Source organism: Mytilus galloprovincialis, chromosome 3, assembly GCF_965363235.1.
Source record: "Mytilus galloprovincialis chromosome 3, xbMytGall1.hap1.1, whole genome shotgun sequence".
NCBI lineage: Eukaryota > Metazoa > Mollusca > Bivalvia > Mytilida > Mytilidae > Mytilus > Mytilus galloprovincialis.
The window spans coordinates 16,861,197-16,975,423 of NC_134840.1; the positions used below are offsets into that span (position 1 = coordinate 16,861,197).

The 114,227-nt window shown below is 31.9% G+C and overlaps 2 protein-coding genes and 1 long non-coding RNA gene across 4 annotated transcripts; all 3 read left to right on the top strand.

The window, feature by feature from the left end:
- The first annotated feature begins 35,167 nt into the window (after positions 1–35,167).
- Positions 35,168–43,858, top strand: LOC143066337 (glucose dehydrogenase [FAD, quinone]-like). Its single transcript, XM_076239300.1, has 10 exons — positions 35,168–35,361; positions 36,209–36,398; positions 36,783–36,911; positions 37,416–37,537; positions 37,957–38,124; positions 39,158–39,308; positions 39,834–39,991; positions 41,556–41,730; positions 42,229–42,454; positions 43,354–43,858. Exons 2-10 carry the CDS (start codon positions 36,263–36,265, stop codon positions 43,607–43,609), a joined length of 1,521 nt encoding a protein of 506 aa, XP_076095415.1. The 5' UTR covers positions 35,168–35,361; positions 36,209–36,262; the 3' UTR covers positions 43,610–43,858.
- A 2,744-nt stretch (positions 43,859–46,602) lies between these two features.
- On the top strand, positions 46,603–82,049 carry LOC143067280 (uncharacterized). 2 transcript variants are annotated; one of them, XM_076240408.1, is made up of 4 exons: positions 46,603–46,735; positions 78,466–78,583; positions 79,740–79,760; positions 80,153–82,049. In XM_076240408.1, exons 1-4 carry the CDS (start codon positions 46,672–46,674, stop codon positions 80,301–80,303), a joined length of 354 nt encoding a protein of 117 aa, XP_076096523.1. In that variant the 5' UTR covers positions 46,603–46,671; the 3' UTR covers positions 80,304–82,049. The 2 variants fall into 2 exon arrangements, with proteins under 2 accessions (XP_076096523.1, XP_076096522.1); XM_076240407.1 differs by lacking the exon at positions 46,603–46,735 and adding an exon at positions 73,708–73,840.
- An 8,997-nt stretch (positions 82,050–91,046) lies between these two features.
- Positions 91,047–94,907, top strand: LOC143067281 (uncharacterized). Its single transcript, XR_012975909.1, has 3 exons — positions 91,047–91,476; positions 93,318–93,506; positions 93,863–94,907. It is a non-coding gene; the product is annotated as an uncharacterized LOC143067281 (long non-coding RNA).
- The last annotated feature ends 19,320 nt before the right edge of the window (positions 94,908–114,227 follow it).

Consider the following 114,227-nt stretch of genomic DNA (forward strand, 5'->3'; position numbering starts at 1 on the left):
CGATTCACTTGTTTGAATTAATTTTTTTTAATCTTGTATGTTGATATTTTTTTTTTTATATATATGCAGTCTAGTACATTTTTGGTATTATGACTTTGTTTTATAGGTACATGTATTTACATGTATGCCCCAATTTTTTTTTAACATGTTTTTGTTATTATAATTATACTGAACAGTGGAAGTTCAGTTTTTCAAAAGGGGGGGGCTATGTAATGAAAATTGATAGGGTATGTAAACTTGGTGTTTTAGGACCCTCATATTCAGGGCCGACCATCTATGACTTAGTATTACATGGTGCTTTATGGTCCTAAATTATGGAGCCTGTAAGCCCTAATTATACACGGTAGCCCTAATATGAATAGAGTCCATAAGCCCTGGTGCCCATAAGCCCGGTTGCCCATAAGCCCAGAAACTCTGGTGCCCATAAGCCCGGTTGCCCAGTTGCCCATAAACCCTGTATCCATAAGCCCAGAAACTCTGGTGCCCATAAGCCCACAAGCCCATATTGCAAGAGAAGGTATATAAGGGAGTGATAATTGTGAAACAGCAGAGCTGACGAGAGAACGAGATTAGAGGATTGTTAATATTACTTAGTGTGCTATATCTGTATATACTGTATATTCTGTTATTACGTTATTACTGTGTATTGTGTTTTATGATACTTGAATACACTGTTGAACTTTACACAGCGACTTCGTGTTTATTTTAGTCAGTCAGAGAAAAGGTCCAAGCAACACAAGAATCCCTCATTTTATATACGCAAAAGGATCTTCTCGGGTCACGAACTACCCGTCGACAACACCACCGGGAAGGTCCCCCGAATTTTTGCGTTACAGTTATTATGAAAGTTAAATGTAAAAGAAAACAAAAATCGGGACAACTGAAAACATCCTTTAATTAAAATGTAATAAAAAATAATTGTTTTTCAAGTTATTTTGTATGGATTATCATGCTAGTAAGTCGTATATTCCAATACTGTTAGACATAAAATAATACAATTAGAGAATGTGGTTTCATGAGATAATTTATTTTCATATTTATTGTTTTTATATTTCATTCATGCTAAAGAGTAACAAGTTGCTTTCTTTAAAAAAAGAAATGCAATCGTAAACCCAAATGCTTGTTTGGCATTATATATATATTAGATAATTGTTTAATAAAGATGTATTGTCTTATATTACTTTTGTTGTGCATAAGAATTAGAAACTGACATTGCCTGTTTAGTGGTTTAAATAATGTAATACCGGCTTCACACATCAACGTATAGATCCGACGTACGTCGGCCGAGGTAAAAAAAAAATCATGTACGCTACCAAAACGCTAGTAATTTTGATGCATTCAACCTGTCAATCATATCTGTATCGTGTGCACAACGAGCTTAAAGCGTGTATTGGGTTTGCGTAAAGCGTACCTTAGCGTTTCTCCTGGTCTTCCTACATTCCCAACTGCAGGGTCTGTCTATATGTGAATGTTTGTCAATAAGTCTGTCACATTCGCCCGTCTGTTTACATGTTTACCAGTCCGTCTATGTTCACTAGCTTTGAAATAGCTTTCGGTAAGTGCGATTATTTCAGTGATTTGTGTCTATTGTTTTTATGTAAGTGATTATTGTGCACCGTACCCATAATTTTAGGGACGCGAATTGCAACTGATATTTTACAGTTTTTTCTTGCGATGTGTTGTCCTTAAGGTTTGGTTCATTTGGAAGGGTTGGGTTTATGGCCACCACATTGTTTATGTGCCAATGTCCATTCTAAAGCCAGAAACATGTAGTACAGTGGTTGTTGTTCATAATTCATGTCGGTCAAGTTGTTTTCGTAAATTATTTTGTTATCAATAAGGCTGTTTAGTTTTGTTTGAGTTTTGTTTTTAAATCTTAATGGTCGGGGCATTTAATAGCCGACTAAATAGTAGGTTTTTTTTTCATTATTGGAGGCCGCTCGGTGGCCTTTAAAGACTTACTACCACGTCATTGTAACTCTGGTTGGTATTTGTATCATTAGTGCTGGACCATGGTCGATCCTATATGCACCTTTGAGGCAGGCGGGATATTTTTGTAGATTTTGTACAGATCAAACTAATGGGAGTAGTTCCTGTACTTCTATGTCTAGTGGTTAGAGAGGGTGTAATATCTTCTGTAGGTTTGATGAAGTTTCACCCGTATCGGACTTCTTTTCCTAAATGAAAGCTTTAAGGCGACGAGTATTTTTGTATGCAATGTGCCCTTAACGTGTCTAAAACTTATCTGTAGCGTTTTCAACGCTCGTGTAGCGTGTATATTATGTGCGTGCAGTTTACAGGTACATGTATATACGTTTGACAAACGCTTGAGCTGAATGATTTTTTTATGTTCCATTAAAATTTTCCTGAAGTAAAAGCGTTCACCAAGCGTATACCTTTGCATTTCGACGTACTTCAAACTTATGGAACGCGTGTTTAAACGCTTGCGTAAAGTTCCTCTGGTGAGCAACTAAGTTACGCATACGATGATACGGACTTTGTTAATTTTCTTTTTTGACTGATTGTTTTACATTGTCATTTCGGGGCCTTTTATAGCCGACTATGCGGTACGTGCTTTGCCTGTTGTTGAAGGCCGTACGGTGACCCATAGTTTGTATTTCTGTGTTATTTTGGTTTCTTGCAGATAGTTGTCTCATTGACACCAAACCCGATATCTTCTTTTTTTATATTCGATATCTTATCGCCGACCTGGTTAAGTCTGCTAAAAATGCATGCATGATTCATTTTTAGGTTATCAGTCGTAATTAAAGTGGCACATTTAATTCGTTGTTTCATTGCTTGAAGTATCATTTCTTACATCTGCATGGTCAAATGTGTATTTTTTTAAAATAAATTTTAGATTTAGATTTCAGTCATGGTTATTTTTCCCACTTCATATTGAATATCTATACTTATCAGTCGCATTTTAATGACGAAAAGGATTCAGAGGTTATTAAAAAAAGTAAATAATGTTGCAATATTTAAACAAAGAAAATAACTTTAAATTTGCAATATTAATGAAAATAAATACGGACATAACTTTCATAATTAATTTTAACGTTATTTTCAATAAACGATTTTTTTTAAAATCCTCGTTTTTACACCTATTTGAGGCACGTATTTATGATTATATTTCCATGTCCTTGGTCTATCCTAGACGTAAAATTTCAAAAAGTGCTAATACTTTTTTTAAAGATATTATTTTTAATTGTTCTCGTTCAAAATATTTTATTTTTTCATATTCAATATCTATTTAATTTTATTTTTAATAACCATTTTTTTTTTTTATTAAAGTCGCAATATTTAACCAAAAAAAATAACTGTAATTTAATCATATGCAAGAAAGACTTCCCTTTAATTTCAGTATAAAAAAATAAATAGCTTGCTTTTTACAACATGTACATCTTCACTAAACGTAAAATCTAAAATAAAATGCTACTAAAACTCTTTCTAAAGATTTTATTTTTAATTATTCTCGTTCAGAATATAATTTAGCGCATTGTTTACATGAAATCTTATTTCATATCTAAACACAGCTGGTTACATCGTTTGACTAATTAAAATACTACGCATGTAGGTTAATATTAGCAGCTTGTAATCGTGTGCAAGAAAATATTTCGTTTGACTAATTAAAATACTACGCATGTAGGTTAATATTAGCAGCTTGTAATCGTGTGCAAGAAAATATTATATCATAATAAATTTCAGATCATACGTAAAATATCTCTATAGCAACTTAAGATGCTAATGCATATTCAACAGATTTGTAAGCTATTGCGCATGCATTTGAAAGGTGGTCATAGCTATTGCGCATGTATTTGAAAGGTGGTCATAGAAAGACCAGAAGTGTTCCGACTAACATCCGGTGTTCCGAAAGACTACATCACTCGTCCAATATATACTGCGTAAACCCTCAGGGGTTTACGCAAAAAGTCAAATCACGAAAATACTGAACTCCCAGGAAAATTAAAAAAGGAAAGCCTCTAATCAAATGGAAAAATCAAAAGCTCAATAACAACAAATTAATCAACGTTTTGGTACAGGCATTTTCTTATAGAGAAAACGGGGGATTGAACCTGGTTTAATAGCTAGATAAACCTCTCACTTGTATGACAGTCACACGAAATTCCATTATATTGACAACGATGCAGACAAAATAAACAGACACGATAGGTAAAAATTTCAAAAATAAGTGGATAGCAGTCATCATTGTGTTATAATCTTAAACACAACAAAAACATACAAATGTAACAAAGAATCACAAAAAGGCATTTTAAAGTACATCAAATTTAACAGCATCATTTATTGCTTTTTTGTTATACAAATTTATTTATCAATGTAAAATACTGCCATAAAGGATTGAACGATTTTAAGTACTGGAACTGAATCCTTACCCTGACAGGCACATGTATATATATATATAACTCGTCTAAACATCAACCCAACAATGTTAGATCTGTAAATTTGCTTTTGCAATTTTTTTGTTCTTCCCTCGCCGGGATTCGAACCCATGCTACTGAGATATCGTGACACCAATTCGCCTGCTCTGTAACCGTACGACTAGACCACACAACCACCTGGACTTCAAAAATGAAGCTTTCGGTGGCCGGGTGCTACCTTTCCATGTCAGTATTAATCTAGCGTCGTACTATATATATATGAAAGCTCAGGACAGTTTCCTCAGAGGCCTAAGGCATTAATGAAAAAACATAGAAGAGTCACTCATTTTCCCTGCCATCACTAATTTTCCTGCCATCACTTGTGTCCAGTGACTCCGGCTTCCGTACTGGACTCTTACACATTTCAGGAATTACAGAGTTGGCAGACTTTATGTATAAGTACGCAGCTACGTTCAATTATTTAACCTTAGTAAAAATGTATTACTCGTTTTTCTAATCAAACGATTTACTATAATAATATATTTGCGATGTTAATTACGCAGTCTCTATTGCAATTGCTCTACCGTTGTCATATTTCAAATATTATACCAGCTTAGATCGGTAAGGGCTGTTTATTGGGACTGTATTTCCACGCAGTTGTTGTAACATCTCAACTGTCGTCAATTTTGGAATTTTAGAGTTGTGCCAGTTCATATCGCAAATAACTATTTTTATTTAAATATATCTTTGTGTCATGTTTGGACATTTTAGAATTGAACCAGCGTCTCTGATGTTCGCTTTAACTGTTTTATTGTTTTAAAATTCAAGATTGTGATAGTATAATCAGAATAGATTGACATGATTCATTTTACATCGTGATCATACTGATGAAGGATATCTATTATCCGAAATATTTAACATATATTGTTCGTGTTATTGTTATTTTTGGTGATGTTGTATACTTTTAGACTAATCCATCACACCGTAAGATTTATCGTTGACTATTTATTCAGTCATTTAAGAATGTTAAATATTTCGGATAACAGATATCCTTCATCAGTATGGATTTCACCTAAAAACCGCGAAGTTCCTGTAACCGTTTAGTGACAGCCTCTCGAAAAAGCGCTTTGAATAAAGCGAATTTGCTCCTCTGAGGAGGCTGTCACAAAATGGTAACAGGAACTTCGCGGTTTGTTTTACAAAACGAGGTTATCAGAAATTGGACATAGATAAGGGCTTTGCGCGTGCTAATAGCAACAACCGCAATGACCTATAACAATACAAACAGAAGAGGCGCTGAAAACTAGTTCTGTTTGTTTTAACATACAATCGCACCTATACTAACCTTCAACGTGTGATCCGTGTCAATTGGAAAATTATTGCCAAGCACCCAAAATTGTTCAAGATCTTTCCGAATCATTCTGGCATAGCTTTTTGGAGACCAGCGGGTTTGAAAGACTTATTTGTGAGAGCTGACATCTCCTCTAATGAAACCTGTTCAACTTCAGGATGGTGCAAGTGGTGTGGTAACAGACGTGTCTGACTTGCCAACAAATACTGAATACTCAAACATTTACTTTACCACTCCACTATGATACAAACAATAAATTGGAAAATGTTATAAATGTTATTAGCATGATAAGCGTTAAAAAGGCCAGCTGTGTTGGTCGACACTGTATGAAGTTCCTTTCCTCTAAAGTATCAGACGATCGAATAAATGTGAAAAAGGAGGATGTGGGGTAAACAGACAGACTGTTTTAAATGTTATTAGCTTTGAAAAGACTAGCTGTGTTGACCGATACGGTGCAAAGTTCTTTTCCTCTAAGTATCAAACAATCGAATTATTGTGAAAAATGAAAAATGAAATGTGGGGTGAAAACAGACAGTAAAAAAAATTAAACATATAGGCAGCAATTGATATCATACATTTTTTAAAGCTATCAATTACAAAAGCCTGTCAAACCTATGCAAAAATTTATCTAAGATTTGCAATCAACACACAATTTCTAAATAATAGATAGCTACATGTATGATACGTATTAATAAAAATTATATCTTGCAGAAATCAATCTAATCCAGACACACATGTACATGTATGACGCTGGTATTGTTTTTTTAGAAGATAATTATTCCATTTTTCTTTCGACCTGTGAGGTAACAAAAGGTAAAGAATTTAAAAGCAATACGATCAAAATGTTAACAATGTGGTTTTGAAATCACTATAGATATGTATTCCTATATGATTTTTTTTCGAACTTTTTTAACGATGCACAAGTATTGAAATGTTTTCTTTGTGGTTTGCACAGAGATTCAATTTTCAGGAGGAAAATTGTATTACGTTCCATCATATAATATATAGGAAGTTTTTTAAAAGTTGTATAAAGAAATGTTGGAGGATGATTTAGACGACAAAAAAATTTAATTGTGTGATTTTTCATTTTTGTCAGTTTTAGTTGTCTATAAAAGTGACATTCGTCGGATCTATATTTGCAAAAACGTATGTATATTTTTTCAGCTATATCCTTTCGTAAACAATAATCAATAATAAAAATTCAATATTTTAATAGTGTCCAAAACTTGTTTAAAGCAGCAGAAAATTGAAAAATCATTATGTGTTTATGGAGCAGAATAGCTCCTACCAAAGTAAACACAATGTATCTAATTTATTTCCAAACTTAGGAATTTTAGTTGTTATGCCTACACTAAACAATTATATAAAGTTTGATTTATCACAAAAAACAACACATTTATTAATTTGTCTGCCCAGGAGTAAAAATGAGTTATTAGATCCAAAATAGATTAACTGGCTCAACTTTTTAATTGCCAAATTCCTAAAATAAAGATTGATCCATTACGCCAGTTTGAATTAGATCTACAAGCGAAACTTAATTTCATTCGAGCCAAACGAGATTTATCTTGATAGATAAATTGAAATATATATGTCGATTTTTATTCAAACCAACGAATACATTAAATATGCAAATACTATAAACCGTAATCAGATATTGATTGAAAATGAAACCATTATAATAATCCAGAATTTACTAATGCGTACATTAACCATTAATGTTCATAACACATTGCAGCAGGAGATTACATGTTAATATTTTCAAATATTGAGAGGAAATTCCAAATTTAATCAAGTATAAGTCTCGATAAAAAAAAACTATGTAACTGTGGTAAACGTTTATGCTTTGTTTTGATATTAATTGATAATTGTGATACTTTGCTCTGGATGTAAGCAACTAGTGATACTGGTAAGATTATTGACAACTTGTATGTAGTTTACTTTAGATAAACAATTTAGCATCGACTATTGTAGGGTTTAACTTCCATCATTTGCAATTCATATGCGTTATAGAAATCCTTTATTTAAAAACAAAGTGGAAAGGTAAAGTACCAACAATAAGCATCCATTCATTCACTCAAAATTCTTAAATTCACAACAGAGTTGACCAGGCCTCACAGTTATAAAACTTTCGAGCATGATTTTTGTACTCAGACTCGAAAATCAACCAAACAAATTGCTGGATTTCATGTTTCGAGCATGATTTTTGTGCTCTGAGCACTGAGCAAAGTTTTATGTCTTCAAGGCCAGGTCTTGTAATAAAAAAATATAAACGATCAAATTAGCCACAAAGGAACTAGAGACGAGAGTAAACAATTTCAAGTTGCCTTATAATAAATTAAATAATGAGCAAATCCAATACTATTTAACAAGCTATAAAAAGCCCAAAGATATCAATTTAGACAGAAGCATTATAACTATGCTTCCTAGACATGTTTTATGTCACTATACCCTGGGGGAAATTTTATAAGCGTATTAGACGATCAAGGTACCAGTAACTACAATTAACCTTATCAAACAATGGAATTAAGCCGAAAAAAGACTTTTACTTCATTGAACTTTGATGGATAGTTGTATCATTAGCAAACATACCACATCCTATTTAAGGTAGCACTACAGTCTAACGATGATTTTTTGAAGATATTTTTTTTATCACATAATTTTGAAGTAAGAATTACTTTGCGCAGTTTGTAAAAATCCCAAAGTCATTATCATATCACAACAGGGAGAAATTGATAATGAACTTATGTAAATAAAAGCACATGGTAATTAATCTAAATATATAGGCATTTGGGAGGGGCTAATATGTCAATCATCTGTTGATACCAGTGTCCAGCTGTTAATCCCTGACCACAAGATAAATATTGTAGTCTTATCTTCAAAAATAGTTTATATAACATGGAAGTGAACAAAGAAAAAGAAAAAATCTACAAAAAATGAAATAAAATTAATATGGTAAAGAATGGGAAAGTATTTTTGAAAGCCTCTGACTGTCTGTATAAATATCTTCTCTTTGGTCTTATTCATTTAAATACAGTTTTATGCATTTTAACTAATTTTCAGTTTATGTGTAATTTGTCAGTTCCATTAAATTAAAAAAAAAAACATGTGGAAAGTGGATTTTCAAGAAGGTCTAACTCTTGATCTTTTTATGAACATGTTTTTTGATGCACACTTTTAATGTTCTAGCTTATTTCAGACAGTTTATTTCTTTTTTTAAATTCAAATGAAAGTTATTCTTTATATATAGAGAATAATAATGTTAAACATTGATTATATGCAGCTGGTCAATCATGTTATTCTCTTATCTTAGACTGTCTGGAAAGAGGCGGAGCTTTGTCTATATTTAATTACTACATCACAGATGTTGGTCAAATCTGTGACGTCAAACTCCCGCCAAATGCCAAGTTAGTGTTGGACAGTTCACATATAATGCAAAATTTACAGCATTAGAGCATCAAAGACACAAAGTGTGTGGTTCTATTGATATAGTAATGGTATCAGAACACTCCTGGGGTGTTCTCAGTGGAATTTTTGTATTTATATTGTCTTTATAGGGGTTCTAAGGGGGAAATCAGTTTTTAGGTCATTTCTCAGAACAATTTTCATGAGAATTATAAGGAAAAAATGAAAATAGAAACTTAATGATTACCCCCTTTGGCCTGACTTTGATATATATGATTAAAGGATGTACTTTCTACAATACCGTGTCCCAGTTTTTGGATAATTTGTTTCTAAATGAATTTATAGGTCTTCAAAGATGAAAGGTGAAAAGAGGTTTGGAACCCAGCAGTTAAATCAATATATCTTCTTACTGGAGGAATATATCAAAAATCTAAGACACGGTTTTGTTGATTGTATATGGTTGATTAAAGGGATGAAAACAAATTTTTACTACCATTTGACATGAATGTGCCATTTTCATCCAAGTTGGAAGACCACTTTTTGGGCAATTAATGAGCTATATTTTGAAATTAATCAAACAAAAAATAAATTTATATATAGATTAAGAAAGAGTTATATTTCAGCTTTAAAATGAGTTAAAGATTTTAAAAATCCATTGAGTAGTTTTGTAGAAATTAATCTTTAAAGACTGTTGATTGGAGTCAGAAAATTTTGACTGTAGTGCTACCTTAAGATAGCACAACACTCCCAATCAGACAATTTTAAACTGATGTAATTGATTTAATCCTTCTTTATATTTTATAAATGAGGTACCAAAAGAAAGAAGAAAGATTGATCTTTCAAATTGTGAAAATTTCATTATGACATAATTATTACATAATTAATGATTATGTAATTAGTTGCTATATGGTTATGTCCACACTTGAATGAATTTAGCGTCTTTGTTCTGCATAGCATCCCAAAATAATTTATAGATTCTTGTTCAACACAGCTTGACCTCCAAAACTGTGTCCAAAAACATCAATAGAACAAATTTTATACCTATTTAGAATTTAGTGGTCTCTTATGAATTGATGTTGCAAACTTCATTGAAGATTTATGAGAGAATGAAATACAATAGGAAAACTCTGAGACACTGTTTTGGAGGTCAAACTGTGTTGTGCAAGAATCTATAAAATATTTTGGGATGCTATGAATAACAAAGAAGCTAAATTCATTCAAGTATGGACATAACAATGTGGCAACTAATTACATAACAATTAATTATGTAATCATTATGTCATAATAAAATTATCACAATTAGAAAGATAAATCCTTCTTCTTTCTTTTGGTACCTCATTTATAAAGTTTAAAGAAAGATGAGTGGAACTACATCAGTTTAAAGATGTCTGATTGGGGATGAAAAATCTTTGTATTGTGCTACCTTAAAGCATACATTTTTAACATACAAATTTAATTATTTTTTTAGAACTTTACCTGAGATAATACAAAAGGCACAATAAATACGTCACTTGTTGTTACGTTGATCCATTCACGTGACTTACAGTTTATGTTTTCGTTTGTGGTGTCCTAGTTAGCTGTCTTAAATTCATTGGAGGTTATCGTTGTTATTCTGCTGTATACATGTCGTTATGTACTATTATATAATTATTTATTTATTTATTTACAAGATTGATCTTTTATATAAATATACAGTGTTTATTTCCATTGTTTAACGCAAACGTACATTTTAGATAAATAAATTTAATAAAAACTACGGTTCCTTTTTTGTGCATTGTGATTAAAAATTAGTATGTACCATTACTCTCTTTTGTTTACAACTCTGTCTTGCATTGTTCTGGTCGTACTATTGCAAATATTCAATTTCATGACTTTATCATGTGTTTCCGTCAGTTTACCATGATAGTACTATCACATAGAAAGGTTAGAAATTAATGGTAAACTCTAGTTTTTAGTGTTTTAATGTCTTATAATCTTACAGATTAAATTTATTGACATAGCTGCACGACTCGATCATCATTTAACAATGGTAAGATAATCGTTGCAAAGAATCCTGCTCAAACTTTTGTGAAAGGCTGTTTTAACTTTGCAGTGTTTCGAGAGTTAATGTTCTATTTTGAAGGCAAATGTAGTAACCTGCAATACAAGTACCGTTCCATTGTATTTAGTTATATTTCTTGTGTTTCTGTCTCTGACCTAGGTTTTCTGTATTTGACATGTGTAGTGCATCATGACTTAAGCCATTAAACTTTTGTGCAGGACTGCTGTGTGTATTTTTGACCTGGAACTCTTGATCAGACTATGACTTTTTGACTCTTGACCTATGCACGTTGAGTGTGTCATCATGATACGGTATGTGTATTACCTTCACTTCAAAATATAATTTTCAATTGACCTTACTTCTAAATATGTGGCATGTAGATGTATTGTCATAGAATTGTGAGTCTAGTGCCACGAGAAACTTCATGTGAGCTTGACCTTAGCCCTCAATGTACAACTTGTATATTTTGTTTGAATTAAATGGAAAATTGTCTGATTGGCATATCTTCTTATATATGATATAAGATTAGTTTTGTGTACCACGATGACCCTTTCCTCAAAATTTGCTTTGTGGTTTTTTTTTACAAAGAACTCTTGACCAGACTTTGACTTTTTGACTCTTGACCTATGCATATTGGGTGTGTCTCTTGATATGATTACCTTGGCATCAAGTCAGGAGTCTCTGGTTTTTGTTAGTCTTGTATGTTTTTAATAATAAGTTCAGTTTTATGTTTTGGAGTTTAAACTAGTACACTTTTGTTTAGGGGCCATCTGAAGCCAGCCTCCGGGCGAGGGATTTTATCGCTTTGTTTAAGACCCATTGGTGGCCTTCGACTGCTTTCTGCCCTTTTGTCATGTTACTGTCTCTTTTACACATTCCACACTTCCATTCTCATTTTTTAAGAATGTTTGGTTCAAATGAAAACTAAATCCTTTAATTTCCATGAAAAATTAGAGAGAACAATAAAGTCACGTTCACTGCTTCAGTAGCACCATGTGCTGCCAGTTGTGATAGATAATGCAAAATGTTTCAATAATTTTACTTTAGATTTTATTTCATCGTCATGTAGATATGGATAGTCCATTTTTTACATCTTAAAATTTCACACAGAAGGTATACGCATATCAATAAACTGAACTCAGTGCAAAGAACCTTTAAAGTACCGAAGTCTTTACAATTATTGCAAGCTACCGTGTTGTTCCGAAACTGTAATTTCCCTCGGGAATGGTCGCAGTCCCTCGAACAGATAGCTTGTAATAATCTGGTGACTTAGGTGCTCCGGAGACTAGGTGCTTCAAAACTAGTTGTCTCAGGAACTAGGTGCTTCAGAGACTAGTCATTTCAGAACTAGGTGTTTTAGAGACTGGGTGTCTCAGGACTAGGTGTTTCAGGAACCTAGGATTTTTGAAGCTTATTCTTAAGTTTAATATAATTGTTTGTTAAATCAGTTGGGACCTCGGAAAGGATCAAGGATAAATTGAGGTTATAGTTTTCAGATATATAAAGTTATTTGTGTAAATAGTGTTATTTCTTTATTAAGTTTCAAAGTTTAAAAACTGGTTCTGTAGTTTTTAAGAAAGGCCTCAATCCAAGTTGTAGTTAGGTTTTTGAGTTAATTAAAAGATTGATATTGGAGTATTTCAGATTCTGTGAAAACGGATACGAACACATAGTTCATAAGCCAAACACGTTACAGTATCACTGTCTGTTACCAAACTGCACCGAGATCCTGAAAAAATATGCAAGTTAATTATATTAGAAATATAATTCAATGGAAGTAATATAAGATGTTTACTGATATTAATGTAGAACATGTTTATTGGCCACATATGTCCCTGCTTTAAAAAAACACTATGAGCAAACTTCCACATATAGATACAGGATTCACGTAATTTTGACCGTTTTGTGACCATAAGCATTGTGTATAGGTTTCAAAACATTTGGTTGAGGCAAACTAAAGTTAAAGAAAGGAAACAACATATTTATAAAAATGAAGATGTGGTATGATTGCCAATGAGACAACTGTCCACAAGAGACCAAAATGACACAGACATTAACAACTATAGGTCACTATACGGCCTTCAACAATGAGCAAAGCCCATACCGCATAGTCAGCTATAAAAGGCCCCGATATGACAATGTAAAACAATTCAAACGAGAAAACCAACGGCCTTATTTATGTAAAAAGAAATTAACGAAAAACAAATATGTAACACATAAACAAACGACAACCACTGAATTACAGGCTCCTGACTTGGGACAGGCACATACATAAAAAAAAATGTGGCGGGGTTAAACATGTAAGCGTGATCCCAACCCTCCCCTAACATGGGACAGTGGTATAACAGTACAACATAAGAACGAACTATAAAAATCTGTTTAAAAGGACTTAATAGATGCAGGATTCACGTAATTTTGACCGTTTTGTGACCATAAGCATTGTGTATAGGTTTCAAAACATTTGGTTGAGGCAAACTAAAGTTAAAGAAATGAAACAACATATTTATAAAGAAGAAGATGTGGTATGATTGCCAATGAGACAACTGTCCATTAGAGACCAAAACGACACAGACATTTACAACTATAGGTCACTGTACGGCCTTCAACAATGAGCAAAGCCCATACCGCATAGTCAGCTATAAAAGGCCCCGATATGACAATGTAAAACAATTCAAACGAGAAAACTAACGGCCTTATTTATGTAACAAAAAATTAACGAAAAACAAATATGTAACACATAAACAAACGACAACCACTGAATTACAGGCTCTTGACTTGGGACAGGCACATACATAAAAAAATGTGGCGGGGTTAAACATGTAAACGGGATCCCAACCCTCCCCTAACATGTGACAGTGGTATAACAGTACAACATAAGAACGAACTATAAAAATCTGTTGAAAAGGGCTTAACTCATCAGATGGACAAAAATACAATTGGACGTGGCCGGGTACTTGTACATCCCGACAACATAAAGACAATAGGAACAGATCTGAGAGTACTCACAGTTATCTGACAGCTAGTTCAAAGCCACTAACAACTAATAAAAAAAATCATGCATCTAAGAGCATTTTTTCTATCTTAAGGCTCCGTGTTGACATTTTTATCATTGGTACTCGTATTACATCTTTTTAGATCTAATAACTTATGAATAGTGACGCCATCCACTATCGAACTTGATAGATCTGTAATATGGGGTAATAAGCATTGCGTATAAGGTTTTTGATTTTGAAGAGATATTCAGATTTGATTTTGTGTTGTGAGGTAATATGTTCAACCCCGCCGATAGTTGTTAATTTCTATGTCATCTTGTCTCTTGTTGAGAGTTCTCATTGGCACTCATGCCACATTAGGTAGAGGTGGGGATCCCGCTACCATGTTCAACCCCGCCTTATTCTGTATGCATGTGCCTGTCCCAAGTCAAGAGCCTGTAATTCGGTGATTGTCGTTTGTTTATGTGTTACATTTTTGTTTTTCGTTCATTTTTTGTACATTAATTAGGCCGTTTGTTTTCTCGTTTGAATTGTTTTGCATTGTCATTTCGGTTCCTTTTATAGCTGGCTATTCGGTATGGACTTTGTTCATTGTTTAAGGCCGTATGGTGACCTATAATAGTTGTTAATTTCTGTGTCATTTGGTCTCTTGTGGAGAGTTCTCATTGGCACTCATGCCACATCTTCTTTTTTATATTGCGTATAAGTTTTGTAGTATTTGGTTGAGAAAAACTAAAGATAGGAGAGCGGAACCGGTTTTTATGGGACGTTCGGAACGGACGGACTAGAGTAACATTGTATGCCCCTCCACTACATGGCGCCAACACAGAAGTTCTGACTATTGTGCTGGTGATACACATCACACTAGCACTGTCATTAATACATACACATAATTTAATTATAAAAATATTCAATCTTAATTTTGATTTCTTTATTTTAGGCCGAATGATTATATGCATGCCCTTCACAATGAATATCAAATTTGACAAATTTATTGTACATATACATTTATGTAATATTTTATAACTTATTTTTCAACTAATTAAAGCTTACCAACTTATTGATCAACACTTTCCTGGTATAAGTCTTTTAACATTCCGTTTTAAACAAAACGATTTGTTACATATACTTCACACGTATTTCTATCAAATCTGACATTATTACAAAGCCTATTTAATAAAATTCAGTCGAACTTGAAAATAAATGTCCAATCAAATATATATGCAAGTCGTCAACTGGTCAAGTGTCTAGATGCATATATCGTTGACCAACTGAACGACAGGTCCTAATTGTGTTGTTTTAAAACTTCTAGAAATATTAACGGAAATAAGGAATGAGTAAAGGAAAATAAATTAAAACAGAACGACTGAATTAAAAAAAAGGATGTTCTATATAATGTATATTTCGTTTTATTTTTAAAATCTATACGATGCTTTATTTTTATCTAGTTTCCTAATCAAAATTATTAGAATGAGAAGATAAATACCTTACAGCTTCTTTTACCGTCTATCCTGAAATGTTTAATGTTATAAAACAACTTTAGCGTCTTTGACCTACTTTATCTTTTAATTCGGATACTTGTGGTTATCTTCTCCAAGTTCAACGGAAACATTAGAATAATCTAGAATAGAACCCAGATGGAACCAAGAAGTCGGGTTGCTATAACCAAACAACCCGGATGTTGAACCAGTTACCATGGTTTTGAACCAAAGAACCCGGATAGAACCAAGGTTCAGAACAAACAACCCAGATGGAACTAAGGTTTAGAACCAGAGTGCCCGGATAGAACCTTATTGCATTCGGAATTCTCATGACTTTTTATACCTTCAACGTATTTTCCAAATCATTTATTTATTTAGTATATTTATATATAATTTGTTCTGAGTGTTGTTGCAGTTGTGTTGTTATTTTAGCGGTATGTTTTACATTGTCATATAAACGGGAGGTTTGGGTAGTCAAAATACCAGGTTAAACCCACCTTTGTTTCATAAAATGTCCTGTACCAAGTCAGGAATATTGCAGTTGCTATCTACAGTCTGGTTCAATGTATGTTGGAGTTTGCTTTTGTTGCAGTTCGGTGTTTCTGTTGTTCTGTTATTTTCCTCTTATAGTTTATAAGTTCTCCTCGGTTTTTGTTTGTTACCCGGATTAAATTTATTTGTCCAATCGAATTATGACTAAAACGGTAAAGTACTGTTGCCTTTATTTACATACATTTTTTTTCTCCTTTCAGAGCCTTATATCAAAATGGGTTTGATGCCAGCCTTAATATTAGCTATGCAGTTAGTATTTACTGGGTATATTAAAAGATTCAAACTAGACACAATATTTGAAAAGCCGCTTACTGGTGTCTATGATTATATAATTGGTAAGAACACGTTAAACTATGCATTATAAGTAATATTATTAATCCACTTTACCCATGATACTAGTGCAGACGTGTATAATTCGAAATACGCACTCTTTTGAATCCTTAATCTAACGGTCATAGTTGTGCTTCTTATCATATCATGATAGATACCAAGCTTAGTATATGCTACGTCAGAGACGTGGCATTTTCTCATTCATAAATTCCAAATGTTGATTTATATTTGTTATGACTAAAAAATAGTCCGCATAACAGTAGAGCCCCGTCAAACTAGTGAACTTAAAATGTACAACTTTATTTCCTCTCTCTCGCATAAATATATGCTCGGGTTCGATTGGAACAGCTATCTAGTTGATACATATATATATCAACACAGCATCACGTAAATAAAAAGGAAGTTACTTTTAACAGTAAAAAATTTGCATCGTTGCAATCATTCTTTTTTTTTGTAAAATAAGATGTTCAACTGATTTAATTTTCTATAAAAAAAAAATAGTTTTATGTTTTTATGTTGTGCTGTAACAATACTGTCCAATATAAAGGAGAACGTTTGGTTTTTGACTATAGGCCTATATGAATTATAGGATTCCACTCACAATCAGATTTTTATCCTCAATAACAAAGTGTAATTTCAATATTGATTCCTAAATATGTATAGCTGTTTTTACGGTCGAAAGACAAATGAATAATACAAAATGGTATTTAAAGTAACATGAATATTGATATTTCACTTACTTTTAAAACATTTTACCGACAGCTTGGACTTAGTCGTCATAACATATAGGCGTGGATAAGTTTGGAAATAAACGTATGTGGGTGCTAAAGTAATATCAATAAAGTATTGCTAAAATGAACACAACATAAAATAAAACGTTGAAATAAGCTTAAAATGTTGATAAATTATCCCCACATGATCTCCCCTGTACGCCTGATGAAGCTAGTTCGTATAGCGAAGTGAATTTATATTTAATAAATAGACGTATTTATAGCAATGTATTTATGTGACAATTACGCTTTTAGGCAGGTTACATATTTATATAATTATATGATATTCGCAGTTTTAAAAATAAAAGTGTTTAATGGTGAAATGATCACAAAGTGCATTATACGTGTAGTCGCTATCATTTTCTCGCCTTTGATAAACTATAGGTTTAGTTAATAGTATTGCATTCCAAAGGGTTGGTAGATTTGTTGGCAGTTCCAATTTTGTAAAACTGACCATGAATATATCTACGCAATTGAACACTGAACGGACATCGGCGTTGATGGTGTGTCTCTGTACACACGTCACTACTTTGATTTTAGTTCTTGTCATAATTTTAAAGACAACTTTTGATATTCATAGACAGGTATTTTAGAGATTGGTTTCAGATTAATATGCATAACTTTTTTTTTTTTTTTTTTTGTTTTTTTTTTTTTTTTTTTTGTAATGTGTTTATTGGCAAAGAACTACATGTATATTAACAATAGTAAATAAGTTCATAGTACATCAGCGAAATCGAGACAAGTACATAAAATTGATATTTTGAATCCTTCTATAAACATATAATATTATTAATAATAATTTGAAAAAAATAGAAAATCTTAATCTGAGGTAGCATGGATTGGGTAGATATTTTTATTACGTGAAAGTTAACTTATAAAATCATTCTATTAGTTGGAGCCAGGGGTTCCAGCAGGTGTACGCTCTTTGCAGTGGTTTATTTTTATAAAATATTATTTTTTCAATAAACAAATTTTCTTTAAGATAATTTTTTAAGGCTATACTATTTAATTGTCCACGTTGCATTTTTGTTTTGTATATATAGTATTTAGTTAATAGTATTATGAGATTTCTTATGTAGTTTTTTTTCTGTTTTTTCTAATATCACAAATAAGACAATATCTAAATTAAGTGGTAGTTCAATTTGGACTTTTGAATATATCCATTTATTAAGTTCTTCCCAAACATCAAAAACTTTTGGACATGTCCAGAATATGTGTTCAATAGTTTCTATTGAGTCCGAACAGAAAGTGCATTTATTGTTTTGTGAGACTTTAATTTTGTAGAGTAATTTATTAGTTCCCAAAATTCTGTGATTAATCCTGTATTGGAGCCACTGTAATTTTGAGTTTTTAAAAATGTAAAACGGAAGTCTGTATATTTTATTCCAAATAATATTATGTCTATTTAAGATTAAGGACCACTTTTCCTGTGATGTGATATTTGTTATTTTTTCATTTAAAGCATTGTACATGTCTTTTGATCCTTTTGTAGATTTCATAAAAAAGAAATAGTAGTTGGTATTATTGGCCCATAAGGCTTGATAAGCTGATTACTTTTAATATTAAGACTTTTCATATAGGAATAAACAGCTGACATTACTCCTTGAAATATAAAAAAGTTGGTATCAATATCATATGTTTTTTTAAATTCCTGCCAATTCATTAAATGTCCATCACTATCAATTAAATCATTTATTAGCCAGACGCCCTTTTCAGTCCATTTTTTATACAGAGGGATTTGATTCCCAATTTTAATTTCTTTATCATTCCAAAGATTAGATGTGATAAAATCGTATACGTTCTTAATAGCTATTTTGGTTTGTAGTTCAGTCCAAGCATTAAAAACCTCCTGCCAAAAAGGATTTCTTACTTGTGTTCTTGGACCTACCAAGAATAATTCATTTAATTCAATATTTTCAGTACAAGTTAGTAACTTACAATAGTTATTAGTTTGTTTGATTATTCTTCTTATCCAAGTTAGTTTTAATCCTTTGATGTATTGTTTTAGATTTAACATGTTTAGCCCACCCAGTTCATATATTTGAGCAATTGTTCCTCTTTTAATTTTGTCTGGTTTACCATCCCAAATAAAATCAAATATTTTTTTTTTATGAATTGATTTAGTAATCCATTATTAAGATTGGTAAAGTTAGAAATAGGTGATTGTGCTTTGAAATTATAAGACTTTTAATCATAGTAATTTTCCCAATTGGGGATAAGTATTTGTTAGACCAGCTTTTCATTGTTCTTTCTATCTCTTTAAATTTGGGTTCAAAATTTAGCGTTTCCATTTCTTGTAAGTCTACTGAATATTTAATACCCAAGAGCGTAAATCTGTTGGAACCCCACTCCAATCCCCACTTTACACACATTGTATCTTGGCTATATTTCTTTTTCCCAATCCAGACTACCTTTGTTTTCTGTAAATTCATCTTGAGACCAGACCATTCAGCATATAGTTCTAAAACACAAAGAGATGCATCTAAGGACTCTGGTGAACCATCTAAAATAAGTGTGGTGTCATCAGCATATTGTGATATCAAAAATTCTGAGTCTTCAATAGTAATACCTTTAATATTTTCGTTTTTTCTAAGTAATATTCCTAAAATTTCTGCACATAACAAGAAAATGTAAGGGGATAAAGTATCCCCTTGTCTGCAACCTCTTTCAATTGTAAAAAAATCTGATAGAAAATTATTCTGCGTTATTGCTGATTTGGTATTTGTAAAAAAAGTTTTAACCCAATGTTTTATGGAATATCCAAAGTTGAAAAAATCAAGAACTTGTTCTATGAAAATCCAGGATATTGTATCAAAAGCTTTTTCAAAGTCAATGAGGAGGAGAATGCCTGGGATATCATTTTCTTCAGTGTAGTGTATATTAGTCTGGTGTTTTCACCAATAATTCTACCAGGTATAAATCCTGTCTGGTCATTATTAATTAAGATTGTTAAAACTGACTTTATCCTTTCTGCAATACAACTTGATGCTAATTTATAAATATTATTTAAAAAACTAATTGGCCGCCAATTCTTCATGTATTGTTTTGGTTTGTCACCTTTTGGTATGCAAGTTATAATACCTTGTTTTGGGGTAATAGACATTTCCCCTTGATTATAGCCATATTTAATTGATCTATGTATGAATTTACCTATATCAATCCAAAATATTTTTAGGAATTCATTTGTGTATCCATCCGATCTAGGGCTTTTCTCATTTTTCATTCTTTTAATTGCATCAGTCAATTCTATAAATGATATTTCCCCTTCTAACGACTCTTTCATATTTTCAGATAATTTTGGTATATCTTTATGGGGTAAAGCATTGCTCAGATTAATAGATTTTATTGTCTCATTTTTGGAATAAAGATTTTGTAATAATTTTTCGCTTCGTTTAGAATTCGTTTTTGGTTTTCAATTATATTTCCTGATTTATCAATTAATTTAGGAATTGTTTTATTTACATAATTTTTTGTCTCTAAATTTATGAAATATTTTGAAGGTTTCTCTCCTTCTTCTACCCATTGTGTTTTTGACCTTATGTATTGACCCCTCATTTTATTTTGTCTGAGAATTCTAAGATCTGTTTTCTTTTTTTCTATCTGTTCAAAAATTTCATCTGTTTGGGTTATTTCTGCCAACTTGTTTATATCTTCAGATAGCAAATGTTCTGATTTATTTGTTTCTTTTTAAATGAAGCATATGATATTGTTTTCCCCCTTATTTCAGTTAACAATGTTTCTAAAAATAATTGATCACTAATTGTGAACTCAACTTCACTAGAGTCTATTAAGTTTAGGTTTTCTCGATTATATACAAGAGAAGCATATTGCTCTTTAGTTTTATTTATTACCTCTTTAACAATATGGACATAATTTGGATCATATAGAAGAGAGTTGTTAAATTTCCATAAACCCCTCCCAATTCTGAAGTTAATAAGTTTTATTTGTAAAATAAAAGGTGAGTGATCTGATCTATAACTATTTTGTATCTTTAAGTCATGTACATTTGGATAAAAGCTCTGTGAAACTAAAAAAAATCTAGTCTGGCCTGCTTTATAGGGTTTGGTTTCCTCCAAGTATATCTTTTACTTTCTGGATATAGTTCTCTAAAGGGATCAGTTAGGTTGTAAATTTCCTTTATATCTAAAACTTTTTCCTTGGCTTTTGGATTATTTATATTTAAGTAATTAAAAGTATCAAGATCTTGATTTTGTACTAAGTTATAATCTCCTGTCACAATGACGGTATGATTATCAAATTCTTCAATTATTTCTCTAACTTTATCATAAAAATCAGGGCTGTCACTGTTTGGACCATATAATGTAATTAAAGTAATATTGCTATCTTCAATTTTAATATTCAATCTTAATAGATTACCATTTTGATCTTTTTTACTTTGTAAAATCTTATATTCAAAATTATTATTAAATAAAAAGGCCACTCCTCTTTGATTTGAAGAAAAGGAACTAAAGACACATTCTCCACCCCATTGATTCTTAACAAATTGTTCATCTTTTTCAGAAAAGTGTGTATCTTGAAGACAATACATGCTACAATCTTTTGCTCTTAGATAGTCTAAAACATTTCTTCGCTTTTCAATTGAATTAAGTCCTTGGCAGTTGTATGAGACAATCTGAATAAGATTATTTTTCATTTAGAGTATAAATGACACAAATAGTTTGAAACATAATTTATATATAAAATGACAGAAAAAGTCCCACACAACTGGCAATAAGTAAAGAAAAGTTACCACAATCTGTGTTATGTAGTAATGGTCTGGTCTCTGATTCAGACATGATGTTAATAGTAATACTTCTGCTATGATTTCTATATCTTCATGTATATTTGCCAATAAAATAATAAACAAAATAAAAAACATTGTAAAGAAAAGAAATTAAAAAAAATTGAGTAAAAAATAAAGGAAAATAATAAATAAGAGCAAGTTAAAAAATACAAGATATATACCTGCAAATGGTATAGTCACCCAGCTTACTGAAATTACAATTTATAGTCTTCTGTAGGGGGGGGAGGGAGGTATTTGTTATACTTTGATCAAAGGTTAACATTATGATATGATGATTCATTGAGTTGAAAATATAACTTGATTTATGAATAAATCAGCTGTACTCATCACAACATTCTTTTGCAGTTTTAATTAGTTAATATTTTTTAAATATACTGAGTACAGCTCTTGTTTCAAACTAAAAAAAATCAAAATGCAATGGATATCTTTTGAGTTATTTCCCTTTGATTGTGAAAAGTAGATTTGTGTTAAATCTTGAAATTATTTTTGTCTTTACTTTTCCTAAATTGTCACCTAAGAATGTTTTAGCTAAAGTTTATTTTTTTTTATTATTTTCAAGTTTCACTGTCAATGTTTCATTGCATGTTTATGAACATCTTTGGTATAAATATTATCCATTAAGAAGTCTATACTATAGTTCCTGAACTTTAGTCCTTAAAGTGGAATATGTAAATACACACAATATATGTGACAACAAATTAACACCTACTACCTGTGTTTAAGGAGCAATGTAATGAGATATTGCAATGTATACCAAAGCTTCCTATTCAAAATATGAAGTCATAGCTTATTAGACAATCATGACAATGTAAACTTTATGCTAATTCTGATCTCATCTACATTTATCCATGTGTACAGAAAACGAAAGGCCTGCTTTAAATTTCAGTATAAGTTATGAGGAAATTAGTTATCACTGTTAATTAAGAAGCAACTTAAATTATTAAGTCTAAGTTATATGATTATGATAACATTGTTTTGTAGTAACATTAAAAAATTGTGATTAATAATAATATATATTATTTCTCAGTAAAAAACATAATAATATTTTCCTTCACTGTATTTTCTTTTAAGGGCATATCCAATAGTTTCAGGGGAGGTAATAACAAACGTAAACGTCGTCTATTGTTTCCCGTAATTTAACGTTGAGTCAACGACGTCATAACGAAATCACCATTGGAATTGCTGGAAAGGGAGGGTTCTTTCATCAAAGGAAAGGGCACGGCGGATATCGGCAAAAAAACTCATACAGAATATTAACAGAAATAGAACTCAAATCGTAAAGATATTTTTGTCCTCTTGTTCTATCATAAAAGAACTGCAATTATCTTGATCATTATAGACCATACTCACTTAAGTTTCCGTTTTATTGAAGTTATCTTCAATACATGCAGTAGGGAACAACGAGAACAAATGCGTAATGATTTATTATTGCATTAGAATGCAAATTGTAATTAATTCTTTAACAAACTTTTCCGAGATTTTGTCATTCAGAATAGAAAACTCAAAGTTTGGTTTTACTTGAGAAAGATGAAAAAAAAGGTTTCTTGAGAAAAATAAAATAAGGCGTAAACTAACATTTATCATGCATATAGCTTTGCGTTGAAGTGCTATTAATGTACAATAGCTCTTTAAATGAATATGACCTTTAACTAGTAAAAAACAATGTAAAACAAAAGATGACACTGAAAAAAAAATCATGAAATAGGAAAACATTGTCATATATACACTGACATACAAGTAGAAAATATCTGACAATTTTGGTGTATACTTATGTATGAGGACACAAATATAATTTAGCAAAAAAAAAAAAAAAACGGTGTAGAGTTGATGTAGGTCTTGATTATTAGACACGCCCTCATAAAATAAGCGGGTACATAATAGGATAGGAAAAAAAAACAGTTATCGAAATACTATATTTCAAAATTGGGAAGGGGAGGCTAATAGCTTACCTCAAGATTTTGATCTTATTCAACTTTATTCTAGTACGGCATACGTTTTACCGCTAGCAAACTCTTTATCTTAATAATGTATCAATGCTTTACTTCAGATCCACTTTCGCCTCGTCGTAAATATGCGTGATATATTTGCCACTGGAGCACGGGAGCAATCAATTTATTAGTTTCATATAGTGATGCGTAATCGTTAGGTCTCAACTGATAATTGTCTCAAACAGTTTTTCAGTTTTGGTATTTTATTATTTTTTTTATTTTTTTTTTTAAACGAAAATTTTAGACTTTCTTTCCGCATTTTTTCTTTGAATTCATCTGTTTGAATAATCAATAATAATATAGTAGTCTACGTCAGTGGTTACATTGTATGCAGCCAAACTAGGTGGAAGGCAGTAGAACAGAAAGCAATCTCCATTGTGTACATATCATATGCAATAACTCATATATTGAAGCGTAAAACAACGGCCCTTTCGTTTATTCTCAATGTATTGTCTTACTGATCTCTTTTGTTAAATAAATTTATTTTTTTTCATCTACAACTGCAAAAGGCGCAACAGATGTGTTAAAATCAGCAATGTGACTTATTTGAAGATTCATGTGACCTTTGTTGTTGTTTAGATGTTTTATTCGAAGTTCGTATATATCCCTTCAACCATTTATTTAGATGGTTTTTTAACGTATAGATAGCGCGAAACTCTCACTGCACTATGCATCGGATATACGACATTTTTATTTCGACTAAACAAGGCTGCAAATTTATACATCCGAGCAGCTAAACGGCCGCACCAAATTTTAGCAAAGATATACTGTCGGACGGGAGAAGTCTAGAGATGTGAATATTTCCATACCCAAATCAATCCTTTTGTTTTGAAAAAGATTTAAAAGGTATACATTAATACGACAGCAAACCAACGATCATATAATTCAAAACACTTAAGAGTCAACATACATTTTTGTTATAGCTAGAAGCCTATAAAGAATAAAAAGCCCGAAACTGCAAAATGAATAAATAATACGGAGTCAGTGAGTTTTTAGACAAGGGTTTGGTTGCAAAATTTTACGTGCTCTTTGTTAATTTCGAGATGTGAAATTATAGACGGTGTAATATAAATCAGTATAAGCAAAACGCTTCATTGTAAAGTAACGGTAAAATGAATAATGATTATTGATGACAAACGTCAAATGGCATACTAAATGAATATTCAGAACAAAAACATCAAATGGAAATATAACATAAAAAATTAACCCTGCTTTGTACTATAGACCGAGACACAGAAATGGATTTCGAACGTGTAATACTCTTATTTTAAAAGAGGGATGAAAGATACCAGAGGGACTATTTTAATAGTCTGTAATTCCACGGTTTGTATGTTTCACACCCGGGTTTCACAATTTTGACGAACACAATAATAAAACTAACTGAATTGTTTTCTCGTCCAGATACTGGTTCAATATAAATAAGAAGATGCGATATGAGTGCTATCGAGACAACTATCCAACAAAGTCACACTGTAAATACATTTGTCTGCCACACCGTCGCACTGCCTTTGGAAATTAGCGGGGAAATATAACATTATTTTCGGAAACGTCTTAATTTTTGGCGCAATTTGTGAGGCTCACGAGAGGAATTGAGTAAACAATATTATATTTCTCAATTTTTCTCAAAAACAAGTATGGTGACAAATATTTTTCAAAACGTTATGACGTTTCATTTTTTTCAAAGAATAACATATCTTACTTTGGCCAAATCGACACCGTTAGAAATATTTAAAAAAATCAAAAATGTGCATTTCAAATGTTCATTTCTTGCCGTTGTTTGGGTCCACCATAACGTTTTTGGCTTTATTTGAGTAAGAATTAATGCTTTAAATGGTAAAGTTAGATTTTTCTTACCATCTTGAATTATTTTGCTTCAAATTGAGCCCAATTATTTAAGTATATATTGATTAAAAAATTATATTTAATTTTTTTAAATAAAAAACGTTTTTTACTCCAAAATTGCAAAAATGTTCAATTTTCAGCAGCATTTTTTGCAAAAACGAAATCGACAACATATATTTTTTTTGGCAAAATTTGATTCTCTGTCAATTGAAGAATAAAATATCTTAAAGGGAAAAAATTCTCACCGTCAGAAATAAACTGTTGGATATGCCCTTAAATGATTATTGCAGCAAACTAGCTACTGAACAATCATGTAGCAACTTGTTAAGACTTCTTGGCGCGGTTATTGATTCATACCCTTTACGAATTATTCAAGACTTATTGGAACATTTGAATTAATTTTCCCTCATCTACTTGGAAATACCCTTTACCTTAGTTTTCTGTAATTGAAGTTTGTCAGAGTAAAAGGAAATCGACAACAGATTTATTTTGTCCTACCCCATTGCAAGCGAAAACAGCGAGTAGAATAGATGAGGATGCAACTCACGAGTCACCCGATCAAATCCCTTTACCATTGAATTAGGTCAATTAGTTAGTTTTGTGTCAGAATAATTTCTAGTATATGAGGGCCTGAGTGAGTTTTTAAGAAAACAGAAAAATCGGCCCTGAAATTAATTTAAATTTGAAAGAATATGGATTTAAAATGGTGCTAAATTATAAATTAATGAAAATCAAATTATGGGCGACAATAATTAAAAAATAAATATTTGATAATCCCATTCTAAGCATTCAAACCCTCGTTTATAACCGTTGACATGTTCCCCTACGACTATGTTCATTGACTTTGGTACTAATAGTGCGGTGACTGAAGGCAGATTTTTTGGAATTTAATCTCCCCACAGAACACACACCTACATAATATATCATTGGAAAGAGGAAATCGTGTACTATAATAATATGCCTGTCGTCAGGACTTGATATGGTCACATTTTTTTTAAATTGAGGTCAAAGGTCATATGTAAAAATTTGTGAAAATTTAGGTGGGTTTCAATTTTGACATTTGTTTCTATTTCTAAACTCTACCTAAATACAAATGATACTGTTTTGGCTTTACTAATGTTTGTTATTATACAAAAACCTTAATCATTGAGATTTTTTATCAAAAAAAATCCTAAAACGACGTTATATAAACAAAACTTCAAAAATCAAGTTTTCAACCTATAAAATGTTAAGAGCACCTTAACCTTATCAAAAATATCAATTTTAGGTAAAAATCAAGTGTCATGCAGGACAATACTTTAAAATTATTTTTTAAACTATCATATTGGGTGAGGTATCAAAGCAAAGCCATAGAAAACTACAGTCAAATATGACCTCAAATTGAATTTGCGGATACTTCAGGTTTTTTATTGACTACTCGTTGATTTTTTTTCATAATTATTACTGCTACCATAGTATTATCTTTTGTTGTGTATTTAACTCTGATTAATATCTATTACATTATAGGTTTTGTAACTTTATCCCCCCTTTTTTCCCTTGCAACGTACCACAAACTTCAAAAGTATTCCATATAAAAAAAGAAGATGTGATATGATTGCAAATGAGACAACTCTCCAAATGAGACCAAAATGAGACACAAAACAATTATAGGTCCCGTACGGGTTTCAACAATGACTAAAAGTCATACTGCAAAGTCTTCAATTCCCGAAACGAATAATGTAAAACAAACAAAAAATCTAACGGCCTGATTAATGTACAAAATAAATAATAAAGAAACTAATATAGTATATAGAAACAAACGACAAAAACTGCATTACCGTCTCGTAACTTAAAACTGACACATACAGACAGTGGCGGGGTTTAACTTTTTTAAGGGCACGCCAACAATCCCCTAACCTCGGGACTGGATTCGTGTGCACCAGTGCAATAAGCTTTATACCAAATCAACCCTTATCTCCAACATTTTCATTTTCATCAACTGTCACAATAACAATAACGGTACCACTTTTTTTCGGCACCAGATGCGCATTTCGACAATACATGTCTCTTCAATGATGCTCGTGGCCAAAATATGTGAAACCCAAAGCTTATATTAAAGATGAAGAGCTATAATCCAAAAGTTCCAAAAAGTATAGCCAAATCCGTGAAATGAATCAGAGCTTTGCATGAGGGAGATACATTCCTTAATTTATAATAATTTCTAACATTTTGACATGTTTTAATATTTCTACACATTTCACTCATGGCCACAGGTCTGCACATGAAAGGTTCTGTTCAAAGCAAATACGTTATTTTGAGTTTTTCTTTACAAGTACAGACAAGGTATTGTAGGAAGTCCGAAGACATTTGTTCCTAAAAATTACCAGCTTCAAACCATCCCTATCAATTCATCCAAGATTTAACAGAGATCTATAAGGGGGTTTAGGAAGGTGTGATGACATCCATATGCTTGTCTGCAAAGATGCTGGGGAAACATCATACGAGAAGTACACACTATCTTGAATTCGCTCAATTTCATGGTTGGCAACACATTAGATAGCGTCGCACTTTATTTTAAGAAGCATAAAATCCATTGGCATTCAATGTTTCAACAATGTGTTTTGAACCAAACTCACGGTACATTTGTAAAGCCAATCATAAATGAAAAGGAGTAAAACAAAAATGATTGCCTCAACAATTGCTTAGCATTTCCACAATTTCTCTTGTGCTATTTCCTGAGAATAGTCTTGGCTGTATGCAGTTTCATTGAGTAACCTTAGAATGAATTGCAATAAATACGAAGGCATTGACTGAATTAAGAAGGAAGAAACAATTCATCCAAAGTTGGGTAGTCTTCTTTAGAGTTTCGATGTCTTTTGTATGTAAACTTGCAGCGGAATTAAATATCTGTCCGTTTTTTGTGTTATTACAGTTGACATTGAGATTTTGAGGTCAGTTTTCAATTGACTAGAAGCTTATATGGCATCTAAAATAGTTAATTTGATACTAAATTATATGTTATATTTGCCTTGAACTTGTTAAAGTTGTTTGACAACTGAATTTCTATAGAAATAAATGAGTTTAGACTGCATTTTACATGTAGACTATTTTAAATTAGAATCAGCCTGAAGAAATGATCTATATTTATCAAGTAACGGTGCCATGAGGAATGACCATTAAATCGTTGTCAATAGCCAAAATAGAATTAGTAAAAGCATTATCGTGTTCTGCAATATCTGCTTCCACGGGTTTGGATTTTTTTTTTTCGTTTTTAGCAAATATTTTGTAATGCAACCAAAATTACAGAGTGCTTGAAGTTTAAAAGATGGACGGGAAACTATTTCAACTTTAACTTTATCTGACACGGATAAAACATTTTTAATGCGCTCATCTGATTCAAACTTGAGTAATTTTTTATCTTTCTAAAATGTTTTGTTGCAACAAAATATTCAAGCGCTCCAGATGAACGACTGCATTCTAGAACGTGTACACTGAATACCCGAAACTGAGGGACAACAGTCAGATAATTGTATGTCGTCAAACTTCCTGCACGGAGTTCTTCAAATTAACAGCTATCGCATGAAACATCTTGATGTTCCCCTCATCCAATCTTTTATGCAATGCAGATACAAAAGTCCATAGGCGGATTTAGGGGGGGGCCAGGGGGCCCGGGCCCCCCCTTTTTGGGAAAAAATTTGGTTGCTTATATAGGAAATCACTGAAGCGTGACTGGAGCGGGCCCCCTCTTAGGTCAGTCAGTGGGCCCCCACTTATGAAAATTTCTGGATCCGCCACTGAAGTCGACTTCCCTAAACTGGTAAATGGACTCAAAATTTCAATCGAGGCTTTTTTAGCATATTTTTTTATTCACTGCATAAAATTTTACGACTTTTGTCTGTTCTTTGGACTTAATCGAGCAAGTTGCAAAGGACGTGACATATCACGGAATATTTACTGAAACTATCCGTCAATTATTTTGATTTTACAATAAGACTTTTGTGACAAAGTATATTTGATGTTTTATAACGAAAAAACATAGAATATAAACATATACAAACAAAGTATGTGGCATATATCAGAGCACTTTGATTGAAAATATGTGTATATAATAGCGAAAAGGGTAGTAATTTCATTTATTATACTTCACGTTAAAATGCCATATTTTGATTGGCTAATACGAGGGTGTCATTTTACTCTATCACATAGCTGAGAGGGTGACAATTTTTTTGAATGTTACCCTCTCGTCTCAACCAATCAAAAATCGACAATTTAAAGGACAATGGATTGAATTTACATCAAGTAGTTGAATACAATGCTTAAGTTTGACGTTTTGGATCAAATTTTATTATTTAACTGTCAAAATAAAAAAAAAAAACATCTTGTTGTTTATTTCTAATACTCGTAACGTTGTTATGTACGTGACGTCATAGAAAATCCTTTTGAAATAAAATTTATCTGTAAAAGACAAAAATGGTAGGACGTTCAGTATAATAAATTAAATAACACATAGCTGAGAGGGTGATAGAGCAGATTGGTACCCCTTGAAAAAGCATTGTCAACCTTGGCTTCGCCGCGGTTGACAATGTTTTCTCGGGGTACCAATCTGCTCTATCACCCTCACAGCTATGTGTTATTTATATAATATCATTTGAGAGCAAATTATTGACTAATACACAAAATGGGACGGAAGGCAAGTGATTGAGTTCCGTGTTGAAATTGAAGATTTTTACTCCATTCTTTTTCCATTGATTTCTTAAGGTTTTTTTCGTATTTTGGTTCCGAAATTTTTATCACTTATTAGTATTATTAAATACTATATGCTTAAAATATTATGGGATAATTTTTATTACTACTATGAAGAAGAAACTAAAGTTTGAGTCTAAATTTGCAATTAAAATTACCTCAATTTTAAATAGTCTAAACTTCACAAATTTTATAGATTAGAAGAAAATAAAATACTGAATAGCATATTTTGACATGTAAAAATAGCTTCAGGAAAAACTATTTCAATTAAATGTAAGCAAACATGCCCATTTTTTTCATTTTGAAAAAGGGGGGTTGAAACTCTCCAATATACTACCAGTCATTAAAACGACTTTTTAGAAAAAAGTGACCGTACGAAATTCTGACGACAGGGCAAAAACTAAAGAAGACATATTTGTCTTTAAGTTAAGACCATTTTTAGCCGTGTGTTAATTGGGGAGATTAAACTCGCGATCTAGACGACTTTTTACACTTCTGTCACCGCACTATAAACAAAACAAAATATGCATTTACATTTATAATAGTGCACAGAAAATAATTTATATGTTGTGGTTCTCAAGTTTTATTCTCGCTATTTTAAATTCATAGTACGTTTTCACAAGCAGGGAATTTAAAATATTTAAAGGAATCACTAATTCCAGAGAAATATGTCTGTAAGTTAATACATAATGTCAGTTTATATATACAAAAAATCAATCAAATACTGTTCATTTATAATGAAGACTTCAGAATAAAGTAAATGTTAGTTATTCGCCGGTTGTCATGTTCATCGTGAATGAAAAAAAATGTTAAAAATCATTCAATACTAGTATGTAATTTCAAGACCTTCGAAGGAATACACCACTAAAACAAGTGCCGTGCTACACTTTACATGTAGCATATGTTTTTCTTCTTGTTTATCCTGAAGTTCGTTTGTTCAATCCAGCTGTCATTTTGTGGTGATTATCTATAATTCGTTGATTCGTGACCTACGACCAAACAAATTATCATCACAAAACTTATTACAAATAAACCTTAATATTTGCGTTTGGTTTTTTTCTGTATTGAACATTTTGTACAGGTTTCTTCTATCCACCGAGCAAGGTCATGATTTCTTGTGATTTGACGTGTGATGTACAGCCAACTATATAAGAGTGTACTACGGCTTGGAAATATATTGGGAGACATTAGGCATTTGAGCTGGCTTTCTGCTGGGAACAGTATGTCAATGTACATATATATGTATATATGTTCCTGCTTTCTGTAACTGCTAGCAAGTCAGGAAACTGACTTTTCATTGGTTTTCTAATGTGATACCTTCACCGTCGTATTTTGTTATTTTTATAGCTTTGAGTAAGGCATATAATTAACATTATTATGATGAAATAACATTGAACAGCAACTATTATTAACGATTTTTTCTTGTTCAGATTGAAAAAACCTCTATAGCTTCAGGGGGGCCGCAACCCCCCTGACCCCCTGCCTCGGTATAATCAGAAGGCAAGCTACGCCACTGCTTGTACATCATTTACATGTGTACATAAGTAAATCTATTATCTATGGAACCTATTTATATCAGATAAATCAATATGAAATTAATTCGCCATCTCAGAATCTAACTCAATGTGAGTAAAACGTACACCAAATTATTTTGATTGGTTTATGAATAATATAATGTAACTTAATTGGCTTAAAGTTTTGTCAGTACATGTACATCTAAATTTCAAGAATAATCATTTTCAATTGATAATTGGCCTTTAGCTTCTGAAACGGTGAATTGTCAAGTTTGATAACAACATGCTAAACACGCTAAAGGCATATATTTTGGTTTAAATACAAAGCAAAAGCAGGAATTTGCAAATCAAAAAAAGCTAATACAATGAAACTATTTTCTAAAGCAAAACATAAATAAAAAAAATCAAAGCAAAAACACAACATAAATAGCAAAAGATAAGCACAGAACATAAAAAAAAGATAAGCACACAACAACAAAAAATAGAATAAGAAAATGCAAAAACATCAAACAAGCGCACTTTTTACTTACTGTATTTTTTTTTTTAAACCTGAAATATATATAATAAGTACATGGTTTAAGAAACATGGATAAATATATTCATTTATAGATCTTAATAGCTGGCGGGAAAAACATGAAACATTTAAATAAATAACAAGCATGCTTGTCAAGAGAAGAAATTATATACATTGTATGCGCTTGTTATTTAAATACATTTCAATGACCGTCAATATATTTTCAAAAGTAAATTAAGTGTATCATGGTGGCAAAATCAAAACAAACAATCCTCATTTATAAGGTAAGGTAAGCAACAGAGAGCCTCCCTCCTAAGAAACCAATTATCTTTTGAGTTTGTACGTGTTTGTAGGAGAATACGCGTTCCCACAACCTTGATTCTTGTTTGCAGATGTTCCTCATTCCTAATTTTGTAAGCCAGCTTTGCAAGCTCATGCCTAGATTCTTTCATGACTGGGGGTAAATCATCAACAATGCGCATGTGTTTGTTTGACAAGTTATAACCTTTAGATAGGGCGTACTGCTTGTCTCCATGATGAATAAAGCGGACAATTATAGGGGCAGGCCTTCTAATCTGGTCTGATGTTTGCCTAGATGGAATACGATGCGCATTAGCAATAGGGAAGCTTTCGGCCTTTTCTTTATCTATTTTTAGATCTTGAATGAAAAATGTATTAAGAACCGCATGTATATCTTCATTATCACTTTCTGGCACTCCATAAACAAGGGCGTTGTATTTTCTCTCATGTTTTTCTAACAAAACCTGTTGTTCATGCAGAATAGAATTTTTTTTTCTAGACTTGTTCTAAAAATATTCAACTTCTTATCTGCTACCCTGTTAATTTCTAGTTCAATGTGGCCTACACCTTTTTCTAGCTCAAGATGGTCCTCCCGTAACTTTTGAACCTCAAGTTTTGTGTTTTTAACATTCAGTTTTAACCTCATCTACCTCAGATTTTATTTCTGTTACTATGCGTGTGAAGCGGTCCTCTATATTGTCTAGCTTGTTGGATAATATTCCTACTTTCCTGTCTATACCAATAATAAGCTGCTTCAGTTCAGAAATAGACTCAACGGTAGCCATAGTCATAAAAAGAAAGTAGTTTTCAGTTATATAGGCGATAGGAGTCTCGTACCTTGTTACTTGTAAAAGTTCAAAAAATCCCCTCTCAATAACATCTCATGCACAAACTTTGAATTAAATCACCTTCTGGACATTACGTGTGCATCAACAGTACAAAGTTTTGTTGTAAATTACATGTAAACTGGGTGAAACTATACTTTTTTTACTCGTCAATTTTTTCCATGGGCAGCGCCATTACAGGGGAGATAATTTATTCTATATGCATAACTTACTCATTGACGTAGAATAACACAGTATTTTGTTCCAGTCAACATGCATATGTTTAACCTCACCACATTCGGAATGTATGTGTCTGCCCCAAGTCAGGAGCCTGTAATAAAGTGGTTGTCGTTTGTTGCTGCGTAACATATGTGTTTTCGTTCATTTTTGTGTACAATAATAAGACTGCTTGTTTTTTTCATTTGAATTTTTTACATTTGTCATTTTGAGGTCTGTTATTGCTGACGAACAAATCAAACGAGAAAAGCCATTTGTCTTTAAAATAAAGATTACGAATTAGAATCCCACTTCAACTCGAAACGATACGTTAGCCTGGCTTGTTCTCAAACAAAAACAACATAACTTTCAGTTCATATAAGAGCGCACTTGGTTGTCGAAAGTGCAAAAAGGTTAAGATAAACAGGTTACACTATGTCCTGCTCCATCATTTTCAGAAAACAAATTATCATCCAGCACGTCTTCAACAAGTGTTCAACATTTCAAATCATTTTACAAATAAATCTTAAATCTAAGCGTAGAAACTGGTCTGTTTGAATTATATACTACTTGTATATAATAATGTTCTTCCTGATAGAGCCTGCATTAGTGGTTCTTTACCTTATAGGTTAACTAGGCGGTTATGAAATTAATCAATCAGTTGGAACTGCTTTACGAATACTTGCCTGGTACAAATGTTTTTTTTTATAGCAACTTGTACCATTTTTATTCATACTTCTTCCCCTTTGCATATAACTGAAATCTTTTGTTTCATGAATAAAATACTGTGTTAGATCACGCCAATTAGTCAGCAACTCAAAAGACACGTAGTGTTTGTGTGCCATATACGGTTTTCAACAATAGATAGGTTGGCTATGCAATACAGTTCATTGTTGGGGGATTTTTCTAATTTCTACTTATTTTTTTTCCCATTTGGTTTTATCCTTTCAATTTTTTTAAAATTAATTTTCCATCAAGAACATTTTTTATGAATGGAAATCAAGTACCATATCTACGTGCATCTGCATTTTAATTGAAGAGGACTTCAAATGTGAACCTTAATAACAAACTACTTTTGAAATGGTTCTATAGATTTTACAAGAAATATCAAAATTTACTGTATATCATTCAGTCGGTGGCGGCACAGCAGGATCAGTTCTTGCCACGAGGCTGAGCGAGGACCCAGTGACAGTATTAGTATTAGAGGCTGGAGGTTCAGACTTGGAAAATAAATATGTTGATATACCACTGCTGTTGACACACCTTCAATTCTCAGAACAAGACTGGCAATACTTCACAGTCAAACAAGAGAGTGCAGGATATGCTCTTGATGGAAGGGTAAACTATACAAGTATTGATCAAGGTCTAGAACTATTCTGAAAGATCATATGTATTACTAGTATATGTTAATTATAAGCCATTAAAATCAACAGTATACCAATTATTTGAAACCACATTATATAGAAATACATTGAATGTTCACGTTAAATACAATATTTCCTTATTTAATTTTTTTTGTCTTGTTATGCTCTTTCGATTTTCTGTTATACCTTTATATATCCATTAACGCACGTTGGTGAATAAGTTATCTTTTGCGCACATGAAAATTGATTGGCTTTCAGATCATTCACATACATTTTTTATTAGCACTCGGTAGGTACCGCTGCTTTTAGACTATCATTCACCGACTGCTGTAAACCTTGGTGATCAGTATTGGTCCATTTATAAATTAATTGCGTCTATCAATTTTATTATCGTTAAAAAAATAACCTGCAAAATTTCTAATAAAGCCCTCAGATACAGCGTTTTGACTGTTCTTTTTAGATACTTTTCGTTGTGATGCTCTCCAACATTTTGCATTTTTTTGTATAAACAGCTTTCCAAACTTGACCTATAAGGTTTACTTTTATAAATTGTTGCTTGGATGGAGAGTTGTCTCATTGGCACTCATACCACATCTTCCTATATCAATTGTCGAGTGTACCAGATGAAAGTTATTATAGAAACACTAACTTTGCACTCAATATTCATATCCTTTTGTTTTATCTTAAAATAGTTAAACGCTTCAATTCGCCTGCTAGGCCACATTTTTCAGGACTACACATGACAAATTTAGAATTCATTGGTAATTTGAGATGTTATATTTTTACTGTTAGTGTACAATGTCACTGTGTTCTTTTTTAAGCGGAACTATTGGCCGGCTGGAAAAGCCCTCGGAGGAACAAGTATTCTACATCACATGAACCATGTCCGTGGAAGTCCGTCAGACTACGATAGATGGGAAGCAGAAGGTTGTACAGGTTGGAGTTACAGGGACGTGCTTCCGTACTTCATGAAATCTGAAGATGTACAGATACCTGAACTTAAAAAAGAAGGTTCGAACTTGATTAGGAATAAGTATCACATACATGTGTAATAGGTTATTGTATATAACAATCATAACGTCTTTTCAGTGGTGCAACGAAGCGAAAACAAATATATTTGGACAAAAAATCGGGAGACTCAAGATGTATTAAAAGATGCATTACGAAAGAAAACTGTTTAGCATTATTTTGTAATGCAAATAATCATAATAATGAATTGTCTGATAGATTCAGGTAAGAAATGCTCCCTTCTATGTTATATATTAAGCAAACTTATTTAAAATCTTGTCAATTTGAATAAATCTAACGATATTTGATCATGTAACATTTATCCGTTTTATAAATATGCGACACGAAAAAAATCTTTTAAGTCAGAAATCTTTCGTCTTTTATCAGTGTACCGGTCAGTTGGTGGTCCAATGACAGTTTCAATTGAGCCTGGCAATCCTGCAACTGAAATTTTCAAAAGCGCGGCAGCTGAACTTGGTTTCCAAACACATGACTGCAATAGTCCTGACATGATAGGTAAGTCTATGATAAAACAATATTTACACCTTTTATTATCATGGAGACATGATTGCCCATATTCATCTGTGAATTAGTTAGTTTTCTGATGATTAAAGTAAAATCAAGAAGACTTTTAACTGCCAAGGGTTTATACAATGGGATTAGTTTACTAAACACGAAACGAAACGGATGACGACAAAGATGGTCGAAAATCATTTTCTTTTCCCAAAATAATGAATATTGAGAATAGTTACTACCCTGCCCGTGTATTCTTGTTATGACAGTCACTTTATTTGTCTTTAGTATTCGAGAGTATAGCTTATCCTCTTAATTTACATATTTGTGTCTGTTTGTTTGGATTTATAGAGGTTGTTTGTTTGTTGTGTCTGGATTTATTTTTCTTTTTTATAAACAATTACAATGCACTGATTTGTACGCCATTCTGATGAAAACTATTGCAGTTTACGTTGTTTATTTTCGTGTCCTTAACGATTATGTACAAAGTCCCAAATTTCAATGCAGGACACTGTCCGGTTCAAAATGATATAAGAAATTCAGAAAGATGCAGTACTGCTAAATGTTACATCAGGCCAGTGTTGGGAAGACCAAATCTTCAAGTCAGTCTACAGAGTCATGTTACAAAGGTATATTTTAATGTATATAGTATTTGAACCCCATTCCATTGTTGGTGAGCTCTTTGTACTCACGTATACCATGTATGACCTATTGGAATAAGTTATTATATAAAATTGATAGGTGAACGTTACAAAAGGGTCATTCAAACTCATTAGTCAAAGACAATGACAACGCTATGGCAGAAAAGGAAAAACGACAAAATGGCAAATAATAACCACAAAACACAAACATGCACTCATATTCCAATGACAGTCATCACTTCCGGTATTCGTGCTATTCACCAATTTTGAAGAACCTACTTAATTCATTGTTGTGTTCCTCAAAATGCATAAGATAATTGCCATACATATAATTCATACTTTAAAATAAACAATATACAGGAGATGAAAATACGAGAGTAAACTATACATTTTCCTTTTCTTTTAAGGTGGTCATTCATAAAGGGAAAGCTGTTGGGGTTGAATACATGAAACATAGTCGTCGAATGATGGTGATGGCGCGAAAAGAAGTCATAGTGTCAGCAGGAGTTGTAAGATCCCCCCAAATATTGATGTTGTCTGGTATTGGACCTAAAGAACATCTTGAAGAGTTTAAAGTATATATATTTTCATTTCAGGATGCTGTGAAATATTTGTTCGTTACTATATTAGTACTTTCACAATACATGAACTGTTATTATGTGTAGGTTGTAATAGACATTTCAAACAGCTTAAACAAATACAATCGAACAAGTGGAATTTCCTATTTTAGTACTGCATGGAATAATGATTCAAATTCAGATGAATTTTGGATAAAGCATAAAAAAATCAGCTATTCATTCTTGCAAACGTAGTAACAATTCTAATGTTAACGGATATTTTTATTTTTGAAAGTCAAAACAGATACTTAAATGACTCTTGAAATATCATTATATATTATTGTAAAATGAAATTCGTATTAAATCCAGCCACACACATATGTCAGCTGTTTCATGTTTAGTGTGAAATGAAGGTTTCAAATGTTAAATTGACCAAAGTAAGACTTATTATTTTTGAATGAAGTAAATTATTCACTTTACAAGTTGGTGAAACATATCATGTAAGATTGAAACAGAAAACGTACATTAATCCTCAGTGTTGAGAAGAATCTAAAACAATAAACTCGTCTATGTTTTGTTATGAATGCGGTCTGCATACACAATAATTGTATTATTTCTTTCTTTACTACCGTGTTTTGGGTTGTTGTTTTTATAACCTTCGTAGCCATTTAATTATTAACGCACATTTTAAAAAATATGTACGATTATTGTTCGAAAGTTTCTTAATTTTAGTTATGAGTATTATTTTAGTAATTCTGCTAAAATATATCGAGATAGTTTGCGGCAAGTAAATTATAAAGAAAATTATAAACTCTGAAAATCAAACAAAACTTGAAGTACAAACAAAATTTGATAATGCTTACAATGTTTCATTCCGATAGAACCAAAATGGGAAAAATCTCCCATTATTGTCTTTATAATTTGTTGTACTAGTAGTTTTTCATATGTATTTTTCAATTCTTTCTATGTATTGGTTTTCCTCAATGTTTCAAAGATACTTTTAGTTGTACTAACTTATCTCAACTCACTAAAAAGATTGTGTTCATTTCAGATACCGTTGCATGCTGATCTGCCTGTTGGAAATAATCTTCAGGATCATTTACTGTTTTTCATGTCTTACAGAGTCAATGCAAACTGGACGATAAATACACAAAAACTATCGGATTCTGGAGAATTCCTTAAGTATATAATAGACAAAAAAGGTAAAAAAAAACTTTTAAAAAATAATATTGCAGTTAACCTAGCTATAGTTTAATCTGTGAGTAGAGATTAAACGTTGAGGAACCAAAACTCAATAAAGCCATCAGCTGACAACAATAAACTTGAACTGTGTTTTTTAATCCCGTTAACATCTATTGCATTGTCTTTTCTGGATCTCACCAGTGGAGCAGGAACTGCAGATCCTTCCATGAAACCTGTTTTGGTGAGGTTCGTGTTGTTCAATCACTAGGTTTCTCTATATTGTTTTGTGAACCTGTTTGTCTCTTCGTAATTATATTTCGCCATGCTACTGTCTGTTTATATTCCTCCTATGGTTATTGAAATTCTCTAATTTCTATAATCTTCATTTTTCCAATCATTCAAGTTGTTTCTAAAGGTAGGTTAAGGTAGTATATGGTTTTATATTTCAAAACTCTTTACCTACAATTTACGCTTGGTTCTCTAAAAACCATTAATGTCAGTGTTTGTAAGTTTAATGTTCTCAATATGTTGTGTATTAATTTCAGGTTTATATACAGAAACAGGCATCAACGCTGTATTATTTGCTAATCTAGAACAAGAGGATGTTATGAGTGGTTCCCCAGATACAGAAATATATTTTTCAAACATTGCACCTGATGCTAAAGCTTTAAAAAGTGGATGGAAGCAAAATATAAAAGACAAGGTAATTATAGGATTGATTTCATTGGACATTCATAAGAGGCCGTAGGCTCAAAAGAGGGACGAAAGATACCAAAGGGACAGTCAAACTCATAAATCCAAAACAAACACTGACAACGCCATGGCTAAAAATGAAAAAGACAAACAGAAAAACAATAGTACACACGACACAACATAGAAAACTAAAGAATAAACAACACGAACCCCACCAAAAACTAGGAGTGATCTCAGGTGCTCCGTAAGGGTAAGCAGATCCTGCTCCACATGTGGCACCCGTCGTGTTGCCTATGTGATTACAAATCCGGTAAATAGTCTAATTCGGTAGGCCATAATCATGAAAGGGAAGGGGATTGTAGTTACGACGTAAGGAACATATCCGATATCATTTGTGAAACGGTTATTCCATAACGGTCAACCAACTCGTGATGGCGTCCGTAAAATTTACGAAGGGATGATTTCAACTTCACCATTTGGAACTCTTGGTTTAATAGCTTCCTTGTGAGCAGCAAACCTCTATCAAGAAAATCATGATAGGAAATGCAAGCACGGGAATATCGTATCAATTGGGAGATATATACCCCGTATGCAGGTGCTGCTGGAATGTTGCTACTTAGAAATGGAAAGTTCACAATTGGAAAGCTGAAATCATCTCTTTTGTCGTAAAGTTTTGCTCAAATCAAGTGAATATTTGTATGTATGACTTTGATTTATTACATGTAAATCAAAGTCAAAGAGGCTTGTCCAAGTGAAACACCTAAAATTCCAAAACAACTAAATATAAAGCATTCAAAACTTCATATAGGTTAAAGGATCATATTCATAGGACATGTAAAGTTCCGCTGATAGGTCGTATTTGGGCAAATATCTGATGAAAGAACACATTTGTGTAAAATGATGGAACATGGTTTAGTATTGGATTATCTCCCATTTACCAGAAACAAATATCACCTGCAGTACCAAAAAGGTTATGATTTGATTATTATTACAAGGAGAATAAAAATAGAGATTAAAAAGAGATAACTGAATAATAAAAGGAGAGAAAAAAATAACATAAATTAACAGCACAATGACAATTTTGTAAGGAAAAAGAAGGCAAAGTCAAATACTTGAGATAAAAAAATTGCCAACTTATACAAAGTACAAGTTTCCATACATCGTTTACAATGCACAGCTCATATTTACCGAGTTTGCAGAGTTTGATTTTTTACAATACAAACTTATATGTATCTGCAATAAACACTAAATTCTAGATGTGCAAAAAACTGCGTGGTTATGTATTTATATATGATGGATTTTATATGGTACGTACGTAATTAACCTGACTTTCACACAAGGCGTAAAAATTACTCACGAATAAAGCGCTTTATTCCAGACAAAGCTCAAATACACAATCGAGCTGACTTATCCAATTCTTTCAGAGATCGTACAAAGTGCCAGTGATAGAGTTATGAGCACTGTTTGTAAGCAACCCAACAGCACAGTAAACCATCAAAATCATATATCTATAGGGGTGAATGAAACATTTACGTCTTTTTAATTTTATTTTTTTTTGCATGCTACTATTATAGGTGCTTGATCACATGGTTTCGAATGCTACATCAGAAGGGATTAGTATCATGCCAAGTTATTTACATCCAAAAAGTAGAGGAACCATACGGCTGAACAGCACAGATCCATTCGAGCATCCTTTGATTGATCCAAAGTACCTTTCACATCCTGATGATATAGCTGGATTTGTTAGAGGTAAACGTATTGTTTTGTTTATTATTCGTCAGGTATACTGAAATTTCGAATTTTTTTATTGTATCATAAATATTGTTTTTACTAGTTGTTACTGTCGATTTATGTTTATTATATCTTGTAGAAATGCGTGTTAAATTTATTCGGTTTTTTTTTTACAAAACAAAGAATCCTCCATTCTCGTTCTTGTTATTATTACCGTTGAGTTGGTTATTCTTCGACTTATGAGTTTCGATTAGGTATTTAGTCTTTCCATTTTTTCTCTCCATATTTTTATGCAGTAAAAGAAATCTTAATACATATTTTATTTACGAAACTTTTTACATGAAAATATATATATTAGAACATTTGTAGATTAAACCTTAACATTTCTCATTTATCAAACTACCGTTACATGCTGACTTTTTGTATGAAGACAAAATTAATTAAGACTCAGCACGATCACAATAGAAAATGTGATGTTTTCAGTTATCTGTGTAATGAACGCAACGTTTTTTTAAGGTGTCAGATTAATACAGACTCTTGTGCTAACTGAACCTATGCAAAGTATTGGGGCAGAGTTGATAAGACGGGATTATCCTGGACTTTGCGATGACATACCATTCGACAGTGACTCATATTGGGCGTGTTATGTTCGCTCATTTGCTACAACGGCATTTCATCCAGTAGGCACTTGTAAAATGGGTGACATAAATGATCAATCATCGGTAGTGGATCCCTTACTGAGGTAAACGTGCTTTTACTTCCAATTTATATGTGTCATTTTTGACTGGTAGAAAAGGGAATGTTGTATAATGAATGGATTCAATTCATAAAAGTACTAAGCTTATGATTAGGTACACTAAACGCGGGTTTCGTCTTTTAATTATAAACATCATCATCATTGATCAGTCGCTATCTTGGAATCGATTATATGTGATATTGTGTCCCTAAAAATAAGATCTTCATGGAAGATTTTTTAATAATGTAAATCATACGAGGTATTGATGGGTAAGCATCTTTATTCGAGGTTGAAGATGATCTGACAACTCTTCGAGGCGCTATTTCTTATAAACAACAATTAATGTAGTTAAACATGTTAAAGGCAGTAGTACTTTACCGCTGTTTAATTGTCATGAATAGATTCAGCAAAAACAAAAGAGGTTAAAAAACTTAAACTGAAGAAAACACATCAACTATAAAAGGACAATAACGGAACAACAAAATCACTGAACTGCAACAGTAAACAAACACCAACATATGTATCAAGCTTGAAGTTTCAACATTAATTGAACACTAAAAAGATTGGATAATTTATCTTTAAAACAATGATTCTGAGGAAGGAAAAGCCTTATGGTATCTATATATATGATGAGTTCATTTCCATATTATTTTATTATGTGTACATGTTAAGAAGCACGGCTTTAATATGGACCTTTTAAAAAAACCTTAATAAACTAAGAATGACAGTGCGGTATGCGTATTCTGTTCTAATGAGTTTATACAAATTTAAGTAATTTATTATACTTTGTTGAAAGGATTGCACAATTTATAAGATATTTAGACTTGTCAATGATCTTTCAGGTCTAGAACATCTCCTTTTTTCCCCAGTATGTCCTTATGATTATTTTGTTTTATTTATTATAGGGTTAAAGGTATACAAGGATTACGAGTAGTTGATGCATCTGTGATGAGAATTTTGATATCTGGAGAGACCAATACCCCAACAATAATGATAGCCGAGAAAGCTGCAGATCTTATCAGGGGGAAAGATACAGTGTTGGACATACGAAACAAACTAAATACCAAGTTTTTCACTCAACTTGAAGACATTGAAACTTCCAATATATCTGCATGGTCATCCCAACTAATACAAAAGTTGTTATCAACGAACTTGATATGATAACATGTAATTTAGGAAGAAAAATAGATATATTTTAGATTACAAATCCATATTCAAATTATTCAGGTTAATGACAATAAACAGTATATTGAAATAATGACATACAAGTGAATTGACTATTTAATGATTGCCTCCTAGTTTCTTGGTGACTTTGTATCAAAGGAGGTAATGGTGGAGTTGAACATTGTATTTCCAATTATTAAACATGGCGTAATCAATTGTGACACATTGATGACTGTTGTGCTCCTATTTTGACAATTTTACCTATTATATCTTTTTTGTTCACGCATCGGTGTAAATATAATGGAATTTAATGCGACTGTCGTACAAGTGAGATGTTTAGCGCTATAAAACAAGGTTCATTCCACCATTTTCTACATTTGAAAATGCCTGTAACAAGTCAGGAATATGACAGTTGTTGTCCATTCGTTTGATGTGTTTTATCATATGATTTTGCCATTTGATTGGGGACTTTCCGTTTTGAATTTTCTTCGGGGGTTCAATATTTTTGTGCTTTTACTTTTAACTAAGTGTATATTCATTGTACCATAATACATATATTTTGATCATCGCACGGCCTTCAACCATTTCTAAATACTTTTAAAATCTATTTTAACAAAAAAAAACAATGTCTATTCCTTCAAACGACTTGCTTAGGAACCCTAATCGATCAACAGACCTATTCCTGACTTCGTTGGTACTCGTATATAACAGTAGGTTGAATATGAATTCACAGCACGCGAAACATCATTTGAATCATTTCTGTCTCTTAATTTCATGCAACACTCAAAACTCTACATTATTTACTAAACATTCTCAGACATGAAATGCATTTACATTAAAGAATGTATAACAGTTCAAATTAAAATAAAAAGGGCCTGAATAATGACAAAACTATGAACGTAAAACAAGTACTTAAAACTAGACTGCGGACAGGCATACATATATTGAATTTTGTGTTGTTAAATACTTGGGTGATGGCATCCATCCCCTTTTTATCTTAACATTAGATCGAATAGTGGTGTAAGAGCATAACATAAGAACAAAAGCACCTAAAAAAGAGTTACAATGATTTAACATATTCTTGTGTTTAAATCGCAATAAAAGTCACATATAAATCCACTTAGTATAAAACTATAAATATATATAATACTGCATCCATGTCAGCGCAACATTTAATTAGACAAAATGTTTAGTTGTGTTTAAATTCATATAATTTTAAAAGTTATTCAACCAATGCACGTATACAACTAAGTACTTCTGTATACACGTGTTTTATAATTATTACGAATCTACAATGTGTTATCAACAAACATGACAAATTATATTTTCATTCAGTGATTGTTTATCGGAAGACAGAATTAGTACAAACAATACATTTGAGAATGGAAATGGGGAATATGTCAAAGAGACAACAACCGATAAAAAAAAACCAGCCGAAGGTTACCTGTCATAGATTTTCGATTCAGTGAGAAAATTCGCACCCGGAGGTGAACCTCAGCGCTGTTCCTTTACTCAAAAAGTGTACTAGTTCAGTGAAACACACCATAATTAGATGTTCCAGACAGCAGGGATAATCGTCCGAGGTACCGAATTTCGGGATATTGGGATTCAAAGTGTGCACACTAATTTCCTTTTTGTTTCATGGTCATCTTAATTTTTAAATTTCATTATAAATTAATTTGCAAGGATGGAAATCTAAGATGGTTAGAATTGATGACTGACGTCTATCAGCCAACGGTGCGCGCATACTCAGAACGATAATATGTTACATGTTTGAAAGTTATATTCCAAATTGAAAAGTTGACAATGTAAGTGGGTGTTAAGTAGACCATTTTGATGAGTAAACAGGAAACAATACAAAAACGGAAGTACAAACTCAGGAGTTTCCTATGTGAATAAAGAATATGGCTTGTTCAAACCTGTTTTAATTCCACCAGCAGTGTTTGTTGTCTTCAAATAACCACGTAAAGAGTTGGTAAAAATATCTTTTTTCTTTGATATAAATGTTATAAAACTTTGTCTAGGTCATGCAATAGCTACGACGCTGATGGCAACAATACGTCAATAGTATATCGCTGTTCGAAATTCATTAATCGATTGAGAAAAAAAAAGTGCGATATTCCATGTCAGTTCAAAAGAAATATTCCATTTCTTTTACCCTGACTGTGCTAGACATTTTTTTAGTTTTTCAAAGAATTATCTATCCTTTGTAACTGTACAGTTGGCTTGATGTTGGATCAACATTTGAAATAGCTAAGAGCACATGTGGCATTGACCCCCTTTCACTTTCCTTTTTTCAGGGGGTATGATTTTTTGAAAATATAAAGTAATTTATACTTATTTAATGTGTTGTTTTATTATAATACGTCAAAAAAATCACAACAGATACTAGTTAGTGCTAAATCACATTATACGAACATACATGTATATCGCGCCACTGGCACATGCAACAGAGTGTAGATGTAGTACTGTGACTTCATACAACTTTTACCCTCTTCTTTGAATAAAATTCTTGAGAAAGTAAAAGTCCACATCAGAAAAAAACAGAAAACTTAGGGTATACAATACATCAAACAGTGTGAATTGCAAGGCAAGATTGTTGAATGAGAGCATAAACATGACCTCAAATCATAATATAACAAACACTGCATTACTTCAAATAACTTCCTTATGCGTGACATGTTGAACAAAGACTAAGCCAATGTCAGACACAACATTAGATAGAAGCTCCAAATATTTTAGCTAGTAAATGTCTCGGAAATAGATTTGTAAAAAAAACCTTGAATAGAATTATCAACATGGCAGGTGATTAAATACATAAATGAAGAGCATTGCAATCATTTTGTGTAAAAAAAAAAAAAGAGAGACACCTAGACACCTCCACTATGTTACCAAAATAGACCATTTAACAGGTACATATCATATAACACTTAACTTTTCTATGATGATTGGTGTATGCAATGATGTGTTCAATACTTCCGTAACTTATCTATAAAATCCCAGTTTAGTTTGCCTGTCCAGGAACATATTTACATACGTTTAATTTATATAAGCTGAATATGACGACTCTGAGATTTGTTTTTATTATTTTATTTGTGGCCTTGATTTTTCAGCATATAAATGGTATGTAAATAAACAATATTACGCTTTTAAATTGTGATTTTTATAACCTGAGTTATTTTTTACAATTCAAAATATCAATCTAAATATCTTGTATTATCTTAAATGCTGCATTTTAAACTATATTTGTGATGGTGGGCCAAATTTGATTATATGATCCTAGACATTTCTATAAAAAAAATTTAAGCCATTAAAAAATTCATAAACCACCTCACAGTAAAACTTTTAGAATTAAATACAATATCTTATGTCAATTTAAGCTTTGTCGACATTTCCCCAAAACAAATTACATCATGAGGATTAAAACGGTTTGAGATTTGGTATATGTTGAAGGCATCAGGATCACATGTTCAAGTGTAATTTTAGGTGTAAATGAATAGTTGTTTCATTTGCTTTAATACACCATCTGCCAGTGTTCATATAAATCATAAAGTAAATATAACAAGTCATCGGAGTTTCTCTTTTTCAATTGTGATGTCAGTTTTGTGCAATGTGGCGTTCACAGAGTGACGATTATGACTCCCTTTTGAAATCAGACAGCGATAAGACATGAAAAGTGTAAAAGTCGAATTTCTACCCTCAATGATTTCGAATGTTCTATCATTATATGAACGTAGTCGCATACGTTTGTAACAGATTCCTACAGATCGGGAATGGTCCGGAGAGGTCGGCCACGCAGCCCGACAGTTAGGTGCGTCCCGTAACATTCGGGGAGACTTTTTTGTCTAGTCGGACTACAATCATGACTATGTCGTGACAGGTTCTGTTTTATCGGTTGTCCTACTGTCTATATCGCTCTGCTCAGCTCTTAATACGCCGTATCAGAATCTAATGCACTCTAGGTAATATTTTCAAAAGCTTACACCAAAACGTTGTGGTTGGTTTAAATTGTTGCAAACAATGGAAATTCAACCAATAACGTAATGTTATTTTCATTTTGGTGTACCAACAGTGAGATTATCCATAGTCCTTTAAATTCTGAAAAGGCGAATTGAATTGCATATCACGTCTTTGTGACGTCAAATATGTTTACTTTAAAATAACTTTGACCCCGACATAATGTTTGAACCGACGTTGATTGGTTTGATCCGAACTTATCAAGTGATATTCCGGTTTGCTGGTGAAACAACAAAACACTTCCAAAAGACACAAATACAGCCCGATAAGTCAATTAACAGGTTATCTGCATAAAGATATTGTTCATTTGTCCGGCCAATACAATGCGAATGTCACTATTTGCGTGTGCGTGAAATAGAATTTTCAGCGTCACCAGAGGGTTGCAAATTATATATATGGACATAAATTTAATAAGCAATGTTCTGCAATCTTAAATTGTTCGGCGCCAATCTTGTAACTGGCAATTATAATTGTTGTGTTCGTCAAATATAGTCCAATATGGACAACGTATACATTTTTTTAAAATCATATACATGTCATATTTGTATTTCTATATTTATGGCTTTACATCGTAAATAAAGGGAAGAAATTACTTTTAAAACAAACTTGGGACGTGTTTGAATCATGCATTTTAAGGTAACGTACGGATTATGTCTGAAGCTGTCAAACAGCATTATAGTCCCCTTTTAAACATCAACCTATTTATATTTTGATCGAGAGGTGGGAGAGTTTTCTATTCCCCCTTTTCCATTTCCACAAGTAAACAACACTGTAATTTTTATTAAAATAATGAAGGTGAAATTTTATTTTATTAACATTAGAGGGTTGGGGTGACACTGGGTATTTTTTCCCCCGAATCCCTGTTTTGATTATCTTTACCACCATTTATACAGATATAGCGAGTCAATTGTTTTGTGAAATAATAGTTCTCCGATCAATTCTTGTCCTTGTCATTTCAATTATTTGTGAGTCTTTAAAGATGCATATCAAATGTACATCTGTAACGCTGTAAAGCTGTACATAAACTGTACATCTGTAAAACTGTATATAAACTGTACATGTCCATCTGTAAAACTGTATATAAACTGTACATTTTTAAAGCTGTTTATAAACTGCAAGTCTGTAAAATTGCGGATTAACTGCACATTTTTAATCTATGTATAAGCTACCCATATATATTCTACCACTGCATCTTGTGTGATTCGATATATATCCGCAATTTATATACAGTTTTACATATGTACCGTTTATATACAGCTTTACAGATGTACAGTTTTATTCACAGTTTACATATATACAATTCGTCTACCCGGACAAATAGCCACTCCGTAAAAGTTAATTTAAATATTTGACAGCATTGGGTTATATTTTATAATGATTCACTTGTAGTTAAATATGCGGCGGAGATTATGCTGCTGAATACGTGTGTGATATAGGAACATGTTGTAAAGTAAATGGTATATGGGATTGTCTTACTGACGAACAGGACTCAAATATGTGTGAAAAGTAAGTCAAATACAGTATATGCACTTTGGGCTCCTTTTTCACTTGTAATTTCAAAACGTGGTATCAACAGAAAGATAGACAATTGTAATATAGAATTGACATAAAGATGATTAACATCTCACAGCTTTGATAATTTTGGTAGCATTCAGACATACTCCTCTCCAAAACGTTTTCTAAGAGATATTTATAAAGTTTCAGATAGTTCATACGTCAATGTTCTTTATTGTGTCCAAATGTAGATTTTACTACATTTAAGAGTTCAAGAGAATGACAGGTACAAAAATTAAAACTGGTTTGTTTTCCAATGTTATGATGTACCTTTGTCATTACATTGAAGACAGTATATGATGGACTATATATTAAGTACGACTTTTTAACAGTATTCCTGCGATTATATCTTGGTATCAAACAGATTCATTGTATAAGCAGGGTGTTCAAAATCGATTGCGTGTGGGTTTTGTTTTTTATTGTTTACTACTCAACTACATCATCTAGACAAAATATAATATTTCTGGTTAAAATGTATTTCAAAACCTCGCTTTTAAATATTTCTAATTATATTTCATTTTTTTTAACAGGAGGCTTGTCACACTTAAATTTTACAAAAGTTAAGTTTTTAGTTTTTCGATTTTTGTTTTTTGTTTTTTTTTTTTTTTTGTTTATTTTTGTTTATTTTTGTTTGTTTGTTTGATTGTTTTTTTTGTGTTGTTTTTTTTTTTGTTTGCTTTATTATACGATTAAATTGAATAAGGAAACGTTCACGTGAAAACAACAACCGTCAGCTTTTTCATAACACCTAGGATTTACACATATTAAATGAATGGATGTTTCAAGTTTGATTAATAGAACAAACGCGTGATTATCTTTAGTCCGATGTATGTGTATTGTTTGTGATTGCAAAATAAATGGGCCCAAAAGATGAAAATAATATTTTTTACTATACAACTCCAAATGCTATTTTTCCGTTCAAACATTTAATTGAATTATTCTTTCAAGCATTGGGTATGACCGTTTTTATCTATTCGCCCTAACACTGTATTACTTCTATATATTTATATTTAAAACTATATAATTTATTTTTCAGAACTAGTGACACTTCTGGTTGGTTTATAAAAGATGAACAATCTGTGTTAATCAAATGGTCAGTCTCAGATAATTACAAGAAGCGTACACATCAAACACAATGCTTATAGCTTTTATCATTCTGTTATAGGTAAACCTCTGTTTACTCTAAGCATACAGTAAAAAGGTAATTTAACAAAAACATGGAACACCGTGGAAAATTCAAAAAGGAAAGTCAGTAATCAAATTAAAGCTCAAACAAATCAAATGAATAAATACCAACTGTCAAATTCAGGACTGTGAACAGGCATTTTCTTATTTAGAAAATGATGGTTAAACCTGGTTATAGTGATTTTTCTGAATACACATCAATTTTATATTTGTGTTTTTACTATTCAATTTTGAAATATATTACAGGAATACATGGCACACCATAGTCACTGTAGTTGGTGGTGTATCTATCTTTATGTCAATTGTCGCCTGCCTTGTACGAATGAGCCGCCATAATAGAGCAGGACCGAGACGCGATGATGAAGAACGTTTTGCCCACCAGGAAGTGCGCTCTTGAAACAATGAGTCAACTGAAGATGGTACAAAAAATGACAGAACAATTGGAACAAGCAATGGTGGCCAAAACTGTTAACAAAAATCCTTCCCCCAAAAATTTTATTTTAATTAATTTAATAACATCTAAGAACCTAGTTGTATTTTGATTATTAATGTCAAGGAACATGTAGCAGCTCACTTGTCTATTTTTTATGTATACGCATTCATACTAAAAAAATGTTTTTTATGAAACATTCACTTCATATGTATTTTAAAGAGAATTGTTTTATAAGAACAGTAAGGATTTTAATCAAGTTAAATGACGTCAATGTACAATGAAATTAAAATTAATAGACATATTATTAGATTAATCCCAAGTCCCAATATACCACGATCGCACCACGCTCACCGCGATCTAAAATAAATTCGGATCGTGGTGAGGTCGCAGTATGAGCGGCATGAAAATGTAAATTTTCGTTGGTTTTCACGATGCTACTGCGTTCTTATTACGCTTCTACAACGACCCCGCTACGATTATAACACAAGGACTTTTTTTTCACATAAATCATTTTACACTTCGTAATATAGTGAAGTAGCACTGATCATATCTTACTATTAAAAGCATGTGTATAATGTAAAATAAAAAGTGCTTCAGTAACAGGATATATTTGTACTAATAAATACTAAATCTTGTGTTAAATTTAAATCATTGTTTTATTTTAATACAGACATGAATTACATGTCTATTTCTATCGTATCTGTTTTTTATACTATGAAATTTTAATTAAAAAATATCATATAACAGTTGCCAATATTATTTTCAGGTCTATGTATAACGTATTGACTGAGTGAAAGTCCTTAATTTATATTATTACATATATTTTATTACTAGTAGCGCATTATAGAACCATAATAGAACCCCGAACTGCGATGGTCATTCTGAGGTGAGATGATTGGACGCTGAAATGCGTTTTTGATCACGGTGAATTACGTTGCCAGTAATCTGTATGATTTTTTTTACGTTATTGCAGTATACTTAAACTATACATCAATTATAAGCTCCCTATCGTAGGAGGATATATATATATGAATGTTACAGCACTAATCAGCTCTTCATTAATTCATTTATCCATACAGCTTTGGTTTATTCTTTGTTAAAATCAATCTATTTTGTCATTTATTTAATATTTCCGTCTGTAGGTACTATCTCGTGATATCGGAGGTTTGTTTTTGTCAAGTGGCTTTCGTTGTTTTAATCAAACAAATGTCAAAGTTTAAGTATTTCCGACAATTGGTGTGAAACAGTGGAAAAACGTTTTATTGGGGAAAAGTAACAATATTTCCTCACCAGTTTAAAATTCTTGTTATCAATTATTTCATATTGTTTGAATCGGTGCGATGTACAGCTTCACACATTGTATAGTTACCTGGCTATTTGTTTTGCTCGGTTGCTGTGTCGTTGGTATATGCCTTATATCATTTAAATAGAATCATTTGTTAGTTAATGATTCAAGAAATCAAGTTTCAATCTAACAATATGAATAGAAAAATGTGATATGAGTGCAAATGAGACATCCCTCCATTAAAGTCATTATGTATTACAAAAAGTAAACAGTTAAAGGTCAAGGTACGGTTTTCAACACGGCTCGTTTGCTCCTAACGAACAGCAAGCTATTAAAGACCCCAAACAAATTAGTGCAAAACAATTCGAATAGGAATCTTTATAAAAGACTAAAAATAAGAGGCACCTATGAAATAAATATGTTGTATATTTTTTGTGTTCCCTTATGCATAACGGATTGTTGTTCAGTACATTTAGGTCATTTCAAGATTTATGAGTATGTGTGTCGAAAAATAAAACAAACGTCATAATAAAGACATATATTTTTTGCAAAAGATTTACTGCACATCAAACAGTAAGTTACATTAAGAATCCATGTCCGTTTTCTTCATCTTAGCTATATAAAAAATGAAGTTAAAGTAATTCATTTTTATATATTAAGTATCTGTTCTTTCAAACCAAACAGTTCATTACTTATAGTTATTGTGCTCATAACAAGTCATTTCCCTGCCACATTCTGAAGCCTGTAAAAAGTAAATTAACAAAAATGCCGAACTCCAAACAAAATTCAAAACGAAAAGTTCCTTATCAAATGACAAAATCAAAAGCTCAAAACATCAAACGAATGTGGAAAAAAATCATATGCCTACTTGGAATAGGCATTTCTTTATGTGGAAAATTGTGGATTGAATCTGGTTTTATAGCTAGATAAACCAGATTCCTGTATGCGAGTCGCATAAAATTCCATTATATTGAAATTGATATGTTAAAAAAACAAACAGACATAACAAGTAAAATTGCCAATAAACTCACCATAGATACCAGGATTGAAATTTTGTATTTACGCCACTCGCGCGTTTTGTCTACAAAAGACTCATCAGTGACGCTAAAATCTAAAACAAAAAAGACAAAAAGGCAAAATAAAGCAACATAGGGTAGGGTATGACAGTCAACATTGTATTAAAATCTTAATCACTTTAAAAACAAATAAATATGTCAACAATGAAAAAAAAAATGTCGAAAACAAGTCATTACCCTGCCACATTATGTATGTGCCTGTCCCAAGTCAGTAGCCTGTAATTCAGTGGTTGTCGTTTTTTAATGTTTACATATTTGTTATTCGTTAATTTTTTTATATAAATAAGGCCGTTAGTTTTCTCGTTTGAATTGTTTTACATTGTCATTTAAGGGCCTTTTATAGCTGACTATGCAGTATGGGCTTTGCTCATGGTTGAAGATCGTACCGTGACCTATAGTTGTTAATTTCTGTGTCATTTTGGTCTCTTGTGGAGAGTTGTCTCATTGGCAATCATACCACATCTTCTTTTTTTTTTTTTATATTTAAAGCATAACACAACTACACATTGACGGAATGTAAAATTACCGAGCCACGGCAAAGATATAATACAAAAACATGACTCTACAGTAAAAGTATTTATTTACAAAGTGAAAAAAAAGAACTGTATTACACTTAATTAAGATCATAAACAACAATTAATAATACATTAGTTGTTTTTTTTTTGTTGAGAATCATATTAATGTTTCGTTCATTATTTTATATATAAATTAGACCGTTAGTTTTTTCAATCAAATTGTTTTGCATTTGTCATTTTTTGCCTGTTATAACTGACTGTGCGGTATGCGCTCATTGGCAATTTATTTTTGATAAAGTACTATCATACCAAAAAGCTGGATTTTCAAACAATCAAAATGATTTGTAATTTTACCGGTTTTGTGTTTTTCCAGATTGTAACATTTGTACTGAGTGTGAATTTGCAGGGTGTATGCTATATGCATAGCAGGAGAGTCTCATCCTACTTAGGTTCGGTGTATGATATATGCATATCAGGAGAGTCTCATCCTACTTAGGTTCGATGTATGATATATGCATAGCAAGAGAGTCTCATCCTACTTAGGTTCGGTGTATGGTATATGCATAGTCGGAGAGTCTCATCCTACTTAGGTTCTTTCCACCAGTTTGTTCTTGTTGCCTTGATTTGATTTGTATTATTAATAAACGGATGTCACCTGAATTTGAACAAGATATGAAATTTCCAGAAAGCATCATAGTATTACGATTATTTTAAATGTAACAAAGTTTTTATAAATTGAAATTAATTATGTATAACCAAATTATGTTCATACCGTACAAGTCTTCTGAGAACAATTCAAGTATTGTAAAGAACTTATGCAGTTTGCGTTTTAATAAACTAAAGTATAACTTTTTATTTTTAATTGATTTGAAATCATAATTTAAAGGGGCACTAGCTGTCAAATTCATGGTCACCGATTTGACTCAAATTCTCATATTTGATTTATAACAATGTAAAACATTTATCCAAACTACCAAAAGTCTAAAATAACCAGTATACAGAGCATGGCGTAGATAATATGTAGGTTCGTTTCGTGTGTATGTTAGTCCAGACGCCATCTAATTAACTATTGGTTTGACCTCAGATTACCATATAAGCGATGTAAACATAAATAACGATACGAATAGATTAAACCAACACGTGCAATTGGATTTTTATAGGTCTGTTTGATTTTATCTTATAGATTAAAAATGTATGTGTCTCATTGTTTTTAATCGTATAAGAATGATTCTATATAGATCGAATCAGTAATCAAATGATTTACCGTATAGTTTCACTTTCATCGTTGACATTCTTTTTCTTTAAATAACCTGTACACGTATAATGCATGCGTTGTCAATCTCTAGCTAGGGGTTAAATTGAAGTTCACATGAATACGGAATTAATGAGGTCGACTAATTCACTTGCAAGTGCAAAAGTAATTATCAATGTTTCATCGCTTAATTTGACGAAATTGAACCATTTTCGCTGCTAAAAGCGAATTATTATTTCACTATTTCATTTTCATTATTGATTGAACAAAAAAAATCTTACTTAAGATTTTTTATATATCGCGTAGCCAGTGCCCCTTTAAGTGCCTAACAGTAATGTTAATACGTGAACGAACATTGATAATAAAGGTTAATTAATCAATCATTTGTATAGAGACCAGTTTAATGAAAAGAGCAATACTTAAAGGAATTACAGTTATCGCTACATAACACACAAAGACGGTCGTCAAAACGGAATTTCACGCTTGCTGTTATGCTAGTCTCGAATGGACTTATGCACATCTGTAGCGATTAGGTCGTTGGTTGAATGTTATATCGAGTATACGTTTCATACCCGCTCTAATAAGAATTGTCAAATCATATTCAAATTTACACATTGACCATATTGATATCAATTACAAAACTAAACTTTAGCCTTTTCACTGACGTAAATAGTAAAATAACAAAAATACCGAACTCTGTATCTGAAACATTATCCTGTTGCACTTAATTTCAAATTATTGTTAGTGTATACAAAAATCTAACATCCATAAATACTGCATTCTCATATTTCCTCATGAAAAACTACTAGATAAACCTCTATGCGACCACATGAATGTATCACATTGGTTTTTTTTCTCCTCTGCACCATGATTCGATTTTTTTCCGATGAAAATCATTGTAGTAACCCTTAACATATCATTGCCTAACTGTTCACTAATTATGATGTCGGCGAAATTCATCATTATATAGTGTAGGATGATTTGATTATATATGAAACGATAACAATCGTAATACTCAGGCATTCTTTAACATATGACGTTCTAAAAAAAATAATTAGTACATTTACAAATCAAATTCGTTTATTATACTTTTTGTATGATCTCAAACATTGACAGAAAATTAGTGAAGATTGGCCCGATCAGAGGTCTTATGGGTTCAATGGAAATTCTACCAGAAAAATTTTATCCGATATTCATGCAAAGCCCTTCTATTGAATATCAACCCTTGAACATTTTAGGCAAAAAGAGCCTGGTCTTCAAAAGTATCGTAATGAAGATATCCCTTGTGAAAGAATTGATGACTCACATTTAACTATTCTAAGATATCTTATTATGTAACTATGTTTATAATGTGTGAGTTACTTATACGCTTTCACATGATTCCAAAAACAAAACAAAATGTTGGAAATCTTTCAATTACGACAAAGGTGGACAGAATGATAGTCAACAAAATCTCTAATATTATCGCACAAATTGTTCACAGTCGAATGAAAAATGTGGTTTCAGAGAAGAAATAGTTTTAAAAAATCGAATTTAATTTACAAACAAACAAAAAAAGTGATATTGTTACATATATTATGCGTGAAACATAATTTATAACAGAAATAGAAAATCTTTGTCTGTAATTACTTGTTGGATATGATATTAGAATTATCGTTATTATTGTTATTTTTTTTTATATAGTATTTCGAAAATCATTGTTATAACCCATCCATTGTTATCCCTGATAGCATCTTTATCGTGTTTTACAAACCTAAACACTACCTAAAAAACTGAGTATCTATACATCTGAAAAATTGATGTTTATGATAAAAAAAAATACAATTCAGCCATATTCGTTACATAATTTATTTCGTTTACTCTTGGACTAAAAGTTATCTCAGAGATGGCCATTTGACATTTATTTTCTTGTCACGTTCATTCATTGAATCAAATTACCCATAAAGTGGAAAGTTTGTTTCTTTATAATTTGTCTTCTCCCCGCTGTGATTCCATTAAAAGAAGAAATTACTTCAGGTACATTTGTTCCTTTGAGACATTTGAAGAATTAATATTATACAATTATGGCCCGTTGAAAAGGTGCATATCCAAAATTGTCAACACGAGAAGGTTATTTCATTAAGGGCGCAGCCCGAAGTGAAATAACTTTTAAGGGTTGACAATTTTGGATATTCGCCTTTTCAACGGGCCACAATTTTTTTATTATACCGAACTAATAGTGGAAGGGCATTTCGAACACTTACTATAGTCTATATCTTTAACTTAACACACAGACAGTGACTGATATTTGAAAATACATTTGTGTTCGAATTTCTCGAATTTACAACAAAAGTAGAATCTTTTTGTCAAATATTGATGGCACTGAAAAGGACCGTTTATAGTAAGAGATATCATCGGCTGCTGGCACTCTCAGCTCTATTGATGTCCAATGCCTTATTCCTTCGTCTCTCGATGGGCTTCCAGTGTAACGTGAACGATGCCATTTTGTTTATTTACGTCTGTGACGTCATTTTCACGGGAGGTAACTGAAGTACAAATAAACAAACTCAAAAGGTTATTCACCGGTGAATAATAGGGTTACATTTTTAGGGTTATTCGTCCTTCTTTGCAATTGAATGAAAAACAACTGAATTATTCCATGTCATGTGATAACGTTTCACCCAATAGAATGGTTTAAAATATATGTAAGGTATAATAATATAGTTTAACCTGAAAATGAATTAGAATTTAAAAAATATTCATCATGCCCATTGTAATAACCATAATAGATATATATATATATTTATTTATTATTTACCAATACGAAGAAGATATTTTTTAAAACAGACTGCTAGATAAATACTATCAATGGCCCACACTTTATTCAAGTCTTGGTGATAAACAATTAAAACAGAATCTGCTGTCTTAAATTATCTTATTCAGCTTAATTTTCATTAAGCAAAACAAAAAGGTTCTCTGAGTACCTTAATTAAGTATTGGCATCGTGTAATACACCGGTTTGTAATAATAGGATTACACTGAATAAAATGAAATTTAGCACGACTGATTAGGTTCTTTTCGTTTTGAATTTTCCTCGAACTTTTTAAAATCAGTATTTTTGTGATTTTACCTTTTAGGGAGCTTTAAAACCAGGTTTGATCAACCATTTTCTGCATAAGGAAATACCTGCACCAAGTCAGGAATATGACAATTAATATCCATTCGTTTGATGAGTTTGAGTTTTTTTATGCCCCACCTACGATAGTAGAGGGGCATTATGTTTCCTGGTCTGTGCGTCCGTTCGTCCTTCCGTTCGTCCTTCCGTCTGTCCTTCCGTCTGTCCTTCCGTCTGTCCTTCCGTCCGTTCGTCCCACTTCAGGTTAAAGTTTTTGGTCAAGGTAGCTTTGATGAAGTTGAAGTCCAATCAACTTGACACTCCGTACACATGTGCCCTATGATAAGATCTTTCTCATTTTAATGCCAAATTAGTGTTTGACCCCAATTTCACGGTTCACTGAACATAGAAAATGATAGTGCAAATTTCAGGTTAAGGTTTTTGGTCAATGTAGTTTTCGATGAAGTTGAAGTCCAATCAACTTCAAACTTAGTATACATGTTCCCTCTGATATGATCTTTCTAATTTAAATGCCAAATTAGAGTTTCTATTCCAATTTCACGGTCCTCTAAACACAGAAAATGATAGTGCGAGTACTATGGACACATTCTTGTTTATTTTCCCATTTGATTACGGACATTCTGTTTTGAATTTTCCTCAGAGTTTAGTAGTTTGGTGATTTTACGTTTTCACACATACTGTAGAAATCCACCCCATAAAAATACGTTGGAGACACTATTGATTGGTTTGGTTCATTAAAGCTTACCGTACCTTATTCAGCCAAAGACACCTGTTATGATACCTTTAACATCATTCATTTTGTTCTTTAATTTATTCTAGCGCACCGTGATATCACTATAACTGCAATAAATAGGTCTTTAGCATATTATATTTAGTGTATGCCAATATAGTCTTTTAATGAATAAAGAACCATACATAAGGGAAAATGCGCTTCATGTGTTATGGTAAAGAAAATTAATCACCGCCTTCATTTATTAGATTTGATTTGGTTCAACGTAATTTGTACGATGTTTTACGTTTGCAGTTAGATTCAAAACAAACCGGACATAGCTATATATAATATAGTTCATTGCTGCCTCAGTTTGCTATTAATAAGTATTGCAATGTTCATTGTTATTAAATGTAATATCAGTATTTAATTCAAATATAATCTTAAATCAATCCTAATTCTATCTTATTTTTGAGAAATAGTTTTAGTCATTCAAAATGTGACGTCATTTTTTGAGTGCTGTTTTAGAATTTCAAATGTGACGTCATTTTGTGTACCTTTTCACCACTTCGTATGTGACGTCACTTTTTTTCACTTTTTGCGTTGAGGTCTTGACTAAGTCGGGTGTGTGTCATTTTTGGGTTGGTTTGTGTAATGTATCCGGGTTTTGTTTTCTGTAATCAGTTAATACTTCAGTTTTATCATGTATATCTTTTATATTCATTTGATAAAATTTACTGTTTGCAATAGCATAAATTGTTCTAAATCATAAGGATGTTCTTATCCCAAACAGAAAACTCTAAGCGTATTTGGCACAACCTTCTTGAACTTTTGATCTTCAGTGCTGTACAACTTTGTGCTTGTTTTGACTTTCGAACTTTTATATCTGGGCGTCACTGGTGAGTCTTGTGTGGACGAGGCGCGCTTCTGGCGTATTGAATTTTAAACCTGGTGCCTTTTGTTATCTATTATTCATGTGTTACTTTGTCTAATATGTTCTCCTATTTATTTGTTGTAGTCCTGTAATGTTATGTTGTCATTTTAATGTTATATTTAACATTGTCATTAAAGCGGGAGGTTTGGCATGCCTAAAAAACAGGTTCAACCCACCATTTCTTTCTTTAAAAAATGTCCTGTACCAAGTCGGGAATATGGCCATTGTTATATTATAGTTCGTTTATGTGTGTGTTACATTTTAACGTTGTGTTTCCGTTGTGTCGTTTGTTTTCTCTTATATTTGAGTGTGAATTCACATTATTATAAGACGTGCCACGGTACTTTTCTATCCCAAATTCATGTTTTTGGTTTTGATGTTATATTTGTTATTCTCTTTCTTTTTTTTTTTCTTTTTTTTATTCTCATCGGATTTTGTCTAACACTTAGTCCGTTTCAGTGTGTGTTACATTTTAATGTTGTTTCGTTGTACTCCTCTTATATTTAATGCGTTTCCCTCAGTTTTAGTTTGTTACCCCGATTTTGTTTTTGTCTATCGATTTACGAGTTTTGAACAGCTGTATACTACTATTGCCTTTATTTGCAGTAACTTTAATGACATGTTACTACAAAGCAGACGTACAAAATGTACAATACTGTATCTTTCAAAAGGAATAATAAATACCAGAATGTGGCGGGGTTAACATGTTTGCTGGTGCCAAACACTTCACCTTACACGGGACAGTGATGGAACAGTATAGAATAAAAGAAGTATAAAAGCCAGTTAAATAGGTTGAAATCATCAGATCGACACAAAGCACATACAGACTCTATCAAAACAGTACAGAGCTGAGTGTACTCAAACTTCCTAAAAACTAGGTCAAAACAAAAACAAAAACTCATAAAAGCATGTATCTTAGATTACTCCGCATGATTTCTTAATGTAAGATTTGTGAGAAAAAAAAATAGCTTAAGATCAGATAATAGTAAATGGGCTCATCATTGCAAATTTTCTTTTTTTAATATCAAAAATTTTGTTTAAATTTTGCATACATCTTTGTATTGGTTCGTTGAAGTACAAGTACAATTTAAAAGTAGAAAAAATAATGCGTTAACTTATATATTTTCTTAAATATTACTGATTGAATTCTTTCAAAACATGTGAATATTTGTGTAGAAGGCAAAAAATAAAGCAGATAAAAAGTTTTTAAAGTTGTTTTAAAATCATAAAATCTCCAACGTTACACTTCATTCAAAGTAATAGTCTAGGTGTTAAAATATTACAAAACGTCGGAAAAAAAGCAACTTTACCGCTTTGTAGGCAGTAAGATGTAAATATTTGAAGTTTCCTACTACATATTAGATTACGGGTTGGTTAGAACCATAAAAACGATGTCGGTGACAATACAATAATTTAACATCATTAAAACGGAAATGCAAGTTTTATTAAGAAAAATCTATGTACTAAAATTTGGCAATTTGAGATTTTACAATTTTTAGACAAATTACAAAACATGTACCTAAATGACTCTTGATACAATGTATATTATACTTGTAAAATGAAATTCGTATTAAATTCCCCTACACACATATGTCAGCTGTTTCATGTTCAGTGTGAAAAAGATTTAAAATGTTAAATTGACCAACGTAAGCCTTATTATTTTTGAATGAAGTAAAATTATTCACTTTACAAATTGGTGATACATATCATGGGAGATTGTAACAGCAAATTTGAATTAATCCTCCGTCTTGAGAAGAATCTAAAACCATATATTCGTCTAGTTTATGTTTTGTTATGAATTCAGCCAGCTTACACTATAACTGAGCTATTTTTTTTCTTTACTACCGTGTTTTTTTTTTTTTTTTTTTTTTTGTATATTTTTATAACCTTCCTTGCCATTACATTAACAAGACAGTCCAAAATAAAATTTGACCAGTATTACTAAATAAATACTATACATAAACGCGCATTTAAAAAAAAATATCGTACAATTTTTGTTCGAAAGTTTTTGTACTTTATTTACGCATATTTTTTATTAATACTGGTCTAATATATATAGAGAGAATTCACAGTAGAAAAATTATGAAGAAAATTATAAAATCTGAAAATCAATAAAATGGAATATTTCAGACCAAAAAACCAAAATACAAACAAAAATTAATAATTCTTAATATAATGCTTAATATGTTTCATTTCGTTAGAACCAAGATGGGAAAATCTCCCATTATTGTCTTTCTAATTTGTTTTATTATTAGTTTTCATAATATGTCTCTTTTCAATTCTGTTTACTAGTATGTAATGGCTTTTCTCAATGTTTGAAAGTTCAACTACTTTTAGATGTACTTACTTCTTATCTCAACTCACTACAAAGATTGTGTTCATTTCAGATACCGTTGCATGCTGATCTGCCTGTTGGGAATAATCTTCAGGATCATTTACTGTTTTTCATGTCTTACAGAGTCAATGCAAACTGGACGATAAATACACAAAAACTATTAGATCCTGGAGAATTCCTTAAGTACATATAATAGACAAAAAAGGTACAAAAAATTTTAAAAAATAATATTGCAGTTAACCAAGCTATAGTTTAATCTGTAAGTAGAGATTGAACGTTGAGGAACCAAAACTCAATAAAGCCATAAGCTGATAACAATAAACTTGAAATGTGTTATTTAATCCCGTTAACATCTATTGCATTGTCTTTCCCGGATCTCACTAGTAGAGATGGAACTGCAGATCCTTCCACGAAACCTGTATTCACTTACGGTTTTGGTGAGGTTCGTGTTGCTTAATCACTAGTTTTCTGTATGTTGTTTGGTGAACCTGTTTGTCTCTTCGTAAATATATTTCGCCATGCTACTGTCTGTTTATATTCCTCCTATGGTTATTGAAATTCTCTAATTTGTATAATCTTCCTTTTCCCAATCATTCAAGTTGTGTCTACTTGTGGTTAAGGTAGTATATGGGTTTATATTCCAAGACTCTTTATCTACAATTTACGCTTGGTTCTCTAAAAACCATTAATGTCAGTGTTTGTAAGTTTAATATTCTCAATATGTGTGTTAATTTCAGGTTTATATACAGAAACAGGCATCAACGCTGTATTATTTGCTAATCTAGAACAAGAGGATGTTATGAGTGGTTCCCCAGATACAGAAATATATTTTTCAAACATTGCACCTGATGCTAAAGCTTTGCAAAGTGGATGGAAGCAAAATATAAAAGACCAGGTAATTATAGGATTGATTTCATTGGGCATTCATAAGAGGCCGTAGGCTCAAGTCCAGTAAATATTTGTATGTATGACTTTGATCTATCTTATTTTTTTAACGTCATAATATCTTTATTGCATATTTGCTGTAACAATTTACTAATTTACTATTATTACATGTAAATCAAAGTCAAAGAGGCTTGTCCAAGTGAAACACTTAAAATTCCAAGACAACTAAATATAAAGCATTCAAAACCTCATATAGGTTTAGAGATCATATTCATAAGGACATGTAAAGTTCCGCTGATAGGTCTATTTGGGCAAATATCTGATGAAAGAACACATTTGTGTAAAATGAGTATTAGTATTGGATTATCTCCCATTTACCAGAAACAAATATCATCTGCAGTACCAAAAAGGTTATGATTTGATTATTATTACAAGGAGAATAAAAATGGAGATTAAAAAGAGATTACTGAATAATAAAAAGAGAGAAAAAAATAACATAAATTAACAGCACAATGATAATTGTGTAAGACAAAACAAGGCAAATTCAAATACTTGAGATCAAAAAAATTGCCAACTTATACAAAGTACAAGTTTCCATACATCGTTTACAGATCATATTTTCCGAGTTTGCAGAGTTTGATTTTTTACAATAGAAACTTATATTTATCTGCAATAAACACAAAATTCGTCATGTACAAAACTGCGTGGCTATGTATTTATATGTGATGGATTTTACATGGTACGTACGTAACTAACCTGATTTTCACACAAGGCGTAAAAATTACTCACGAACAAAGCGCTTTATTCCAGACAAAGCTCAAATACACAATCGGGTTGACTTATCCAATTCTTTCAGAGATCTTACAAAATGGCAGTGATAGAGTTATACATTTGTAGTAATCATTCTACACTAAGTTTTCGTGTTTATGCACACTGTTTGTAAGCAACCCAACAGCACAGTAAACCATCAAAATCATATATCTATAGGGGTGAATGAAAAATTTACGTCTTTTTAATATTTTTATATTTTGCATGCTACTATTATAGGTGATTGATCACATGGTTTCAAATGCTACATCAGAAGGGATTAGTATCATGCCAAGTTATTTACATCCAAAAAGTAGAGGTACGATACGGCTGAACAGCACAAATCCATTTGAGCATCATTTGATTGACCCAAAGTACCTTTCACATCCTGATGATGTAGCTGGATTTATCAGAGGTAAATGTATTGTTTTGTTTATCATTCATCAGGTATACTGAAATTTCGAGATTTTTTATTGTATCATAAGTATTGTTATACTTGTTGTTACTGTCTATTTATGTTTATTATCTTATACAAATGCGTGTTAATTGTATTGTTTTTTACAAAAAAAATAAATCCTCTCTCCAGTTTCGTTCTTGTTATTATTACCGTTGGGTTGGATATTCTTCGACTTATGAGTTTCGTTTATGTATTTAGTCTTTCCATTTTTTCTTTCCATATTTTTATGCAGTAAAAGAAATCTAAATACATATTTTATTTACGAAACTTTGCATATAATAAATATATATATTAGAATATTAATTCAAATGAGATTAAATTTTAACATTTCTCATCTATTGACTACCGTTAAATGCATGCTGACTTTTTGAATGAAGAAAAAAAATTAAGACTCAACACGATCACAAGAGAAAAGGTTATGTCTTCAAAAGTATTCAGTTTTCTGTGAAATGAAATCAATGTGCTTTTTAAGGTGTTAGATTAATACAGACTCTTGTGCTTACTGAACCTATGCAAAGAATTGGGGCAGAGTTAATAAGGCGGGATTATCCTGGACTTTGCGATGACATACCATTCGACAGTGACTCATATTGGGCATGTTATGGTCGCTCATTTGCTACAACGGCATTTCATCCAGTAGGCACTTGTAAAATGGGTGACATCAATGATCAATCATCGGTAGTAGATCCATTACTGAGGTAAATAGTTATCAAAGGTACCAGGATTATAATTTAGTACGCCAGACGCGACTACATAAGTTTCATCAGTGACGCTCATATCAAAATATTTATAAAGCCAAACAAGTACAATGTTGAATAGCATAGAGGATCCAAAATTCCAAAAAGTACGGCTAAGGTAGTCTATGCCTGGAATAAGAAAATCCTTTGTTTTTCAAAAAATTCAAAGTTTTGAAAACAGGAAATTCATAAAAATGACCACATATTGATATTCATGTCAACACCGAAGTGTTGACTACTGGGCTGGTGATACCCTCGGGGACGAATCGTCCACCAGCAGTGGCATCGACCCAGTGGTGTAAATAGTTATCAAAGGTACCAGGATTAAATTTAGTACGCCAGACGCGCGTTTCGTCTACTTACTGAGGTAAAGTCATCTTATCTAACTACTGTACATGTAATTTTGACTTATAGAAACATGAAACAATTCATAAAGCATACCAAGCTTATAATTTGATGGACTAGACGCTTGTTTCGTCATTAAAAACATCATCATCGCCAGTCGCTCACCTGAAATCGATAATATATGATTTTATCTCCCTAAATATTTGACACTCATTAAAGACTGTTTTATTATTATTCCTTTCATTTCTAGGTAGATGGATAAAAATCTTCATTCGAGTCTAAAGATAATCTGACAACTCTTTGTGACGTAATTTCATCTGAACAACAATAAATGTAGTTATTAGGCAGTAGTAGTATACCGCTGTTTAATGGTCATAAATAGAATCAACAAAAAACAAATTCTTAAAAGCTAAAACTGAGGAAAACACATTAACTATAAAAGGAAAATAACGAAACAACAAAAACACTGAACTGCAACAGTAAACAAACACCAACATACATGTTAATGGCATTTTCCTGACTTGATACAGGACGTTTTGGGAATAAATGGTGGATCGAACCTAATTCTATGGCTAGACAAACCTCCCGCTTTTATGGCAATGTTAAAAATACGGCTAAAATGACAACACTACATGACAATAATACAGTTCAAATAAACGCAGGAACACTCAGGACATAAAACAAATACATAAATAAATAATATGATTATACATTAAAATGATTAAACCAGAGAATAACAACGAACACCTCTAACGAATTTAGAACAGTACACAAGTAATCATAAACGGAATATAAACTGCGCGTTTTCTCCCCTCGAAAGTTAATAATAGGAATTTTCATTATTGCACTCCTCATTCATTCATTTATTTTATTTATTATGTAATACACATTTGAAGTAGTACAATGACTAAGAAAGTCAAATAAAGAAATAAGTAGGTTTTTTTTTATAGTTTGTTGACGGCCGCAGTCAAATCCAAAAATTCCGATGGCAAATTCCTTTAAAGCACTAAATCAGGCCAGATTAATGAGATATTTCACGCATGACAATAAAGCATTTATTGAACAGATTTAATGATATATTTTTAAACTAAAATTCTGAGGAAGGAAAAGTACGGAAGCGTATTAGCGCCACATAAAAGGTTTGCGTTATTTCGCAAATATTATCGCAAACAGAGGAAGAAATACTTTTAAAAAAAAGTGTCGCGCTAATACGCTTCCGTAGAAAAGTTTTACGTTTCAATTTTTTTTATCAAAAGTTAATGTTTGGAAGAACAGCTGCAATATCATGAATATTGAATATTTAAAAAAAAACTCAGAATGACAGTGAGATACACATATTCTGTTCTAATGAGGTTATTCACATCTAAATAATATTTTGTTGAAAGAACATTACAATAAATAAAAGCTTTAGACATGTCAATAATAAAAAAAACTTGCAAAATCTTCATCTTTCAGATATAGAACATCTGCTACTATTTTACCGGTATACCCTATGACTATTTGTTTTCTTTATTATAGGGTTAAGGGTATACAAGGGTTACGAGTTGCTGATGCATCTGTGATGAGAAATTTGATATCTGGAGAGACCAGTACTCCAACAATAATGATAGCCGAGAAAGCTGCAGATCTTATCAGGGGAAAAGATACGGTGAAACTTAATACTAAATTTTTTACTCAACTTGAAGACATCGAAACATCCAATATATCTGCATAGTCATCCCAACTAATACAAAAGCTATTGTCAACGAATTTGATGTGATAACATGTAATTTAGGAAGAAAAATGAATATATTTTAGATTACAAATTCATATTCAAATTATTCAATTAAACGACTAAAACAGTGTACTGAAAACAGGACATACACGTGAATTAACTTTTAAATGTTTACCTCCTAGTTTCCTGGTGGTTTTGTATCAAAGAAGGTAATTGTGGAGTTGAAATATAGTTACGATACTGTTGTCAGGTCATTAAAGATTGCATATTTTGGCGTTAATATTGATTCACTTATAGGGTCTTTGCATCGTAACTAAACACATTTATTCAAAAACCAGTTGTTGGCATGACACGGGTTATGTTCTTCTAATATATGTTATGATGGTATGATACTAAACCCCTAACGGGAAGGATTGTGGCTGATGCTCATATGATGAAATCATAATCTTTCAGTCAGTTTAATTGAAGTCCGGAGCTGGCATGTCAGTTAACTGCTAGTAGTCTGTTGTTATTTATGTATTATTGTCATTTTGTTTATTTTCTTTGGTTACATCTTCTGACATCAGACTCGGACTTCTCTTGAACTGAATTTTAATATGCGTATTGTTATGCGTTTACTTTTCTACATTGGCTAGAGGTATAGGGGAGGGTTGAGATCTCACAAACATGTTTAACCCCGCCGCATTTTTGCGCCTGTCTCAAGTCAGGAGTCTCTGGCCTTTGTTAGTATTGTGTTATTTTAATTTTAGTTTCTTGTGTACAATTTGGAAATTAGTATGGCGTTCATTATCACTAAACTAGTATATATTTGTTTAGGGGCCAGCTGAAGGACGCCTCCGGGTGCGGGAATTTCTCGCTACATTGAAGACCTGTTGGTGACCTTCTGCTGTTGTTTTTTTCTATGGTCGGGTTGATGTCTCTTTGGCACATTCCCCATTTTCATTTTCAATTTTATTGAACATTGTATTTTCAATTATTAAATCTGGTGTTATTAAATTCAAAATGACTAAGTGTTCATTCAGTGTACATAACACATATGTTTTGGTCACTTCTTTTCGAAAGAAGGGGGTTTTATTTGAAAGGTGATCAGTTAACAGTCAATGTATTATAAACAACATCATTTAAAGATGTGGTATGATTGCCAATGAACAAATTCTTCACAAAAGATTATATAATTAAATGACACAGAAAGCTCACAACTATTGGTCACCCACCGCCTGGCATTCAAATATGTGTGAATCCCTTTAAAAGCTAAAAAAAATAAATATCTTTTCTTTCAAACGACTTGCATGTAGGAATCTGTATCGATCAACAGACATATTCCTGACATCGTTAGCACTCGCCTCAGGCACTCGCATATAGCAGCAGGTTGGCCATGAATTCGCAGCATCTCAAATATCATTTTACTCTGACATTTCTATCTCTATTTTATGCAACACTCAAAACTCAAAATTATTTACTTAACATTCTTTTGAGACATAAAATGCATCTACATTATAGAATGTAAAACAGTTTGAATTCAAATTAAAAAAAGGTCTGAATTATGACAAAACTATAAACGAAAAACAAATATTACAAACAATAACTTAAAACCAGACTGCGGACAGGCATATATATGTTGCATTTTGTGTTGTTAAATACTTTGGTGATGGCACCCATCCCTTTTTATCTTAACATGAGCTCGAATAGTGGTGTAAGAGCATAACATAAGAACAAACGTACCTAACAATGCGAGATTTACAATGATTTAACATATTCTCAAGTTTAAACTGCAATAAAAGTCACATAAAAATCCACTTAGTATAAAAATATAAATATAATACTGCATCCATGTTAAGGCCACATTTAATTAGACAAAATGCTAAGCTGTGTTAAAATTTATATAATTTTAAGTTATTGAACCAATGCAAATTATAACTAAGTACTTCTGTATACACGTTTTTTATATTCATATCAAATCGACAATGTTTGATCAACAAACATGACAAATTATATTTTCATTCAGTGTTAGTTTATCGGAAAACAGAAGTAGTGCAAACAATAAATTTGAGATTGGAAATGGGGAATATGTAAAAAAAAAAACAACAACCGACAAAACAAAAAATGCTGAAGGTCACCTATCATGGGTCTTCGATGTAGTAAGAAAATTTGCACCGGGAGGTGGGCTTCAGCTGTCCCTTAAATTAATAATGTACTAGTTCAGTGAAATATCCCCATAATCACATGTTCCAGACAGCACGGATAATCATCCGAGGTACTACCGGGACGCGTATCAGATACGTGCAAGAGACGTTTTTCTTCATAGCGTGCATTTAATCTACGTTACACAAACGCAAGACATACGCCCGATAAAGACGTATGTACGCTTCTCGTATGCCCAACACGCGCTTAAAGCTCATATGGAAAATGGTACAGATATACTTGACAAGTTAAATGCGTCTAAACTAACAAGCGAATTGGCAGAATACATGTTATTTTACTACAACCTACGTTGATGTGTGAAGCCGGTATTAATCAACGAAACGCGCGACTGGCGTACAAAACTTGTAATCATTGTATATTTGATAAATTTATCCGATGTATTGGATTTCTAATCAATCTTTTTTTAGCTCACATGGCCCGAAGGGCCAAGTGAGCTTATGCCATTACTTGGCGTCCGTCGTCGTCCGTCGTCTGTCGTCGTCTGTCGTCGTCTGTCGTCGTAAACCATTTCAAGAATCTTCTCCTCTGAAACTACTAGGCCAAATACTTCCAAACTTTAAATGAATGTTCCTTAGGGTATCTAGTTTATAAATTGTATCCGAAGTTTTGATCTATCAACAAACATGGTCGCCATTGCTAAAAATAGAACATCAAATGCAGTTTTTGGCTTATAACTCAAAAACCGAAGCATTTAGAGCAAATCTGACAGGGATAAAATTGATTATCAGGTCAAGATCTATCTGCCCTGAAATTTTCAGATGAATCGGACAACCCATGGTTGGGTTGCTGCCCCTGAATTGGTTATTTTAAGGATATTTTGCTGTTTTTGGTTATTATCATGAATATTATTATAGGTAGAGATAAACTATAACAGCAAAAATGTTCAGCAAAGTAAGACCTAAAAATAAGTCAACATGACTGAAATGGTCAGTTGACTCCTTTAGGAGTTATTGCCCTTTATAGTCAATTTTTAACCATTTTTCGTAAATCTTAGTTATCGTTTACAAAAATCATCTCCTCTGAAACTACTGGGCCAAACACTTCCAAACTTTAACTGAATGTTCCTTAGGGTATCTAGTTTATAAATTGTATCCGAAGTTTTGATCTATCAACAAACATGGTCGCCATTGCTAAAAATAGAACATAGGGGTCAAATGCAGTTTTTGGCTTATAACTCAAAAACCGAAGCATTTAGAGCAAATCTGACGAGGTAAAATTAACTATCAGGTCAAGATCTATCTGCCCTGAAATTTTCAGATGAATCGGACAACCCGTTGTTGGGTTGCTGCCCCTGAATTGGAAATTTTAAGGAAATTTTGCTGTTTTTGGTTATTATTATGAATATTATTATAGGTAGAGATAATATGTAAACAGCAAAAATGTTCAGCAAAGTAAGACCTAAAAATAAGTCAACATGACTGAAAGATCAGTTGACCCCTTTAGGAGTTATTGCCCTTTATAGTCAATTTTTAACCATTTTTCATAAATCTTAGTTATCTTTTACAAAAATCTTCTCCTTTGAAACTACTGAGCCAAATTGAACTAAACTTGGCCACAACCATCATTGGGGTATTAAGTTTGTAAATTGTGTCCGATGACCTGGCCAACCAACCAAAATGGCCGCCATGGCTAAAAATAGAACATAGGGGTAAAATGCAGTTTTTGGCTTATAACTCAAAAACCAAAGCATTTAGAGCAAATCTGACATAGGTTAAATTGTTTATCAGGTAAGGACCTATCTGCCCTGAAATCTTCAGAGGAATTGGACAACCCATTGTTGGGTTGCTGCCCCTGAATTGGTTATTTTAAGGAAATTTTGCTGTTTTGGTTATTATCTTGAATATTATTATAGATAGAGATAAACTGTAAACAGCAATAATGTTCAGCAAAGTTAGATTTACAAATAAGTCAACATGACCGAAATGGTCAGTTGACCCCTATAGGAGTTATTGCCCTTTATAGTCAATTTTTAACCATTTTTCGTAAATCTTAGTAATCTTTTACAAAATCTTCTCCTCTGAAACTACTTGGCCAAATTAATCCAAACTTGGCCACAATCATCTTTTGGGTATCTAGTTTAAAAAATGTGTCCGGTGGCCCGGCCATCCAAACAAGATGGCTGCCACGGCTAAAAGTAGAACATAGGGGTAAAATGTCAAAAACCAAAGCATTAAGATCAAATCTGACTGTGGTTGAATTGTTTATCAGGTCAAAATCTATCTGCCCTGAAATATTCAGATGGATCGGACGACACGTTGCTAGGTTGCTGCCCCTGAATTGGTAATTTTTAGGAAATTTTGCACTTTTTAGCTCACCTTTCCTAAAAGGAAATGTGAGCGTTTCTCATCAATTGGCGTCCGTCGTCGTCGTCTGTCGTCGTTAACAATTTTTCAAACATCATCTCCTCTGAAACTACGGAATGGATTTGGATGAAACTTAGCATGATTGTTCCTTAGATTATCCTCCACAAAATATGTGCTTCGATTTTTGATCCGTCAAAAAACATGGCCGCCGTTACTTAAAATAGAACATAGGGGTAAAATCCAGTTTTTGGCTTATATCTCAAAAACTAAAGCATTTAAAGCAAATCTGACAGGAAGTAAAAATGTTCATTAGGTCAAGATCTATAAGCCCTGAAATTTTCAGATGAATCAAACAACCCATTGTTGGGTTGCTGCCACTTAATTGGTAATTTTAAGGAAATTTTGCAGTTTTTGGTCATTATCTTGAATATTATTATAGATAAAGATAAACTGTAAACAGCAAAAATGATCAGCAAAGTAAGATCTACAAATAAGTTAATATGACCAAATTGTCAATTGATCCCTTAAGGGGTTATTGTCCTTTTATGACAATTTTTCACAATTTGTTCATCATATTTGCTAACTTTAAAAAATCTTCTCCTCTAAAACTACTCAACCAAATTCAACCAAACATCATTTGAATGATTAGTAGGGTGTATAAAATAAAGTTTGTGTTTTATTTTCTATTTCGTCAAAAAAACATGGCCGAAGGCATTGTTTACCAGGTGAGCGATTCAGGCTCTTGAGAGCCTCTTGTTTTAAAAACTCCGAATTTGTCATTCATTCAAAGTGTGCACACTAATTTCCTTTTTGTTTCATAGTCATCTTAAATTTTAAATTTCATTATAAATCAATTTGCAAAGATGGAAATCTAAGATGATTATAATTGATGACTGACGTCCATCAGCTAACGGTGTGCGCATATTCAGAACGATAATATGTTACATGTTTGAAAGTTATATTCAAAATAAAAAAGTTGACACTGCAGGTGAGTGTTTAGTAGACCATTTCGATTGGTAAACAGGAAACAATCCAAAAACGGAAGTACAAACTCGGGAGTTTCCCATGTGAATAAAGAATCTAGCTTGTTCAAACATGTTTTTACGCGTTTATACTAGTACCATTGTTCAATTTCACGAGCAATTGTTTTGTTCTTTGTCTTTAAATAACCACGTAAAGAGTTGGTAAAAATAGCTTTTATCTTTGTTAAAAAGTTATAAAACTTTGTCTATGTCATGCAATAGGTACGCTGATGGAACAAATAAAAGCAACAGTAATATACTGCTGATCGAAATTCATAAATCGATTGAGAAGAAAAAAGTGCGATATTACATGTCAGTTTAAAAGAAATATTTCATTTATTTTACTCTGACTATGCTAGACATGTTTAGTCTTTCAGAGAGTTATCTAGCTTTTGTAACTGTACAGTTGGCTTGATGTTGGATCAACATTTGAAAACTCTATGGGCACATGTCGCATTGATCCCTTTCACTTTTCTATATTCAGGGGGTAAATGTTTTGAAGATTTAAACTTATTTATACTTATATAATGTGTTGTTTTATTATAATACGTCAAAAAAATCACAACAGATACTAGCTAGTGCTAAATCACATTATACGAACATATATCGCGCCACTGGCACATGCAACAGAGTGTAGATGTAGTACTGTGACTTCATACAACTTTTACCCTCTTCTTTGAATACAATTCTGGAGAAAGTAAAAATCCACTTCAGTATACATTTAACAGAAACAGAACACTTTGTGTATTCAATACATCAAACAATGTGAATGGCAAACAAAGCAAGCCTTAGGAAAGAGAACATAAACATGAACTCGAGTCATAATTCGACAAACAACGCGTTTCTTCAAATAACTTCTTTATTCGTGACATGTTGAATACAAAACCAAGCCCAGGTCAGACACAACATTAGATAGAAGCTTCAAATATTTTCAAGAGCTTGTACAAGTTGTACAAGATTCAGAAAAAGGTTGTAAAAAAAATCTAAAATAGAATTATCAACATGGCAGGTGATTAAATGCATAAATAAAGATACGAGCACTGCAATCATTTTGTGTAAAATAAAATGAGACACCTAGTGTGCAGCTTAACTAAGTTACTAAAATAGACCATTTAACAGGTACATTGTATATTTATAACACTTAGTTTTTCTATAATGATTGATGTATGCAATGATGTGTTTAATACTTCCTTAACTATAATTTATATAAAATGTAAAATCCCAGTAAATTTTCCTGTCCTGATTAACGTAGTTACAGACGTTTGATTAATATTAACTCAATATGACGACTTTGGGATTTGTTTTTATTTTTTTATTTGTGGCATTGATTTTTCAGCATATAAATGGTATGTAAATAAACAATATTACGCTTTTAAATTGTGACTTTTATAACCACTGTTTTTTTTTTACATAATCAAAATATCAATCTAAATATTTTGTGTACTCTTAAACTATTTGTAATGGTCGGCCAAATTTGATTCCGTAACTCTAGACATTTGTAGTTTTAAACATTTTTGATTTTTTTAAACCATTATACAATTTATAAACCACTCCACAGTCAAATTTTCAGAATCAAATATTATGTCTTAAGTCAATTTAAGCTTAAATTTACCGAAATTTCTTCCCCCCACCCCCATGACATCATGAGGATTTTAACAGTTTGAGCTTTATCCATTGGTTCACTCAGTGCCGATCATGGCTACCGTTTGAGATCAGACCGCAATAAGACATGAAGTGCAAAAGTCAGATTACTATCCCCAATGCTCTCGAATGTCCTATTATTGTCTGTACGTTGTCGTATACATTCGTACCCGATTCCTTCGAATGATCTTGAGATGACGACCAAGTACCCTGACAGCTAGGTGTGTCCCGTTGGGCATTGTGTCTACTAAGACTACTATCGTGAATATGTCGTGAAAGTTTCTACTGTTTCAGATCAAAATCGTAACAATGTTATGTGTTTTCTCGACGGTGTCCTGTGGAACGGACATGTTCTGGAGAAATTTGTTATTGCTGTTTTTTACCGATTGAGTCCAGAATGCAACCAGATCTTGCTTAAAGCGAACCGTCTTTGCCGAAAAACATCCTAGAACAGATATCTTCGTCATAATCTCGCCAATTACAGAACACAATACGACAGAGTCCAGACCAAGTTGTTTGCAATGCGATACAGCACGATGCACAGGATCTTGGTCAGATTTTTGACACGTTTTTATCTCGAATGGTCCTTATAAGGACGGCAGTAACACTCGTAAATGTGTGACCTCGACTTAACAATCTCAAATGTAATCTTTTTCACATCAACAACTGCCAAAGACATATCCACGTTTGTTGTAACCAACGCGTCCTTTTTACCAGAACGTATTCCTATCGAAAAATGTATCAGTGAAGTACAGAAACCGTTTTTAAGACCTTCAATCAATATGATCCTCTTCATCTGATTTTGCAAATTTAGAAATTCGTTATCCCTAATAGAAATTAACCTTTGATTATTTTGGATTAAATCCATGGCAACTAATTACTGAATATGCTGCAAATAATGAATCATGCAAATCGGGATAAAAAATATATTCCGATTTATTTTGTATTTGTGATCTTTTAATATATTTAAATATATATATTTTAATTTAAAGCCCAGGTGGTCGTGTGGTCTAGCGGGACGGCTGCAGTGCAGGCGATTTGGTTTCACGATATCACAGTAGCATGGGTTTGAATCCCGGCGAGGGAAGAACAAAATAATTGCGAAAGCAAATTTACAAATCTTACATTTTTGGGTTGATATTTAGACGAGTTGTATATTTTAATTTAAATATATATTTTGGCAGGGCTGACATGGCCAGCCTTTCCCTTCATGACTCAAATTTAAAATTAACCAACGTATATTATAATTCTAGACTCCGGATTAAATTCGTAATGACGAATTCTAAAACTCGTATGTCTCAATTTCATAATAACAAATGAGTTCTGTAAAAACTAGCTGTTTAGTTTCGTAAACACGAATTCAATCGTTACACTAAATACAACACAAAAAGGATGTTTACAATTTTAATACGTTATTTCAATTTATAAATGTTATGCTCTAAAATTCAAATTATATAAATAAGGAGGTCCTGAATTGTCATCCTTCATTAAATCCAAATCCTGGTGAAAAGAGAACATTAATAATATGTATGCGATTGAAGTATCCTCTGATTGCATCTTTTAACGAACCATGACTGTTTTATTACAAAAGGTGTAGCATACATGAGCAGGCAATGGAATAGATAACTTTTCTGGTGTAAAGTAATGTTGAGATAACGAATCTGAGGGATAATTTATCTCAGGTGTTTTTGTCATTCGTCGTCACAGACTCAATTTCTACTGACAGAGTGTTACGATGTGTCATTCAATAAGTATCACGATTTCTCAGGTTCGAGATTTCGTCAAATTTTATCCGTGAGGACAGTTTACTAAAAAAAATCAATTCCTTCGATCTGCTAGATGAATCTGAATGATACAATTCGTGATACCGATTTTTTTAGGTTCATATTCTTCTGGCAAGTAAATCGACCATGATTTATGTTGTGAAATTATCATACCAAACATTTCAACAGAGTGCTCAGACAATTTATTAGACACTGCCCAATTGAAGTTTTGAAGATGAATATGTTTAACGTTGAGCTGGTTTATGTTGTTATTACACTTCTGTAACGTCATAATGATGTACACATCATCGAAGCAGAATGTTATTTGGAAATAAAACATAATTTTGCAATTAATCGCGATTGTTTCGGCCAATAAAAATAATAGAATCATTTGAAACATAAAAGTTAGGCACTTGCTATTTATCTGGCTAGCCGGACAAATAGTACCAGGTCTTTTTGTCCAGCCAATACAATGCGAATGTCAGTATATGTGTGTGCGTGAAAAAGAATCTTCAGCGCCACCAGGGGTTCGCAAATTATACATAAGACATTTAATGAGCAATGATCTGCAATCTTAAATAGTTAGGCGCCCGTCTTGTTACGGTCAGTTGAAATTGTTGGTTTCTTCAAAAATAGTCCAATATAGACAACGTATAATTTTAAAAAAAATCATATATATTTCATATATATATGTATTTCTTTATTTCTTCCCATCGTTAGAACAGGGAAGAAATAACTTTTGGTGTTTAAACAAATTTAGGACGTGTTTAACTCATGCATTTACGTAAATACAAGTATCTTGTCTTAGGGAGGGATAAATCCTACTTTGTAAAGGATCACTCTGATTCAAACAAAAAATCTCTGAAACTGACATTATCAAGATGCTTTATATCTTGATTGAAAACATATTTCTTACGTTCAGAGGACGTGTTTTTCAACAGACTGTCGGCATTCCAATGGGAAAAAATTATGCCTCTCTTCTTTCCGACTTGTTTCTATCTTATTATGAGGTTGACTTCAAACAGAGAAGAAAGATAAGAAGTCAGCAATATCCTTTAACTCTACTTTCCGTTATATAGATAATGTTCTTTCACAAAATAATTCAAAATTTGGTGACTATGTTGAATTCATCTATCCCATCGAACTAGAGATAGAGGATACTACAGATACAGTTAATTCGGTCTCATATCTTGACAACGAGGGTCGGCTGAAAACAAAACTTTACGACAAAAAGGATCTGCTTACCCTTCGGGAGCACATGAGATCACCTCTAGTTTTTGGTGGTGTTCGTGTTTTTTATTCTTAAGTTTTCTATATTGTGTCATGTGTACTATTGTTTGTGTGTTTGTGTGTCTTTTTCGTTTTTAGTTCCTCTTAAAGTTAACGTACGGATTATGTCTGAAACTGTCAAACAGAATTCTAGACCACTTTTAAACATAAACCTATTCATATTTTGATTGAAAGGTGGGAGAGTTTTCTATACCCCCTCCACAGGTAAACAACACTGTATTTATTTTTTATTAAAATAATGCAGGTGGGATTTTATTCTATTTGCATGAGGGGGTGGGGTACACAGGGTGTTTTTCCCAAATCTCTGTTTTTTCTCCCCATATCCCATCTTTATTGTCCCCTATTGTTCATATACTAGTACCCACTTTTTATAATCCTATATCTCACTTTTTGTAACACCACCCCTAATATCCAACTTCCAAAAAGCCGTGTATTTCCCATTTACTGAGTTTGTAGGCAATTTGCAAGATTTATTTTCGGAGTATAATCAAATTTTATTGAGTTTGACAAGCCTATGTAGAGTCCTTTTTCAATAACTCTTGTTTTGATAATCTTTTCCACTATTTATACAGCTGAAGCGAGTCAATTATTTTGTGAAATTATAGTTCTCCGATCGATGCTTTTCCTTGTAATTTCAATTATTTTTGAGTCTCTAAAGATGCATATCAAATATAAATCGGTAAAGCTGTATATAAACTGTACATCTGTCAAGCTGTAAAGCTGTATATAAACTGCACATCTGGCAAGCTGTAAAGCTGTATATAAACTGCACATCTGGCAAGCTGTAAAGCTGTATATAAACTGTACATCTGTCAAGCTGTAAAGCTGTATATAAACTGCACATCTGGCAAGCTGTAAAGCTGTATATAAACTGTACATCTATCAAGCTGTAAAGCTGTATATAAACTGCACATCTGGCAAGCTGTAAAGCTGTATATAAACTGTACATCTGTAAAAATGTATATAATCTGTACATTTGTAAAGCTGTATATAAACGGCAACTCTGTAGAAATGTAAATTAACTGCATATTTTAAGTCTTTGTATAAACTACACATATATATTGTACCACTGCATCACGTGTGATACGCTATATATCCACATTTTATATACAGTTTTACATAAGTATATACAGTTCATATATAGTTTTAAAGATGTACAGTTTAATTACAGATTTACTGATGTACTATTCGTCTACCCGGACGAATAGTCACGCCGTAAAAGTTAATATAAATATTTGACAGAATTGGTTATATGTTTTATAATAATTCACTTGTAGGTGAAATATGCGGCGGAGATTATGCTACTGAATACGAATGTGATATAGGGACATGTTGTAAAGTAGATGGTAGATGGGATTGTCTTACTGACGAGCAGGACTCATATATGTGTGAAGAGTAAGTCAAGTACATTATATGCAACTTGGGCTCCTTTTTTTACTGGTTATTTATTTCAAACGTGTCTGTTATCAACAGAAAGATAGACAATTGAAATACATAATTGACATGAAGATGATTTACATTTCACAAATTAGATAATTTTGGTAGCATTCAGACATACTCCTTTCAAAACCTTTTCTAAGAGATATTTATGAGCATATACCCCTTAATTATTCAGGTTATAAAGTGTCATATGATTCATAAGTCAATGTTCTTTATTGTGTCCAAATTTAGTTTTTACTGCAGTTAAGAGTCAAGAGAGAATGACATGAACAAATAGTTGGTTTGTTTTCCAATGTCATGCTGTATCTTTGTCATTACATTGAAGAATTAAGAGTCAAGAGAGAATGACAGGAACAAATAGTTGGTTTGTTTTCCAATGTCATGATGTATCTTTGTCATTACATTGAAGACATTTTATGATGGACATTTATATATTAAGTACTACTTTTTAACAGTATTCCTGTGATTTCATTTTAGTGTCAAACACATTCATTGTATAGTTTCGGGGTTCAAAACCGATTGTGTGCTTTTTTAATTACTACTCAGCTACATCTTCTAGACAAAATTAGATATAATATCACTGGTTAAAATGTTTTTCAAAACCTCGCTTTTAAATATTTCTAATTATATTTCATTTTTTCCCCTTTTTAACTTGTCTTTGTTTGTTTTTGTTTGTTTGTTTGTTTGCTGTTGTTGTTGTTGTTGTTGTTTTATTTTTTTATTTTTTTATGTTTTTTTCTTTTTTTTGTTTTTTTTGCTGTATTATACGATTAATTAGAAGAAGGAAACATTTACGTGAATACAACAACCGTCAGATTTTCCATAACACCTATGATTGACACATTGAATGAATGGATTTTTAAAGTTTAATAGAACAAAAGCGTGATTATATTTAGTCCAATGTATGTGTATTGTTTGTTATTGCATATTAAATAGGTTCAAAAGATGAAAATAATATGTTTTACTTTACAACTCCAAATGCTATATTTTCGTTCAAACATTTAATTGAATTATTCTTTAAAGAATTGGGTATGACCTATTTTATGTATTCACCCTAACACTGTATTACTTCTATATATTTATATTAAAAACTATATAATTTATTTTTCAGAACTAGTGACACTTCTGGTTGGTAGGTACATTTTTATGTTAATAAAAGAATACAATCTGTGTCAAAAAAAATGGTCAGTCTCAGATAAATACAAGGAGCGTTCACATCAAACATAATGTATAGAGCTTTTATCATTATGTTATAGGTAAACCTCTGTTTACTCTTAGCATACAGTAAAAAGGTAATTTAACAAACATATCGAACTCCGTGGAAAATTCAAAAAGGAAAGTCAGTAATCAAAAGCTCAAACAAGTCAAATGGATGGATACCAACTGTCATGCATATTCCGGACTGTGTACGGGCATTTTCTTATTTAGAAAATGGTGGATCAAAACTGATTATAGTGATTTTTCTGTATACACATCAATTTCATATCTGTGTTTTTACTACACAATTTTTGAAATATATTTCAGGAAAACATGGCACACCATAATCACTGTTGTTGGTGGTGTATCTATCTTTATGTCAATTGTCGGCTGCTGTGTAAGAATGAGCCGCCATAATAGAGCAGGACCGAGACGCGATGACGAAGAACGTTTTGTCCACCAGGAAGTGCGCTCATAAAACTGAGGATGGTACAAAAAATGACAGAACAATGGGGACAAGCAATAGTGGCCAAAAATGTTAACAAACCCCGCTCTCCCAACAAAAAAAGTTTGTTCTATCACAATTTTCATCATGTAATCTGAGATGTAAATATTCAACGATTGAACAATATTGTATAGATATGTAAAATATTCAAACTCATTAATTTAATGCACTAACATATAAGAACGTTGTTGTATTTTAATTATTAACGTCACGGAACATGTAGCAGCTTGCTTGTCTAATGTTAAAACTCTTGTTGTATACGCATTCATACTAAAAAACAGTTTTAATGAAATATAAAAAAGAAGATGTGGCATGATTGCCAATGAGACAACTATCCACAAAAGACTAAAATGACACAGATATTAACAACTATAGGTCACCGTACGGCCTTCAACAATAAGCAAAGCCCATACCGCATAGTCGGCTATAAAAGGTACGACAATGTAAAACAATTCAAACGAGAAAACTAACGGCCTTCTTTATGTAAAAAAAAATGAACGAAAAACAAATATGTAACACATAAAGAAACGACAACCACTGAATTACAGGCTTCTGACTTGGGACAGGCACATACGTAACACACTTCACATGTATTTCGAAGATTTGTTTTTTATTAGAACAGTAAAGACTTAAATCAAGTTAAATGACGTCTATGTACATTTAAATTGAAATGCATAGACATATAATTAGATTAGATTGAAGGTTTAGGATATGGAACAAAAATTTAAAATACAAAAATACTGAACTCTCAGGAAAATTCAATATGGAAAGTCCACAATCAAATGGCAAAATCACAAGTTCAAAAACAACACACGAACGGATAACAACTGTCATATTTTTGACTTGGTACAGGCATGGATCAAACCTGGTTTTATAGCAAGCTAAACCTCTCACAAATGATACTAAAACATCAACTCATTTGCACGCCTACATTTATACAGTTGTTTGAAAAACAAGGATTAGCTTAAGTTTCCTCGTGTATATCTCAAAGAAATGTTCATTTGTTTTTTTGTTGTTTTCTTTCTCTAGAAAATATCTTGCACTTTTCTTTCTGAAACGACAAATTAATCGATCTACAGCAATCGGTCAAGTACCCCTGTGATTTAGTCACTGAATAACCAGTGAATTTATCTAGTAAATTCATATTTATAAGTAGATAGTTAGTTTTATTAAATACAGACCATTTTTGCAAAATATATTCATTTGGAAAGGATTAGTGTATCATTTTGTTTTTAATGGGGGAAATTAGTTTTTTTTGTTATTTTCTTTTTCTTTCATGGACCTTTTTAAATCATTTACAGCATAAAATATAATTCTAACACATACATGTATGTCGTTCTTTCTTTTCTTGATTTTTATATGTTTTGTTTAGTTATTGGAGATCATGTTTACATTTTGTTTTAACATTGACAAGAAAAGAAAGAAAAAAGTCTATTTCATAACGAAAATCAAGAAAGGACTCTATTTTTCACTTAAATCATTTCACATTTCGTAATATAGTGAAGTGGCAATGATCATATCCTACTTTTAAAAGCATGTGTATTATGTAAACTAAAATTTGCTTCAGTAACAGGGTATACTTGTACTTATAAATATTAATTCTTGTGTGAAATTCAAATCAGTGTTTTACTTGAAGACAGACATGAATTACATGTTTATCTCTATCGTATCTGTTATTCATACCACGAAGTTTTAATTCAAATATATCATATAACAGTTGCCAATATTATGTGACAGGTCTATGTATAACGTATTGACTGCGTGAAAGTCCTAAATTTATATAATAACATATATTTAATATACTAGTAGCGCATTATAGAAATGGACGTTGCAGTATACTTAAACCAATTATTAGCTCCCTATCTTAGGCGGAGATATAAATGAATGTTACAACAACAATAATCAGCTTTTCATTAATTCATTTATTCATATAGCTTTGGTTTATTCTATGTTAAAATAAATCTATTTAGTCATTTATTTAATATTTCCGTCTGTAGGTACTATCTCGTGATATCGGATGTTTGTTTCTGTCAAGTGGCTTTTGTTTTAATTTTTATACGCCCGTCGTCTTTTAGACGGGACGTATTATGGTATACCGTTGTCCGTCCGTCCGTCCTTCTGTCCGTCCGTCTGTCCGTCCGTCTGTCCGTCCGTCCGTCCGTCTGTCCGTCCGTCCGCCGTCCACACTTCGGACAATAACTCAAAAACACTTTCACCAATTTCCATGAAACTTAATTGAATTGTTTATATCTATTGACGTAAGCTCCCTTTCGGTTTTTTTTAATTTCAGATTTTAAGTTTTGGATTTATGGGGCTTTATTGATAAAAAAGGGGGGATTTTCAACACTTCGGACAATAACTCAAAAAGGCTTTCACCAATGTCCATGAAACTTTGGTGAATTGTTTATATCTATTGATGAAAGCTCCCTTTCAATTTTTATAAATTTCAGATTTTAAGTTTTGGATTTATGGGGCTTTATTCATAAAAAAAGGGGAATTTTCAACACTTCGGACAATAACTCAAAAAGGCTTTCACCAATGCCCATGAAACTTTGGTGAATTGTTTATATCTATTGATGTAAGCTCCCTTTCAATTTTTATAAATTTCAGATTTTAAGTTTTGGATTTATGGGGCTTTATTCATAAAAAAAGGGGGATTTTCAACACTTCGGACAATAACTCAAAAAGGCTTTCACCAATGTCCATGAAACTTTGGTGAATTGTTTATATCTATTGATGTAAGCTCCCTTTCAATTTTTATAAATTTCAGATTTTATGTTTTGGATTTATGGGGCTTTATTCATGAAAAAAGGGGGATTTTCAACACTTCGGACAATAACTCAAAAAGGCTTTCACCAATGTCCATGAAACTTTGGTGAATTGTTTATATCTATTGATGTAAGCTCCCTTTCAATTTTTATAAATTTCAGATTTTACATTTCCGTGTTATGAATTTTTATGCTTAAAAAAGGGGTGATTTTCCAAATTTTGGACAATAACTAACACTTTCACAAAATTTTATGCAACTTTGATAAATTGTTTATATCTATTGACATAAGCTCCCTTTCCATTTTTATAAATTTTAGATTTTACGTTTTCTTAAGTAATGAATTTTTATACTTAAAAAAGGGGGATTCTATGAAACTTTGGTGAATATATTAATGTAACATCCCTTTTGATTTGTATATATATTTCTAGTTGATCATATAAATTCATTTAAAGCATAAAAGACAAGTTAAAAGAGCAACGGGCGTATCATGCGCTAAAGTGCAGCCCTTTATTAAAAAATGCCAAAGTTTAAGTAATTCCGACAATTGGTGTGAAACAATGGAAAAACGTTTTATTGGGGGAAAAGTAACAATTATATCCTCACCAGTTGACATGTCTTGTTATCAATTATTTCATATTGTTTGAATCGGTGCGATGTGGAGCTTCACACATTTTATAGTTACCTGGCTATTGTCGAAGATAATATGTTTCCCTCTTCCGGGTAAGTGTTTTGTTCGGTTGATGTGTCGTTGGTATATACCACAAACTTTTAAATAGAATTATTTGTTAGTTAATGATTCAAGAAATAAAGTCTCAAACTAACAATATGAATAAGAAGATGTAATTTGAGTAAAAATGAGACATCATTCCATCAAAGTCATTATGTATTACAAAAAGTTTATAGTTATAGGTAAAGTTACGGCTTTCAACACGGCGCGAACAGCTACCTATTAAGGAATCACAAATAATAAGTGCAAAACAATTCAAATAGGAATCTATATAAAAGACTAAAAACGAGAGGCACCTATGAAACAAATATGTTATATATATGTTTTGTGTTCCCTTATGAATATAAGATTGTTGTTCAGTACATTTAGGCCAATTCAAGATTGATGAGCGTGTGTGTCGAAAAATTAAACAATCTTCATAATAAAGATACATATTTTTGCAATAGATTGTGCTGCACATCAAACTGTAATGTTACATTAAGAATCCTTGTCCATTTTCTCCATCTTAGCTATAAAAACAAAAAAATGAAGTTAAAAGTTATTCATTTTTATATATTAATTATCTGTTCCTTCAGACTAAACAGTTCATTCCTTGTAGTTATTGTGCTCATAACAAGTCATTACCCTGCCACATTCTGTATGTGCCTTTTTTAGGCCTGTAAAAATAAATTTAAAAAAAATGCCGAACTTCAAAACGGAAAGTTCCTTATCAAATGACAAAATCAAAAGCTCAAACACATCAAACGAATGGAAACATTTTTCATTATCCTACATGGAATATGCATTTCTTTGTGAGGAAAATTGTGGATTAAATCTGGTTTTATAGCTAGCTAAACCAGACTCGTGTATGCGAGTCGCATAAAATTCCATTATATTTGAAATAAATATGTTAAAAAAGCAGGCATAACAGGTAAAACTGTCAAAAAAACTCGTCATAGATGCCAGACACGCGTTTCGTCTATAAAAGACTCATCAGTGACGCTGAAATCTAAAAAAAAAAAAAAAGACAAAAAGGCAAAATAAAGCAACATAGGGTAGGATACAACAGTCAACATTGTATTATACTCTTAATCACTTTAAAAACAAATAAATATGTTAACAATGAAAAATAAAATGGCGAATAGACAAAGCATAACACAAATACACATTGACGGAATGTAAAATTACCGAGCAACGGCAAAGAGAAAATACCAAAAAATGACTCCACAGTAAAGGTATTTATTTACAAAGAGAAAAAAGAACTCTAGTACACATGACTAAGATCATAAACAACAATTAATAATACATTAGTTGTCGTTTTTTGCTACGAGTCATGTTTATGTTTCGTTCATTATTTTATATATAAATTAGACCGTTAGTTTCTCATTTAAATGGTTTTGAAGTTGTCATGTTTGGCCTGTTATAGATGACTGTGCGGTATGCGCTCAATAAATAGGCAATTTATTTCTGATAAAGTATTATCATACCAAAAAGCTGGATTTTCAAACAATCAAAAATGATTTGTAATTTTACCGGTTTTTGAGCTTTTCAAGATTGTAACATTTTTACTGAGTGTGAATTTACACGGTGGATGATATATGTATAAGAGGAGATTCTCATCCTGTCGACGTTTCCGGTATCGCGCCTATTAAGGTTCTAGTCATTCCATGTTCTTGTTAACTTGATTTGATTTGTATTATTGATAAACTGATGTCGCCTGAATTTGAACAATATTTGAAATTTCCAGATGGCATCGTGCAGTATTACGTTTGTCTCAAATGTTACAAAGTTTTTTATAATTTGCAATTAATTATGTATAACCAAATTATGTTCATACCGTACAAGTCTTCTGAGAACAAATGAAGTCTTTTAAAGAATTTATACAGTTTGCATTTTTATAAACTAAAGTGTAATTTATTATTTTTAATTGATTTGAAATCATCATTTAGGGGTTAAGTGCCTAACAGTAATATTAATACGTTAACGAACATTGATAATACAGGTTAATTAATCAATCATTTGTATAGAGACCAGTTTAAGGGAAAGTACAATTCTTAAATGAATTACAGTAATCGCTACATAAACACAAAGACGGTTGTCAAACGGAATTTCACCCTTGCTGTTATGCTAGTCTCGAATGGACTTCTGCACATCCGCAGCGATCAGGTCGTTGGTTATATGATTCTACGAAACACTTACTTTGAAATTGTCTATACTTTGTAGTATAATGTTCATGTCTGTCGTCATAGTAAAGATCTCTCAACCATCACATAAGGATTAGAATGTTTTATCGAGTATACTTTTCATACCCATTCTAATACTTATTGTCAAATCAAATTTAAGTTGACACATTGACCATGATAATATCCATTAAGTCCCAGTCCCACTAGACCACGATCGCACCACGCTCACTGCGATCTAAAATAAATTCAGATCGTGGTAAGGTCGCGGTATGAGCGGCATGAAAATGTATATTTTCGTTGCCTCCACGATGCTACGACCTCATTACGCTTCTACAACGACCCCGCTATGATTGTACCACGTTCTCACCGCGCTTATTCTGTGAACCCACTACGCTTATCAAGATCTTTCTACGCTCATCACGTTCTCACTACGACCATACCAGAAGTTTTCCGATTTCAACACGATCTTACCACGCTTCTATTGCACGTTCTTTCCACGAGTATACTGCGTTCATACCGCAATCTTACTACGTTCACAGCAATGACGTCAACATCGTGTTCCATATCAATACGATTCCATTCCTTCTTTTTCTGATTAATACGTAGATTTCTCAGAAACAACATGTCATGCCACCAAAATATACAAGAACACTTGGGAGTGGTGATAAGGGGACAGAGGCAGAGGGAGCTTTGATAGTAACGAATCCTGATCCATGTCTGACCGACCAATCCAACCTGAATCACAACCTATTGCTGGTCCATCAAGCTCAAATGACGATGTGTTAGCGAACGATAGCAGGAATGACACAGATGTGTCAAGCATGGTCGAGCCATTAGAGAAAACGGACAAGAGGTCCAATTTACATACAGTCAAACAAAACATTGAGAGCTTTTATACATTTTATGTGACAACTAGAAAGAGCATGATAGTCGTAGTATGAACGTAGCTATATAGTCGGGTCGTACGAAGAGCTTGATGAGGACGGCATGGGCGTGCTAGAATCGTCCTATGATCTTCAACAGCGTGGTGTGAACGTGGCATAGTCGTAGTGGAAGCGTAGTTGGGTCGCAGTGAGAACGTGATGGTCGTAATGAGGTCGTATTAACATCGCTGTGAAATCGTAGCGCAGTCTCTCCGAATCGAATCACGCTTTCACTACGCTCTCGCTACGATGGTACAGCGACCTTTGCGATCTTAGCACGACCTTATTACGCTCTCACTACGAATCTACTACGACCTTATTTTGCCACGACCGCACCACGATTGTTTTGAACATGTTCAGAGTTGGCCACGCTCATCATGCTCTTGAAGACCTCACCTCGACCGTGATACAACATTACTACGATCTACAAGATCGTCAAAATTTGCATTTTTTCACAGATCGTAGTGCGATCGTGGCCTGGTGGGACTGCGGTACAAAACTAATTTTAGCCTTTTCACTGACGTAAATAGTAAAATAACAAAAATACCGAACTCCGGAAAAATTCAAAACGGAAATGCCCTAGTCTTAATATGCAACGCCGTATCTGAAACATTATCCTGTTGCCTTTAATTTCAAATTATAATTATTGTTAGTGTATACACAAATCTCAGACTAAAAACATCTATAAACACTGCATTCTCATATTTCCTCATGAAAAGCTACTAGATAAACCTCTATGCAACCGCATGAATGTATCACTGTGGCTTTTATCTCCTCTGCACCATGATTCGATTTTTCCTATGAAAATCATTTTATAACCCTTAACATATCATTGCCTAACTGTTGTGTTCACTAATTATGATGTCTGCGAAGTTCATAATTATATAGTGTAAGATGTTTTGATTATATATTAAACGATAACAAAAACTATTTAGTACATTTACCAATCAAATTCGTTTTTGAATTTATTATACTTTTTGTATGATCTTCAACATTGAAGAATACCAACCCCTGAATATTTTAGGCAAAATTAGCCTGGTTTTCAAAAGTATCGTAATGAAGATATTCCTTGTGAAAGAATTGATGACTCACATTTAACTATCTTAATATATCTTATTATGTAACTATGTTTATAATTTGTGAGTTACTTATGCACTTTCTCATGATTCCACAAACAAACAAAAAATTGTTGGAGATCTTTTAATTACGAAAAAGGTGGACATAATGGTAGTCAAAAAAATGTCTAATGTCATCGCACAAATTGTTCACAGTAGAATGAAAAATGTGGTTTCAGAGAAAATTAGTTTTAAAAAAATCGACTTAAATTACAAAAAAAAAGCATATATTATGCATGAAACATAATTTAACAGAAATAAAAGATCTTTGTCTCTAATAATTACTTGTTGGATATGATATTAGAATTATCGTTATTATTGTTATTGTTATTTTATAGTATTTTGAATATCATTGTATTACTTATAACCCATCCATTGTGATTCCTACTGGCATCTTCTTTGTGTTTAACATACCTATACACTGCGTACAAAACTAAGAATCTAAACATCCTTAAAAAATTGATGTTTTTGAGAGAAAAAAAAAACAATTCAGCCATATAAACTAATTTATTTTGTTTACTATTGTACTAAAAGTTATCATAGAGATGGAAAAACCTATGATGACAGATGATGGCCATTTGACGTTTATCTTCTAGTCACGTTCATTTATTGAATCATATTACCAATAAAGTGGAAAGTTTATTTCTTTATAATTTGACTTCTCCCCGCTGTGGTTCCATTAAAAGAAGAAATTACTTCAGGTACATTTGTTCCATTGAGACATTTGAAGAATTAGTAATAGAAGTTTACCTGAAAATGAATTAAAATTTGAAAAATATCCATGGTAATACCCATAATATATATATATATATATATATTTACCAATACTCTTTAAGACAGATAGCTAGATAAATAGTATAACGGGCCCACTTTTATTTAAATCTTGGTGATAAACAACTAAAACAGAATCTGCTGTCTTAAACTGTCTTATTGAGCTTAATTTTCAATAAGCAAAACAAAAAAAACAAGGTTGTCTGAGTATCTTAATTATGTCTTGGCATCGTGTAATACACCGGGTTGTATTATACGGATTACACTGAATAAAATGGAATTTGACACGACTAATAAGGATCTTTCCGTTTTGAATTTTCCGCGAATTTTGTATAATCAGTATTTTGTGATTTTACGTTTTAGCTAGCTTTAAAACCAGGTATAATTCACCATTTTCTACATAATAAAATACCTGCACCAAGTTAGGAATATGACAGTTGTTATCCATTATTTCAATGAGTTTGAGTTTTTGATTTTCTCATTTTATTACGGACTTTCCGTTTTGAATTTTCCTCGGAGTTAAGTATTTCTATGACTTTACTTTTTCACACGTACTGTAGAAATCCACCCCATAAATATATTATGCTGGTTGTTTTCCTGAAGACCTATTTATTGAAGTTATTGTGTTATCAAGGTGCGCTAGAATAAATTTGGGAACAAAATGAATAATTTTAAAAGTACCATAATCGGTATCTTTGGCTGAATAAGATACGGTACATGTATGTTTCTATAAACCAAACCAATCAATAGTGTTTCAAACGTATGTTTAGGTTATGTCAATATAAACTTTTATTTGAAAATGCGGTTTACAGTTAAATTAACGACATGTTAAAACAATGCAGACGTACACCATGTACAATACTGTTTTTTTCAAAAGGAATAATATATATATTTTCTTAAATATAATTGTGATCAATTTGTGTAGGAAGCAAATAAAATAAGCAGAAAAAAACGTTTTTGAAGTTGTTTTAAAATCGTTAAATCTCTAAAGTTACACTTCGTTCAAAGTAATAGTATAAGTGTTAAAATATTACATAACGTCAAAATAAAAGTAACTTCATCGCGTTGTAGGCAGTAAGATGTAAATTTGTTGACGTTTCCCAATACCTACTTGATTACGGATTGGTTAAAACCATAAAACGATGTCGGTGACAATATAATAATTTTATTTCATTAAAACGGAAATTCATGTGCAAAAGACGTACAGTTTTATTAAGCAAAATCTATGTTCTAAAAAAATTAACGGTACCAATTTTCTTGCACCAGATGCGCATTTCGACAATACATGTCTCTTCAGTGATGCTCGTGGCCAAAATATTTGAAATCCAAAGATTACTAAAAATTGGAAATTTGAGATTTAATAATTTTAAGACAAATAACAGAACTTTTTTTGCTTATTGTATGTGCTTTCAATACAAATTCTCGCCTATTCTAAAAGAATTGAATCATTAATTTCAGACACTGCATTAATTTTTCGATTTTCATATATATTTCATCGAATCAAAGATGTCTGCCCATACTAATATCTGTGACATACATTTAGGTCATTTACTGTTTTTGATTTGAATAGGATAATATTTTTTATATTAATTACATGTATACATATAAAGTTTTCAAAAATAAACAGAAGTTGAGTTTTTTACTTTTTAATAAAATACAGCTAAACTCAAAACGTTTTAAAATTCGAAGAACTAAATCACACTTGATCTGATCATTGAAAACAAAAACTTGGGAAATAATTGAAAATAATTTTCAATTTGTTTTTAATTTTGCTTTTAACCATTTGGGATTTTTTTTCTATCTTTTAAACACTTAATTTCAAACGAATGTTCACCATTAAATGAGTTTTATTTCATATTATTACTATTTATCCTTTTGTCTGTCCATATACAAAATGTATTAATAAACGCACTAGAACTATTTCAAGTTGATATTCACTATAAATTGTTTGTTTCATGACATCATTTTTGATTGTAATACATATGTTTGTATAAGATCAAAGCATTCAGACAATGTTAGTGAACATCAATTATTAAATCATCGCTGTGAATTTTTTTATTATTACCTCCCATCTGACCTATCTATCATGAAGAAAATTTATCAATTATGCAAGAAATGAAAGTCAAAATCAATGAATAAACCGAATTATGATGATTTTTCAGCAGTTTTCTCAAATTTGATACATCGGACTGTCATGAAGCATGAACCTTGTCACACTTTTCAAATTTGATAATTATTGAAGCTTGTATAATGAATGAGGTTCTGATAGGTAATTTTTAAATTAGTTTATTTGTGACAAGCTTGAAAGATACACAATCTTAAAATTCAAATGATCTAATTTAATATTTATTAAAGAGGATATTTTAATAACAATACTTAAACAAAATAGTATTACTCTTTTACTAAAATCATTGTTCCCTTGTGTGCGTTGGCACTAGATAAACTAATATATTCAATAAAAGCTTATAACGCTCCTAAAACCCACACGGGAGTTTTGTCATAAAAAGGCAAAGTGAATATTGTGAACGTTCAGTCAATTACGCTTAACAGTTTATTTTCAAACACATTTTTGTACAGAAACACTATTTGTTGTAACATTCAGTATGAACGCATTTGCTCAAAACGTGTATTGTTTTGTTACTGTGATAACTCTTCTAAGCAGTGCCTGCGGATATATTGTAAGTATTTCTAGTTTCTTCAAATTTATTAGAAAGACAAATAAGAATATGTAAAACATTTTCTCGTATATTTTGCCAATATATATAAATTTTCTGATATCAAATCTAATATTAAATGGATTTTAAATGAAAAGAATAAAAACACGAAATCAATAGAATGTCAATAATTTAATTAGTAAAAAATATCACCTATTATGTTTAATAATTGTAATTATAAGGATGAAAATAGTAAAAATGATAATAGGATATAGCTACATGTATACTTGAATGTATGGGCCTGTTTTCACTATCACTGTTTTCTGATACAAGTTTTCTTGGTCAAATTTTTTTATGGTTTGTTTCATACAGACTTGGATAAAATAAAATCTTATCCTACTTTTCTACACACGTTGGATGGACTTAGGACAGGAATTTTCATATCACAATGCATTTGTTTTTTCTTTGACAAAGCTATTTATGAAGAAAAAGAAAATTTTTTGATGAATAACTTTGATAGTGACAACAGATAATTTTAACTTTGGCACCCGGACCTATTGTTAAACGCGTCTTTTCGGTTAAACAAATGAGTTCATTTAATATTGTTTTATTTGTAGTGTGTATCACGAATAACAACTTCATTTTTAATTTTAATTTTGTTCTGCACAATACAGACATTTTCTGAAAGTAATATACTCTGAAGTAATACAACAATTATAAGAGTATATGGGAGCATGATTGTAATATCAACTCATCATTCTAAAACATGATATCGCTTTTTCGTGATAGCTTTCAATAAAACTGTAGTATTCAGTATTTTGTGTGATTTTGTCATCTGTTATACAACTTTAATACGAATATTTTTTTACCCCATGTACCTGAGCTTAAGCTGGCAAAAGCTTTTGTAAAAATTGTGTCGTCAGTTCTCTGTATATTCGTTCATTATTCCCAATTAGGCCTATATGTACTGTGTTATTATAATTTACAATCCAAGTTGGCGGAAGACACATATACCAACTAACTGATTTGACAATCAGAATTGTAAACATAAAACGTTAGGACATGTTTTTTGATATACGTTATTTGATAGAAGGATATAAACGAATTCTCTTTTAAGGTATAAATATACGCTATTATTATTATTATTTTTTTTTTTTTTTTTGGGTCAGTAAAATGTAATGTATGTTTATAGTCAAAGATTTTAAATGTGTAATTATAAAAGACAAAAACAGCTGTCTAATGCCGAGGTTGAGTGTCGGGTTTTGTATTTGTTTTGCAGAAGTCATCAGTTAGTTAATCTCATTCTCGATTGTTAAAAGAATCTTAAAATCCTTTATTTGCGCAGAAGATAATTTTGGATACGCCGCAATATGGCATACATAAAATAAAGCTTTTTTTATCTATTTCTTTTTATTCACGACAAACTATTCATTTGATTAAACTAATTTTCAATCTATATGTTGTTAGTTTTAGTTTACATAAAACAATTTGTTAAGGTTATAATGTCCAGTTATAATCATTCTGTTATTATTTTATTTCATGGATGCACAAGTTATCTTTCATTTTGCGAAATGAAAAAGTCCCATATGAAACGTAGGACAAATAAAACAAAACACATACATTTGATGCACCCGACGCGTTTTCATAAAAATAAATATTCCTAATTTATATGTCATATTCATGTAAAAAAATCATTTTAGGTGAATTTCATACATTGTTTTGATTATAATTTATGATTAGAATCGATGTGTTTCACAGGTACTTAACAACGACTACATGTGAAGCTAGTAAGTTTAAGACAAAAAAAATGAAAAAAGGCAAAATTTGTGAATGAAATATAAAGTTGTACGTGATTCACATTGTAGATTTTGAATACCAATAACTTGGAAGATATGATAGAAAATGATAGCCGTAAAGATGTTTTTTCCACAGCTGATGAATTGGCACTTTTAAAACTATTGCGCCCTTCCAAATTTGATGATTTACTGCTAGCTAATTCAAATGCATTGGATAAACAGATTGACGAGACTTTTGCGGATGGAAATAGACAAAAGGTGAACAGTATGAGTTATTATTTTATTCACGTATTTCAAATTTTGAGAAAAATCGATACATACATGTTTGTAGAACACATTTTTGTATTTCCCTACACACGTCAAATTATCTGCGGTGATATTTTCTGTAACAAATTTGTAATTGGATCAAAAATACAATGAGTATGAAAGACAAGAAGACCCACGGGATGAAAAATATAGTTTTTCTTTGTGTTTACGTGGTGTCTTATTCTCTAAAAAAATACTTTCAGTATAAATTTAATCTTCAGTTGTAAGAGAACTGCTAAAGACAAAAAATTATATTGTATTACTTTACGGAGTTATATTATTAAATGAATATCTTCTTTTTATTTCAGATGACGGACTTTGAAGTGCAATCCAAACGACTAGCATGCATTCAATATGGTTGTAAACCTGGAAAGTAAGAAATGTAAAGCGCATACTCAATATAAAAAAAACTATGGAAGAAGAATAAATGCCATGTATGAATATGACTTTAAAAATCATAGTAAAATTACTGTGTATTGATGTATAGTTAATATCTCCTAACAGTACATATGTTTACATATTATCATTCAATAATAAAGCAAAGTTGATAAATTAATAACCTCAATCTCAAGTGTAAGTAAGAATGCGAATAAGAAACATGTCTGAGCTCCTATTTTGTTTGTTTTTGGATATCCAAATTTCCCATTTCTACGTACAAACAATGATGCCTTGTCTGCTCATCTGTATGGTCTATCAATGAAATATCTGTTAAATTAACAAACATTTCTGCAACGAAAGAGGAATTACAGAGAAATACTGTGACACTGTTAACTGGTGTATTGGCAATAACCATATTGATTCTTAAAAAATCAAAAGAACTTTTGATTTTTTTTTAATTCGGTCATTCTATTAAATAATTGTTATCAAACTATTCGATTTTCCACATTTTACACCACATCAATGATTGAAACTCTGTCCTCAAGAAAGAATCAACAATACTTCCCCCATAAAATTTTACTATATACTCTGCAAGTTTATTGTTTTGAGATGTAAAACGGGATATATGGTTGTGAAAATGAGCTAAGACAAAACATGATACACTGAAAAACATGTGATTAGTTTGCTAATTTTTTAGGGGGTTGTCAGCGTTCCATCTTTTCCAATGTTACACGTCTTCTGGTCAACCATTTCTTTTTCTAAATGAGTCTGAGTTGTTTTTGACACTTGTTCAAAACAAGATCAAAGACGCTAAATAATTAAAAACCAATTCTTCAGAGAACTATTGAAGGTCTTTCCACCTCGATAATAAGAATGAAATTTAAAAAACGATGTTAGAAAATGTCACTCCTTGTTGATGTAATTTGGTGCTTCAAATTAATATAAAAAAATAAGATTAAAGGTATATGCAGAAGACTTATTTGTTTTTTTATGAACAGAAAATGATTTTTAGCAAAGGTCAAAATCTAGAACATCTAATTGACCTTTGACCTTGACCTCAATTTCAAGGTCATAGGTCAGTGATCTCAAATCAAAAGACCCCAGGTCAATCATTTGTATGGTTGTGGAGAAATACTGATTTCAAATACAAAAGGGGAGAAAACTCCTATAAGAGTTAACCAAAACACTTCAACTGAAATAGATTGAAGTTGCGCCTTTTTGTAAACAGTAATTTGGCAAACAAATCATATCATTAACTGTAACAGTTTCTTTTGAATAACGATAACAAGCAAAATTCAAAATTTATAACATGACGTTGACCTTCGACCTTGATCTCAATTTCAAGGTCATATGTCAGTGAACTCAAAACGGAAGACCGGAGGTCAATCACTTGTATGGTTGTGGAGAAATACTGATTTGAAATACATAAGGGGAGAAAACTCCTATAAGGGTTAACCAAAACACTTCGACTGAAATAGGTTGAAGTTGCGCCTTTTTGTCAACAGGAATTTGGCAAACAAATCATATCATTAACTGTAACAGTTTCTTTTGAATAACGATAACAAGCAAAATTCTAAATTTATAACATGACATTGACCTTCGACCTTGATCTCAATATCAAGGTCATAGGTAAGTGAACTCAAAACGAAGACCGGAGGTCAATCACTTGTATGGTTGTGAAGAAATACTGATTTGAAATACATAAGGGGAGAAAACTCCTATATGGGTTAACCAAAACACTTTGACTGAAATAGGTGGAAGTTGCGCCTTATTGTAAACAGTTATTTGGCAAACACATCATATCATTCACTGTCACATTTTCCGTGGAACAACGATAACAAGCAAAATTCAAAATTTAATTCAACAACGTTGGTCATTTTAGTAATCTATGACAAACGAGTCAACTTCAATTTTGAGTTTTCTCGCTTTAGCAATATACTAATCGCAATTTATCTGGCCTTTTTAGCTTGTGTTATTCGAGCGTCACTTATCAGTGTTTGTTGATAGGTCGATAAGATCTACCAACTTCAATCGTGTAAGGAGTATACATTTCTCAACTAAAACAATATTCGAGACCTGCTACTCAGATTTTGTAGAACGTCATCAGTGACTGAGTCAGGAATATGATGATAATTTTCAATTCGTCCTGTTGTATGATAAAGTCGAAAAAGCATTTGCTTTGGTCAGTTTTCATTGACTCCGCATTTTTTGTTTGGTATTTTTGTTATATTTGTTGTGATAGTGTTTAGGTCTCACAAACATTAAGGGAGCAGTTTACGCGTAGAAAAATGTTCACATGAACATAAGATGATTTGGTATGACTGCAAATAAGACAACTCTTCAAAAGAGACCAAATGATATAGAAAATATCAACTTAAGTCACAAAACGTTTTTCAACAATAAGCAAAACCCATTGCCCATATTCAGCTATAAAAGACGCGAACTGAGAAATATATAATAATTCAAACGGGAAACGAACAACCTGATTTTATGGACAAAATAATCAATGAAAAACAAATATGATATATATAAATAATCGAGCACTGAATGACAGGTACCTGACTTATGCATTCCAACGGGAACTTGTTCAAATCACCCTTGACATGAACCTACTATGTATAACACTTGGTTGTTAAGCATGCGATTCTTATCGATTAAGTGAAATACCGGTATGCCTTGATTTGACACTGTTACACATTACAACTATATCGACCATCTTCGTGAAAATCCATCTGCCATGGCCTGCCAATTAAAAGGTCACTATAGCACACGTTTGGTTGGTTCACAGACAATTGTCAGCAATACTGCCAAATGACACCTTTGGACAATGCAACAAGTAATAACGTGTTAGGCTGTCTTCAGACTCAAATATCGAAAGTCAACCAACTATATAGATTGCATCATAGCATAATCTCACGCTCTTAGTAAAGGTAAGTTAAATTGAGTGGTTCAAGATTGCCCAAAATTGGTAGGCCAGACCCCAATTCTTAATCCATAGATCGATATATTCTGGATGTTTTTTTACGCAATTCAGTAATCACTTCTACAAAAAGGGTGAAAGATACCAGAGGAACAGTCAAACTCATAGATCGAAAATAAACTGACAACGCCCAGGTTAAAAAAGAAAAAGACAAACAAACACATGATTATACACAAGACATAATATAGAAAACAAAAAACTAAGCAACATGAACCCAACCAAAAACTGAGGGTGATATCAGGTGCTCATGAAGGGTGAGCAGACATATCCTGCTCCATATGTGGCACCCTTCGTGTTGCTCGTGTTATTAAAAAACACGGTAAATAGTCTAATTCGGTTTTTCACATTCGTAAAAAAAGAACGGGATTGTACATAACGAACATATTCGATTACATCTGTGCAACGGTTATTCCATAACGGCCAATCAACTCATGATGTCGTTCGTAATATTTTCGAAGTAATAATTTCAACTTCTCTATTTGGAACTCCTAGTTTAATAGCTTCCGTGTGGGCAGCAACCCTTTATCAAGAAAACATGATAGGAAATACAAGCCCGGAAAATATCGTATCAATTGGGAAATATATACTCTGTATACAGGCGCTGCTTGAATGTTGCTACATAGAAATTGAAAGTTCACAATTGGGAAGCTGAAGTCATCTCTTTTGTCGTAAAGTTTTGTTTTCACCCGACTCCATTGTCAATTTCTAGATGTAATTCAAGATATGAGGCATATTTAACTGTATCTGTTGTATCATTTATCTCTAGTTCAATGGGATAGATGTGTTAAACATAGTCACCAAATATTGATTTTTTTAGTGAGAGAGCATAATTTTTATAGTGTAAAGTAAAGTTAAAGGATATTCCAAACTTCTTCTCTTTCTTCTTAAGAAATTCCTGTATGACGTCAGCCTCATAATAATACAGGAACCAATATATAAGGTAGACTAGACATTGACTTTATAGTCACCGATGATTGTCCCACTTTATCTTTGTCTGTTTTTTAAATTTTATTTATGTATCGTGATTGTCATTTGTTTTTAAAATGAGCCCAGCATAACCAAGCGTTTTTATAAACATCGATTTACCAATTATCACAAGTTTGGTGCAGCGATGAATCGTGCTTTTTTTTTTTTTTTTTTTTTTTATCAAAAACGTAAACAGAGGTCAAATAATCGTTTCATACTTGCTCGCGTGTAGGAATTTAGCGGATGTTTAGGTCGTAACGTCTGTATATGACGAGCAATACCTTTCAATCGAAAAACAAACTTAAAACTTGCCCAAAGGTATTTAAAGGCTTAACGTTAAAAAAGAGGTATTTTGTAGCAACATATTCTCAACGAAAGTGGAAAATACTTCGAAAAAATAACACCATGCAGTAAGGGTATACATGGATTTATTTGAAATTAATTTTAGTATTGAAATTTCGATAATAGTTACAAAATGTTCCCTTAATATTAAGGGCATACAGTTACAGGGAAGGTAATGACGATGCTAACGTAAATTGTTATTTTCGAGACGTCAAACTATGATTCATCGGGTAAAGATTCAGTTTTTGACCGATTTTTATCATTTAAACTTATCTGACTTGAAAACGAGTTCATGGACCCTCTGTTTTAAAATGCCATTTTGTTTGATTACTTAAGAAGATTATGTGTGCTAATTTTCTTTAGAACGTAAAAAAATATATAATTTGATAAATATGCAGCAAAAAATTACGTTTTTTACTACATTCGTGAACATTTGATAAATATAAGTTATTTGAAAAAGCAAATTGCACAAATTTAAAGGACATTGATATAAAACATAATTTACAAATAACTTAACCAAAAAAGCTTTTTGTTTATCTTTTAAAACAAAAACATTATGTCGAAAGGGAAAATACGTTCACAAATCAGAAATGTCTGTGTCGATTAAGATAAAAATGATTAAAATTTTAGGTTAATTATGCATTAGTATGAATCAAACACTGGCATGAAAATACCATTTCTCTGTCTACATTGAAATGATGTTATGAATAAAATTTCTAACAACAGAACCGACATCAGATTCTGTATTTTAGTTACCTTTTTAAACATAAACTATGCTGGATATGTTTTTTTATTTTTAATTTGGTCAGAAGTTATATATTGTTAAGGTCATCAGTTATGATGCAAGTGATGTAGGGTATCTCAAACGTTTTTACAAATAATTGAGAATATTTTGATATCTTCATTTCATATGTAAAAGAAACAGTAGTAAACCGCTGTGCGAATGTTATCAATCGATTTAGACAAACACAAATCCGGGCTACAAATTAAAACTGCGGGAAACACATCAACGACAAGAGGAAAACAATGAAACAACAGAAACACTGAAGTGAACAAAAACAAAGGACAATGCAATACACACAGAAACGAACTGATAACAACTGCCATTTTCCTAACTTGATACAGAACATTTTAAGAAAAATGGTGGGTTGAACCTGGTTTTTTTGCTAACCAAACCTCGCACTTTTATGGCAATGTTAAATATAACACTTAAATGATCCCATTCCATTACATCGCAGGAATACAGTACACATAAGTGCAAGAACATTCAGGGCAGAGAAATACACAAATAATTAATTCAATAGTACATTTCGATGTTAAATAGTAAAAATTATTTATGACCTTATAGTACATTTCACTTTAGTTTTAAATTCGCAAAAGACAGTATTTGAATAATTATTTATACAGTCGTTGTCCTCTTTTGTTGGTAACACCTACCTCATATTAAAATGAATGATTCTGGGTATAGATGAAAGAACCTTTGATCAAAATTACTGAAACATATTATAAGCAATATTGTGATAAAGGACAAATTACAATAAGACTCAAACAATGGGTATACGCGCTGATTATTTATCTATCTTTAGAAAAATGTAGTAATGTTCTGACTTTTAACTAGTAGCATCCATTAATAAAACTCATATTTATTGCAGAAAATAAAAAGTTGTTTAATAGGGAACATGTAAAGATCATCATTTTTTTTTTATTTAATTTCAAACAATTTTTTCAATTTTTCTTATGTGGTTTTTTTTAGAATAATTAATTGGCCGTTTCGGAATCTAAAGGACTATGGGTAATTTTATTGTTCGTATCCCAAAGTGAAAATAACGTCACGTCATTGGTTAAATTTCCATTGTTAATGATATTTTTAACCAATCACGACGTTTTGGTGTACACTTTTGAAAATATTACCCAGGATGCATTAGATTCTGAAACGGCGAATTGAATGGTTGTAATGGTTAGTGATCGTGTTACGCCAATGCTCAATTATAATTCTTACAAACTTGGTATACCAAATTGTTTTCATAAAGTTTCGACATCCAAGATGATTGATTAATTGTATTCAGTCTTCAAACTAAAGTTGTTAATTTCTGTGTCATTTGGTCTCTTGTGGAGAGTTGTCTAATTGAAAATCATACCGCATCATTTTATTTTTATATGTTATAACAAATCGCAGAAATTTTAATTTGAAATATTAAATTAATAAAAATTAATTGCAAAATTCTAGAACATTAAAAGTTTTCCATCGGAAATAAAATCCGTTATAACTAAATCTTAAAAACATAAAATTTTAAATTTAGACATGTCTTTATCTAGATTTCGTCCTTCTTCATATGTTTATATAAGTATTCTTATTGCCATTCTTTTGTGGTGTTTTTGTTGCTTAGTCTTTAGTTTTCTATTCTGTGTATTGTTAACTGTTATATTTCTGCCTGTCTTTTTCTTTTTTAGCCATAGCGTTGTCAGTTTACGTTCGTTCTATTAGTTTATCTGTCCCTCTGGTATCTTTCGCCCCTCTTTTATAAAGGTTTTGTTTGAGCGATGAAAAGTACCTTCAAGGACACGAACTGTTTAATAAATGTTTGGTATAACTGCCCTTTTTAAATAACCGTCAGACTAATTCTACTCTGCCTATCAGTCAACTCGCTATCTTTTTATGTGAAATATGAAATGTTTAGTTTGGTTGAGATATTTAAAAGCTAAAATAAAATCAAAACTAAAGACTAGGAAATAGACTGATAACGAACCTTTCTTTTTAACTTATATGACCATGAAACGCTCTAAAACTAGGAAACTATCTAAATACATTTACTTTGAGCAATGAAATAAGTATTTTTTACTTGTAGGTATAATACATAATTTATACTAATACCAGTGACGATTTCTTGTATATTTACCAATGAGATATCCATCCATTCAAACCGATTAATTAAAGGCTTACATTTCAATTTTATTATGGGTGAGAAAATGTAAATCTCGAAGAGAAAACCAAAATTTTACAACAATATATTTATATAAAATTATGGCAGACAGCATCCAATTTGAACCAATGGATTACAAGCTCCTTGATAGGGACAGGTACATAAAGAATATTGCGGTTTGAATAGTTATCAAAGGTGCAAGGCTTATAATTTAATACGCCAGACGTGCGACTCATCAGTGACGCTCAGATCAAAATAGATATAAAACCAAACAAGTACAACTTTGAAGAGCATTGAGGACCCAAAATTCCTAAAAGTTGTGCCAAATACGGCTAAGGTATTTTATGCTTGGGAGAAAAAAATCCTGAGTATTTCGAAAACTTCATACTTATGTAAACATGAAATTTATAAAAATGACCATATAATTGATATTCATGTCAACATAGGATTGCTGACAACTGGGCTGGTGTTACCTCGGCACCGAAATGTCCACCAGCAGTGGCATCGGCCCAGGGTGTAAATAGTTATCAAAGGTGCCAGGCTTACAATATAAAAGCCAGACGTGCGTTTCGTCTACACAAGACTCATCAGTGACTGTCCGATCAAAATAGTTATAAAGCCAAATATCAATATTTGAATCCATTTGTAAACACTTGACATTATCCTAACTTTGGCCAGTTGTGTAATACCACAACGTAAAAATCAAATAGATATCCTACAGTCAGATGTATTGAATAACTGTTTGTGATATACACTGACCGGTTATTGCGTTACTGAGTTTTCTATCATGTCAAGAACAGATCAACGGAATGTCCACGTCGTTTTCTTCAAACTAAAAAATGATGGTTTTACCCTAAATATTTTATTCAGAACAGTTGCAGGAGGTGCAGTAAATAACGAATAAGCAAACATTGTCTTGAAGTATAATTTTATTTGTACTCGGCTCAAATCAGGGTAATAATGCTCGGCAAAACCTTGCTTTCTATGTATTGTTAAGCCTTTTACAAAGAAATTTATATTGGATGAAACAACATGGAAAATGACAAAAGTCGCGAAGTTCCAATAGTGTACTCGTAGCCTTTTTAATCATTTTCGAAACCTTGTCGCGTCTTTCCTCATATATTACCGAACTAATGTCCTCTTTCTTTTTAGAAGCTTTCATTTTTAAAAAGAACACATTGCAAATTCGGTTAAAAATTGAGGTAAAAGAATGAAAAACATTACTAGTCATTGAAAATATTCTTTTTACTTTTGATAAAATTCTCTTTGTATAAATATTATCATAAGTTTTTAAAATACTAAAGAAATTCATTATTTTAATAAGATTGTTACTTTCAAAAATAAAAATGTTATAACGCTGACTACAATTAGTTTTATTACAAACAAAAACACATAATATATTTCGCAGTAAAGTATTTCATATTGACATCTTTTCAATTAATACATAGTTTTGTAAAATATCAAAGCACCAGTGAAACGTTAATGAACATTAATATTTATTTGTTGTACAGGAACATTTAATGAACACCTCCCATCAGATCAATCCATCAGAATGTATATGATCAATTATGCAAGTAATAGTTATCAAAACTAATAAACAACATGAATTGCCGGACTTTTTCAACATTTTTCTCTTACTTGATGCATGGCTCTGTTATGAAGCATGAACTTGTCACACTTTCAAATTTGACAATTATTTAGTTCGTGGAAAATGTGAGGTTCCAATAGGTAATTTCATGTAAAAAATATTTTTTTTAACATTCTTTTTCAATATTCAAAGACATGTTGTCCTACAAATCAAATTATCTGCTTAAGTATTTATTAAATTGCATTTATGAGTAAAATTATTTACCCGTAAATATATTGATTTTTGCATAAACCGATCTTCCCGTTTGAGCATAAGCAAAGGATAGATAAACTAATATATTAAATGAAAGCACATACCGCTCATATGACCCACATGGGAGTCTTATTATAAAAAGCCAAAACGAAAATATCGAACGTTCAGTCAATTAAATTAAATAGTTTAATTTAACACTTTTTGTTGTAAAATTCAGTATGAGATCACTGGCTCAAGACGCGTTTTGTTTTGTTACTGTGATTATACTCCTTGGCAATGCTTGTGGATATACTGTAAGTACTCTTGTTTTTTCAAATTATATTTGTTTAAAATCCTTAAATAATCCATAATGATTTGCCAAAATTTTTGTACAAGCAATCTTATCTGAACAAAATTGAAGATAAATAAGACACTCATACCATATCTTCCTATATATATGTTATGATAATTTTAACAGTACAAATTTACTGTACCCGATGAGCATTTTGACAGTACGTGTATATTAAGTTCGTTCGAGGCCTAAGTATTTGAAAGACCACAATGTATTATATACAAACGTAGGTAATGATTGTAATCATAATAAGTGATAAAACGACAACAACAGTTATAAAAGGTTATTTTTTAGTCTTTCTTTAAAGTTAGATCAAATCTTTATTAGTTTTTTAATCCGCGGTTTTATAGTAAACTTTTTATATTGATCTAAAGAAATATAAATATCCAATTTAGCCTCAGCATGCAAGTTTTGAAACATATAATATGTGTATTTTTTTCTCTCAAATATATGAAATTATAAATTGTCAAAAAATCACACTCGTCATTTGGAGATCATATTCCGGCCACTTAGTGTAGTATGTGGATAGAAGAAAGTTAAAGGCGAGCAATAAATTTGGTAAAAAAAAGTTAAATAATATGCGACTTTTTATGACAAATTTTATTTCATAATTATGAAATTGAATCTGCAAATTGAATTTTTAGTCACTTAAATCTAATTAATCAATGAATTTTAGATTTGTAAATTACTATACATGGATATATATATATACTTCTTTTGAAATGTCAATTTGTAGTTATTTGAAGTTATTTTTATTTTAACTGATCAATCTCTTGAAGTCTGCGACACTATATCTGAGATTTTACAACACTAAAACTAAAAAACAATTAAGAACTTTTGCATTGTTGTATTCAATATTCTAGTTGATGATGTCAAAATAAACAAGAACGTCTGTCATGACCCGTAGTGGTGGACATTAATTAAAATAGCAGTTTTTCCAATTCAAAATCCGCTTTCAGTGATGCCTTATGTACAAGAATTTACCATTTACAAAATTGCTTACTTGCGCGAAAAAGGTAAAATAAAAATGTTATAAGCTTCATTTTTGTTTTCTCAGCTCGAGGTGATACATAATCTGTGGACGGATTGATAAACCAAAGGACAGAACCACATCGTTTTACAACAATTTTGACATTTAGTTCTTTTTATATTTGTAATACAAAGATCTAGAAGGTTAATTATTACAAAGAGTAACCAACCAACATAAATATAAGGCAATGTCATATAGAAAACATCAAAATATTTGATACTTATGTTTGAAATAATTAGTTGTATGCAAACCCGTGGAAAAATGTTACAATAAAAGGCAAACTGTTATCTTTATTTTATTAAACGTTTAAAAAAAAATGTAATTAATAATTTTATCATTTCAAAATAAAAAATTTTATAAATCATATATATACTAGTAATTATTTCTGTGACTGTATTTTGCATTAATTTGTAGGATCCTTTACAATAGATATTTCAGCTGATCTGTAGCAATTCCATCTTTATGCCTTAATATATTATGTACTGTATTACGACGCTAAATTAAATGAATAGGAAAGGTAACATCCGGCCACCGAAAGCTTTATTATTGTGAAGCCTAGGTGGCCGAGTGGTCTAGCATGTCGAATACAGTGCAAGGCGACTTGGTGTCACGATATATCTCAGAAGCATGAGTTCGAATCCCGGCGAGGAAAGAACACAAAATTTGCGAAAGCAAATTTACAGATCTAACATTGTTGGGCTGATGTTTAGACGATATATGTATACATAGATATATTTATTTATATATATGATCTTATGGTATTAAAGCTTCAAATAATTTTCTGAAAGCCTTGTCTTCATTTATCAATCTTTATATTGCATCGACTATAGTATTGTAAATTTTCTTATCTTCCATAACGTTTAGAATTACAACAATTGTTTTGGTTCAGTTCGTATTGCTTAATTATTAGGTTTTTTTCTGTGTTTTTTTTCCATGTTGCTTTTGTTTTATCGTTTTTCTTTTTTTTGGTCGGTTTTTTTATTATTGGCCTTGATTTTATTCGTTTATTGAATTATCCCTTTTGCGAACTTTCTTCACTTTCGTATTGTTAAATCAATTTAAGGAAATTTTGTCCTCAGGGAATTGGACACTTAGTTTCTCAATTTTGTTGATCTACATCTATTAATAGATAATTTAAAAACTATATGTTATAAATCCTGCTAGTTTTATGGCACTGACCACCGAGAATAAAATACAAGATTCATGAATCGTATTAAACTCCATCATGAATTTATCATTATATCTTGTTCTTAAATTCTTTCTCATTCAAATCTACAGGAAACCAAAGCTATTGTACGATTTGACTGTTTTCTTCACCAAATATTGCTCGAAATTAAATACAGAAAAAAGAATAATAATCATGACCAACAAGTAAATTAAAGCTCAAAAACACTATGACTGAAGTGTCAAAAATTGAGGACAATGGGGACTGTTCAGCAAAAGAAAATCTAACCTAGTTTATGATCACCATATATTTTCCTATAGGTTTAATTGAAGAGCATGGAAATATTTACCAATCATTTTAAGCGACTGATTTTCTTTTATTGCTCAAATGTATCAAAAGAGCCTGAACTAAAAAAATATACAAAACCAAATTGTAAAGCATTCTGACATGATAAAATCTTCAGATAAAACAAGTGTAAAGGAATCTCAATAATCAAAAACATTAGTTCAGTAAACACAAGTATGTGACTCTACATTTAAAACTTTGGTACAGTCAGCCATTTCATTATATAATCTAGAAGACAACAGCATCAAAGATTTTGACAAAATTGTAACGATTTTAATAAAGACTCTCTGTAGTTACAAAAACTCTTACAACAGCTTTAGAAGATAAAATAGTTATGCTATAGCAGTGTTTAGTTGAAATTCAAAATAAACAGGTTAAGGAAAGAAAGAATATAATATCAGTCCTAGCGGAAACACACATATCTTATAATACCCGCACATATTTAGGGTTATAAATACAACTCTAGGCCTGTTGTCGACCATTTCCATCACCATTTCTTGTAACGGTAGATATTTTGGTGGGCTAGCTATATTTATTAACAGACTATAAAGTATCATTCTCCTTAATGAATGATCTCACATAAAGACTTAAATTCATGCTTAGCATATGATCAACCAGCCCAATCATTTTAAACTAAATATTTGCCCCCTGATATACTACAGTTGTTAGAAAAAGTAATATCACAAAAATACTGAACTCCGAGGAAAACTCTTAACAGAAAGTTCCTTAATATCATTTAAGAGGACTCTTTATTGTATAAAAATGTTACAGACCTCAAAAGATTAAGATAATGATAGTCATATTTTTTGGTGTAGACACCAAATTCACATAATTTTTTTTATCTGCCTCGTAACTATGTTAATTTTATTAAATATAAATTCAGAAAATGTTTACTTAGTTGTTAAACGTATAGTTGTTAAATCTTGGGAGAATGCTTATACCTTGATAGCCAAGGACAATTAGGAACATTTTGTCGATTTAAAACATTAGTGTATAAAGATTTTTTTTTTAAATATCTTGGATAATTGGATAAGTTGAGAAAAGCTTTTACAAAATTCGCGTTTTCATTACATCGAATCAAAATTGAAACTTGGAGATATTCAAAATTAGAAGTTCATCAAAGAATTTATACTAAATGCGATTTACACAAAGTGGGAGATAAACTTCATTTTCTTATAGAAGGTCCATCATTCTCTCAGATAGAGATTTGTTATTTGACCTGATAATTAAAGTATGTAATCAAATCACTCCTTAGATATGGTAATGGTTAATACATGTATCTGTTTTGCTGAAATCCTTAATTATGTCACCCGATCGACAATGTCGGGTGACATATTGCTTTCCTCTGTTTCTTTTTCCCTATTATTATTATGGCACCCTAAACGGAGTTTGGGTGACATATTGTTATTCTACGTTTCTTTTTGTTTTTATTTTTATTATTATTTTTCTTCCACACATTTTTGTCCAGTCTGGAACTCTAATGTGAATGGACCCAAGAAGATGGTACTATACCATAATGTTAACCACCAGATGAAGATTTGCTTTTTGGGGTTGGCACTTTCAAGATGGCTGCCGTTACCATGGAAACGGATCAAATGTGAAAAAATCCAGTTTTTTGTTTTGGTGAACTATTTGGATACTATTTAACTCAGAATCATTATATTTTAATACAATGTAGGTGCCCACTATATACAGGTGTTGGATGATTTTTGGCACTCATTGGAACTACTATGTTGCCATGGAAACTACTCCAAAAAAATTCAAAAATCTCAAAATGTTCCAAACTTAATGAAACTTCACAGTAACGATGAGCAACATTGGAAGATGTGGAATTTGGCGTTGGAATTTCCAAAATCGCTGTTGTTACCATGGAAACAATGCAGAAAGGTCAAAACTTTGAATTTTCACAGAACATTCTAGAACATTAATGTTTAATTTGTTCTAGAGACATTAAATGGTATATGATTGTGGAGGGAAACAATTGCAGCGGGGGTTTGACTTTGGAATATTCAAAATGGCCGCCGTTACCATGGAAACAGCAAAAATACGAAAAACTTCAAAATGCTTCAAATTTATTGAAATTTAAAACAAATGTTGCTCAGCTAATGTAGACTTGATTTTTGAGTTTGGAATTTCCAAAATGGCCGCCGTAACCATGGCTACCGCTCACCTGGCAATAGGGGAAGGGTGCCATCCGCTATTGCTTGCAATGGCAAATCTAGTTATTATTATTTTTATTCTTCCACACATTTTGTCCATACTATTTCTCAGAATTGGTCAGACCAATGTTGATGGAACTATACCATAATATGAACCGCCATGTTAAGTTGTGCAAGAGACATTGGAATCGTAAAAAATGGCCGCCGTTGCCATGGAAACTGATCAAATGTGAAAAAAAAATGCAAATTTTAAATCTTTCATTATAAGACCTACCTTGATGAAACTTAGTGGTAATATTCCTTGGTATGCCTAGATGTTGTGACAATATAAGAAAATTCCCAAATGGCCGCCATTGTCATGGAAACGGGGCGAAAGTTTAACATAGGCCCTATGGGAAAATACATTAAAGATGCATTTTCTTGAAGAATATAGCATCAATCCCAATGAAACTTTATAGATATGTAACATGGCATGTCCCAAAGTGGCACCTGTCTTTGGAATTTTAGAAATGGTACCCGTTACCATGGAAATAGCAAAAATTTCAAAAATTTCAAAATGCTCCAAAATTAATGAAACGTTACAACAATGTTAATACACATCTGTAGATGCAATCTTTGACTTTGGAATTTTCAAAATGGCTGCCGCTCACCTGGCAATAGGGGAAGGGTGCCATCCGCTATTGCTTGCAATGGCAAATCTAGTTATTATTATTTTTCTTCCACCTAATTTTGTCCGCTCGCTTTCTCAGAGCCAAAGGAACCGATCTGAATGATGGTGCACTATAACAAGGAACCCTGACTTTCCTGTTGCTTTTCAATATTGGCACTAAAAAAATGGCTGCCATCACCATGGAAACGGAAAAATGGTGAAAAAATATAATTTTGGAGTTAGGTGAATTGTTTGAGAATGCTTAACCTTAAAATCTTTAGATTTTAATACAATGTAGGTGCCCACTATATACTGTTTTGGGATGATTTTGGCAATCATTGGAACTGCTATGTTGCCATGGATACTACACCAAAAATTTCCAAAATATGGAAATGCTCCAAATTTTATAAAACTTCACAGTAACGATGAGCAACATTGGTTGAAGTGGAATTTGGCGTTGGAATTTTGAAAATGTCTGCCGTTACCATGGAAACAATGCAAAACAGGTCAAAATGGTCCCAAAACCTTAAAGTGGCATTTACTTTCTTAAAATGGTAGGTCAAATTGATCAAAACTTTGATGGTATGGTCCCTCCAATGTACCAATGAAGTATATGCCATTAAATTTTGGGAATGGTCTCTGTTGCCATAGGAACCACCACAGATGTCAAAATTTTCAAAAATTTAAAAATGCTCCAAAATTGATGAAACTTAATATGTTTGTAGACTGGCAAGTCTGGATGGGACTTTTGAAGATGGAATTTCCAAAATGGCAACCGTTGCCATGGAAACTGCAAAAAAGTCAAACATTTATAAAATGCTTTGAACTTTATGAAACTTGATATTATTGTTAACTGGCAAGTAAAGATGAGACTTTTGACTTTGAAACTTTCAAAATGGCTGCCGTTGCCATGGAAACAGCAAAAATATGAAATTTTCTAAAATGCTCTGAATGTACTGAAAATTTACAGAAAGATGTATTGCCATGCAAATATGTGCATTCACTGTTAAAAGTTTTTGAAATGGTTGCCGCTTAGTGGCAATGAGGGGAAGGGTGACATCCGCTATTGCTTGCAATGGCAATTCTAGTTGTATTTGTAATTGTAACTTTATATTATAAAATATATATATGCACTTTGCCCCTTGATGGTAAGTCCTTTGGAATTAAAATATATTCTATTCTGTTTTATTCTATAACAAGTAGTCGGTCATTGATATATTTTGTACACTTTTACTATACTATTCACAGAAATAGTGTAAATCTTACGTTAATTTTTCCATTTCAGTTTTTAGAGAACTTGCAGAGCATGATTGATAACGAAAGACGTGGTGACTTTTCAACATTTGATGAATTACCTCCCTTCAAACTCAAATATTTTATGCGCACAAATTCAAATCATGAATATGACCAGGCTGACAACAGTATTGTGAATGAAAAAAGGCAAATGGTAAACATTATATTTTTCAATTGGAAAATCCATTATACACTCATGTAACATGGGAATCTAGTGGTTTTTTTTCCTTCGAAGATGAATTAAGCTGTCTTCAAAATACATTTGTCACCAATTGAAATTTCTAAGAGTATATAAAGAGCATTATAGACACAAATCCCACTTGGGGTGGATGAATAGTATTTTTGCTACTTTCAATTAACGGTGTTACACTTTAAGTTCAAGTTCAGTATAAATTTTGTACGTAACTGAACATATTAAAATAATGTTAAATAAAAAAAACTTCATATAATTACTTGTTGTGACAATAATTTTAAATGATTTTTTTCTTTTTTAATTGCAGATTGAAGACTACAAAATGCTATCAAAACGGGTTGCTTGCATTAAATATGGATGTAAAATTTTTGCTTCAGTGAAGAACATGTTGGACAACTAATCTCAAAATCGTCAAACTTCATGTTTTAACAAAACAAACAAAACAATAACGTTTCATTGTATCCAAGGAACAAATGTCCACATAGAAGTCTGTTCTTTTCTTCTTTAGTATTAAACAGGATGATAAAAAAAATACTGACACTGGATACATCAACCTTAATAAAATATATATCAAAAACGATGTAAAGCCGTGTCGTCAAGTTGTAAGACGTAATAATTTTCGGAAGTTCATACCATCAGTCTTTGAACATTAATTTTAATGATGGCTTTCAGAAAAATTGTGATGAGATAATGATTTTTAGATAGTATAAATCAATTAAAATATCTTAAATTGCAATCTTTATATTTTTGTGTTAATATGAAAATATCTTTATGCTTAAGTTGAGATGGTTCATAATAAAAGTGTTTATAGTTTTGTATATAGATTAGACCGTTGGTTTTCAAGTTTGAATTAATTGTTTTACACTCGCCATTTTCGGGGCCCTTTATAGCTTGCTGTTCGGTGTGAAACAAGGCCCCGTGTTAATGATCGTATTTTGACTAATAAAGGGTTTTTTACAATTGTGACTTGGATGGAGAGTTGTCTCAGTTCTTATCATATCTATTTACACAACTTTTCTCTATACTCAATTAAAAAGTCGACATTTCATGCGGTGCAGTAAAGAAAAAAGACATTTGGATTTTTTTTTCAAAGTTCAAGATGGGAAAAAAAATTGATTTTGTTCCTTTTTTTTTTCTTTTGACATATGATTGTGCATTTTATACAGAGTTTGATTGTTTATCCGTAATGTAAAACTAGAATTCCTTATTTTTTCTAAATTTTGTCCATTTTCACTCTGTATTATTTTAAAGAAGTGGTTAAAACATTTGTAAATTTAGATTACATTGATAACTTCATGATTTTCCGAATTAAAATGTTTTAAAACTTCCTATTGTAAAGTTTTGAAGTCATTACAAGTCAATATTTCTTATAAATTAACTTTAATGGAAATTTTTAACTTTGCTTTATATTTCAATGAATATGATATGGACCTCCTCGTTATTCTGATGCTGATTGAAAGATTGTAGTAATGTTTCTAAACTTCCTGTCGACAAACTGCGAAAACTCCAGGCAATAACATAATGCATACTTGCTTTAAACATAAACCTGTTTACCCTATTTCATCTTGCTTTGGTGTTACAATTACACCATGAGTTTGGCTCTATTTTTTTTTTTTTTTTTTTTTTTGAAAATCCAAACTCTCATGGTTTTTGTGGATTCTATTCTGAAGTACATAGATATCGGACTAGTTTAGCAAACTTGGAAATAGACAGAAACCAAGACATGTTCTATGTACCTATTGATATTGCTGTATTTAGAAAAGTTGGTCGTATTATACAGGAGGGAGCAGAAATATTGCAATTGACTTAAATGCTGAAACAATCGATAGTAAAAAGATATTTCACTCCATGGTTAGAGTTGTATTTCAGTATAAAAACGAATCATCAAACGCCCCCATTAGTTCAATAAATTAAACGTGGACTAGAAAGATCTTTGACGTTGAATGATTCGAACACCAATCTTATGACATGTTTACCTTTCGACAAGCAAACAGAATGGTATGGACCTCCTCATTATTCTCTTGTTTATAGTAAGATTGTGTCTTGTTTCATCGAAAACCGAGATATATCTATGGTGTTTCTGCGACAATTTTTCCGAGACAAAACTTAGATTCGATTTCATTTTTTGCAGAAAGCACTGAACACATTGTTCCATTTTGGACCGTTTCTTACAAAAGGCTAATTCTGAAATTTCGCCTGTAGCCTATGCTCCGGTTATAGATGCTAAGCCTCGACATGGCAATAGTTTTTACAACTATGAAACAATGTTAGATATGTCAATATGTGCTGTTCAACAATATGCTGTGCAAAGATTTGACAATTAGTCGTATGCTGTTGTCCAAATGTAAAATGGTCTTTTTCAGACGTGTTCGAGGATGAACTTCGGTATATGAGGCTAGCTCTCATGGCTCTTTTTTTAATTTAAAAGCATTTTTCAATTGGTGTTAAGACGAAAATCGTTAATTCATATTGAACCAAATGTGTGTCACAGTTCATTTGCTGAAACACCCAAAAGCGCTGAAGGTATTGCACAGTTTTTTTTTTTTTTTTAATTTTAAAGAACATGTGTTGCCATTGTTTGAAGAATTCAGAATACACTCCAACCTTCGCATTTTTGGATATGTTTCTTCGTGCAGTTGAGATATTGTTACAGAAAATTAGGGCTGAACGGAATGAGTGGATTTTACATTTATAAATGATAGATGCAATGTTGCGATGCTTTTTCATTACCAATCGGACGAACTATGCTAGGTGGGCACCAGATATATTGAATCTGTCCGAAACGGTGAAATCTGTCAGGTGTGTTTTCAATCAGACATACACATGGAGCCTTAAATAGTATCTGGAGTGATATGGCTACAGAGAAAACTATTAATAAAGATTCTAAAGGTTGTAGAGGCATTATATAGGACTGACAAGGAAAAAACCGCTGTACTTCGATGGATGCTTATAAGACACATCCTTGCGCATTTTAGTTCTAAAATGAGATATATATTGGGATTAGCCATAGATGCAGAAATGGAACACGAAGAAATCAAGCCAACGGCAATGACACTAGACAAGATGATTGTCTCTCTCTTGATAGGGTATATGCAATCAAATATGAGAGATCCATTTAACGTTGTCGATCATCCCTAGCCATTGATAGATACTAGTATTTCTACAGAAATGAAAGCCTAAATAAATGTTCATTATTCTCTTCTTAAAGCTCTTTAACGTGAGAACCAGATGGTTAAATCTTTTGTGGAAGGTTGCTCTCCTGAGTCTGAAACCCATGTCTTCTACAGCCCTATGTCGAAGTCTCCTCCTAATACTTATGATGATACGATCAAGACCTCAAAACTCAAGTGTAAATCAGGTGACTGTGCAAATATTAACCTAGTAAAAAATAGTTCGTCGTGCTTTAGTTCTTGCTAATGTTCGTGAGAAGGAGACTGTAGTCAGGATATTGGCATATTCTATTGATCCCATACCTTCAGCTCTGTTCCATGATGATGGTACCATGTGGAATTGTTGTAAATGGGATATAATGTATCTCCTTGAAGAGGAAATTTGCTCTTCTTTCAATCTTCCAAGCCAAACAAGTAAAAAGTTGAAGAGCATTGAGGACAAAAATTCAAAGAAGTTGTGCCACAAGTTTTCAAACGGGAGATTAGGAATCGCCGTTAACATTGGAAGTGCATTTATCGCCTCATTGTGTGATCCGAAGGGAAAGTTCAGGTATCTTCATGAGGATCTAAACAAGCTAATGGTGAAGTTTGTCGCCACAAAGGATGCCAGTCTTTGGAAAATTCCCCCATGTGAAAACACGTTTTTACAGCACATCCCACATGCAATGCTTCAAACGCAAGTTTGGATAAACTCTCATTTTGCTAAACCCGTGATCATACTTTCTAAAGACTCCGGGGAAAAACGGTTTGCTCTCGGTTTTCTTTGAGGGAATCACTAGATTTCCTTCAAGACCTTGTGTGTACGTAAACGGACAATAGAAAACAGTTTGCAATAACAACTGTGTATGCAACCAACATAAATCTGCGTATACCAATATTAGTTCATGTGAAGGGTCTGATGGTTGTAGAAA

Excerpts from the sequence above, each read along its gene's own strand:
- LOC143066337 (XM_076239300.1), top strand. The coding sequence starts at position 36,263 with ATGAACCATGTCCGTGGAAGTCCGTCAGACTACGATAGATGGGAAGCA. Across the intron at positions 36,912-37,415 it reads CAATAGTCCTGACATGATAG|GACACTGTCCGGTTCAAAAT; the intron begins GTAAGTCTATGA and ends ATTTCAATGCAG. Across the intron at positions 37,538-37,956 it reads TACAGAGTCATGTTACAAAG|GTGGTCATTCATAAAGGGAA; the intron begins GTATATTTTAAT and ends TTTTCTTTTAAG.
- LOC143067280 (XM_076240408.1), top strand. The coding sequence starts at position 46,672 with ATGACGACTCTGAGATTTGTTTTTATTATTTTATTTGTGGCCTTGATT. Across the intron at positions 46,736-78,465 it reads GATTTTTCAGCATATAAATG|GTGAAATATGCGGCGGAGAT; the intron begins GTATGTAAATAA and ends ATTCACTTGTAG. Across the intron at positions 79,761-80,152 it reads ACTAGTGACACTTCTGGTTG|GAAAACATGGCACACCATAA; the intron begins GTAGGTACATTT and ends AATATATTTCAG.